The sequence below is a fragment of the Stegodyphus dumicola genome, chromosome X1, assembly GCF_044657685.1.
Source record: "Stegodyphus dumicola isolate Sdum_Otavi_A_Nest chromosome X1, ASM4465768v1".
NCBI classification, from domain to species: domain Eukaryota; kingdom Metazoa; phylum Arthropoda; class Arachnida; order Araneae; family Eresidae; genus Stegodyphus; species Stegodyphus dumicola.
Window position 1 is genome coordinate 33849726 of NC_140780.1, and position 111729 is coordinate 33961454.

The window sequence follows — 111729 nt, forward strand, 5'->3', positions numbered from 1 at the left end:
ACCACTGAGGAACTCAACCCCTGCTTAATCAGGAACGTTTGGATGCCCAGAGAGAAGTGTCCCCTCGTGGGGAGAAGGACAACAAAAATGGTCCATGCCTACCGCAGCTATCAAGAAGTAGAAATTAGATTGATTCCGCATATCTTAGAGCTAAAACGTATTTAATTAGAAGTGAGGCGAGGTCTAAATCACAGCCAAGCGGTAGCATTACAATAAGCTGAAATGAACAATGCGGCTGATCTTTTCAATAACACGGCCATGCACTACTTCAGGAATAGCTATTATTTCAAAGCCATTTTGGAAATTTTTTTTAACTAGAACCTAGAAGCAGATGCGCAAGATGTTAAGGAAGGTTGAGTTTTCAGTCTGCAACTGAAGACTTAAACCAAAAGGAATCATGAAATTGTGAAGCTACAGGTCAAACCAAAAACTTTCTTAAAGTAAGAATTAATAACCATAAAACAGAACTTATTGATAGCAGTTAAACCAAATTTAACTATTATAGATTTAATGATGTCAATGCTTACTATTTCTGTATCAATACTTAGTATATTTCTGCTTATTTCTTCTTATTTAGCATTACACATGTTAGGGTTCGATTATTATTGTTTGAAAATTTGCTTCTCTGTTTCGAATTGCAATCATTCAAAGTTTCTTAATTTATGAGCAGAATTTGTACTCGATTAAATTTAACATAATTTTTTTAAATTTAGTTAAGAATTTTTACAATACGTTCTCAATACGATTCTTAGTTCTAACGACATCTTTCTAGAGTTACTGACAAATTTACTTCCATTGTTTCAGATTATAGCATTTAAGTGTTTGCACACACATTTTAAAAATTTGGACCCGTTCCCTCGGGGTGCTGTCCATCAAAATTGGGGGGGGGACTGAGCTAAGTCGCCCAGTCACCTGTAAGGTGCCTCAAGGCTGTTGCCAACGACCGGCGTAATCTTGCGCTAATTGCCACGAGGATTTTAATGAGCTTGTGCTGACTGCAGGTCAGACAAGTGAGCATAAGCAAAAACAACAACAAAGTCTGCTTTCATTTTTTTATTCAATTTAAAAAGAATGTCAGTTTATCAGTCAAATGAAATTTAGAACGTTATCTTACCCGGACATCAAAAAAAATGATAGTGAATTACTAGGAAATAACTTGTGATCGAAATAGAAACCTCACCTAACTGTATGCATTAAGCTGCAGAAGATTATGAAGTGCAATAAACTTGAATGTCGAAAAGGTTTAATCCTACAAATATCAGCTAAATGATAACGTTAGATAGCAGGAAAGATGTAACACACGATAATCTTTATCTCAGTTCTAAGAGTCAGGTGATATGGGAAATGAAAGAGATTCTTAATTTGCAAGGTACGTTGTCTTTTGTTTTCAAATGAAGTTTCTTGATTTTTGAGCAAAATTTGCAATCTTGTTTTTCAGTTTCTTTCTGATAAATCGGCAATAGGTTTAACTCTTACTTTCGGTTTTCATTTATTTAGATCTAATGTAACCAAGCAAGATCCTGAATAGATTTTGAACCATGAGTTATACAAAACCATACAAATATTCCCTACTCCATTATAATGTATTTACTATCTCCTTTCTGCCTGATTTCGTGGTGTGACGGTCAGCACACTCGGCGCATATTCAAGAGGTCCACGTTCGAGTACCGGCGAAGGCAATTCAGATTTCTTCAGTTTTCTGACATTCAAAAAAAAATTCCTAATGACTCTACAGTGGCGCCCGAACTAAAAGGGTAGTGGATGATGATTTTTCACCACCAGGATTTGGCAACTGGGTCCCCTAATCCCCAGTCGCCTTTTAAAAGAGGAGTTTATAAGGTATTTTCTCCCTCCTTCCAGCATGCCTTCGTGGTGTAATTGTTAGCACACTCGGCGAGTATTTGAGAGGTCCAGGTTCGAGTCCCGGCGAGGGTGTTGCACATTGTTCACATCTCCCGCTTCCAAAAAATTCCTAATGACTCTGCAATGTTAAAACAATGATATGAAGTCAAAGATCCTGTTCGTTTTTCTTAAGAATTCCAGTAAATGTACTAAGCAGGGCAAAATAGTACAATCAGGATTTGTGCTTTTTTTAATGAAAAAAAAAAGGTGATGACAGTAAAATGATAAAAAGTTGAATAAACTAATAAAACTGAATAGTTGAGAAGGAAACAGTCTATCAAAGTAGCTGCCTTCACAGTATTCTTTAATGGGGTGGACTACCTGAACACAAGCAATAACGCAACTTGCTTTCAATAAATAAAAATTGATCTAAAGAATTATTTTGCATAGTCTTTTTATAACCCAGACCATCTTCCTTACCATGGTTGAGTTGCTTTAATTAAATGAGTTTTAATTTTGAAACAATATAAGGAGTTATCGTATTCCGCTGTGCGTACTTTCTTGATGGTACAGTGGTATCACGTCCAGCTGGCAGTTTGATGACCCGTCGTTTGAATTCCATTGTGTTTCGTGAGCCTAAAAATCTAATTATGAGAAAATCAAGAACTGTGTTAGTCTTGTGACATGAGTATGAAGGCTTCCCAAATCAAATGAATGCAACTGAAACTGCTTAATCTCAAATATTTCTTAACCATCTAACTATTGTACTTAAACTGCTAACTCTGTGAGATTCAGCAAATGTAACCAGTTTTACCAGTTATAGCTTAGTATTAGCTAATGCCACCTTTATTGTATTTGCTTCTGCGACGTATAATCGCACTGGGATCAAATCATACTTCTAGAATTACATTAAATTCTCATGTAGATCCCTTTCAAGAGTTTCTTAAAAATCATAATGTGGTGGTATATTTTTAATGATTGACGATCTTTGTAATCATCTCATCATTTGCGAGGGCTCACATCCTATAGACTTGCACTCTATAGACTATAATATAAGTTTATGTATGCAGTTAGAATATAAATATTAAATTCTTTTTCATGTTATTGAAAATGTATATTTCTCGTAATCGAACCCCATAAAATTCACCTGAATCAATAATTTTTGAAAATAGTTAAACGTATGTTTACATTGTAACATGTAGCAAATTGGTTACTATTATATATTTCACTGGTATAATAAACAGTCGAATACTTATTTGTCCTGTAATGACTAATGGCTAGAAATCTCAATCATAACTGAATACATCTAGAGGTGATTATAATATGGCAGATGGGCTGAAATAATCAGTCATCTCGTAAGTTTTTCTGTAAGGCTTCGAAGTTTTATGCTAATTTATAGCATTGGAACATCTGACTTTCATTCAACCATTCATATGAAAATCGGATTTTAAATGTTTTCAGAAAATGAGTCTTCTGAATATATTTTAAATCAAATTACGTAATTTCCTCAATTTTATAAATTCTATTTTTGCCATAAAGTGAGAAAATTCCAAATCAGTACAAAGGCGCATTCACTAAAATCTAAATTTATTAGATTCATTGAATGCAGCTAATGGGCCAACTCATCCAAAAAATTTCAATATTAGTAACTTCAAGTTACCGAAATTGTATACTCCTATTTTTTCGGGTATTTTTAATGACTGGACGAATTTTAGGGATTTATTTGTTGAGACAGTGCGTAACATTTCTTTATCGAATATTCAAAATTTTCAGTATTTGATTGGTCATTTGCTGATCAACTTCTATAATTATACATATTAATTTATATAATTATAAATTATAAATTAATTAATTATAAATGATTCTTACGAAGAAGCACGGGCCTGCTAAGTACGAAGAAAGAAACAAATAGTACAATTGTGAATAAAAACATTTCTGGATCATAAATATATCTCGCAGTTAGATGATGTTAATTTACGGCAATTACTTGATACTTCGAATGAAGTTATCAGAAGCTTAAAAGCTCTTGGTGATAAAGCAATGTCTAGTATCCATAGTTAATATTTATGCTGCATCAAAAGGTAAATTCAGAAACTCGAAATTATGGGAAGTAGAAAAAAGAGGTCGAAACTTAAGTAATTTATAGACTATAATAATAATAGTAATGTTAGCTCTAAAACGTCACAGAATATTAAATTTAGTAATACTAAACGTTCGAAATGTAATGGAATTTGTGCTTTATGTAAATGTGTTAAACATGTGAATTTGGATGTTACCGCCAGGAATAAGTTTGTGAGAAAATAAGGATTGTGTTTTTTTTATGACATCAAATTGTTATTCTTCGTTAAGGAATTCCTGCAATTCAAAAACAATAATAGTTTGTTGAATGAATAACTTAAAGCTAACAACGTAGAGCTTTTAGAAGCGCCGATTGAAAACGTAAAGTACTCCCAGAGGATTTTGAAGGTCATATTGCATACACTTGCATTTTCGAGCGGAGAAACTATCGAAATTAAATTGTTATTGGATTCGGAGAACAAATCCTCGATTATACCTGAACGAGCTGTTTAAAAATTAAAATTAAAGCGCGAAAAAACCGTCGGTTACTTCGTGGAATTGGCGGACTGCCAGCTACCAAGACTCGTGGCTCGATTAGTTTAAAAATTGGACCAAGGTTTCAATAGCGAAATAATTGATATTAACACATATATTTTGGATGGGTTGACTTTGGAAATGCTGGAAGAAGTTATCAATATACAACGTATAGATTATATCAAATCTATTTCGTTAGCGGCTCCAAATATTGCTTCCCCCCAAAAAAAAAGAAATTGTTTTGATTTTAGGAGCTGATTAATTTTTCTCTGCCCTAAGCTGTGGTCAGACACATAGTTCGAAACATGAACCTGTAACTCAAAATACAATTTGCGGTTGCGTGATTATTGGAAAAGTTGGATCTAATATAGGAAGTCCAAAAACAGCTAATTCATGCATCATAAAGCTGGAAGATAATTTAAGTATTGGTTACGAACTTATAAAACCTTTCTGAAACGTTTTCTTTAAATGCTTCTGGAAAAAGGAAGAAGTTGTCGAGGTTAGGAAGAATGAATCTCTGTCACTTGAGGAGCAATTTTGTGAATTATATTCCCCAAACATCTATTCTTTCCATTCAGATGGTCGATTTGCTGTATTCAGATGGTCGATTTCTAGGTTGCACTGTATGGAAAGAAAATTAAAAAATAATCCTGAAGTTGAAAAACAGTACACAGATTTTATGTATAACTATATGAACAGTTAGGTCATATAACTGTGGTCAACGATAATTTATATAACATTTCGGATACAGAAAAATTTATCTTCCTCATCATGCGGTCATTAAACCTTCAAGCACAACGACAAAATTAAGAGTAATCTTTGATGCATCCTGTAAATCTGAAAACGGTTAATCATTGGATGATTCACTTGTAGGAACAGGTCCGAAATTACAAAGACATATTTTTAAGATTTTGATTGATTTTCGATTTTCTAAAATTTCTTTCACAGCTGATGTGGAGAAGATGTATCATCAGGTTGTAGAGTCATTAAGGTTTTTTGGAGCAGGAGACATGAAAAACGAGCTATACCGTCGGCGGGACTCGAACCTGGACCTCTCGAATACGCGCTGAGTGTGCTACCGTTACACCACGAAGGCATGCTGGAAGGAGGGAGAAAATACCTTATACTGTCTCCCTTTTAGAGGGCGACTGGTGATTTGGAGACCCAGTAGCCAAATCCTGGTGGTGACGAATTATTGTCCACGATCTTTTAGTTTGGGAGCCATTTGTAGAGTCACTTAGAATTATTTTGATGCTGGAAACATGAAAAATGAGCAATGGCCTCACCGGGAATCGAACCTGGACCTCCCAAATACGCGCCGAGTGTGCTCTAGTTGCACCACAAAGGTTTAAATTCCAAGGAGGAATCGGACACATCGCATATATTGCAGGAGGATATGTTATATGGACGATTTATTATTAGGTGCAAATACAGTTAGTGATGCAGTATCAGTCTGTAAGTAATGTAACATGTAAATGAGTATGATTTGAGGAAGAATTCAAATTCTTTAAACTTCTTAACTGAACTCAAGGAACATTCTTCAGTGAATTCTGATCTCGAGACATCTCCTAATTCAAGCTCGAAAGTCTTAGGGTTTTTTTGCAATTCATCTATTGATGCTTCCTCCTCTAAGCCCCCGTCTCATTATTCTATGAAGATTAAAATATTTTACCTAAAGCTAAAGTTAGTTAAGGATGATTGGAATTGAGTTATTCCTCAACACTTCTCAGACGATTGGTTGAAATTTCAAGAGACGTTCAATCAAATCAGTAATTTAAAATTCCAAGATGTGTCATACTTACAACGGACAGAGCTATTAAATTACATGGATTTTGCGATGCCTCGTCGCTGATCTACGCAGCAGCCATCTACTGTCGCAAAAATGCAATGGTACGATTACTATTAATCTTTTGGTAACAAAGACTAAAGACCCGCTTTTAAAGTAAGCATGCATTTCTCGATTGTAATTTTCTGTCGCATATTTGTTGAACAGATTATTTCAATCTCTTTTGAAGGCTTTAAAGATGTTTAATATTGAAACTTATGTCTGGGCAGATTCTAAGGTCATTCTATCTTGGTTATCCGCTCATCCACGCAAGTGGAAAACTTTTGTTGCAATTAACACCTCTAGAATCATAGAACTGATAAACATTAAACATTGGAATCATGTGCCTTCTAAAAAAATACTGCAGACATTGCATCCCGTAATATTGAACTTCAACTTCTACCGACATGTATTTTGTGGTGGAATGGTTCACCATGGCTCCATCAGGATGAGAAAAATCGGCCTAAATATGAACAAAGACCTGATGCTATTTTTATTTTTCACGAATGTGAACCAAATGATTTATTAATTAATTTCTTCGAATATTGTTCATTTTCTTGCAAGCTTATTCGCATTCTCGCATGGTGCTAAAAATTCATTACTAATTGCAAGAAGCATATTAACACTCAAAACATTTCGAGTAATGGTATTTACTCCAACTGCCTTGTAAAACTAACATTTCCAGAGATCTGCGAAGTGGAAAAGATCATTATTCGTTGGATTCAGAATCTTTATTTTCATGCTGATCCGGAATGTATTAAGGTAAAGAAACCTTTACCCAAGATGAGCCGACCTTATTCCATTCATAGACAAAGACGGTCTCTTATGGGTGGGACAAACCTGCCTTCAATTGCAATTATATGATTTGATATTATAATTTTCTTTTTTAGTGAAAATCTGCTAGAAAATCCTTCGACGTTATTTCCTCGTCATTTTTCTCATTCAGCTTCCATACGGCCATACCTTGAGGAATTCATCCTGGCTTGAGTTATATGCACAGATACATCGAGAGTTTCAAACAACTACGTACAACTGGGACTTCAAGCTTTAAAATCTGTATAGTGAGTGCTTTTCTGTTATTCTTCTAGTACTGAGTACCCAAATTAGTATTTTTCACATCAGATTCCTTACGTATATGCTATTTAAATATCTATACATTACTTTCTTCTCTCAGAAAATTATTGTTGTGCTGCTGTTAACAATTAAAAAATATACAGTCCTTTTTTTCAGACCATGATGCTGCAGCTGCAGCAGCAAAGGGGGAATCCAAAATTAAATGATCCTGTTTAGAAATATCTTCTTCAGTTTCATCTTATTTAAAATGGGCCTCATAAGCGTAATGATCTGAAAGCATATGTAGCCCACAGGGCATAATTATGAATGTGTCAAGGTTAACAACACGAGTGAAGCAAGACATCTGAGGTGAAGGATTCACAGTCATCTTTACTTAAGCCACACGCGTATTCAGCTATTCATATGCTTCGCCTTGAATCGAAGTTTCTGAATTATCCTTTTCTTTTATGAAGGAAAATATTTCTTCGTTCACAGCATAAATTACTATCGGTAATTATGATCCATAAAATAAAAGATGGATTACTTGAGCAAGATCTCCTTTAATAATTGGTCATTTACTCAAAGCTAAAGCTACATTTGCGGAAGTTCTGTGTTCATGTATTTTCGCTGATTAAATTTTCTACAAATGAATTTAATGTACACACATGCTGAAAATATACTGCAAAATTTTCTTTTATAATTTAGTTTCTGCCTCAAACTCTTTCCTCAGTTTTTTATTATCGTCTAAAATCTGCAAGCGCAGACTAAATATTTGATTCTAAATTTTAATGGATTAATTAATAACATTAGCTAATTTTTTATTGTTAAGTAAAAAGCAGATATTCAAAACCAGAGCTCTTTTTGCAGTAGTGTTCCCTCACTTAGTGGCGAATATTTGCCCAGCTGAACGAAGTGCGCGCTTGAGGCCCAGGGAAGAGCCTCAAATTTCAGGTCTCAAAATAAACAATTGTTTTTATTTTTTCATAATAAAAATAATAATTTAATAATTATTATTTTAATTAATGTATTATTTTAATATTCTCTAAATTAACAAGCATTGACAAGTGGATACAGCCACTATTATTTCTGGCGACCCTAAGGGTCATATTTCAAGCCATATGCAAGTTCAGCCATTTATGAAATATTATTTCTGGCGACCCTAAGGGTCATATTTCAAGCCATATGCAAGTTCAGCCATTTATGAAATATTATTTCTGGCGACCCTAAGGGTCATATTTCAAGCCATATGCAAGTTCAGCCATTTATGAAATATTATTTCTGGCGACCCTAAGAGTCATATTTCAAACCATATGCAAGTTCAGTCTACTGACGAAATGAGATAAAAGTGTCCTTACTGATTTACTGTTAATAGCAATGATTTCCTAATTTCATGCACGAGATTCATTTCGAATTTGCCAGAAATAAAGGTATAGTTCAGTGCAGTTGGGTTTTAGTTAGCATAGAACTATATTTGTTTCATTACCAGGTAAGCATATGTAATAACTTAGTAATATGAATAGCATTTATTCACAACCATTATCAAAATGCAATATATGTCACTTCCTAACCTTTTGGAGGTTGACATACACTTCATTCCTTCAACATTTCCTACCATTGGATGTACTTGCAACTCTTGAATTTACTTGTGGCTCTTCAGTTTGCCTGCATTTTAACATGCGGTTTCTTCTGACTTGAAGTTTGACCATTTTCTAATTTACAGTACCGTAATGATTTTCATCTGACCAGTGATGATAGTTAGGTAAGTTTCTGATTCCGTATATTATATTGTTTCACTTTGTTTCACAAATGTAAGGTTAATTTATAAGGTATATCTCCCGCTTTCCTAGCTTGCCTTCGTGGTGTAGTGGTTCTGCACGCTGGGCCGGTATTTCAGAGGTCCGTCGTTCGATTCCCGGCGAAGCCGTTTCTAATTTTTCATCTCTCCGGCTTTTCCAAAAAATATCTAATGTCTCTACAGTGCCGCCCGAACTAAAAGGGTTGTGGATGACGATTCTCTCCACCCAAGATTTGCCGACTAGGTCCCCTAAAACCCTAAGCGCCCTCTAAAAAGGGGAGTATATAAGGTATTTCTCCCACTTTCCTAGCTTTTCTTCGTGGTGTAGTGGTTCTGCACGCTGGACCGGTATTCCAGAGGTCCGCGGTTTGATTCCCGGCGAAAGCGTTGCTAATTTTTCATTTCTCGCTTCCAAAAAAATCTTAATGTCTCTACAAATTATCAGTTTTCCATTGACAGAAGCTAAAAACGTCCAAACGTTATTATTACCCTACGGACTTTCCCTTTTGGTTCAATCGTTATGATTACTAGTGTAATTTGTGAGTGACAATAAGAAATACTCAAACTTAGTATTTAAAAATAGAAATATCTCAACCTGAAATGACGTTGCGGCATTAAAAAATAACGAAAATCCGTTGAATGCATCTAATTTTGTGGCTTAAATTATTATTCTTGTAATGGTACCCAGGTATAAATTTTCATCCAATGTTTTCCCTCTAAGCCCAAAAGAAAAACGAACCACCTTCACTTAAAATTTTTTGATCAGCGCAGATAAATCAGTAATTTTTCAGGGCCATTTCCTCCTGAAACATTTTAAAAGAACTTCCTCCAACAATCTTTGGAACCTGCTTATGTTGATTATCACGTCTTAGGGCAATGCGATGAATGCGGTGCATACCTATAAATTTAAAATAGCAAAAAAAGGAATTTTTTTAACTCACTCGAATAATAAAATCCTCATCAATTACTTTAAATACACAGCTTTGTATTGAATCATTGATTTTATTTACAATCAGAAATTTAAAACAAAATGAACTGCTCGATGTCGTGTCTTCTCTAATTTTCCCTCTGTGCAAGCTGTGTGAATACCAGTATCATTAACGAAATAGTGTATTTTACAAGGACAAAGGGAAAAACCTTTTAACTTTTTTTCCCACAGCATAAAAGCATATTCGAATTTTCCCTAAAAGCATGCGGTACTTTCATCTCATTTAGATTGAGGAAATGCGTGTTCGTTGTTTATCACTGAATTTGCTGCAATTAATTAAATTTTAGGCCTTATATGTTACGCAAAGGCGAGTATTCTGCTTCGAAGTTTTACATTATACTATATATTGATTTTATTTCTTTTTCTTTCTTTCTTTCTTTCTTTTTTTCTTATTTTTTTATTTCTTTTTCTCTTCAAAAGGTGGGTTTTTTTTTTTTTTTTTTTTTTTTTTTTTTAATGATTATTATTTGTTGGTTTCTTTCAAAAGGTGGCTTTTTTTTATTTCTTGGCTTCTTTCAAAGTTCCGTATGATAATGCAGCGTCTCAAACTGGCTGATTGCATGTGGTCTCCGAAGTAATATTATGCGGAATACATTTCCTCTAAACTAATTAGCATTATTATGACAAGAATTTGAAGAAAACGATTTTAATGATTTGGAGTCCAGTTTTACATTATTAACAGTACCAAAAGGAATGCAACTCTCCGGAAAATATCGAAATAAAGTTAGTTAACAGACATTGTGATATAAGTCTTGTACAAGATTTGAAGATCCAGATTACTTTTAGTTTCTTTTTTTTTTTTCCATAGTAAAAAATTAATAAATCTGTGAAAAGAACCAGACTGCCGATAAGTATTTACAATTTTAGATGAAGATATTTTCTAGTAATGTTCCTTCAAAATTAAAATTCAAAACTTTGTGAAAATGGGAATGCCATGAGGGGTTGTAGGTAAAATGTATTGTAAGAAACAAAGAAACTAAAGTACAGGAACTGCAATTTATTTTCTAGAGCTTCTGAAGCCTGTTTCTGTGGGTGATTTACCCCGAATATGCGCTGGAAGGCTACCATGCTTGTTCTCTGTCTTACGCAAATGTATGGTAATGGAAAAGGCACTTTTAATTTACACAGTACATGTATAAATAACTTTTTATACGTCTTCTATGTTCATAATGATTTTCTTCTTACGTTCCTCATATCCACGAGTGGCCGAATGGTTAAGATAGCTGAATAATATTAGTTGGACCTGGCTTTGTTTTAACCCCAGGCAAACGAGATGGGTGCATGGTCTGTTTTCACGGCTTTTTTTCGTGGTTCAAAACTTCCCCATGCTAAGGAACACACTTCTTTATTTTCCCAAATCTTTGTAACTAATATTTCAGCCTCATACATCAGACATTGAACATGACATACATCAGACATTGAAACACACTACCGAAGTTCCTGTACACTTCTTCTCTTACAGAAAGTTATATCCGAGACGCCAACCTAGCAAGTTGTTATTTATTACTTTGTTTTCATCACCACGTGACTGCCAACTCATGCTCGATTATCAACTCATGCACTGATGCTACAACATTTAAAATTAATTACTGGATACCAAATATCCACCGCTGCGATGAACAATAATTCATACAAAATTTTATATGTTAATAACAAAAATACTAAATTACGTTATACCTATTTATAATAATAGCTTAAAGAATTAAATTTTAAAAATACTATAATTCCAATAAATTTAACAAAAGCGGAATATGTAAATAAATATTAGAGTTCAATTACTATAAACTATAGGGTATAGAGACAGTTTTGTAATAAGGCGTTTTAATTCACCAGTGGAAGTCTTAATCACCTGAATTTTTTCACCGGCACCTAGAAAATTTCAGTAATTCTACCACACTTACATTTTAAGAACAACATATTTTCGTCTCTAATTAGCACTAAATCGTCCAGTTTTAATTTCGGTTTAGCTTTTACTCATTTTGGTCTTTCTGATGGCCACCGTTTCTAAAAACTTCGGAAAAGAGCTTGAAATAATCTCCACAGCTCCGCAAGAGAAATTTTAGAAACCGCTGGGTCATAATCAGGTATGGTATTCAAAGCAGCATTTTTTTATGAAATGACCAGGTGTAACAACATCCACGCCGTTAGGATCGTGAGAGAGATATAGGTCTTGAATTTAACTTTACTTGAATTACGAAAGAAATGAACTCTTCGTAAGTTAATATCTGTGTACCAAAGTTCTTTCAAAATCAGCTTTAATTTGCTTCGTGAAATTTCCAAAGACACCAAAATGAGGTCCTGATGGTGCATTAAAATTACAAATTATGTTTTCTTCTGCAAGATAAATTTGAAAGTTGAATTCGAGAAGTCGAATTTGAAGTTACATTCGAGAAATATGATTTTACAATTTTTCTTAATTCTCGATCAGCTCCCACAAAATTCGTACCTCTTTCGAAAATATTTCTTGAGGTTTTCCTTTGAGAGCAGCAAATCTCCTTAATGCTGAACGGGATGCTTCAGAACTCAAATCGCTAGCAGCTTCTAAGTCGATAGCCTCACTATAAAATAAATAAATAGATAACTATGTATCACTTGAGTGTTTTTACACGTCTTCGTTTCCTCATTCGTATTAGAAATGAACCAGAAAAATCAGTTCCAAATTTTGAAAATAATTTGTTTGGCACTACGCGAGCAGCTGGAAAATCAACTATGATTTGACTAGCCATGTCAGCATGAATTTCCAAATAATTCTTCTTACTGCCTCTCAGGTATTAATTCTCCAAAATTTGTTATGAATGGAAAAATTTTTTGACGAAACTATACTGTGTACATTAATTTCATGAAGGTATCTGATGATCAAGTTTTTAACATGATGTTCTATCAGTGGATAATTTGATGCTTTTGATCTTCAAGAAGAAAGGCATTTCTTAAGCTTCCACCGATTCGTAATACATTTTCTTCATCGAGAAATAGATTCAGAGATAAAATTTTGCTATCTGAATACAAACTTTTACCAGATTTGAGAAGCTTTATTTCTTTATAAAAAGCATTTTGTTGAACCAATTTCATAACAGTAATCGAAGCCCTTTCCAGCTCTTGGGCATTTAAGAAACCATTAGCTCTTTTGGTCGATATTTTGCCATTGCTCACTAATCTTAAAACACTAAACCCGTAAGCGGTTTAATTTAGTCCATGAAGAGAATTTGAATAAAAGCTCAAATTCTGGCTTATCATAAGCTAGTATAAAAACGACAGTTTTAAGCTTTTATTGAAAGAGATCTTCTTTCGGTTTTCTCTAAGAAGTGAAAACCGTTAGTGATAAATATTTTTTCTTTAGCTAAGCAGGACCGCACCACCACAATTGCGATCTTCTGCTTTACATGCACGTTAAACAATGTCAGCAAGATTTGCAGTCCCTTTACAGTATTTCTACTGACATGGCGCAATTTTATCTTGATTTTTCGTACACAGTTGGCAATAAACGGCTTCCAGTCATCGTCAGCTTCATTTTCAATAAAGGATAATTTGTAAATCAGTATAGTTAAATATGTTAATATCAAAAATTCTAAATAATAACTTGTTCTTCTCTCTGCTGTAACAGCCCCCATAAGTTCCAAGTGAGGCAACGTCAACAACACTCTGCTCTTACACAGTGCAAAACCTTTATACCAGATCTTGGTCTCTGAATAAGCAGAGCAACGTATTTTTTGAGAACAAGTGTCACAAAATATACGAAGTTGAATAGTAGTACCATTCATATCTACATCTTATCAGCTCAGAATGCAAAAGTTCATTAAATTTTTAACTTCACCACTGACTAAATTTATTTTTTACTTAAGAGATAATACCGTATCCCGTTCGATTTCAAATTCTCAAAATTCCTGCAATAAAATTTTGATCCGAATAAGAAAGAGAGAAATGAATCCGGCTGTATCATGTATTTTTGCAACTGTCTTTAACACTGCTTCATGATTTTATATGCCTTGGATATCTCTAAATACTGTTGCACTCGTATTCCAAATCATATCCAAAACTGTCAGTGAATGACGATCACAGAGACAATTCTGCTACCCTTCCATAGAGATCTTCAAGCTGGAGAATTTATTTTAAACTTTCGAAGATTACTGCCAGCTTCCTTTAATAGTTCACAGCACTGGTAGATAAGTAGAAGACAAAAGAAAAGTTTATAAGTAACGTACTGAATGAACATTCTTCGGTTTATTTCATTGGTATCAGCTCCATAAAAGAGATCATAAACACATAACGCATTGTCCAACATCATAAAAACTTCACTATGATTGTTTTCATACTTTTTAATATGATATTTTACGGTGGCTGAAAGAATAAATGCTCTGCAAGTAACATCGTAAATGTTTTTGTTCATTCAAAATCTCCAAAAATTTTTATTTTCTCAATTTTCAGTTCAGTACTAAATAAAACATATGCATGTTAAGAAATACTTTTTTGCTTTTCCTAAATCTTTATAATGAGTATTTCGGCTGCAGCTGCCCTTACATGCAACACATCAGACAACGAAACCCTCTAACTACCAAAGTTTCTGCCCATTTCTACGCATACAGAAACAGATATTCAAGACGCCAACCTGCAAAGGGATTATTTAAATTGTACTTTTTTCACCAAGTGATTATCAGCTCATGCTTGAAAATGAATCACGCAGTGATGTCAGAACATTTATTTAATATTAGTTATTGAATAGATTGACTGTGTTTTTTATATGCAATTTTCCTCAGTATTTTGTAAATTGCTTAGGTTTTTTCGCTTGCCAATTTTGATTTTGTTGTATAGATTTTCTTGTTTAAATATGTAGGGTTTTTCGCGTACAATGTATTGCTTTAACTTAGATTTAGTTGTTTTAACATTGCTTAACATGTAATATCCGGAATAATTCCAAATGTTCTTTACGGCTTTAGCTGTTTTTTAACCTCTCCTTTTACTATCATAACATGTCCATATATACGTATGTAAGGAAGCAAAAATGTACCATTCATTTCCGCCTTTCAGCTATAGAGACTATTCAGTAACGCGTTCCATGATAAATGCTCTTACTGTAACTTTAATTTCAGCTGACACAATGTCTCTTTTCATTATATATTCAAACATATTTTGCGCCATACGTAAATAAACAAAAATTTGATTGTTAGCAATTAAAACATGTATTCAAAGAAAAGTTTAAAAGTAACGTATTCAATGCACATTCTTCAGTTTATTTCATTGACATTTGGCTATTTTATGACGACGAACTATTTTACCAACAGAAGCATTACGAGAAATAAAAAGGACAAAGTTTAGGTCAGCCAGCATATAAAGGAATTATTTGATGACCAGCCTGCCACATATTCGGAACTAAACATTTTTCAAGCACGTCATGATCTGAAACAACAGATCGGAAGTCTATATCAATAATTCTACAAAGCTGATTGGGAAACACGTTTACTATTAACTACCAAAAGTTAAAGATACATTGCGACAAAATTATTCCTTTAGACTTAAGGTAACAGGCCTCGTGTTTTTCTTCATGTCTACCGTGGATTCTCTATCGTCTTTCACGAAGCCATTCTTTCTCCGTCAGATAATTCTAGAGTCTTTGTCGTTCCATGTAATTTAACTTCATTTGTTTCACTTTGAAGATTATGAGATCTCGGCAAAAAAATATCTTTTAACTTCAGGAAAAAGATTAGTTATGAGCTTACTGGGACACAATCACCAGACGGAATAATTAAACTGAAATATTTTCATTTATGAGGAAAGAACTGACATGAAATTACGATCAGTAATGGAAATTAATTTGAAGAAAAATAATTTTTTAATCCAGTTATTCATAATTATGTTTAACAGTTCTTGTATAATTTGTTATTTTAATTAATTGCAATTATTTATGTTTCTTTCCCAAAAAATTCTGTGAAATATGTACTTCACGTAAAAAGACACCATTTGGACTTTCCCTTTCTTTCAAGTTAAATTTGTCTGATAACAGATGTTTTAACCTCTAAAAGTGGTTGAGCCACAAAAACCTAATGCAGTTTTATTTCAAATATAAATTGCTCGGATTTAGAGTATTTATTACCACACCTGAACAAAGAAGTCAGTATACTTGACATTTATTTACTAAGCTGCCCTTAGAAACCTTAGCGTTCACTAGAATAATTCGCGACCATAAGCTGCAAGGATTCCCTTTAAACCCATAGAAATACAGAATTTTTTTTTAATTTTTTTCTTTGCTACTTCAGTCAATATCATAAAAGATTTTTACGGACAATAAAGAAATACTTATCATCTCAATTTTAAAAATGATGTGTAATAAAATGGTTTTAAAAAAAAGTGCAGCTAGATGTACGTTGGTACTTTGTTATTTTCATACCTTTTAATTCCATTTTAGCAATAGTTTTAGACTTTTTCCCCTCCCCCCTTTCACTTTTTTAAATACTATAAGCCTTCACTCCTGTTATTTCAGTGCATTCGTCATGTTGTTGATTAAAAACTTTAATGTTTCGATAAAGCGATACGTTCTAGTAATCAGACTTATAGTACATTAAGAAACAAACTTACAGTTTAAAGATATAAAAGAGGAGCGAATTGAGAATATTGGTTTGGTTTAGTTTATTTGATTATGGTAAGGCACTCAAGGACTATCTGCCTAAGGAGAAGAATGCCTTCATCTGGCTCGTATACACGTTATACATGGAGTAAGCCACGAAAACGCCGCTGCAGCCTGCCTGTGCGTCGAGATGTACACCTACCTGTACACCCCAGGGCACAGGCACAGGTACCTGCATGTGCCCTGGGGTGATTGTACCTGTGCTATGGCCCAAACTACCAGTGTTCAGTGACATTACCGCTTAGCCGTTGGTGAGTTGTGAATATCGCGATAGCAGTACTTTAAAACTGATGGTGTAAAATCGATCAGAGTATTTACTCTAAGAGATTTATTATTTAGATATGTAGTTTTTTATCTTAATGTTAAAGAATATTTATCATTTTATTATTTCATTTACTTAAGAACGCTTAACATTTTGCCTGTTTAATCAGTATTTGTAATCACTGGGACATTCTGAAAGCATTGTCTTGAGAAATTCACTGATATAATCACTTTGATGTGTGCTAACGTTATATCGGGTTTAATACCAAAGTATTTTACATAGCCTTCTCGAATAAAATTGTAAGAAAATTATTTCGCATGTAGTAAACTTTTCTCTAGCAGCCTCTTTGAAATTATACACCTCAAAGGGTGTATGCGTTTTATGAAAAGGTATTTCTTAGTTATTATCCTACATGCGTATTTGAAATTCAAATACTAATATTTGCTTTGTCGCATTTCTTTGCAAAAATACTAACAATGTTTGAGAACTATTGGAATGTTATATTTGTTCAGTTTTTTATTTTATTCTTCTCCATTTCAAACAGGAAGAAATTTTTTAATTTTCAAAATTTCGAAAATCCATTTAATATGCGGGCGATGACATCGCAGATGCTTCGCAGCATCCCTCGGCATGAAGAGTTTTATTTTATGTAAGAAAAATTATAACTCGGAACTTTTCAACCTTTTATTTATTTACTGAACAATGCTTTGCATTGTATTGATTTCGTTAACAAGTCCAGTCATTGCGATATTTTATCGAAATGTTATTTTATAACAACGAAATGCAAGGATTTCATATTTTCAGTAAATTATTCTGTGATACTGAAACATTTTTCTATAAGGTTGTCAGAAGAATTTAGAGGATATGTTAAAAATAAAGATTTTATGTGAGATAATTTTCATCTGAACGGTCTTCTAAGTTCTTTCTTAAAATTGAATCATTTAGATCACATGTGTATTTAAAAAAAAGGATTTATTTTTCCAGATTCGAATGCCTAAATTAAATAATAATGTTTAAATTAACAAATTGTCTTATAAAGTCCCAGAACATAAACTGTATTTACAAGAAGTAAGTAAGCTGAAAATTAGTATGAGGAAGATTTCTTTGTGCTGTTTAAAAGAAATGAACCAAAATTTTGTGTAAAAATTAGTAGAGATAAGCATTATTATTAGAGATAACTATTGTTGATTGCGAAATTAAAAATAATTAGTAAATATAAGTATGAAATTAGTAGAGATAAGTATTGCTGATTGCAGTTTCATTGGAATTTAGTCCACTTTTATCAGTTTTGATATTATTGAAATGAACTTGCCACAACTCTTGCAGTAGAAGTTATAGTGATTAACATGAAAGTTTCAGTGCTTGATCGAAAGTTGTGTCGTGAACCATATTTTCCCCCATCTTCCTGATAGAAATGCAGTTGAAGTTATATTATTCACAAAGATGCTATGCTAGAGAATTTTGAGAGCTTATTGCAAAACAAATTAGTCCATACTGCAAAACAAAGTTGTCCATACTGAAAAACAAATTAGTCTGAACAAACATTTTAGGTTACGGTATTTATCCGAGTAATGGAATGCTACGATAAGTATTTTCATATCCTTCTATTTAACATATCAGATATGCTCACTTATCCTTTTTTGTTTTTTCTTATATTTGTTTATATATATTCTTATATTTTGTCCATCTTTTTTGTTTTTTCTGGCCAGTCCCATTTTTTGATCATACGGCCAGCTTGTGCCAGCTAGGAGGATCGGGGCTGTGTCCTTTATAATAATAATGATAACGATATAATGGTAATGCTCACTTATCCTGAATTTTAAAGATCAGTGGATTTGGCCTCTGAGTACAAAAACCACACGAGTATTCACAGAGGATTTTATTTGATAAGTGCACAATGAATTAAGAATATTCCGTCTTTTACAGCTGTATATTTCACTTCATTGAAAAATTTAAAGAATAATAAAAAGTATGCAAGGCGATGGCTGAGATTAAACGAATTCTTGATCAGGCATTTGTTTCTCTTTACAGGTAAGGATATAAGTGGAGAGGGACACCAGAAATTCACCATTGATCGTATAGGTTGTAGGGAATCTTGCCTTAACTAATCTGTAATTTATAATTTTAGTCTTTACTGTAAGTTCTCTTTCCTGTATTCCTCACCAGAATGTAAATTAGTAGTAAGTATTTAAGCTGAGGCTTTTGGATTTGAGGTAGAATGTATTTCTGGCACTCATGTGCTATGTGGTTAGTTTCCTGCCAGCATAAATGGTTGTAATTATCCGACTTTGTGTTTTCCCACTGCGTCACTTCAATTCTGACGCTCCAGCAGTGTTAGTGAGCCATCTTCGAGTAGTATTTAATGGGGTAGTCTTTGATTAACGTTTAAGTTAAATTGAACTCTTCTGTTTAGCTGCTCTTTAGGTTTGATGGAAAACATCCCCGTGCACAGTCCCCAGGTCTCTCACCTCTCTTCTCCTATCACCAAACCGCACAAAAGAACGTTCCACTCCCCGTGTATTTTGAGTGCTTCCATGCTTCAAAGATACACGAGAAGATTCACAGATATACAGATTTATAAGCACTCATGACATCTTCGTGATTCGAAACCAAACCCAACGTCACAGCAGTTTGAGCCTTAATCACTATATTGATCAGGGCGGCTATTTTTCTTTACATATAAACAATATTTCTTTACATATAAACAATATTTTTTTACATACAAACATAATTTTGTCTTTCTTCTTCTTCCGTTGTAGATATAAACATATGCCACTTTTTCGCAATTTAATTTGAGGATAGCATTTTTTCGTATCCTTCCAAATTAACGATACTGAACTTCCATTTAACAGCATAACACAATGACTGATACGTCCACATAGTTTCTCTATGAAAATAGTGTCATTCATCTACTTATTCAAAAAATTTCAGAAGTTTCAATCTCACTTTCCATCCTTACAAAAGCTACAATCATGTGTTAGGAAGATTATTATGCAATTACTGAACAACTCTGAAGAGAGTGTAGATGAATTTCAGAGTAAAACAACTGATATATTTTGGATAAATTTTCTTTCTGCTCCAGGAAAAAAAGAGTTCACCCATATTTGTTGTAGCGATCCTCAAAGCTATATAGGTATATTTGAATTTTCTTTTGAACATTCCTCGGACAGGACTATTTCCTTCTGGGCTGAAAAGATAGTTGTAATTATTATATAGTAACAATGCGTTTCATAATAGTTAAAGGATCTATGCATGTTAGGTACCCAAAAATCTTCTACCACAGCTGTCTCATCTTTCATTTACTGTCATTACCATGAATTTTAAATCCAGATATGTCATAGAATATACCACACAAATACACAAAATCCCCGAAGTTTTACACTTCATTCCTTTATGGAGACGAATTCTTAAGCCGTTGGCAAAAGGAAAACCAGTACTAAGAAAATTCCTCAGGCATACCCAAAAATGATTGTGAGAAAGTTGAATTTTGGGCAGCGCGCAAGACTATTCGCGGACTATACCTAATTACGATTAAGCTTAATTGATACGTCATACAAGTAAGAGATTAACAAATTTAAATAAAGTAGTAATAATATATTCTTGTTATATTACTAAATGCAGTAATGTAGTAAAACAGTATATTTTAGATGTTAGACATTTTGTTACACTAGAATATACTTTTCTAGTACCTATGAAAGTAAAGGACTTTAAATGAATTTTCAAAAGGATATAACGTTGCGCGCCTCTAACTAGCACGCAACCAAGAGGTGACTGTGAAAGCTTGTATAAACCACAGAGTCTTATAAAGGGTTTAAGTCCCTTTTTATTCAACGTAATAAATTACAATGGCGTCCTCTTGACGCTTACAGACTGTGCCCACTAGGCAGTCAAATAAAAATAAGAACCTGAAAAGAAAGTAAAGACAATATTCTAACTACGAGGCTCTCTAAAATAACTAACTCACCGCGTTTTACAATACCGCTGCTAATTCAGCAGACTTGAAGCTCACTGGAACAATTGCCACTACTTCCCGCCAAGCACATAGGCCGCAACGCGGGGTTCTTCAATTCTCGCTAACTGCCTCCGCGCTCGCTAAGTAAGAATAACTCTCTCACCGAACTCGTTTCCTTCTATTTAAATCATAATACTTCCGCTGATAATTTGAATCCTTGCTCGTTCTACTCAAATTTACATATTCTGGCATTGGCAGTTCCAGGGGAAAGTAAGGCTTGACAGGAAAGATAGTTTAAACTTAAAATAAATGTTAGTTAAAATAAATATAAACCCTACATTTGCCGCTGCCAGAATTTGGAAAACTTGGAAGCAGGTCCTACAAACGACCTGTTGTAAGTTTATCTAATTCTGAACTAACTGGCGAAAGCCTCGTTTACACAAAAAAAATCTTATGTAACAATTATATATTAAAATTCTGTTAGTCGTTACAAAGCTTTCTTCTTACAGCAACTTTTCCTGGACTTCATCAATCAATCTTGGTCTTTCCTTCCAGCATCTGGAAGGAATAAGTATCAGTATCTTTCTACATACATTATAATTTACACTTTCTTGACACAATAAATTTTTGTTTTTAACGTTTCGTTTTTCTTAGTTATTGCTTACTTCACATTCATTCAATTTTTCAAGCATTAATTTAACTTTACCCTGGCTCTCCACCATGTGTGGTGTCAAACGGGAATATTCGTGTTTTAGTCTTACAACACTTCCCCTAACCACCATGATTTGTTAGAATTCAACAACCAACTAGACACACCTTACTCGACATTCTACAACTCAATGAGCTACTTTAATATTCTTAAAAATTCAAATGTAGGTGGAGAACCCTACAAAACACATTTATTCTAACTTCCCCCTCATTCATCTTTAAACATGCAGGCTCTCGTTCTAAAGCATGACTTTACAGTTTAGTACTTAAATTTTGACTTCATTGCTTTTAAGCATTCACTTTTAGCATCTACAATTTTATGCTTCTAGACTAAATTCTACTTTTACATAACATGCAAGTATTTACATACATTTTCAAAAGTTTAATACATATGCTTTTTACAATTTACCATAAAATGAATAAGAGAAAATAAATTTTTACTTTACTCATTCTTCGCCAAGCTGGCGGTACTGAAACTAAAATTCTTATTAGTACAAGAATACGAAGTTATTTTTATCTCCGGCCAAATTTTGGCTTTAACATAACAGAATTAGTCTTTCGACCAACAGAAAATGCTTGTTTTTAGCTTTTACACTTAAAGAAAATAATACTTTTGCCTTAGCTAAATAAAGTAAAACAAAACTAAGTCTCAACCGAGACATATTGACTTTCGTCAAAACATAGAACTTCGTACTTATGCATAACATTTCGGAACAAAAGAGAAAAAAAATTTATAGAAGGTTTTAACTTATCTTTGAGTTTTCGATGCTTGAAACTCCGTCATCCGTTTTTGACAAAATTGATCCCAAGTTAGAGGTGTCATGGATGTCAATCTTCTCCTTATTGATCTCCGAGTGTCGTCCCCGTTGCTCTTTCTTTTGCGTCCTCTACATGCTGGCCTCTTGACGGAGTAATCGTCTGGTTGTTGGCCTTTGCGTTTCTGCCTGGGACGGCTGGTCTTGACGTCCTCCGGTCTGGAGTCCTTCTTGAATTTCTTCTGTTCCTCGTACTTCTGTGCCTCCTGTTGGCGTTTCAGTTTCCGGAACGGCGGCCTTGCTGGCACCTGACTGTGGCCGTGTGCGCGTTCTCCTTGATGTGTAATTTCTCCTGCCATCTTTTGTAGGTGGTGTTTTCGTCTTTACCACGGTTTCTTTACCCGGTTCATCTGTATTTTTGTTTTTCTTAAACGCCGGAATTTGAAAATCATTTTTTCTTTTTGATACCGACGTCCGGGTTGTAGAAGTGCTAGGTCTCTCTTCAGTTCTCTGTTTCTTGGGTGGTGGAATAGTTGTTGTAGTCTCTGAACCTTCGTTTAGACTTGAGTCCTGCAAGAAACTTTTAAGGATTTCAAAATCATTTGGATTATAGTATTTTTTCACCTGGTCGGGACTTGCTTTACAGATTTCCCCTCTGTCGTTCTTAAGATATAAGACTACTCCTTTGAATTCCTGAATTACATAGGGGCCTTCAAACTTTGGAGCTAGCTTTGCCATAAAATTGTCTGGGGCACATGATAAAGAAAATTTCCGCTTCAATACTTTATCCCCAACTTTAAAATCTGCTTCACGGCGTTTTCTATCATAATAAAGTTTCTGCCTATTTCTTGCCGTATCCGAGGTTTTAAGCGCCTGATCAATCAACTTTGCACATCTTGTTGTTTAAACTCCTGCTCTCTTTGTTGCACAAAGAATAATTTATCTAAAGGCGTAATTAACTTTCTGCCTAAAAATAATTCTGCTGGAGTTTTTCCCGTAGTATCATGATGTGCCGTTCTTAAAGCATAAGCTAATTCATTTATGTAGCCATCTCAGCGCTTGTGATGTGTGCTCACGTAACTGCGAATTATTTTTACTATATTTTTATTAACTCTTTCTGCTATGTTAGCCTGTGGTCTATACGGAACCATTTTGATATGGCGTATGCCAAGTCCATTGCATATGTTTTCAAATATTTGACTAATGAATTGTTTTCCGTTATCGCTAATGACTTTTATCGGTGCACCGTATTTTAAAATGTATTTGTGTAAGAATGCATCTGTGACTGTTTTGGCTGACGCGCGTTTAAGTGGAACAATTTCTATCCATTTTGAAAAATGATCTACTATTACTAAAAGAAAACGATTTTTATTTAACTCGCTCTGGGGGAAGGGACCAAGGAGATCTATACCTAAAATTTCATTCGGAAATGTAGCGCGAATGCTATTTAAGTACCCGGCCGGGCTGTAATTAATATCATTTATTAACTGACATTGATTGCAGGACCTGACATACGCCGTTACTATTTTGTATAATTGCGGGAAATATACCGCCTCGCGTACCCTTTTTATAGTCTTTCTGACCCCGAGGTGACCCGCTGTTTTTTTTTCGTGCAACTCCTTCAAAATGCTTAATCGAAGCGAGGCTGGGATGACTGGCTTATACTCAAGATTTTCGTTTGTTGTTTTCGTATAGAATAATAATATATCTATTATTTCATAGTTTTTTGCTCTATTTCTTATCGCATCGATATCTGTATGCTCAAAGCTTTCGGGGTCTTTCAAATAAGCATAGATATTTCCAAATTCAGGATCAGCTTTCAGTTCAGTAATAACCGTATCTCTAGAATCTAAAATTTTTGAAGTCAACACAGCGCATTTAAGTTCATTACCTTCATCGTCCAGTTTTATACGAGAAAGTGCGTCAGCTACATTGTTTTCCTTACCCGGTTTATATTTTATTGTGATATTATATTCTTGGAGTTTTAAAGCCCATCTTATTAACCTGGGCGTTAGGTTTTTTCCCGAGTAAAGTCTACCAACAGCCGCATGATCCGAAAAGACTGTTACTGGCGATTTGCCGAAATAAACTCGAAATTTGTGTGCAGCCATTAATATGGCTAATGTTTCTCTTTCTGTAGCTGTATAATTCCTTTGTGTTTGATTCAATGTTTTACTAAAAAATGCCAGCGGATGGTTATTTTGCATAAGAACCGCTCCCACCGCATAATCTGATGCATCTGCCGCAATTTCCAGGTTTTCGTCCCCCTCAGGGAATTTTAAAACAGGGGCATTAATAAGCGCTTCTTTTAATCTTTCAAAAGCTGTGTTCGCTTCCGCTGTCCACGTAAATTTACTCTTTTTTCTTTTGATTACTAAGAGTGGTTCAACAATATTAGCGAAATCTTTTATGAAAGATCGATAGTAAGAACATAATCCAAGGAAAGACGAAAATTTCTTGGCGGTGTTGGGCGGTGGGAAATTCTTAATAGCTTTTATTTTTGAATCTTGCGTTTCTATACCCTTTTGCGAAATTTTATAACCGAGATATTTAAGTTCTTTAGTTGCGAACTTGCATTTTGAGGCGTTAATTGTAAGACCGGCCTCTTTTAATAATTTAAAAACCTGTTCGAGGTCATTAATGTGTTGTTCCAACGTACTACTCGTTATAATTATATCATCTAGATAAATTAAAGTTGATTTTCCTAGGACAGGCTTTAGAACAATGTCCATAGCTCTCTGGAATGTTGATGGGGCCCCACACAACCCAAAGGGCATGCGTAAAAATGCATAAGTGCCCGATTTTGTTATAAACGCGGTTTTATGTATATCTTCGGGTCTCATAGCTATTTGATAGTAGCCAGACGTTAAGTCCAAAGTAGACATATATCTCGTCGATTTGATCTGTCTAATGATCTCGTCTATAACCGGCAAAGGGTAAACTGGAAATTTAGTTATGCTATTTAGCTTTCTATAATCGATAGCAAACCTCCAAGCCCTTTTATCCGAAGGAGGAAACTCGTTCTTTTTCCTACATAGTACGACTGGACTCGCGTACTCACTATTTATGGGCGTTATTATTTTATTCTTTAACATCTCCTTAATATGTTCTTCGATGATTAAGTCTTTTTGTTTATCATAGCGATACGGTTTAGTCCTACAAGGTTTTTCGGCATTTAATTGAATCTTGTGAGTCACGATCTGACAGTTTCCCGGTTTTTCTGAAAACAAATGAGAAAAATTACTCACCACTTGCTGTATTGCTTTACTTTCCTGGTCATTCAAATGGCTAAGGTCCAATTCAGGTGTCTCCACCGGTTCCACCACCCTCTGGTCCATCTCCAGCACCACGGAACTATCTTGAAAATTTAATTTGGTTCTCGCGGCCCTTAAAAAGTCCATACCTAAGATAAGAGAGTGTTGGAGGTCTTTCACCACAAAAATTAATACTTTGAGATTTTCCTCTTTTATCTGTAAGTTTAATGATACTTTCCCGATGCAGTGACATGTTTTTCCTTGCGCCGCTATAATTTCCGTATTTCTGGTTTTAAAGAGTCGTATCCTATAAAAATTCTTTTTGAAGAACTTTTCACTCATGAAATTTCCTTCTGCCCCTGTATCGATGAGGGCTTCTACTGGTACATCGCCAACCAGGACTTGTATAATTGGTAGCTGTGAGTTTTTTACGATGACTGTATTTAGATGTCTATTTGAGGGTTTTTCTAAAACTTCCGGGGTCTGGACCCTCCCTTTCACAGGCCCCTCTAGTCGTTTAAAGCTTTCCTTTCAATCTGTGTCTTCTGGGTACGCGGATGCTTATTTTCAAATTTTCTTTTTGGGCCTTGACCTTCGAGTTTCGATGCGTTAGCTTGATAGTTCTTTCCCCCATACGAGCGATTTCCATTTCTGGTTTCCTCCTCCCTTCTGGTACTTTGAGAATATGTTTCCCCTCTCGCTCTTTCCGCTATTCTGCGATTTTTGAAATTTCACCGCCAATTCGAAAAGTTCCTGCAATGTGGTTGGGTTTCTAATTTCAAAGTAGTCTTGAACAGCGGGTAACAATCTTGGTAATATTATTTCAATAATCTCCGCATCGGGTTTCTTGCCATACAGCATATCCGTTAGCTTGATTTTTCGTAAAATAAAGTCCGTCAATTGTGCTGTATCCCGTTGATAGAAACTATATAGCTCGGCTTCCAGCCGTGCGCGATCTTTCACTATGGGGAAGGCCTTTACTAACGATTTTTTGAAATTTTCAAATGTATACGTCGGGCTTCCAAATTCACCTAGAAGAAATTTGCCTATATTTTTCCACCATAGCGCGGCCTGTCCTCTTAGTGCTGATGTGGCGATGGCAACTTTTTGTCTTTCAGGCACAGGGTAGAGCTGAAAGTGGTTTTCTATACCTTCTAAAAATACGGACACCGAATTTTTTCCGTCGAAATAGACGTTTGGCTTGATTGATGCTCTCAAAGTCTGGACCAGGTATCCAAATCCTTCTAACTGAGTTGTCATTTCTTGGTGTTGTCCAGCGGCTTCCATCCAGTTTTCGGCCATTTCAGTTCGATAAGTGTTCGGGCGCCAATATAACGTTGCTCGCCTCTAACTAGCACGGAACCAAGAGGTGACTGTGAAAGCTTGTATAAACCACAGAGTCTTATAAAGGGTTTAAGTCCCTTTTTATTCAACGTAATAAATTACAATGGCGTCCTCTTGACGCTTACAGACTGTGCCCACTAGGCAGTCAAATAAAAATAAGAACCTGAAAAGAAAGTAAAGACAATATTCTAACTACGAGGCTCTCTAAAATAACTAACTCACCGCGTTTTACAAATACCGCAGCTAATTCAGCAGACTTGAAGCTCACTGGAACAATTGCAACTACTTCCCGCCAAGCACATAGGCCGCAACGCGGGGTTCTTCAATTCTCGATAACTACCTCCGCGCTCGCTAAGTAAGAATAACTCTCTCACCGAACTCGTTTCCTTCTATTTAAATCATAATACTTCCGCTGATAATTTGAATCCTTGCTCGTTCTACTCAAATTTACATATTCTGGCATTGGCAGTTCCAGGGGAAAGTAAGGCTTGACAGGAAAGATAGTTTAAACTTAAAATAAATGTTAGTTAAAATAAATATAAACCCTACAAGGAAGAGCGAAAAATGAAGAAGTGCAGTTCATGTACAGTACGGCATATGTACTGTGTAAGGTATATTTTAATTTTATAACAATTATTTTAATTTTTAAGTGCTTTCCTATCAATTCTTGTTTCCACTTACAACTCCCTACCAGAATGAGTTTTTAGAATCGCGTTGAACGCAAATGAGTTAGAATTAGTGTTTAAGGAAGGTTAAATTTACTTCATGAGGGACAGCTAGGAATCCTAAGTAGAGCGTGTTTGCCTTTAAATCTCTCTTGAAGCTGTTACGCTCGGCCGTATATTACGTGCCTTTTGATATCCGCCGGCTAGTTTAAATTAAGGGCCAACTACGTTAGATAATTGTGTTAGCTTCTGCTAAGCTTCTAAGTTAGTTCTTATTTCTTATTTTGAGTTCAAGCCCGAGTGGAGGCTTTGTTGTAAGCCCGAGAAAGTGACCAAATGTTCATTTTATTTTGAGTGAAATAAAACCTAGTTAACCCTTCTTGAGTCTATGTCTTTAGTTGTTTGAACTCAGCGATAAGTCCCTAACAAGTTAACTAGGTCCTCAACGTTCATTTTAGTACAAAAAAAAGTGAGGAAATCTACAACTATTTCCAAAGATGGTAGAAATAAGAATCATTCATTTTCCTTGTACTAATAACAAGCACATCAATAGCTTCCAAAGATTTCTATCAGCAGTAATGTTTTGGGAATCTTATTGCGACAAACAGAAATTTAAAGAGGAAGAGAACTGCGATAACACGTTACAACTGAGATAAACCATAGAAGCAAGAGGGAAAGAAAGTTTTGAAAAGAAGTATGGATACAGAAAAAGTTAAGTCACTAATCATTTGATTTCTAATAGACGAGATTTTTTACCACCACGTTTATAAGGCATTTTCTCCCTCCTTTCCGCACGCCTTCATGGCGTAAGTGAAAGCACGTTCGAAACGTAATCGAGAAGTCCGAAGTTCAAATGCTGGAGCTGACATTGCACATTTTTCATATTTCCTGCATCGGTATAACCTAATGACTACACGCATTTGGGACCATCAATTTCGGGTAGTCTACCAGCTGCACGAAATTTAATTAAGGAGGGTCTTATCTATGTGCTAATTGCACTATAACAAAGCCAATTTTTCTATCTCCCACCTTAATATACGAAGAGTAAATGCAGAAAATTGATACAGGGTACCGAATAATCGTTTGCATGGCAATTAATTATACAAAATTTTCCAATTTAGCTTAGATTTCATTATTATTATTTTTAATGAAGATGTAAAATTAATAAAACTTTAATTGAGGCTATTTACAAGAACTTTACACTTATCTAATTGATAATACTATAAATTATCTTTCTTACACCAGCGTTTGTGCTAACTATTACCGTTCATTTTCTTTGCTAGTTCTTCCTTTTATTACTGTTATTCCAGATAATTACTCTGCTTAGTAGTTAAAGTGTTACTTCTATTTTCTTTACATGTTTTTGTGTTTGATAATTCTATTTCTCTCTTTTTCTGTTTTGCGCACTTTAGCTATTATACTTAACGAAAAGTAAAACTGAATAGTAACTCCTGAACTGTTTGGAGGGCACTGTCTTTGTTAGATACCTTCTTCGGACACTTGCAAAGACCCATGTGGGGTCTGGTGGGGGGGGCCGTTTCCGGGGAGTTCACTTTATAAGACCATACGATTCGGCCTCCAAAATCAACAAATCACTGCTGCACTGTTTCTCCGTATTTCTAAAGCTTTTGATCAGGTATGGCCGGAAAGGCTACTCTACAAAATAAACACCCTGGGATTTCCAGGATACATGATACATATCATTAATTCATATCTTAAGGATAGATTTTAGTTATTCGCTGCAACAATTATTACTCCACATGCTTTCAAATACATGGAGGCGGCTCCCAATGAAGTTTGATTGGCCCAATACTATTTCTGATTTATGCGAATGTCATACCACACAACATTAACACAACGCTATGTATGCTGATGACAGGGCGATTATGATACAAAATGCATCCCTGACTTCATTCGTCCAAACACTACAACAACATATCCATTCATTGGAGTTCTGGCTTCAAGAACGGAAATTGCTATTAGTATACAAAGTTCGAAGCAGTTCTCTTCACCAGGAAAAAAATCTGGATTTAAACATGACTGTTACAATGCATAATACTGCCAAGCAGGTTAAATACTTAGATGTTATTTTAGATCAGAAACTTACATGGAACCTCCACATAACAGACATTGCTTCCAAGTTCCTGGCTACTACAACCAAATTTCCTGGAACTCAGTTTCATCTGCTGATAATAAATTACTCGCATATAAGGCCATGTTGCGATCCATAGGCACTAACGCTTGTGCTGCATAGGGTTAGGCATGTAAAACTAATCTTAATAAACTGAAAGTACTACAAAGCGCAACACTGAGACAAATAACAGCTAGTAGATTGTTCATAAGAAACAGTGAAGTTCACGACGAATGTAAAATTAAAATGATAGCTAAATACATGACAAAAGTGGCAAAGAAGTTTTCCTGTAATACTGAAAATGTAATCAACAAAAGTATACCACAAGTGGATTATAACTTCCATAATAGTGTAAATAAAAAAAGACCCGGAGCAATGCTCCTTCCAACTAGATTATATCCTTTTTGTTGCTTGTTTAGTCGCTGACAATTTCAACTTCTCTTTTTTGTTGTCACTGTTATTAGTTTCCCTTTCTCCATTATTTTTCGTTTCTACTTGGCTTAATATTTTTTCATTTTATTCTAAATTATGTATGACTCGGAAATTACTACGATTACTACCTCCTCCAGCCAACCTATAGATGTTATTTGTTAACGCCTTACTTCCAACCTATTACAAACTTCCTACTCCTAAAACTCGGTCACTACTACGCCTCCACAGCTCCTTACACATAGTTTCTTCAGCGGTTATGCTGCCAGAATTCAGTTGAATTGGTTGAACTCATTGGAATTTTCTGACTTGACTTAGGGTTTGTCTCTGCATCTAGAGTGCCACAGTACTCTAAATTATTACGTTTGAATTGCTAGTCATAATTGCTATCAATTTTTTCACTATATTACACACAGAATTGGACTATGTTCTGGTGACTGTGCCATGTGACCTGTTCACCTGAGTCATACAATACGGCGAACAGATGAATCATTTTCACCCTTCCTTCATGCTGCCGGCCTCTAACGACAAACTAGGGTGTGAAATCAGGTGTTGAGTGATTTAATGCAACCTAAAAGTACACATAAAGTTCCGCAATGAAATTTCGCCTTCCATTTCCCATATTATCTGCGTCCATCCCAAACGATCATGCAGATGCATAGGTAGACAATAATGACCATGTTTGAACTGCTCTATTTCGGGCCTTTACCGACCGTTGTCACTTCCCTTGCCTTTCGAAACTTCAACGTACACCATTTCCACCCCCCCCCCTCTCTGTTGCTCTGAACCGACGAAAAATGTAATCGACGATTCTGAATCAGTAGATAAGGGCTCATGACTGTTTCTTCCCTATAAACGAAACCAAATTATTTTGCAATCCTTAATTGCATGGAGAACACTTTTTATTATTTTTAATTTTTTGCAATGGATAAAGTTTATTGTAATCAGAATATAACTGCCCTTAACTAAGCAAATCTTTTGATACTGAATTCTTTTTTTATAGCTCATGCGAAATGCTTTGTATTTGGCTAATGAAACGTAATGTACATGCAAGCAACTGCTTTTTATATGCAGTTAAGCCTGCAGAATAACCCCTCCAGGAGGAAGAATGAAATATTTTTTCTTCCCACGTTTATTTCTTGAGCTTTTATCTGAAATGGTCGAATCCATCAGTCATTTAGCCATCTCATGATCAAGAACATTGCCTAGGTTGCGATACAAGGTGGAAATTGATATTACCCGCAAGAACAGGGAAGATAACTTATGCAGCCAAGCCTTGAGCAGAAGTCGAATCCACACAATTTCCTTGAATTCGAGCTAGTAACTTACCTTTCTACCATCCACAGCACTACCCTTTCTATCATCCACAGCAGTGAGTCCGAAAATATAGAAGTGCCCAGTGAGGAAAACTGTGCAAAACATCCCTTTAAAGTTTAAGAAAAACAAATTTGGCAGAAATATGAAAACATTCAAAGTGGCGTCAATTCAAGAAGACATTAAAATGAATGATACTCTCCTTATGTAGGCCAATACTTGGATGTCCCTTGCAATGATTCTCCTTCCGAACTACTACTTCAAAATGTCCTTAACTATTAAATTTTTGTCATAAAGCTACTTCTGTTTCCTATGAAATACAATAATTTGCACCCTTACATTTTGTTATTTGACTTCCTTTGAAATATTGTTAATTACAGCGTATTTATTAAATGAGAAGGAAGAAGAACTTTTTCCTTCGAAGAAATTGAGTTGGGAGTTTAACTAGTGTGCTGAGACAAAAGTTTACTTACTCATTATAGATTAGCTAAGCAAATCAGCTTTGAACACTGTGTCTGCATATCTGTAAAAGGCTCTCTTTTCCATTTTTGTAAATGTGAAAATTGCAAATGCTTCGGAAAGCAAAAGGTTTCGGAAAAGAAAATGCTTCGGAAAATTTGACTAGGATGATAGCAATGTTAGATAGGATATTAGATATCTTTATCGGTTCGGTCAACGATCAAAACAACAAAAACTGGTGTTAAATACAATTACAGATAAGATAATAAAATATTTGTTGGGAAAATCAAATCTGTGTTAGTCAGCATGCAACTGCATACAGAATTATAAGAAAAAGCAACCAAATAAAATATGAATGGCTACTAAATACTGAATGTTTATGACAAATGAAACGAGAAAAAAATGGTTTTTCAGGCAGGAAAGGAGATAATTATGTATAATAATAAAATATTTTATAAATAAAGCAGGATCAATGAATATGTGATATTAGTTTTTTAATCTTTATTGGTTTATGATTTTATGGTTCCATCCTGAACAAACTGTTTTAAAACTATAATATTATTTACTTACCACCGAGTTCCTGTACCGCCCGTTATATGACTATCAGCATTTGTAAACAGTTGGTGGAGCATTCTTTTCTCGCTAGACCCAGCCAAAAATCTTCGTGAAATATTAAAATTTGTAGCGAAATTTATAAGGTTACTTGGAAAGATGTGTATTTGTGACCTGTGGTATTAAAGAGACCCTGCCAAGACTCTGACTGCGCTGAATGAGGATTTTAGCAATGTTTTGTGCATTTGTGATTCTGAGTTTACAGAGAACACTTACTTTAGATGTCAGTGGTAACTTGGATATAAGAAGTCATTCAGATACATTATACTGGACAATATCAATTAGATATATTAGTGTACATCATATGTGCTGTTCACATGTTAACAGAGTTCCTGTGTAATATTTGCTTGTCGCATTCATAGTAGTCACGTGTGTTATTCACTTATTTACAGTTCGCATACAATTCACTTATATATAGTCCGCCCGATAACTGAAGGTGACGCTAAGAAATAGAAATCAGTGTGTAGAGTTGAAAATTAATGTGTTCATTGAAAAACATGTGAGGTTCACTTACATAAAGAGCAGCATTTTATATCTGCTTGGCATTTTGTACCGGTTACTGGTACAGAACACTTGAAGATGGGACTAGAAAATATTAAGTTCATTATAACACCATTCAGCCATTAGATCTGTGCTGAGAGCATTTTCTTTTCTTGTTTTCTTCCCCCCTTTTTTTTATTCTAGATTGCTTTTTGATTTTTGCAGTTCATTGCCAGATAATCTATGAGGAAACTGTAATATTGCTGCAATTCTAGAAATAATCTTAAACTCAATTCTAAATGAACAGCATGCAGAAAGGATACTTTAGAAAATTTCCTAAGTGCTGCCAATAGAGTTTTCCTCGCCTAAATTATGCAAAATCTCCAATACATTTTATAAAGTGGATTGAATATGAAGCTAAGTTTCACTATCGAATGAAATATCGATAGATAAAAAAGTCAAAATTAATCGGCATTAAAGTATCTAATGTTTAGAATTAAAATATGATAAATAAAAGTATACAAAAATGCATTTAAATAGTCCCACTTAATAAAATAGTTTACTATAAGTATTAGAAGATGTTAGCCATGGCTAATTTTATATTCTAATCTGTTTTAAATAAAAAAATATTATTCATTAAATGTCACGAAACTTAGCGAAGTTCATAATGTTTCCCTACAAACTATCCGTTTTTTTTTTTTTTTTAATAATGCTACGAGCAATGATTACTTATCACTATATCACTATAGATAAGTTTCTCTCCCTAATACATTTTATAAACCGTCTATCTTAAAATCATCCATTTGAGGCTGAAAATTTTCTAAAACAAACTAAAAAGCTAAAATTTGAGATTCTTTCTAATTTTTAGTCGTATCCAGTTCCTACAATAAGGTCTCTGTCATGAAGAGAAACTATTTTTCTAAAATGTTCTCGCAATAATCTTATAAGAATTTTCTGTATTATGATACCATATTGAAAGCCCAAAACCACTTACAGGCACATCCCTGCCTTGCTGTCATTTGAGATTCTCAGTCACCTGACCAGCAGTTTGTCCTCCATTATAAATATTTTTTCAAGAGAAGTGTTTTTGCACTATTTTCGGCACAAACTTCTTCAAGAGTACTCGATGAATTTATATAAATAGCATTAATTATATTAAATTACCATTGACCACATGCACTCACATGAAATATCTAATTTACCTCGTGGACAATAAGGAGGATATTGTAGCACGCATCTGGACTGTTGAAGAACGGTCCAAGAGACGCCCAAAATATTTCAAAACGCCCATAATTCCATGCAGCACAGACGTCAGGCTTGTGCTGCAGCTAGTAGCCGAAACTTCGAACACATTCTCTCTCATAGAATGGTGTTTAAGACACTCTGGTACCTGACGAATCCTACCCCGAATCGAAAATATGCAAAGCTTCAAGATAACATCTGAAAACTGAATTAAGATTGATTATAATAAAATTATATAGAGAGATTTATACTAATATTTTTTTTTCTTTCTGATAACATAAAGCATTAAAGTTTGTATTAGAAAATAGATAAATGGAGAGAAGCATCTGAAAGTCAACGAGCTGGTACAATGAGCAATTTTAAGCAAGTAAAAATACACAAAAATACAGCATAAGTAAGTCGAACACATTCTATGACCTCTGTTTTCTCTAACCTGCTGCGCAATTGTTATATTTCGATGGAATAAAATAATTTTCTTCACTTATGTGTTGTTCTTTCATTTTATGTGTTCTATGCGCGCTTGCACATGACGAGGACTTTTCCCAGCCTGCATTGCTATCTGATTCCAATTCGTTTTTTGAGTAATCTGCTTTGCCATAGGAGTTTTTACACGATATGGCGAATCATCCGTATATGATCACTCAAGCAATAATCACCCGATCTGATAGCTCTTTTCCTCTATATTTATGCAGTTTTAAGTAATCTATATAGTCCAACAATGTATTTTAAGCAAAAGTTTCTTAATTTAAAGAAAATATTTTTCTCCTTATTGGCGTATTAAGCAATGATATTTATAAAATTTCAGTTCGTATTTTATTTCGTTAATGATTAGCAAATCCTCACATCTTTCATCCACTAGCAGTTGATTTCAAAATATCTCTATCCGGTAAAAACTGTGAAAGAGTATTAGCATAGAAAAAAAACAAGATTACGGAACTAAATTAGAAGTTAAACAAATTTACCATAATTGGTGACAATTGAAACCTAATTATTTCCTTTATCATAGTCATGTGATGTGAATGAAGTACAATATTTAAAACTCTTTTACTCAGAGCATTTTTTGCATAGTATCTGTGCTTTTAATTAATAAATCTGATATGCAGTTCTGCTACAGAATTATTAAAGAAGTTATTTCTTAATTATAATTAGTATTTATTTGTAATAAAATGAAAGCGGTTCAAATGATATTGGCAGATTGCTTACAGATACTAATAATTTGTTTCGATCGCGTTCACATAAGATGCTTAACGAATTATTTGATTTTTTTTCCCAGATGTTGCAATTGCGTACCAGCAAAAAATTTTTCCTTTATTTATATTTACTAAAATTATTAATAAACAACCATATAATAAATATTTTAAAATAAAAAGAAGAGAATAAATCCAATAGTTTATGAGCAGAATGTTTTAATGAATAAATAAACACTTTATAAAGTGGAAAAAGAACATGGATATGCCGAATGGCATACAGTGTATGAAAGAAATCAAATGATGCCCAGCATTTGGAAAATTGTATGAGCCATTATACTTATTAACACTGAATCCATTGTATCCTTCCTAAAATCAAGTAGATCCCTTCTTTCTTAATCTCCCAGCTGCAAACTTCTGTATGACTTTAAGGTGTAATAAATTAAGCTCTTTCTTCTAGCCACTGCACTGTTTGATCGAATACATCATCTGCAATCTCTTCAGGTTCATTAAGTAAACTGTGATAAGCTCCTGGATAAATCTATTAAAAGAGAAAAATGTACATATGTAAGCAGTGCAAATCTTTGAAACATAAAGCTGTAACACAAAATGCTTCCTCCACACGCAACTTTGTATGAAGATTTTTTGGTATTAATTGTCTAAAAGAAAATTCGAATGACTTCAAGAGTTGGTAATTTTGAAAGCTTAAAGTAATATATATATATATATATATATATATATATATATATTACTTTAAGCTTTCAAAATTACCAACTCTTGTATATATATATATGTGATGATAAAATTTAGTTTGGCAGTCAGGAACTTTTGAAGAATCACAAAAATCATTTGATATTCCAAATATATCTTTATTACTTGTAGCACTTCACAATGGGGGCCAGTCTGCACCTCACAATTTTGATGATGGCGCATTACATTTCAAACAAAAGCAGCAAAGCAAGAGACGTCCTTCAGCCAGCAAGCATGGGCAGAGAAAGAGGGTGGGGTAGAATTGCAACAATATTTATAGTAAAATTTTTCGTTAATCTGATTGGCTAAAACTTATAGGCAATGCAGTAGTTTCAAGATGGCATAATGTGGAATACGTTTTCAGATATGCCGCAGTTTAGAGAAAGTTATTACTAGAAACAAAGTACCGATTTGCATTTTTTTTATCTTACAGATATACATACATATATAGATAGATAGATATATTTTAATGTAGTAATGTAAAATGCTTTCAACCATTAATTTCATTCAGAAATTTAAATTCTTAATTTTGTTACTTTAAATTTTACTGTTTCGGTATAAGACAGAGCAATTAGAAGCGATAATCATAGTTAGATAAATAGCTACAAAGAGGCACAATATAATCTACTACTATGTGCACCTACTTTGGCGCGCAGTTCATGCAGAATAAAAAGATTCGATTCTTAAACAGCTAATAAAATCCCTAGCATAAAAACAGACCTCAGTTTCCACAATGGAATATTTACTTTCGTTTTGTTGTCATTTTTCATTTTGCATTTTTATTATATGTCTTTAGTAATTATTGTATGTCTTTAGTAATTTATTATCTATTTTGCTCTTCTTAAAAATACATTAATCTTGATATATATCTTAATACTTTCAGCTCTTTGTCAGCAGTAAGTTTTAGTGTGCTTTAGAAGTTTACTAGCATTATTTGAATTCTGCAAATATTTTATGATTGTGACCACGAGGACGCTATTGATAAGCGTGCTCCATCCTCCCTCTTTCCATTCTATAGTTTGGGATTTAGGTATGCATATTATGTGATGAAACTTTCCTTAATTTTAGAAAATGGAAGTTATTTAATATTCCTTCTCAGTTTGCAATATTCCTTCAAGGAAAGCAAAAAATAAATACATAAGCGTTAAAAAGTTATGACAAATATCAGAAATTTATCATCGAAAAATAAAAGATGCGTGATGGCCAACCAGGTAAAACATTAATTTTTTTCTCTTAGAAAGTTTTCCCCGAAAGTATCCGACCCTTCGGAGGATAGTCAGCCCTAGCGAGTTTTGCCACAAATGACTAACCGGTCAAAGTGCTTTCAAAAAACGAGGCAGTGGAAAAAACAAAAGGAAATAACCTATACCGTCTTTACATTTTCATATTTTTCTCTCACATGATTCAAATTTGAACCGGGAAAAAAAGTTTAAAAAATCAGAAAAAATTCATTGTAGGCTAGCATATACATTAGATTTCAGCATTTTTGCAAACAACCAGAACAATAAAAATATGCATTCTGTTACATTTTCAGTGTTGTTAATATCAGTAATGAATTGTTTACAAGTTTTTTTTTTTAACATCCATAGCATTAGTTTACTTAACAGAATTTTCTTGCGCTATATCCTATTATATATTATTAAGACATTTTTCGGGATCAATTCTCCGTCTAACAGCACTCTTCCTTTTTACTTCCTTGTACGAAGTAAAAAGGAAGTATTGTAATCGTGAAAAGTTTCAGGCAGCATATTTCAACGAAAATATCAATTTTGACCGCTATCGAATGCAATTTAAGGATGTTTTTGCGTGATATCTGTACGTAAGGACAGAATAAAATACCCTTTTCCTTCAAAAAAATTATAAAACTGCTTTAAAGTTAATTCTGAAGAGAATTTTTCGTGGCGTCTGTACGAACGTATGTACGTACGTGCGTACGTATCTCGCATAACTCAAAAACGAGTAGCCTCAGGATGTTGAAATTTTGTATATAGGACTGCTATAACATGTAGATGTGCACTTCGTATTTTGGTTGCAATCGGCCGCACCAAACATATATAAATATATTTATATATATATCCACTCTGTTACCCGGCTCAGTAATCTCAGTTTCTTTACTCTTATATGTTTGTAAATTGTACATTTTTTTTTCTTTAAAAATTATTGAATTATATTGTTTTTATCTTCTGGTTAAGAATTTTATGCCTTTAGTAAATGTGTGTGCAATATTTTTAGAATTATCAGCAATTTTAAAGTTGTTTAATTGCCGCTAAGCCTGTTTTTAATGGCGGCCATTGATGTTTACATATGAAACAGGAGACTAGTGGATTTGTTGCCAATCTAGAGAAACTTAGCTTCGCAACAACAAAGATAACGCATTCATTTATTATTATCAATTAAATCATGCTCAATTCTTTCTGGAATTTTTTCGAGGAAGTAAGTGTTTAAGATTTACTTTGTAATTTTTAATACAGATATTTTGAGTTTTTATGTATTTTTGCCTTCTCGCGAAGTGAGAACTGGATTCAATCGTCTGTGAAAAACTGTTTCTTTTTTGTTTTGTTTGCTTAATTTCTTTTATACATCATTCTAGCTTTATTATAATATTTGAATAGAACATGTGGCAACGATTAGATAATTCTATTCTTTAAATGATATACATTTTGTGCATTATGAGTTATAATATGAACGAAATATATAAGTTAACTGCTATATAATTATTGGATTATGTAACAGTTAACTTAATTTCCGTTATATCATTATTATATAAGTTAACTGTTATATAATTATTAATACTGTTAAGTGAATCTAGCGCCAGAGTGTCGCTATGGTAAACAAATACTAGAGTAAATTTTAAAGAATGCATTTATTCTATTGTGGTTTATGCGCTGTCGGCGAAGTAGATTTAATTCAATCCAATAAGTTTAAATGAAATGCAAGAAAAATGCGTATAATTTAATATTCCGTACAAGGAAGTCATGTGGTGTACACATCAGATTTTTTTTTAAAGTGTTATGCAGAAATGATTCAAAATAAAGCTTTCTGTAAGCCAGATAGATATTGTAATATAGTTTCCTCCCGGCTGTTGAAAGGGTATCGAGAAGTAGCAGAAATCAGGGAATCGAAAAGTAACACAAATGGAAGGAAAGCCATTGTTGCGAAGCAAAACAGTTTTTAGGCTTCTGATATAAGTTCCGTAATGGTATCTGTGAGATACGGAATGAACTGTCAATGGTAAAAGCAATTTTTATTTGCCTTGCAAGATGCATCAGTTCTTCCTAAAAGGCCATCAGCCTGTTTCCATGGCAATATCACTTTACTTTCTTCAAAAGAATAAAGGCTCGTTTCCACTACTGCGTACGAACGCGTTGCGTCAATTGAAGACACGCCTACGGCATCCGTACAAGCGTTTCCACTGCTGCGTATGCGTAAAATATTTTCATTTTCCGCCGCTAGGTGTTACTGTAATATTTTGGCGCAAGCAGTTCGCAAGTTACGACGACTGAATTTTTCCCGCTTAAGCGAGTATTGTTTGTTTTGGATTTGATATGGAATTTTAGATAAGTAAGGTTATAATGCATATTATGAACATCACGAATTCCATAGAAGCTGAACTAAATTTAAAAAAAAAAAAAAAATTGTGTTTCTAGAAGCCTTAAATATTATGAAATAATATATATATTATTAAAACTAAAATGTACTGTTAGTGAAAAAGTAAACAAATAAATAACATAAAATAAAAAAGTTAAAGGAATTAAAAAATAGTTGGTACTTTAAAAGTACAGAGCAACTGTAAGGAAAGGTTCACAATATTTAAGCAAAATTTGCTATGCTTGTATACCGCTGACTTCAGGGTCATAGCTGGATAATTTATTAGAAATCTCGTTTGTTTTAAAATGCACTATGGGCAGTTATATTTTATACATAATCCATAAAATATTATTTTTAATTTAAACATTTTTAATTCATATCTCTTTTTATACAAGAAGTTATAAAAACAAGATTTTTCTCTTTATATATACACACATTAGGTAAAGAAAATGGAAATATTTAATTAATTAATTCCTGCGCTTCTGCAGGAGAGGACTGAATTTAAAAGCAATTATTATAGTAATTTTTTGTTAAAAAAATGTTTAGGGCATTAATACTGTCTCATATTAATTGGAATGAAAGTTTAGAGTCGTAAACATCCCAAAGTCTGAGCACATGTATATACATTCACATAAAAGTGAAACGAAAATATATATATATATATCTGCAGGGTTTCAAAATAAATTAAATTTAAATAATTCTCTTGCGCCATTGCTGCAAGGAATGAAATTTGAATTTAACAAACATTTTCTATTCGTAAAAATTTAAAGTTAAATTAAATTTAAATGAAATTTAATGCAAACAAATAAAGGATTAATTATTGCTGCGAACTAATATACAATATCATTTAAATTCTGAGAGCATATGTAAATCAAGTGCAAGTATCAAAATCCATGAATAAATATATAATTCCAAAAATTTATTTATCCTATTATTCAGTTATGCATTTTTATAAGTTTTTTAGGATTAAATCTATCCTATTATTCATTTATGCATTTTTATAATTTTTTTAGGATTAATAAGCTATCCTATTATTCACTTACGCATTTTTATAATTTTTTTAGGATTAATAATTTATCCTATTATTCACTTATGCATTTTTATAATTTTTTTAGGATTAATAATCTATCCCATTATTCACTTATGCATTTTTATAAATTTTTTAAGGATTAATAAATTTTTGGAATTATATATTTATTCATGGATTTTGATACTTGCACAGCAATAATTAATCATTTCTTTGTTTGCATTAAATTTCATTTAAATTTAATTAACTTTAAGTTTGCTTTTTACGAATAGAGAATGTTTGTTAAATTCAAATATATATGTACAGGATATGCTTTAAATTAGTATTATATAATTTTCAAACTTTTTTGCGGGAAAAATTTAAATAAATAAGAGCATAAATAAAACAATATATTTAATGCATATAATAATAGAAATAAATTATAAAACACGAATATAGATCAAATTGGAATAAAAAGGTAAGAAAGTTGCAGACATGGTGCAAAAAGCGTATGGGATTCGAACTCACGACTCCAAAAAGTGGACATCGTTACCATCAGCTTTACCACTAAGCTAGGATTACACGTAAGTCGCATGCATATTTTGGGTTATATACATCATCAAGTAAATCAATTCTTAAAACTTAAGTTTTTTGGTCCTATTTCACTTTGCTATTGTCTGAAAAATTCACCAGAGTTTGTTCTTCAGCTTCTAGTACATTTTTTGGAAAAATCATTATCTTTTAAAGTGGCGTTCCGATTGAAGTTAAACGGGCTGCTAAAAATATATTTCATGTGCTTACAAATATATGTTATCCAAAAAGATATATTTATAAAGGGAAATACAAATTTAACATACTCTTCAATGAACTGGAGTATTTAAAAGGCTATCAAATTTAATTTATAATTAACGTTTTTAGTTTTTACCTGTTTCAAAAGAAAAAAATAGCAAATCTTTTAATCATATCTAATTTGCTATAGCAGTTTGATATAGTCAGACATTCATTTTCATTAAAGCTAAATGAGTATGCAGAACTAAAAAATGATTATCAGAACAAATTTTGCTATTTCATGGACTTGGAATGATAATTTTTGCCGCTGATTTTCTTGAATGAACAGGTACTGTAGTTGCAGTTATCTTGTTTTTCTTATCATTTTAAACTAAATTCAGCTGATTGCTGTCATTTTCAGCACGCAGATTTCTCGCTATAATGTTAATTCAGAAATAAGTATTTTTTAGCAAAACATTCTTTCCCTATTAGCGAGCGTTCATCGCTACTTCTGCCGCCATTAATTTTTAGTCACTGCACCTGATTGCTTCTTTTTCACCACGTGACCCCAACGCAACCGCAGACATACGGATAGAAGTTGAACATTGTTGAACTCCATCCGTATGTCATCCGTCACCGCACACCGACCGGATTGCAGATGTCAATCAAAGTGAATTCGCTCGCTGATTGGAGAAACGCATACGCACCGCAACGCATACGCAGTAGTGGAAACGGGCCTTTACTGAATACCTTTCTTTAGTATCAATATTTCCGTGTGATTTTTAAGGAATGTTTTTATGTGAACGAATGGCTAAATTCCTTGCATATGTTTCATTCAAATGTGATTATCTAACTTAATAATCTAATTTTTACTAAAATAAAAATTAAATACGGCTGTCTACTTGCATTATTTTTAAGCCCTCCCCCCCCCAAAAAAAAAGCTGCTTTTGAGCTCATTATTTTACGAACTTACATTTTCTTTGCTTGAAATTAGTAATAAGTTAATAGTATACGTGTGAAAGTAGTTAAAGTGCATGAAGTCATAACTAATTATATAATGCATTTCTCAGATGCATTTTTAATAATCAATTTATTCAGCTCTCTCGTATTTCCAGTTTAGAACGCAGCGTGAAGAATCGGTAAACCCGTGCAAGCTTTCCTATTTTACTGTATATAGAAACTGTATAGAAACTGCCATTCGTCTTATGATTTTAAATAAATTTGTATTAATTTTTATAACTGTCATTATAATTAATTAAATTAATTAAAGGTTAATAAAAAAAATAAAATTTAATTTTTAACATATAATATAACCGCCTATTATTATTAACACTTAGTATCAACATGTAAATGCAAATCATATTACATGTTGCAACTTGACGGATAGTTCCTGGATAGTCCATGGATAGATTTGGGACACCTGGATTGTACAGCCTCGCATTCGATATTTCTATATTAAATTTGCATTACCTATAGTCATTAAATTATAGAGATGTCGTAATAAAGAATGTTTAGGTTTCAGAGAGAAAGAATCGTTTCGGACTTGCACCTTCTATAACTTACATATACAGTCAAAAATAAAAAAAACTGTGGATTGCGGTTGAAAAATCAGCTTAAAGTGGTGCGTTGAAATTATTTTCAGTTCCCTGAAAAATTCAGCATTCTACTTTCTTTCTTTCCATCGAAAGTGGGGCCCCACCAGCAGCCGAGCGGTAAAGTCGCTGAACACGGGTAGTTGGGTCTGAGGTTCGAATCCAGCGAACGGGCTGGCTGCATGGGAATTTCCGTGTTTTTCCCATGTGTAACGTGTATACGAGTAAGTTACCCTTAGAAAGTCCTCCACGAAGGCATCCCTCCCCTTAGGCAGATAGCCATAGTGTGCTTTGCCATAATTAAATACAAAACAACACCACCACCATCGAAGGTGGGGCAGCCCATCCACAGAGGCAGTTAGCATGTCGGGCAGGTAGCCTAGCTGGCGGGATTAACTTTGTTACGAAAGTTCCTGGATTGCAGGCTTCCCAGGCCAATGTTTGGCGAAGGGGAAAGTAAACTGGTATGTTCCAGTTCATTCAAAAGTCCACATAACACACTTTGGTGCGTTTTGTGCTCAAGATGAGTGCTGTGGGTAATCTTGTTTTACACTCATGTCCATAAATTAAGTATAATGCAAAATCAGGCAAAGGAAGAGTTAGAAACAAAACAAATTTGACTTATTTGTAAAGCTTATTTATTAAACAAAAGGTAAAGAGCAAAAAAAGGTGCTATATGTTTGATATTATTAAAAAAATTAGCGATTTTTTCTCCCTGGAGCAAATTACAAAAAAAAAAAAAAAAAAAAAAAAAAAACCTGTTTACAAGAAACCAATATTACATGGTTGGTATGATTGTTAATACATTGTATGTCTCCCAGACGATGCAATACAGTCCGTACAACGCCTAGGCATGCTGAGTATCAAATTATCGATCTGATCTTGGGGGATATTACACCACTCAAAAAGCAATGCTCTCCGAAGTCCCGGTAGACATGTAGGAGGAGGTCGACGGGCTTCAACCCGTCGGCCAAGCATGTCCCACACGTGTTCTACTGGATTCAAGTCCGGTGAGAAGGCTGGCCAGTCCATACAGGTGATATCCTCCGATTGAAGGCATTCTCTTTCGCTGTTTGCACGGTGAGGACGGGCATTCTCATCCATAAACACAAATTGTGCACCCATAGCACCCCGAAACAAACGTACATGTTGTTCCAGAATGACGTCCCGATAGATTTGGCTTGTCATGGTTCCAATTTGAACATGCAGGTCAGTTCTGGAAATCAGAATAATTCCACCCCAAACGAGCACTCCTGCACCACCGTAACGGTGTCGTTCAATGATGTTTTCTCGGTGGTAACGGGTACCTGGAGCTCTCCATATGAAAGTCAGGCGAGAATCAGACTGCAAGCTAAACCTGGACTCGTCGGAAAACATCACACAAGCCCACTGTTGCGGTGTTCACAATGCATGCTCTCTACTCCAGGCTAACCGCAGGCGACAGTGCGTTGCAGTAAGTGGAACGCATCTGACAGGTCTACGAGCATATAGACCAATCTGCCCTAAGCGTCTGTACACGGTATGTCTTGAAATTGTCGTACCAGTGGATGAAGAGAGCTGACGAGACAGGTCTGAGGCTGTGCTCCGCCTGTTTCTTTTTGGCAGTAACTGCCAAATACCGGTCCTCATTTGGCGTTGTAACAGTGGGGCGACCTGTGCTGTAACGTCTACTCACATTACCATTATCTTGGAATCGTTGCCAAAGCCTGGAGAGGACACTCTGGGCAATTCCAAGTTCGTCTGATACTTCCAGTTGGGTACGCCCACATTCCAGACGGCCGATAATTCTACCACGTAAAAAATCATCCAAATGCGTCTTTTGTGTCATAACTATTCGTTGCACTGGAATGCTTATAAAGCGCCTGCGAACAATTTTACTTCTTCGCCTGTATTCGTTATATATCACTCTCTTACACTCTCGTCATTGTGACGTACCATCGGTGTCATCTGGTTACTTCTTGAAATTTGCATATGATTCTTGAAGATGTGTGTAGTGATTTTACAGGTGATATATTTATTTTAGTGTTCGATTTCCGAGTGACTCCGAATTATCCTTAATTTATGGACAGGAGTGTAGTATAGAACCAAGCACGCTAAACAGAAATACAGTGAGAAAAGAGAATTAGCAGATTCAACAATCATCCGCAGTGGACTTTACCATGGTTATGAAATGAGCTTATTGGGAAAATGCTGACCTCGAATATACCCATTCTTCTTTCTATTTATTTCATAAAAATGACTAAAGAAAAATCTTTCTTTAGCATTTCATTTAGAAATTTCGCAAAATAAGACCAGAACAATGTCCAATTATCCGTCTTTCCAACGAAGATTTCAAGTCGCATTAATACCAAAATGTAGAGGCAGCTGCTATGCAGGTTATCTGCATCTCCCACTGTAATATTATAAGGTATTTCTCCTACCATCTTAGCATGCCTTCGTGATGCAATGGTCAGTACACTCGGTGCGTATTCGAGAGGTTCGTGGTTCGAGTCCCGGCGAGGGCATTGCTCATTTGTCATCTCTCCTGCTTCGAAATAACCTAATGACTCTACAATATAATATTAAATTTTATGTGTAAAACACTGGAAATACATTAAAACTTTATTTTTGAATTATTTTATGACTGCGGTATGAACAATAAAACTTTAGGTAACCACCGTTTCCACTTATGAATGACATTCACCATAAATTTTACGCTGCTCCTGATTGTTAGCGATGTCTACAGCTAATTACAATTGGGGTACATAAGGGGTAACTAAGTGTTTATTATATATTTTTTGAGCATTTATAGTTTCCTATTAGTTTCATATCGAATGATTTTTGTATTACCAAAAAGAAAACATCAGAAAATAACCGAATATCTGAAACTGTATAATAATTCATTTTTAAGGTAGTGGAAGCTCAGTTAAGAAGCATTTAAAAACACTGAAATTTAATTGACGATGTTAAGCATGAGGTAAATTATACCAATATATGCCCATTTTGATTTGAAAGATTCATGTGGGAAAAGACAGCCAGTTAATTGAGTTTCCCGTCTAATTATTTACAAGCCAACGGTTCATTCATTTAATTAATCAGAGAAAATAATTCGAGACTATTTGTTGTAGAATGAATGCTTTCCTGGTATATTTTCTAAAAGGAAAGCTAACTTACTACTACTGTATTTTGAATTTGGGGACATTCTTCTCTTGAAATCGAAACCGGACAAAATTGTCAGTGTCTATCATAACATCATCCACTCAGATACTGAGGGAGGAGACATAAAACAAACGTCATTTCCTGTTCAAATTTAATATGGAAATTAACATCTACTTCAAAGGTAAAAAATCTCACATTTTAAACTTTCGTTTGATTTCTCCTATTGTAAAACGACTGTATTTTAATGTGTGACTATCTAATGGTAAACAAATTTAAACACCTTGTAGGGCTTATATTTATTTTAACTAACATTTATTTTAAGCTATCTTTCCTGTCAAGCCTTTACTTTCCCCTAGAATTGCCAATGCTAGAGTATGTAAATTGTAGTAGAGCGCGCAGTATATTCAAATTTAGCAGAAGTAAGTTGAGTTTAAATAGGAAGGAAAACGAGTTTGTAGGTGTGCTTCTTGAATCGCGAACGTGAAGGTTGCTAGGTAGAAATTTAAGAGCCGCGCGTTTCGGCCTGTGTGCCTATCTCGGCAGTTTTTACTAAATCTTTCAACTGCTTAATTAGTAAGCTCGCTGAATCTCAGCGGTATTTTAGAACGCGGTTAGGTTAGTTTAATATCTCAGAGCCTCGTGGATTGTGATCTCGCTATTTTATTCATGCAGTCATTATTGTTCAGTTTTACGTTCTGTTTCAGTTAACCGCCGGGTCGGCGTAGTTCGTGAGCGTCAAGTGGATGCAGCTGTTATTTTTATAGTTGAATAAAAAGGTCTTTAAACCCTTCTTACGTGTCTGTGTAAATTCAAATTTACACAGACCACAATTGCTGACAAGTTGGAGCCACACAATACTACAACCTTTTCACCTATATGGTAGAACAATTCTCCAACAAAATGACAATTAATGTCCACTCTGCTTTCAAAATAAGTTTAAAATTTATACAGGACTTTCAAAGGGAAATTGGTTTATAGGTTATATAGGAAAAAAACCAATATCGATACAAACACATTTCCTCATGTTAAAACTAATATATAACTAGGAATGCTCATTCACTTAGGCATTGACCTCCAAATTATAACAGGGTTATTAATTAAATGAATGAAAAATAATTATATACTGACATTTAGTTTTAATTTATCGATCAATAGCTCAATATTGTTGAATGATATTAATAAACTTCTAGAGAGGAAAATAGTGTGATCAGCATTCAGCATAAGATTATGCTTACGATTTTAGTTACCTTTTGTAACTAAAATTGTAAGCGACACGACTGATACTAAAAATGAATCTGGTTGATATTACTGTCAATTATATGCTCAGCATGTAGATACTAGTGTGATATTTTAAAACTCCGGAAAAATTTTCCGTTTGAGTGCTGGAATTTGAAATGGAATTTTATGTCCTTTTACATGTGGCCTACATCTCACCAGATAATTTTAATGCACCAGGAAAAATGATTGACAATAGGCAAAAATGATAAAATCTTATAAATCCTCTCATAAAATACTTATATTTAAACTGACCACTTTTGCTTAAGTGGCAAACTTAAATGACGAATGATACAGACAGAACAGGCTTTGTTTCTCGTAGCTACACCAGTTTCTTGCCATCAACTTCTCGTTTAAGAACGATAGAAAATAAAACGCTTACCAGTTTTTTAATTAATATTAGGCTATCATTCTTAGCTAAATTCTGAAATGAAATTTTACTATACTTTTGAAAAAGAGAGTGGTATTTTTTCCAACGGTATTTTTAATAGCTTAATATTTTGTTGTTGTTACTGCTGACGTTTCTTTAGATGAGATTTTTTTCCCGCTGTCCAAAGACTACTCAATGTGCTTTATCAAAAATCAGTAAATCTCATCCTCTTATTTCTTTTTATTCATTTGTTTAGTCCCAGCGCCAAGCTTTTAAGAATTTTTCTTCAGAAAAATATGAGTCGTCCTTGCAGTGTATCTATTTCATGTTAAATAGTTTTATCTTGAGTTCAAAGTGTAGTTTGTTTCGCAACTCCTTACGTTACTGTTTATTCTCCGCTAATTAATGTATGCATATGAAGAAGAAGTTTAAACAACTGACGAAAAGTCGATTGTGTAATTGCTTTGTCTTTGTTGGCTTACTTACCTCTCTATCAGAAAAAAAGGAGAGCATTTTTTATGCAATAGTGTTTTGACTTAGAATATCTGTTATTCTGTTAATCTCATACTTCGAGGAAATTGTACTAGTTCTGGGAGCTGCCGCATTTAGAGAAGAAAAAAATTATTAGACTTGAGAAGTATTCAGATTCAGAACCGTCGTTGAATAATTACTCTATAGGTGCAGGTCATAGTTAGTTCTTGTATAACTTCCATCGTTGGACCTTCAGTATGTAAAGCTCTCTGTAACCCTACAAATTGCAATCATTTATTTGTTCTGAAATGTAACCAAGAATGGCTAAACAATTTTAGTTATTTCAATCATTTATTTGTTCTGAAATGCAGCCAAAAATCTCTAAACCAATTTTAGTTATTTATTTGAAATTTTTAGTTTTTAATCTAGTTCACCTGCCAATCGCTATCAAACTGCATAAAACATTAGTTTCATAGCATAGTTACTAAGGGCAACAACATTTACATCCTCAATGATAGAAAAAAAAACTGTAGCAAACCTAGAAAAAGTATTTATCCTGGCTTGAATTTGCAACAAAAGCCTTTCAAGTTAGTAAAAGAAAGGCGTTAGAAGCTGTTTTTTATCCCAAAACACGTTTCTAAATTGGTCTGTAGTATGGAAATTGATTAAAAAATAGATATCACAGCAATGCATAAATACACACACACGCATAAAATAAATAAATAAATAAAAGAAGAGAGAGGGGGAAAAAAGAAAGAAAATTCCCCCTTTCCCCAAAACAGTGTTCTACTTAAACCTTAAGAGATTCCCCCTTCCTTCATCTGAGGAAAAAAAAAAAATTCTGTTGCAGTGTATCTTAACAACAATTTAGAGCAAATAAACATTAAATGGTAATACAGACATTTTTATTTCTACTCTTTCCGACGAAATGTCAGTTAAATCGTTTCGGACTAAATAGCTAAAACAAGTTTTTGCGATTTCTTATACAAATAACTTGACTCATAGACTAAAGCTTAACATTTCATTAGTGTTTAATATCCCTTTCACTCAGTTATCCTGACGTGATAGCAGAGTATTTAAAATTCGCATTAATTTATAATTATTGTTGTTTTTGCACTGTCTGTGAGGAAGAAAATGAAATTTCATCGAATAAAATATAAAATCCATTTTGAAAAAAAAAAAAAAAAAAAAAAAAAAGTTTTCAAATACTTTTTTTTACATTAAAGTAGCAGAAAAATCAAGAAAGATTTTTTTTTTTTCTTATAAAATCGAAATTTTAAGGTAACAGAAAAATCAAAGGTCTGCATGATAGATATTTAACCCCAAAGCGACCTATCTTAAGAAGTTTTCTTAGAGAATTCTTCCTTTCATCTGCAACTTCTATTCTATATCTAAACAAAAATTCCCTTGAAATTATTTTAAAAGATGGAACTCATATAAAAAAGCGGATACGAGCATGAAATACTGTCTTGCTTCATGTATTCCTTTTCTTAAAATAATACCTTATTGTATTTCCTGAATAATGAATTACCTTGCCTGATTATTATATGTGCACTTGCCTAATTAAAATATAAATTCACTATTTTATTGAAAATAGAAGCTCGGTGAAGAAATTCAGTTTTGTGAATTTTACAGGCGCATAGATAGGAAATATTTCTTTTTACAAAAAGTGACCTTCCTTTTAGCGAACTGGAGATATATCTAAGAGTATATTTGTTTTTCGGTGAAAGAAACATAACAAATTAACTGTTCCCTCACCGGGATTCTAATCTTCCAGTTTTGGGCTAAATATGCTATAGGCATTTATACCTAAGAGCATTCAGTTCATTATGATATAATTTATATACTAAAATTCAACGATACGAACGAAGTATAATAAATATAATCTATGATTTATATTGCTAATTATAATAATTGCGTGACACTGTACGATGTATATGTATGTAAAGTTAAAAAAAAATATGAATGCGAATACTAACTTTTATTTGCAATAGTGCCTTAACTCTTCCATTTAATTTAGGTATTTTCCCTTTCTGGTCTACATAAAAATAGTAATTGATCGTAATAATCCTCTCTAAACTGCGTTACTTCAAAAGTAATCTATGTCATATGATTTTTACATAAACCTCTGAGGCAGAAATCTTACATAAAGACTTCAGCCAGTAATAAATTTTGAAGCTTAAATATTATCAGTTACAATACATTAAAACTGAGACTAACTGGCTGCAAACCATGACATTTTTCTTTCTTCTTCTTATCGTATCTACATGACTTCAACATTTAGCTTCAACTATTGTCTAAATCATCATATATGTACAAAGGCAGATGGGGTTATCGGGAGTTCAGGAAGTTTCTCGAGGCGCTACTGGCCATAGTGACTCATCGTCACCTGATATGGATGATTTAAAATCGGATGAAACATTAATCATCATTGTAAAATTCGAATTATGCCTCAAAAAGCAATTAATCCATTGCAAGAAAAATATTTAGTGCACCTGCAACCCCCCCCCATACACAAACACACCAAAAGAAAGGGGGAAAACATAAACTAAAGGTGAGTGTACTAAGCCCATCTTCTTAACTCCGTTGTCATTAGCTCATCGCCAATTCATGATGGTTGGATCTAATTCCTTACTCCATAGCATAAAAGCAAAGAATTTGCATGTCTCAACAGTCCGAAGATTTTATAACAATGCCTTGTTATAAAGATGCTGGCACTTTTATGCAAGTCGATGACTATTCGCCAGAATAAAATCTTTCCCATGGGCGTTGCATTCTTCGTGATATAAAGCTGAACTCCCATGGAGGTAGGAAAGCGAGGAGGGGCCATTCCGCGCTAGAAGTGAAGCACTGCTTTGAAGCTTGGGTCACCAGACGGGGTGTTCTTTGTTTACATTCAGAAGCTCGCTTGACAAGATTCTGATAGTATTTCGACACACGACAGTTCCATAGAAATCGAAAAAGGGACACTCTCGCATGAAAGAAACATTCATAGTGTGATGGATAATAGCAATTTGTATAGTTTACTGACATTTACGCAAAAATCACATCTTGGTTATTTTTCGATAACTAACAACAGCGATTTTGATTATGAATTTGTTTTATAAAATTCTTAAGCTGTTGCACTACAAAAATATAGATTTTAAGAAAATTGCTAAAAGAGATCTGCCAAAATTTATTTTCTAGAAGATTTGAAAAGTTTGAAACTTGATGGCTAAATGTAAATATAAAATTATGTATGTTAAAATATTTGTAATTAGGCACATAGGTCAGATTAAGTTTTTATTAAATAGAGTAACGCATGCAAGGGCTATCTGCCTAAAGAGAGAGATGCCATCGTGGAGGAATTTTGAAGAAAAACTGATCTTTGAGTGGGTATTAAAAATAATACTTATAATTTTCATTCAAATTATATTCATATATATTTTTTATGTAAAACTTTCGGGTGTATGCTAAATTAGTGTAAATTACTTTACACGAAAACTATAGTGAATGCACAGAAATTAAAGATTTGCACATGCCGGAAATGATAAATAGGAAATATGTATGGGTATTTATGCATGTGCTTGCAAAAAGCATGTATCTGCCTTTGACAAAATACTTAAATATTCATTAAATTATTTATAAATGTATTTGAAATGCAGAATTTATTCACTTATAAACAACTGTGAAAGTACTGTGAAGAAATCTAATGATTAAATTTATCTAATTTATAATAATTATAAATGTTATCTAAATATATAATAACCTTAATATTGAATTGTAAACATAAATTGAAATCCTGTTGACAAATACGTTATAAAACTATTTAAGCAAGAATTGTTCGTATTGGAAAGCAATCTGTTAAAAGGTATTGTAAAGCAAATGCTACGAGATGCGCACTTAAGAACGTAATAAAGAGTTTTGGAATATGTATTGTTGAAATGAAGGGTAAAAAAAAAAAAAAAAAAAAAAAAAAAAATCTGATAAGTATAATTAAAAGAATTATTCCCTTTACATTTTATAATAACTCAGTTACAAGTTTTAAATAATACTTTAAAAAAAAATTATGTTATTCCCTTTCAGAAATGTTCAGAGAAAGGTCAAATACTATTTAATACCTATTTAATTATTAGGAATTAGCGAAATACTTATTTAAAGTATTTCGCTAATTCCTAATAATTCTCTAATTTAAAATGAACCGAATAGAGCATTAATTATAAATTGACTTACATTTTTCGATTTAAAAGAAGCCAAAAAATCATGTCATATTTAAGAAAGTATTTTAGGAAGAAGCTCTATAAATAGAAAAGAAATAATGCATAATTTTAATATTAATAATACAATAAACTTTGATCTTAATTTTTGTACCTTAACCGAATAAAATCGAATTACCTTAATTTTTTTTTCTAATGTAATTAACGAAAACTTGTGAAAATATTTCATTCAAATTAAACCATTCTGAGAAAACTGTCCTGTGAAAAGTATAGCATTTAATTCCGTTCAGAATGAAATGTTGTTTAAAAATATGTTGTTTTCACATACTTAGGACTCTGAAGTGTTGTAGAAAAAGAAAATATATACATTTATATGTATATTTGCGACGTAATTACAAAATATTTACACCCGAACGCTTCAAATCCCATAGAACTCAATGGTAAATGACCCAATGTTTTCGTCACCACGTAGGGATCGCCGGTGCTTCAGAGCAGGGTACGGAGAAACTTGTTTAGGGCGACTCCATCTTACTTCCTACCTCCATGTGAACTCCATAAGAGTGCCGCGTACTTTTGTGTCTTTATGTCGAGGCACTCTTGTGTCTTGGCGAAAAAAAAGAGCAATTTACAAAAAGGTGCCGCCAAGCATTTTGAAAATTAGCCGCGTCGGTCAGACTAACCCCCTCTACCACTGTACATGTGTGTGTAAGTGTAAAAGTTTAGATGTTGACACGTAGATGTGTAAATAAGTAGTTGCAATCATGGCCGATTCAGTACTTTTACTTTTACTCTTGACACAAGCTTGATTTTTTTGTAGAGAAACATTTTTGATGTACCACTGATAAAATGGCTCTAAGCGTTCTTAAGTGAGTGTTTAAATTTTTTAATATTTGAAGAACGTGCAATAGCAGACGACAAGCGACTTGAGAGAAACAAGAGAGAAAGAATGCGACGCGGCTGTGATGAAACTTTGGCTCAGAATGATTTAGCTTTAGTTTCACTTTGCTTTGATTAATTAATTTCAAGTTTCGGTTCCAAGTTTAAGAATTATTATTGGCTGAAGCGTTATGTAAGTATTTGCGTCCTTTACGTTATGCAAGATTCTCATGACATGGATTAAATTTGAAATGATACAATTTAGAGAACTTTATTACTAACAGCTACTATTATTTTTAGAATTGAAAGGGGAAATAACCAAATTAAAATTGAAAGTTAAGGGACTATTGCAAATTAAAGTGGGAATTTTTATTTATATTTTTATCTTACACATACTTGCACACTGATACACACTCATTAACATATATATTCATGAGCAAAGTATTTTCTTTTAGGAAAGTTTAATGTATAGGGTCAGTCCGTAAGTTCGTGAGCTTTAAGAGTATGCGTGGAATTCACTATGACGCATTTACTAAAACAATACAATTTTGAACCTGTTGAAACTTGTCATCGTTTGACTAACATATTATTCAGTTCATCACCAACTTTCGTAAATATCGAACGCATTTTAGTACCCATAGAAGATGAATGTAGATAATCAGTACAAACGTGCTGTCCTACATTTTTTTATTTTCGTGTGGTGAATCTGCCAGGTTTGCAGCGATAAAAATCAATAGTGTACATGGTGAACACACTATAAGTGTAAGGACTGCCCAGAAACGGTTTAAAAAATTTAAAGTTGGAAAAAGCAGCATCGATGGTGAACCCCGTTCAGGACATTTTGAACTGTTAGAACCAAATCAAAATGTAGAGACATTGGGATTTTTTGGAGGCCGGAGAGATGAAAAATTAGCAGCTGCCTTCGCCGGGAATCGAACCACGGACCTCTGGAATGCCGGCCCAGCGTGCAGAACCACTACACCACGAAGGCACGTTAGGAAAGTGTGAGAAATACCTTACATAACGATAAATTCAGAAGTTTATAGTGAACAACTTTGCCGTCTAAACTCAGAATTGTAAAAAGACCTCCACGGGGCATCCCTCCCTTTCCGTGTAATGCCTAAAGGCGGAGTACGTAATAAGCCAAAAAAAAAAACTCAATTGATCAAAAAAACGCCCACGATTGGTGAATATCAAGAAAGTGTTGTTTCATCATGATAACGCTAGACCGCATACGGCTCGAACAACGCTACAAAAAATTAGTGAATTTAATTGGAGCCTTTTGCCATATCCTGCTTACTCCCCAGATATTGCCCCAAGTGATTTTCACTTATTTCGTGCCTTACAAAATTTTTTCCTGGGAAAAGAATTAAATTATAAACAGGATGTACACAATGAACTTTCTAGTTTTTTTTGCATCAAAACCAGAGTCTTTCTACGGCAAGGCATAAAAAGGCTGCCTGTAAGATGGCGAGACATTGTAGATAACGGAGGAAAATATATAGTTGATTAAAATGTCAAATTGTGGTTTTTTTTTTTTTTTTTTTTTTTCATATATTATTTAAAAATTGACCAAAAAATTTATGGGAATTTATGGACTGACCCAGTATAAGGCATTGCAAGTTTAGAAATTTATTACTTGCTTCTATTGTCTTGAAATTTATTACTTGCTTCTATTGTTTAGAAATTTATTACTTGCTTCTATTGTTTAGAAATTTATTACTTGTTTCTATTACTTGCTTCTACTGTCTTACGGCTGAAGAAACCTACCCCGATTTTTAAGTAATTCTAGGTTTGGTTAATTCGATGATGTGGTTTTATTTTTATTCTGAAAAGGAATTTTGTGAATTGAACACGTTTTTTTAACATTTCATAATAATAATAGTTACAAATGATAAGTGTATGGTTTAATTTTAAAGTTTATTTGTCTTTCAATGTGATTTTATTCTTTTTAACATCATGTATATTATTCTTGTGTAAACAAAAATTGGACTTTTTTGTAGTTTTTAAAATAAATTTGCTAGTGTAAAATAATTTGTTCAGAAAATCATTCATTTATGAAATACAAAAAGTAGCTGAAGACTAACTCTTCAGATAAAGCAAACTTTACAAATCGTACTACAAGAATACTCACTTTTAAAGTCTTATCCGAGGAAGTTGCTTTCTCATACAGTCGTGTGGCTCCTGAGAGATGGCAGATTTTGTCATTATCCCCATGAAGGACTAAAATTGGAAAATTTACATCTGTGCTTTTGTTTAGGATTTCCTATGGAAAGGAAACAGAAATTTAATTAACAAATTATGGACGGATAATTATTTTTAAAAATTACATGTTATTTATTAGTAAGCATTTGTATTCTTGCTCCGTTTGTCACGAAGAATGTCAAGAAAACATCCCATTCCCTGCTAGGTTCAGAAAGCATGCGAACATCCACAGCATTGCTTATTCTGGCTTTCAATTAAATGATGTCTCTTACTCACGCCGTATAAGCAATGTCTTTCCTATCGTCAAAAGAATACAAAATTCAGAAGCATGTAAAGAGAACCTTGAAAGATCAAGGAACTGGACAAACTCGTCCGGTCTGTCTTCTTGGGAAACAATCGTTTAGATCGTCACAAAAATGATTGCCTAGTGAGATGTGTACCGTCCTGTTGCAGGGTGAACGATGACGCTCTTGCAGTGGAGGAAGCAAATCCTGTTCTTGAATGCTTTCACATTGCGAAGATATTTTTCTTTTCTAGTCAGATATCCAATAAGACCAAAACACTTCTTTTAAGAACTTCTTGCGAATCTCCCATTTAAACGCACGTAAACTAACTGGATTTCATATTCTCTAGCCCTACCAAGGAGTTCAAATAAATGACTCATGTGATTGTTTTTGCTGAGAAAAAGTAAAGATCGACGATAAGTGATAAGTGTATACGTAAAACAGCAATATCCAATAGACATGCCAAGATCACCAAATGGGGACAGATTATGGTGACTCACTATACCTGAAACGTCGGAGGAAGCTTTGACGGATAACTTTAGGCCTTTTTATTCTTAATGTATTGGTTGCAAAATCCACTCCATCAGACTATCAGCTGGCTGAATGACTTCTTTTTTCACTTATTTTACTTAATTTGAACCTCATAGATACAACCACAGTCTTCTCCGTACAGTTCCGTGTATCTTGAACGGGCTTGTGTACCTTGAAACTTCCCAGTGAACGGGCTCCCTGCATGGATGTCTTTGAGGTTTTTTGCATGGATAACAAAAATGCAAACCAGTTCCCTTGCAAAATCATAAAATCCTTCAAGAAGGCATCCCTCTTCTTAGATATATAACCCACGTCTACTTTACCATATTCAGTTAAACAAACCTTATGTAATGTACCGTTGAAATTGGCATATTAAATTTTATCGTGATTGCACAGATTTCCAGAGACGCCATAAGAATCCTTCACGGATACCCTCAATATCATCATTTCTTCTATCCGAACATCAGGGATCCATTTTACAAAGATATCTTCTCTTTTCAAAAAAAATATTTTCTGATGCGAAGACAGAGTTTTCTGGAAAAAAAAACTATTTGATAATATGTTCTGAGTTTTATCTTAAACGGGCCTCTATCAGCGAAGGTCACTGTTAACGAAACCGACAATCAATTTAAAGGTTTATTAGATTGCGGCAAAGCACTCGAGGGCTATCTGCCTTAAGGGAGGGATGCCTTCGTGGAGGACTTTTTAAGGGAACCGGCTCGTATACACGTTTCCACATGGGAAAAACCACGAAAACGTCCATTCAGCCAGCCCGCTCACGGGATTCGAACCTCAGACCGAACTACCAGTGTTCAGCGACGTTACCGCTCGGCCGCTGGTGGGCCGATCAGTTTAAAGGAATCATTGGGAAAATGTAACATTCGAAATGGTGCTACGGAAATTAGAAACATTTTCGAATTATGTTATCAGTTACTGATCTTTTGGTGATGGTTTTAGTGATTAATCTTTTGGTATAAGTGATGTATCACTTAATGGCCTTCCTATTCTGCATTACAGTAAAAGATGTAGCTCATATACATTGACAAGACGATGACAGTATTAATAGTCTCAACACCGAATGAGAACTTTAAAGTGTAAGAAGATGCGAAAACATAGCTCAAGATGATATTTCGGAATGGATAAATGCAGAAAACAGACAACCAAGTTTTCATGTTTTGATTACGAAGAAATCATTCACGCCGCAGATCCGGAGAAAAATGCAAGTTGCAGTGATGAGAGCGACGCTGAGGATGACGATAAAACGGAAACGAACAATTCGAAAATTAGCTCTGTTTAAGCTTTAAGTTCTTGAATAGCTATAGGAATCTCGTGAAACTTATCTTTTCAGTTTTTTTATTGATCAGAAACTAGCTGATCGTGAGGCGGCTGACAGTTATAAAGCTGTCTTATAAAAGGTAGCACTAAAAAAATAATATAACGCCTCATAAAAATATACGTTAGAAATTTCATAAAATTTCACAGCTTGCAAAAATTTTGACGGCATTTATTTACTCCAGATTTTTCCCAAATACATAAGAAACTAAATAAATTAACTAAACAAATTTTAAAACTAATAAATAAATTCTGAAAAAAAAATCTATGGATTAGCTGTTTAACTGAAAGAAACAAATTTCATTTTCTGATAAAAGAGTTTTCCAAAATGTTAACAATTGCACTTATTGCACTTCTTTGTAGAATTTAAAATAGCCTTGTGAAAACAAAATTGGCATTGATTTAAAATTTAGTCTCTATTAATCCAGTTTTCGAATATCCGAGGTCGCTAGATCCCAGTTACCTCGGACAATCGAGATTACTACATTTTGCAAAACTGAATGCCATATGTATAACCATGTTTCATATGAGTACTAAATTGCATATTATATGTAAAACTATTTATTAAATAGAAAGAAATTTTTTTTAGTTTGTCGTTCCAACAATGCTGTTTGATTATTGATACCTTCAGAGTTTTTCACTTATTGAAAATTTAAGCATGTCGTTTGTATCTTACGATGTAATAATCATCATCACAGTTTCATTATGATATGCAATTAACTTTTTTTCATTGCTTCAAATTTCAGATGCATCCATATGTATCAAACTTCATGAAACACTATGCTGAACAAACTATAATTATATCTACGTACCATTAAAAACTTTTGAATTAATATTTTGCGTATCTGGATATTAAGCCTTGTAGAGACATCAGGATATTTTTGGAAGCAGGCAAGATGAAAAATTAGCAAACGCGTTCGCTAGGAATCGAACCGTGGACCTCTGGAATACCGGCCCAGCGTGCAGAACCACTACACCACGAAGGCACGCTAGGAAGGCGGGAGAAATACCTTATAGCGTTTTCCCTTAGTTTCAGACCATCTCCTTCCTAAAAATTTTAATCAGTGTTCTTCCCCTTATCTTTCTTCTGTAGTCAACACCGTCATACACCACCCATCTATACCTTCACTTAGAAATTACAAATGAAATGAGGGGAAGGTAAAGATTAATTGGAAATTTTAAAATGCAAACTATTTTCAAAAATATTAACAAAAAGGACAACAGTATTCAAGTATTTGTAAGGAATTTTCTCTTTTCATACAGCCTTCGGGATGTAATTGAAATGCCGTCCAGTTAGCAATCGGAAGGTCCGGGACTGGAAACCCAGCAAGGGCATCGTTGAGCTTTTTTCATGTTTCGTGCGCCGAAGTAAACGTTATGACTCTACAAATGACGCCCAAACTAAAATGTAGTGGACGATAATTTGTCACCACCTTGGTCCACTCTTTCTTAGTCATTCTTTAAGTGGGGAAGAATATCAGAAATCTTGTCCTTCCTTCTTTTTCCTTCGTGATGTGATTGGAAGCACCTTCGGCTAGCAGGCGGGAGGTTTGGAATTCGAATCTCGGCGAAGGCATCGATGTTTTTCCAGTTTCCTATTCCAAAATAAGTTTAATGACTCTACACTGAATTAGTATTAAAACTCCTTTATTTTCTCCCACTGCGTATGAGAAACACACATGTTTGTTACTGAGTTTTAGGTCGAATAAATAGCAAATGATTTAAATCAAACGTTTGCAAATCGCATTGATTTTTGTTGTAAGACTGATTAACAATATGAATAAACTGATTAACTTGTAGAGACACTGGGTTATTTCGAAGCAGGAGATGTGAAAAATGAGCAATGCCCTCGCCGAGACTCGAATCACGTACCTCTCGAATATGCGCCGAGTGTGCTGACCACTACACCACGAAGGCAGGCTAAGAAGGCGAGAGAAATACCTTATAAACTGATTAAAAATCTGTGAGATAGATTCAGCGGCACAGATTCAGCATAAATTCCCAGTGCTTTGAAAAAATTTTTCTTGATAATTCATTCTGTATGGCTAAACGTTATTCAAATGCATCGCAAAATACATTCTTTTCCTTCTTTATAAATTTTTTGAAGATTTTAATTGTCTGTCTTTCCCTTTTCTCTCTGTAAAATTATTATTGGGCGTTATTAATAGAATATATTTATGAAAGTATGCAATTAATTCAGAAACATTTTTAATGGGATAGAAGCGTAGTTTGATTTAAATTTAAATTAAGAAATGGAATTTCACATGAAAATGTTGTTATTTGAATTGCGCTTTAAATGTTTGTTGATTGGGATAACTTATGTTTTAAACTCTGCTTTCTTTGTCTATAAAGTTGTTATATCTGGCAAATAATTTGCATAGCGTATATTCCAGAGCATAAAGCGCACCGATACGTAACGCGCTCATAATTTCAAACTATATTTTTTAGTTTTTAGGTATATTCGCGCACTCTGTTCTTTATGATGAAACCTGAAAGATATATACGCGATGCTTTTGTCTTTTGAAATCAAACATTCGAAAATTTGTCCCAGGCTTTCGAACGATATTATACTGAATTGAGAAGAGATAAGGGAACAATATGTGTGGGAGGGAAATGCTTGAGGAAAAAATTATTCTGCGAAGAGGATGTTTTGTATTCAATACAAATGTGCAGAAGAATGTTAGTCTAAAATTTAAATGTTAGTCTAAAATCTAAAGCCGACCCGAATGAATTCGCTGTTTTCTCTTTCTGTAATTAGATGTTTTCTCTTTCTGTAATCATCTGAAGCCGTGATTTTTGAACATCGAAGGCAAAGAAAGCAAAGGAGACAAGATACAAATTCTTTATTTGAGTCTAAAACATTTATTTGAGTTATGCCAGTCTAGAAACAGTGTGTGAGAAGATAATTAAAGAATGGAAAGAAATTAAACCTGCTAGAATGCAAAAGTCATTAAAAATATAGTTTACCTATCAATCTAGAAGGAAAAGATGATTATTTATTTATAGATCAGAATAACTGTGGTGGGGAAGATGAAACAGAATTCAATGATATACCCGAAGATATAACGGAAGACGAACATGACGAACTTTTCATGTTATGAGATTAGAAGTTCATAAGGAATGTCAGTTTTTTTAAACAAACAGCATTCAGGTGCATGTAGAAATAAATGTTTGTATGCTCGACCGTTTTCTTAATTTTGTATTTATCAGTTTTATACCCGACGTATAACGTGCGTCTGTAAATTTCGATCATACATTTTGCATTAAAAGTGCACGTTATAAGCCGGAATATACGGTTTTTCTTGTATCAAAAATAAGATTTTCAAGTGTGATCAAATTACGTGCGTTCAGTATCAAAAAACTTTTCATTTCTTTTCCTTGTTTGCACAACTAAGTTATATTTGAGCAACATGAAATTTTGATTTACTATCTAAATTTTTTGCACATTTTTCTTGCACCAAACAGCATTATATATATATATATATATATTCGTCTTAACAAGACCCACGCTGTTAGATTTCATTTAAATTTAATTTCAGATTTCTAAAATTTATAAAGGTGTAATTCTTTAAGCTTGCAGGTCCAGCCCGTACGTTATTGTATATTTTGACTAATAGCAGACCGCTATTTATTATTATTTTTATTATTGCTGTATATTGGAGTTGCATTTACATTTTGTTTTACACCTTAATGTGTCATTTTGTGCGGACGCGTCGGGAAATTGGAACAGAGAATTGAGACTAAAAAATTTTTTTAGGACAATTTATCTAATTAATTAAAAAAATTTTCGTAACGTAAAAGTTTCAATTGTCTGTTTCAGCGAAACGCCTAATGGAGTTAGCTTGGTTCGACGTTTAACCAGAAATTTTCCTTGAAAAGCCAGGTTGGACCTCGAATTGAGCTAATTTACCATTTTCCGCTTAATAATTTAATTCCGCTTAATGTTTTTATTTGTTTTAACTTGCTCCATCGATTGATTTTTATATGTTTTAACTTGTCACATCGATTGGTATTTTACTGTATTTTTTTTGCCTTTAAAATGTATCCAACGATTAGTATTTTACTGTGTTTTATAATTTACATTTTCTTTCGCGTGTAGCCCAAATTTTCACTCTTCAATGTCATTACTTTTTTAAAAAACTGTGTTGAACTTTTTCTTGGAGCCACATCTCCTGGTAACTTTTTGGCGAGCTATCTACAAGTTCTCTTCTCATTTCCTTAATTTTGCAGCATATTGCGCAAACTTTTTGACCAAATTGGTCTTTTAGTATTGTACCTACCACCTAGCTTATTAATTATATATATATATATATATATAGTATATAAACTGCCGCGGTATACATATATATATATATATATATATATATATACCGCCGAGTATACACACCTTTCATAAAAATTTATTTTTGACAAATAATGAAATCTAACTTATAATACGTGCTCCCGTTTTCTACACTTATATCTGGGAAAGTTTTATGCTCATTATAAAAAAATAAAATTAGAAATCTGTCTCTCGTACGACGAAAATTGGCAGGGGCATATAATTTCAAAATTTGCAATTTTTGATGTCAATTTCAATTTGCCTTGAGAGATGGGTTTATTAAGTTAGATTAATTTGTGTAAATAAGCTTAAATGAAAGTCAGCAAAAAATGCGTATAATTTAATAGGCCGTACAAGGAAGTCATATGGTATCCGCATCAGATTTTTAAATATCTGTACGAAACGTTTTCTGCTTTCACAGCAACTTTTAAAATATCTATAGGTTTAGAAGTTATTATTAAATATGCGCTTCGTATTTTTCTTGCAAATGTAGATCGCAAAAAAATTATTTAAATTAAATAAAAAGTTATTTAAATTAAAATAATTTAAATTACTCAGACTATCGATAGCAATTATGCTTTGATAAGTACGTTTAAGTTTTTAAACAAACAGCATTAAGTAAGTTAAGCTTTGATAAGTTAGTTTTTAAATAAGTTCCGTTTTATAATAAAAACGGAAAAACGGAAAAAATAATATTTTCCAAAAACTTATTTTCTGAATTTAAATACATCTCCTTGTCGGCTTAAACATCTGCCGTAACGCGCAACAAATTTCTGCATACCTTTCTCCTAGAACTCAGTCGCCAGTGATGATAGCAAGTTATTGACAGTCATTTTCCATACCTAATCGGTGTCATAAACTTCCCTGAACAATCCATTTTCACCTTTCACTTCCTTTACTTTTGCCACAATGCGTCACCACTTTCTGGCGATGTATACCCACCCTTTTTACATTTCTTACTATTAGAAACGGATGACTGGCCACCTTTCATAGTAAGCGGAATTATTTTAACCTCATTCTATGAAGCGTACGGAATGACGCCGTGAATGCAAGCGGCGTCGGATTTCACGTACACAAAATACGTACGTAAAAAATAGTCTACGTATTTAAAACAGTAACTACATTTTTCTAATATTTTTTCACCGCAGAATAGCATTATAAACATTTCATAATCAGAGGAACTCTCAGCAGAAACTGAACCTTCCTCAAGAAGATTTACCATTGATATTTCTATCGATCGTCAAAATGACAGTTTCCTTTTCCAGAGTGTAAAATCAGGGAAGTTCAGTTCTGTTAAAAATAACAACGTAATTCACAAGATTTAAACGTACTAGCTTAAAATATTAATGGTGCATTAAACGTGCCGGGAAGTACATTCACAGTCTAAAGCTATACAAATGGCATCTGGAATTTCAAATGGTTAGCTTAAATGTTTGAATGTTTTTAATTTAATTGTTAAATGTTTTTAATTCAGTTTGAAAAATGATCTGGATGAAAAATAGAAAATTACCCGTCCGGATTCTAGCAGACACATCACAGGGCGCACTTTCCAGTAGCCGTGATGTCTTAATGGATCATTTCTCATCTCTTCAACTTTTTTTCCATTTTGACAACTGAGACCGAAATCTGAGACTGCAACTGGAAAGTGTGGCACGAACTTGTTCAGCAATTTTACGGCCATGACCTGCAATGCAAAATTCAACCATTAAACATGTATTTCCACCACTTGCTTTATATAATTTCATTTACGTATGAGGATATGATTTAACAATCACCTTTGCAAAAAATTTTATTGAAATATAAATTAGACTAGAAAAGCAAAAACATTTTCTACACCTAATACAAGGTTGGGTTAGGGGCCCCACAACACCCACAGATTTGAGAGGGACCCTCCAAGATGTTTTCACATTAGATAATGTTTAGCACATTTATTGTAGATCTGTATAATACGTATCATAAACTACGCTGCGACTTTGTAGGAGAGATGAAAGGTGACAATGCACTATGACCAATGTAAGCGGCGTCGGATTTCACGTACACAAAATACGTACGTAAAACATAGTCTACGTATTTAAAACAGTAACTACATTTTTCTAATATTTTTTCACCGCAGAATAGCATTATAAACATTTCATAATCAGAGGAACTCTCAGGAGAAACTGAAACTCCCTGAAGAAGATTTACCATTGAAATTTCTATAGATCGTCAAAATGACAGTTTCCTTTTCATACAAGCATAAATCAAAATTAATAAAAATAAGTGTTATTTTTCACTGAAATGGTTCTCTACTTGAAATTCTCGAAATCAAAATTTTTAATCACCAAAGCCATGACAACTTGGTTATTGGCAATTCCCTATTGAAACGTCCAGTGACAACTATTGTTTTTTCTTTTTATCTGGAATACGTTAATACTTAATTGCCTTTTTTTAAAACAGTGAGAGAGGATTTGGGGTTACTGCCAGTGACGTAAATAGGGATATGAAAAGTACGTTGATACCATGGAGATAGGAAGTAAAAGGAGAGGTCCTAACTGGTTTTCTCCATACACTGCTTTGAAGCACTGGCGATCCCTTCGTGGAGACCAATGGGTTTTGACACGATCGGATGTAAACATTTTGTAATTACGTCATAAATCTACACATAAATGCATACATTTTCTTTTTCTACAATGTTTCAGAGTCCTAAGTATGTGAAAAGAATACATTTTTAAACAACATTTCATTCTGAACTGCATTAAATGCTATACTTTTCACAGAACAGTTCTCTCAAAACAGTTTAATTTGAATGAAATAGTTTTACAAGTTTTCGTTAATTACATTAGAAAAAAATTTTAAGGTAATTCGATTTTATTTGGTTAAGGATTACAAAAATTAAGATCAGAGCTTATTGCAGTATTGATATTAAAATTATTTCTTCTCTATTTACAAAACTTCTTCCTAAAATACTTTCTCGAACATGACACGATTTTTTAGCTTCTGAGGCATCTTTTATGCCGAAAACCTGAGTCAATTTATAATTAATGCCCTAGTCAGTCCATTTCAAATTAGAGCATCTTTTATTTTAATAGTGAAATACGTTAAATATGGTGCTCATGTACTTAACTTTCTTTGAATATTTCTGAAAGGGAATAAAAAATGTTTTTTTAAATATTATTTAAAACTTGTAACTGAGTTATTATAAAACGTAAGAGAATAACTCTTTTCATTTATTACTTATCAGATTCTTTTTTACCTTTAATTTCAACAATACATATTCTAAAACTCTTTTTTACTACTTCCTTAAGTACGTATCTCACAGAATTTGCTTTACAATAACTTTTAACAGATTGCTTTTCAGTACGAACAATTCTTGCTTAAATAGTTTTATAAACGCATTTATAACAGAATTTCAGTTAATGTTTATAATTCAATGAGGTTATTGTATATTTAGATAATATTTATAATCATTACAAATTAAGATATATTTAATAACTGGATTTCTTCACAGTAATTTTCACACGAGTTTATGAATGAAGAAATCTTTCACTTCAAATACATTTATAAATAATTTAATAAATATTTACGTATTTTGTTAAAGACAGATATATGCATATGCATAAATTTCGTTCGAAAAGGAAAAATATGAAATATGCATTTACATATTTCATATTTTTCCTTTTCGGCATGTGCAAATGTTTAATTTCGGTGCATTCACTATATTTTCGAGTAAAGTAATTTGCAAAAATTTAGCATGGCACTTCCGCCGAATTCGCAAATGTGTCTGTCGTCTGTTCCACATATTTGTGTAAAATTGTACATAATTTTACACAAATTTGTAGTTGAAAATCAAGGAAAAGTTAACTTATTGGCATTTCTGTGAGTATATTTATTAATTTTGACAAGGATTCCAGCATTTGGTGGTAATTTTATTTTTTTAGTTAACCCAAAGTGTAAACTCAAAGTGATTATTTTTCAATTATATAAAAATAAAATTATGAGTTTGAAATGAGCAACTGTTAAGCCTGTCCTCTAAAAATTTTTAAGAAGTACATGTTACAATAATATGTGGATGACAAAAAAAAATTATTTTATTTAAGACATTTTGGTGTTTGTAACATAAAATAAAAATAGGGAATACTCTATCAAGAGTATCGTAAGACGTATACAATTTTAAAGGCAATGCTAGGTATTTTGCAGTCTTTAAACATACTTTTTTTCTAAAATCTATATTTTTGTAGTTCAACAGATTAGAAGTTTATAAAACAAATTCATAATCAAAATCGCTGTTGTTAGTTATCGAAAAATAGCCGAGATGTGATTTTGCGTAAAAGTCTGCTATTATCCATCAAACAATGAATGTTTGTTTTATGCGGAAGTGTTCCTAAAGCTACCCACGTATGATGGTAAGACCTCCAGACTCAGTTTTCTATAGTGGCGGACGAAAATGGATCAGGTTTCCAAGCTAAGACCCGCCATCTCGCCGCTTCTCTAGAGCAGAAGCAGCGAATATCCTTCAAACTATGTAAAAATAGAATTGGTGTGACAAGAAACCGACCCGAAGGTGTTGGAACTGCTATGCTGAAGGCCACAGAAAATAAGACTGGTCACCAACAATACAGGAAACAAATTAGTAACCATCTCGCGGAGCGGAGGTTGCCGGATATTGAGAAGCACCGTTTTGAGGCACTACAGATTCCAGCAATGAGTGGTTGGAGTAATGGACTTTTCCGTCATGTCAGGAAGCAATGGAGTTCCTAGCAATATGAACCGTCGATACTGAAGCCAACATTATGATCATCCGGAAAGAGTTGGCTCAACAAGTCGAAGGTAAACTCACCTGGATATTTCCGTGTGTTACACTCTAGAATGTGTCGGGGGATGAAATCGACACCGATGGAAAATTAAATGTTAACATCAAGTTTGGAAGTTCCACCTACCATCACACGGCAGATATAGCATGTATTACAGAACCTTGCATACTCGCAATAGACTTTCTACAGAAATATAATTTTTCCTTGGACTTTAAAAATAACGAGTTGCACTGTACTTCTTAGGATATAAAACTTAATTGGAATTAATGATGAACGAGTTAAATCTGCTCCACCAAATCATAGCTCAAGACGATATCTCAGTACCAACAAGAATAGAATGTTTACTTCCTGGATCTAGAGCCGAAAACAGAAATTTCCAGTACTGTATAATGGCATATTCCAGTTACTGTATCACCCCGCGAGAAGTGCTAGTAACCTCGGAACGCTTCGACTTATCGATAACCGTCATCCCGGTGACAGTTGCCATCGTCAGTGATTAAATGAAAATCATTAGAAAAGGCGAAGTGGTTGCAGCCATGTACTCCAGTGACCTGTATTAACCGACCAAATAAAAGTCCGCCGAATCTCTGTGTCTTCGGAGAACCTAATATGGGAGTTATTGCAGAATGCACATCTAAGCGAGGAAGAGAGGACTACTGCCGAACGTGTCATTCAGGAATTTCTAGATGTTTCCTCCTGCTCGTTTCTTGATGTATGTCGAACGAGTATGACCCAACATAGAACTGATACAGAGGATCATCCACCAATTCAGCAGCATTCAAGACGTCTACCGATTGCTAAACAGGAAAATAAAGGAAAGTTTCTATAGAAATGCAAGAAAGTGGCGTTGACGAGCCTTCAGCAAGTCCTTCGTGTTCTCCGATCGTCCTGGTCAGAAAGAAATATGGTTCAATTACGTTCTGCGTTGACTATCGCCGGTTTAACGAGGTTATGAAGAAAGACGGTCACCTTACCTTCTTCGTAGAACTGAGGACATTCTGGTCACTCTTTCTGAAAGTAAGTGGTTTTCGATACTTGATTTACAGAGTGGATATTGGCAGGTAGAATACACCCTGACGACAGAAAAAAAGACGGCCTTTGGCAGTTCAAGGTGATGCCGTTTGAAATATGTAATGCTCCATAATAGGCACAAGTCTATTTAACATTGACTAAATGGCTATCTTGCTAAATTGACTAAATGGCTATCTTTCTAAAAATTGCTAAATTGGCAAGATATCGCCAAGCGAGAGCTAGTTTTGGCGACAAATTTTTGTCGTCGAATTTGGCAACATTTGGTTCCGGTCTCTGTTTAAGTGTAATGGGTATCGTAGTGGAATAAATGTAATTGGTCGCTGTATGTAACTGTAACCGTATCCTGCCCTTAGATGTAATTTTAAACGTATATGCTTTTCAGTAATTTAGTGAAATAGAATTTACTAGAGATTTCTCGGCAGCCGGGTGAAAAATATCTATAAGGCCGGAGAAAGTATCTGTTCTCACTACTTCTTAGTTCAGAGCGATTTCTGAGTATTGAGATATCGGTGAGAGCTTCGTCTAATAATCCAAAAGAGGGCGTACTAATATTATTAAACTGTTAAATAATACGTAAAAGAAAAAGAGTATTTCGAAACTTTTCGCAGCCTACATAATTTGCATTCATTTTGGTACCATGTAAACATTATGGTCACTACTGACTTACAGTAAAGAAGAGATGAGTGCTGTCTCTATAGCTCCATTCTAGTTTTTATTCTTGATATGCTGATATTTAATGAGACCTTAAAGAAACTTTCTTTTATAATATATCTCCTCTTACGACCTCTAATACACCCGTTTACTTTCTAATTAACATCATTCTCCGATTCTTGAAAGTACCTGCGACGACAGCGCCAATATACCTTCATTAAAATATTTCAAGTTATTTGTTCATCAAATAAGAAGGTAAGTTCAAGATTCCACACGGAAACCAGATAGCATAGATGATTTAAGTGTTCCTACAGATTTTACAGAATTTCTTTTACACGACATCAAAAACATACCCCGAATTATCATCTCAAGTGTTGAAAAGGGAAGACTTGTTTTGAAATATAGAACAAATTATTTCATGAACGGATATTCATAGTCTAATTTCCACTTCAGACTTTATCTTATATATTATTATTTTCCCAGCATTTCCATTACTTTATTTTTTTCGTATGTGTGTGTGTATGTCTGTGAAGATTATGTTAGTGAAACAAATGAAATTTGTAAGCATCATTTGTTGAATGTGAAACGGATTCTTTACACTAGTCAACACAAAGTAAATGTACATCGAATGTTGTTTAACTTTAGTTGGTTATATCATTTGCTGCCTGACTGCATTTTAATATTATTCTGATTAATTTTTGCATCAAATAAAGTTTCTTTCGCGACACCAATTTTCAAAATTCAATAAATCTCTAATTTCTTTTAAGTATTTTAGTTTTGAATTTTCAAACCTAGTTTAGTTTATCCGTTTCAGTTTCATCATTATTCCTTTCCCATAATGTCCACATTATAGCGCTATAGATATTTCAGAGGATGGAACATCCGTTGAAAATGATAAAAGAATCGATTTTTTTTTTCCTTTGAGTGATTATGGAGAGACGTTGATTTGAAAAATAAAACAAAAGATAAAGAGATCATGTAATTAAAAACAACTTATCATTTGCTGCCTGACTGCATTTTAATATTATTCTGATTAATTTTTGCATCAAATAAAGTTTCTTTCGCGACAATAATTTTCAAAATTCAATAAATCTCTAATTTCTTTTAAGTATTTTAGTTTTGAATTTTCAAACCTAGTTTAGTTTATCCGTTTCAGTTTCATCATTATTCCTTTCCCATAATGTCCACATTATAGCGCTATAGATATTTCAGAGGATGGAACATCCGTTGAAAATGATAAAAGAATCGATTTTTTTTTTCCTTTGAGTGATTATGGAGAGACGTTGATTTGAAAAATAAAACAAAAGATAAAGAGATCATGTAATTAAAAACAACTTATCATTTGCTGCCTGACTGCATTTTAATATTATTCTGATTAATTTTTGCATCAAATAAAGTTTCTTTCGCGACACCAATTTTCAAAATTCAATAAATCTCTAATTTCTTTTAAGTATTTTAGTTTTGAATTTTCAAACCTAGTTTAGTTTATCCGTTTCAGTTTCATCATTATTCCTTTCCCATAATGTCCACATTATAGCGCTATAGATATTTCAGAGGATGGAACATCCGTTGAAAATGATAAAAGAATCGATTTTTTTTTTCCTTTGAGTGATTATGGAGAGACGTTGATTTGAAAAATAAAACAAAAGATAAAGAGATCATGTAATTAAAAACAACTTTCCTTATGAACAAAAAAAATTTGGGATTGTTCGCTAATTTATTTTAATAAACAAGGTCTATTTAGCACAGGAAGTTTACTTTCAAAGATTTTTAACGGAAACTGGTTCCTGCTCACATTACACATGAGTTGTAAGTGTCACGTATTGTTCATACTGAATTTCGAATTAGAAATGCACACTTCCAATTTTGCGGATTACTCAGTGCTTGTCAGCATGTCAGGAATTTTCTGAGATAGATAAAAAATGCAGTTCCTAGCCCCCTTTTTTTTTTTTTTTTTTTTTTTTTTTTCATTTAGTATTTCAATTTATTGTAAACCGTAGTTACTAAATTTTTATTTTTACTCCGTAAACATGGATCCGCTCTAAGAACTCAGATATAGTCATTTTGTTTATTACCTTCAAATCAGGCAATAAAATAAAATACAAATTTCAAGTCATACAATAAAAATGTCCACCGTGAGTACCTAAAAGTAAAATCATGTATTTGGTTGAATCTCTTTTGCTTTTGTTTGAGATGAAAACTGGGAGTTCTACTCTTATTGGTTTTCTGCTCTTGTAATCTTCTATTTTGAAGCATATAAATGCGTCAGCAACTTTTAGCACTGTAAAGAGACTTACTTTGAAAAATGTCGCCGTTTCCGGATTTGGCGCCAGAGCTGGAGCAATCAGCACCACGCCGCTCACTTCGATTTCTTTCTCCAAAGATGTTAGCAGCGAAATGGAGCCTCCCTAAAATGAAATATACATTTCTGTTAAGGATAGTCTAGACGCTTTATACCTCTTGCAGCAACTGTCAGAATCCGCATGATTGATCTCACAGTTTGCAGCTGCACTACAAATGGCGCAATTCTGTGTAAGATCCCTGAAAATATTATGTAATTTGTACCGATACCATCCAAAAAATACCAGTGCTTAATATTAATGCCAATGCAAATACTAATAATATTAATGCCAATGGCAATATTAATAATATTAATGCCAATGCCAGTGCTTAATATTAATTCTTTACAAATTAAAAGGAGTATTCTGCAACTTCAAGGTAAATATTTCTCTTATGTAATTTTCCCAGCGTGTGGAGTAAATAAAAGAAATATTTCTTGGAAAAAAACAGACATCTGTTTTAACTCTGCTATAGCTAGCTAAGAATTTTTTTCTTCACCAGAAGAAAGAAATTTTCTTTCTTCATATTCTTTATTTGTCACATACTGTAAAAAACTATTATTTTAAGCAGAGATTGCAAAAATTTCTAATTCTGCAAGGCTGCATCTTATCACTGAATTTCTAAAATCTGTACTATCTTAATTAAATTTTGTCTGTTACATTCATGGAGAAGGCAGTGAGTGGTTCTTGTAACTTTTCTGCTATGTTTTTTCAAAGTATTTCCAACATTACCTGCGCTATTACGTAAACCTTAAACTTATGCGCTAACATTAAGCATTACCTACCTTATTAAATATTACCTATCTTAAAATTATTTCTAATTAAGATGAAATTTTTTATAAGTCTAACTGGATATTAAAATGTAGAGGTCGATATTAACGTTAACGTTTCTCGATAAATCAAAATTAGCTAAATCGAGTCCTTCCTTCCATTGCTTCAGTTTCAGTTCGACTACATTAAGAAGGATAGATTCGATTTCCTTGCTTGTTTCTTAGAGGTGAGCTCTAAGCTATTTCAGATCCTTCGCTTTTACGGTGCCCAGCTTTTTATTCAACAGAGTTAGCACGAAAGTAATGAGTCAATAACTCACATAAGCTTGATTGCTCGCATATACTCGCATATAAGCTTGATTTATACTCGCATATAAGCTTGATTTACTTTGACTGTGCCGTATATACTCGCATATAAGATTGCTTTACTTTGAATGTGCCATATATACTCGCATATAAGCTTGCTTTACTTTAAATGTGCCGTATATATTCGCATATAAGCATGTCAAAGCTGATTTTGCCAAATAATTTATAGAACTGTTTAGAATGCAAAGAACCCTCACTCAGTGCCTACGTGATAATACTCATACCTCTGCCACAGGATAAAAACTACCACATAAGCACCTCCCAATAGAATATCTGCAGTTATTTGTTGCCGAAGAAAACAAGCCCTAACATATTTTTCGTAGGGTTTTTTTGAAGAAATACATTTAAATTTGCCTTCTTGACACACTTAATGACGCTGTTTCATAAGATGTTCATGACAGCTTGTAGAGTCATTAGGATTTTTTGGAAACAGGAAATGTAAAAATCAAGCAATGCCCTCACCGGGAATCGAACCACGGACCTCTCGAATACGCGTCGATCGTGCTGACCACTACACTACGAAGGCGTGTTAAGAAGGCGGGAGAAATACCTTATACACTCCCCCTTTTAAAGGAGGACTGGGGATTAAGGAACCCAATACCCAAATCCTGAGAGTGGAAAATCATCATCCACCACCCTTTTAGTTCGGGCACCACTTTAGAGTCATTAAGATTTTTTGGAAGCGGGAGATGTGAAAAATGAGCAACGCCCTCGCTGGGAATCGAACCACGGACCTCTCTAATGCTCGTCGAGCGTGCTAACCGCTACTTTGCGAAGGTATGCTAAGAAGGCGGTAGAAGTACCTTATAAGCTTTCCGATTAACTAATTACGCATTGTTAATTAATATCGGGTCAGTCCATAAGTTCTTGCGCATTAAGAGTATGCGTGGAATTCACTATGACGCATTTACTGAAACAACACAATTTCGAATCTGTTGAAACTTGTCATCGTTTGACTAGCACATTATTCAGTTTATCACCAACTTTCGTAAATATCGAACGCATTTTAGTACCCGTAAAAGATGAATATAGATAATCAGTACAAACGTGCTGTGCTACATTTTTTATTTTCCGTGCGGTGAATCTGCCAGGTTTGCAGCGATGAAAATTAATAGTGTACCTGCTGAACACACTATTAGTGTCAGGACTGCCCAGAAATGGTTTAAAAAATTTTAAGTTGGAAAAAACAGCATTGATGATGAACCCCGTTCAGGGCGTTTTGAACTGCTAGAACCAAATCAAACGATTAATTCAGAAGTTTATAGTGAACAACTTTGCCGTCTAAACTCAGAATCGATCAAAAAACGCCCACCATTGGTGAATATCAAGAAAGTGTTGTTTCATCATGATAACGCTAGACCGCATACGGCTCGAACAACGCTGTAAAAAATTAGTGAATGTAATTGGGAGCTTTTGTCACATACTGCTTACTCCCCCAGATATTGCCCCAGGTGATTTTCACTTATTTCGTGCCTTGCAAAATTTTTTACAGGGAATAAAATTAAATTCTAAACAGAATGTGCACAATGAACTTTCAAGTTTTTTGCATCAAAACCAGAGTCTTTCTACGGCAACTGCATAAAAAAGATGCCTGTAAGATGGCAAGACATTGTAGATAATGGAGGGAAATGTATAATTGATTAAACTGTTAAATTGTATTTTTTATATTATTTTAAAATTTACCAAAAATGCGCACGAATTTATGGACTGACCCAATATGTTTTGAACAGATATCAGAGTTCATTCAATTTTCGCACAAAGCACAAAGTACTTGTAAATAAACCATCGAGAATTACTTTGCAATTTCTGATATTGCTTCTGTGGTTAAGGGAATAGGTACTTTATGTTAAGCACTTAACGGGGAAAAAGTTAAAAATTCAGAGATCACTATTTAATGCTTTCGGTACTTCATTCAGATGCATATACTTGAATGTAGCAGCAGTTACTTACTCTTAGAAAGTAAGTAGCATAAAAAGTGTACGTCAGAATTCTGATTTTTGTGTATAAAAAGCATGAAATTTTTAAATAAATAACTGGAAGAATGCCATTGCATAATTACGTTATCATTTGCGTATTAAAAAACAGCACCGTGTTTAGAGTATGTCACAAGTTTCGGACGCAGTTCTTTAAAGACAGTTGCGCTTAATAAAAAAACTTCCGCTCCATCTCAAAGAACGCACCGAAAAAGCTGTGAAGTTTGCTACACAGTAGTAATTCCAATTCCCTCAGGTCACGTAGACATCACAGAGCTCAATGAACCGGTAACTAATCCTATTTCGCACCACATCCTGCGATAAACGCGTCAGGTCTAGCGTTCATTCTTTTTGGTCACATTCTTTGCACTTTGCCCTTGAACCTTCGAAACTTCCAGAAGGCTTTCGAAATCAACAGAAAAACACTTTCATATGTCAGGTGAGAATTCACTCAGACAGATTTTTCTCCGATATCGAATGTCGAAATCAGAAATTTTCAAAACAAAGTATGGGGGGCTTGAAGCACTAAACAAATTGTTAGATTATGGACCCTCAAAATGAAGTCAACTCGCTTTTAAAATGTCATCGAAAGTATCCAATTAAAACTTAATAGAATGTGGGTTTTTTCACACTATCATAACACCAAATCTTGTGGAATATATTCTGAAATTCTCAGAAATTCCAGTTCTGCTAATAAATGCTATTATTTCGCAATACGCACTTTGGACCAGACTTCAGTGGAGCACCGTCGTTTTTACAGATGAGTGAAGATTCAGCCTGGACACTGATTATCGGCGTACCTGTATCTGGAGAGAGCCTGGAGCACGACACCATCCCTCTTATTGTAGAAAAGGATCATTACGCTGGTGAAATGTAATGATTTGCGGATGACTTCACACTCCTGCTTTGCGTATGAGAAAAGCTCCCTGACTGCTCTGATGTATAGAAAGAAGATCTTACAGCCGTACATTCGACGTTTCTGAAGCGCAGCTGTTCCTGGATTTCTATTAATGGGCGATAATGTTCGTTCAAATAGGGCTCAGCTAATCGAGGGCTACGTAGAAAGGGAGGATATTCGCAGTATGGATTGGCCAGCCAGATCTCCTGACTTTAATCATATAGAGCATGCATGGGATGCTCTTGGGAGAGCAATTCCATCTCGCGATCCCTCTTCGAGAACCATCCCGGAGTCTGAAATTGCCTTACTGAAGGAATGGGATCGACTGTCACAGGGACCCTCAGCTGCCTCCTGTCCAATATGTCATCATACTGCATGACCTTTCTGGCTGTTGAAAGGAGACTATACTTTATATTAGACGCATTTCCATTTCGATATTAGAATGTGGATTTTAGACATCACTGCACTGTGAGCTTTATTGATAATCATGAGTCTATTAAATGACTTCATCTGTTATAAATATGTGTTCATACCAAATTTCATTAAAATCTGTCCATTAGTTTTTCAGTAATTCGACATAATGCGTAAATTCTCTTAATTTTTATATAAATTATATTATTATAAATTATTATCATTTATTTTAAATAAAATTAAATAAATTCCCTTAATTTTGCATACGAGTGAATTGCATGATTGTAAATAAATTAGCATAAAATAAATTAACTTCAAAATTTTGTTCATGGTGTACGGGTAACGTTTTCCTTCACTGTAGTTCTGAGTAAATCATCAATTCCTTTTTGGCTAGGTCTCACCAGCCTAGTAGTGCTAGAACTACCGTAACATATCACCGACCGTCACCTGCGTAGCGACTACCTAAACGCGGGGTCAGAGAATTCCTTGAATCACTACACATGCTCAAACTTTGCCAGTCAAATCTCTCTTCATACTAGTTGCATCTGCTTTTCGCCATGGAAAAGACATTTAAATGAACATTTTGAATTTTGGAAGCCTAAATTGTCAGAGTTTTCAAGGACATCCTCTTCTCTGTAGTATTTGTCTAGCTGCTATGGTCAACGCCTATCAGCCCGTATAGTAGTTAGAGAGACTAACTGCCGTACCGATGGGACCTGGTTCGAATCCCTGAGAAGCCATGAATGGTTGTACACGTATAGTGTCCGTGCGGCATGGGGGCACTCAAAATACACTGCGAGCCGAAAGTCCTTGGTAGACGCTGATGGTAGGGGAAGGAGGGAGAGGGAGACGCTCGGAACACACCGGGATGTTCTTACTCATACCTGGAAGCTTAACAGTTAGCTAAGTGCAGCAGTACTTCAATTACCTGTGCTACTACAGAGGTGCTGGCCTAGCTTCTTTCTGTACTAAATTTATTGCCGCCGCGATTGCTATATTGGTTAGTGACACTGGCTGCTGTATCGTGAAACCTGGTTTCGAATCCTGGAGAAAGCATGAATGCTTGTTGGTGTCTGTGCGGCAAGGGGACATTCAAAATCGACGGCAAGCTGAAAGTTCTGTCCAGTGGTTAGTGATGAGGAAAGAGAGGTAAAAAACTCTTGCACCGCCCTCCGGATTGTTGCTATTCAACACTGGTGCGGAGCTTAACATTTGCCAAGACCCAGCGAAATGCCTCTACACCATCTTCAACTTCGGATACCAACAAAAGAATTAGTTAGCACTGGTGCAATAGAATTCGGCTCCGGCCATTTCTCGGATATCACCAACATCGCCATGCTAGACACAGAACAATTTTCCATATGTTCTGCATAATATGGGTGTCTGCAACAAGTGCCTCCCGTCCACCTAAGAGAACTAACGTACCATCGGGAATGCACAGATGCCGACCTTGCTTCGCCATGTTTATATTTATAACATGTTTATATTTATTTTCAAACTTGCGGTTTATATTTATTGCCGCCCTGATCGGTAGAGTGGTTAGCGGTGCTGGTTGCCATGTCCAACACCTTCTAGATAGTTCTTCGAGACGGTGTTGCCATATCCGACGTCTCGGTTTCGAATTCCGGAAAAGGTATGAATATTTGTAAGTGTTATGGGAGGCATGAGGACACTCAAAATACTGGACAGTTGAAAGTTCTCTCCAGTCTAAACGATGAGGGATGGGAGACTCTCGGATCTATCCCATGGGACGTTCTCCATCAAACTTGGAGCAGAGCAACACATTTAATGCAGTGGGACTATACGTGTGCAACCAATGGTGAAATTCTGGTGTCCCGCCCAATTCTAACTGTACCTATTTAAATTTATCCTAACCTGCAGTTTGGTGCCGACGAAAAAGGAATAACATAAAAATAGCTGGTTATTTAAATTAAAGATTCCGTTTTCCTTAAGAATTTCAAAAATTTTAAAGAAGATCCATAAGTCTTGTCGACTGGTTATCCATGAACAGAAAGTATCCTTGAACATTTTCTAAACTTGCGATTATTTATCATAACTAGGTACGATGATAACTAGGCACGATGATGATGATGATAACGATGATGAATGACAACTAAGTTTTTATTCATCATCGAAAGCGTTTATTCTCTTCCAAGTCTTTGTGGCTTCTGTATTTGTATCTCATTGGGGAAGAAGCACGCCAATATACAAATACAAATCTACACCACCTTAGGTAGCTTTTTTTCGTTATTTTACTTTTGAAATACTCATAAACTACTAAAAGTGGATATATAGGTATTCAAAGAATAAGAAAATTCATCAAGATATCATAATGAAGGAACGAATGTTAAAGAACACTAGATAGTGCCAACAAAAGTTACACCACAATTACTTTTCATTTTCCCATATGACCATTTCATTAATGATTAAACCACTAAAAATAATATTTTTACAAATATAATTAATTCTGCTTAAACATAAGTAAAATTTTTCCATATTTTTTCCTAAACGTTAATTAACTGAAATTTGAAATTTAGAACAGTAAATAGTTAATAAACATTTCGGAAGTAATTGCAAATTGTGCAAGCGAATATGTATACTGTAGTTCAAAATGTACAAAATAAAAATTTATTTGACATCTTCTGAGAGCAGTTCTTTTATTGTTTAACAATGTGTTGAAGCTTTCGTAATAATATGTAAATGATATTTTTAATGTTAATAAGTTTCTGTACAAATATTTTTGAATCTAAACGAGACTCTACAGTAACATCAAAGCACTTACAAACATTACAGTATATTTAATTACTAAACATTATAGTATTTATATAATCACCAACCTATTTTATTATGTGATTTAAACCTCCAAGTGACTCCGCATTGATAATTATAAAAGTCTTAAATGTAATTTATCTAATGACATGTACTTGTAAGATGCAACATGATAAGGAATCATACACTGATACAACATGATAAGGAATCCCAATTAAAGAAATTTCATACAAAATCAATGAAAATTTCAAGAAAAAAAGTGAATTTAAACTTCAAGCGTAAAATTCCTGAAAGTAATTCTGGGAAGGTAACTCTTTATTTTCTTTTATGATGTCCATCATTTTATGCTATAACCCATTCAAGGGGATAAATAAACATGATTTTACTTTATTTCTTCTGTCAGTAAGACTAAAACATTACTTACCATAGAATGACCACAAATGAAAAGAGGTAGATTAGGATATTCCTCTTGGACAAGCTTGATGTGTCTGACGGAGTCTTCTACTAATTCATGTATGCAATTCATAAATGCTCTGGTGCCTTCACTATGTCCATGACCCACTACAGGAAGAATAAAAAGACAAATTTCCATCTTATTTTGAAGATTAAATACAAATGATATTTTTAAGTAATTTCAACTTTACAATAAAAAATTACCTGGTAAACCCTCGGGTATTTTATTTTATTTTTACGGGTATTTTTTGAACACCTCTTTGATAGAAGTGCGAGAATAACTATCTCAGAGTTCATTTTAACGTTTCTTTCGTTTTGTAAAGACTAGCCTGCGAGGAACTTTTTCAAATGCAGAGGAATATGGTGATTTGTTGGCGCGAGATCGAGGTCGTACGGGGATCGTCCAATACCGCCAGCCTAAAGATTGCATCTGAGTGGCAACTTGAGTCTTTGTCCAACAGCGGCCGAGTGGTTAAGAAGTTGAACACTAAAAGTTCAAATCCGGCCAAATGGCTGGGTACGTAGGAGTTTTCGTAGTTTACCCGATTTGCAATATACTAGATACGAAACAGTTTACCTTAAAAAGGTTTTTCTATGAAAGTATCTCTCTCCTTGGCGGATACCTATGAAAGCGTCGTCATGATAATAATTTTAATAATATTGAGGCTTCGCATTGTCATAAACAGGTGACAGGTGAATGCAGGGCCCGGACACCCGGACGGCTTAATATGACAAATCGGGTGTCGTCCGGTACCCGCACCTATTTAGAACAACACAACCCTGGCGACTTCCTGAAAGGGCTGCATCGGAAATATATTAATGGAGAATATGTGGTATTGACGTGGCCAAACAAGGGCGTGTGCATGCTTCAGTATACAATTAATAAAAAGTTTCATACATAGGTACATTGGTGGTATAGGTACATTGGATACATATGTATATTGGTCTAAGGGGTTAATGAGATAGGCCATTGTCATAAACAACAGAACTTTCATGAATAGCATATCGCAGCGTTTATTAAGGATTGCGTTGCGAAGTTTCTTCAAAGTATGATAGTTTGCAGCAGGGCTCAAGACATTTTCGGGCTTTAACTCAACAGATCTTGTGATGAATCCTTGTTGGAGACGCATCTCTTGACGTTACGAAGCCAGTGACAGACGTTATTTCATTGATGACGAATGGCTGCATCTTCTTAAACATTTCCATCATGCGACACAGAATGCGTGATTCACTGCCAACATGATTCAAAACAGCTTGTCTTTGTGTGCCAAGGGATGCCATGAGACGCTGCGCATGTACAAAATTACAAACGCGCACGTTATAAGGGACTACTGCTACATGTTTCTTACTTAAAAAATAGCTAAGAAAATAATTTTATGAAGATGAAATGCATGAAAGTAAATTCCGTTACGTTATCTTTGTTTCATGAATCATGAATCAATAAAATGAAAAGGTTTAATAAAATGATTCATTTTGCTGAATTCAATATTAATCTTAAAAAATCATATTTTTCATGGTTTTTATAAAAGAGAAGTGGAAAAATAAATGTGAAACATCAGTACAACACAACTCTGTTACTTACATTTGTGAGCTGAATAAATATTCTAATTAAAGATTTGTGAAATAAATATTAGCAATTAATATAAGTTCTTGGCTTTGCAATTTAAAACATCTTGTACATCTATAAAATGAAGTTAAGGAGCATATTTATGAAACTGGGCTTCTTAGAGTTAAAAATATTACTTTGTTATATAAATTTCGATTTTTACGGCAAGTATGTGTGGCATATTTTAAGAGAAAAGTAATTAAAATATGAGGTGCATATCCAGCACTTGCACTTGACTTTGCATCTACTTGATTCTACAAAGTTTTTATTTGATTATTGTTATTATTATTACTATTACTGTTATTACTATTACTATTATTATTATTATTATTAAAGAAGGTGAAATTGAAGAAATGTTGATATTCGTTTACAACAACTTAATTTTGGAAAGGAAATTTATTACATGAAATAAATCATAGCTTTTTGTTATAATTTTTTTTCTCGAAACCTTAGATTTCTCATCAAAGACGTAAAAATATCAATAGCATGCTTGTTAAACATTTACGCTTAATACGAAATTCTTAATTCAGTGTGTAGAATTTTTCTTTACTCTTGTAATCCACAAGCGCTTAAAACAATTAAAAATGTCATATTGTCGCAAAAATAACACCCCGTTATTTTAGGATAAATTTTAAGAAATAAAAAGCAGAAGAGGGCGCAAAATCTTCAGTTGTTCTTTGGAGCTGAAAATCCTAGCTACGGCTGTGGGTAATTCCTGAGCGATTTTATTTAGTATTTAAACGATGTAATTATTCTATATATCTCAACAGTGTAATTATTCTATATAGTAATTATTCTATCTATTTCAACGGTGTAATTATTCTATATATTTCATCGGTGTAATTATTCTATATATTTCAACGGTGTAATTATTCTATACAGTGTGATAATTAAACTCTTCCGCACATTCTGTAAAATCGTTTATTAAAATACCCGATCAGTATTATTTCCAAATTTCAGAACAAAAATATAGCAAAAAAAGGGGGGATCTTATTTTCCAGCAGATATATTATTTCGACTCCTATGCGTATCTTCACGCGCGCTTTGTAAGTAAACCCTTCAGTGAATCTAAGAAAATAAATCAAGCAATTATACAGAAATACTGAAGCCTTTTCTTGATGAAAAAGGGCATGTATATCAGAAGTCATAATTTTGAAACAATATGCTTTAAATGCTGAAAAACATTTGCAGAATAAGAAATCATAGCTTTGAGACAATATGGAAGAATTAAAGACATTTTCGAACTTCAATTCTAAAAATACAGGTTTTTAACAGTTTGTTTGTAACGAAGCATATAGAACCACATACTTAGAAGTACGCAAGATTTGAGTTAGGCATAGTGTCTTTGCGACATGGTGACTTGGAATACTGTCTAGCCAGAAGTTCTTTCTAGCTATTGGTAGTAGGGAAGAGTAGTAGTAGATTTTCGGATCAGTCTCACTGGGAGTTCATCAAAACTGAGACGGAGCTAGGTAATGACAGGTCTGAAGAGCCGCTATGCTGAAACTCAGATGAAGGGCCGCCCAGCCCGTCTTCCGTGCAAATGTAGTACCTCGTGTAAAACATGAAGCAGTTTCAACTATTTGTTTCATGTAGCTATTGGTTTGAATGCATAGTTAAGATAAAATTCACATTTTTTTATCCTATCGGAAGCAGATAGCAGCGTTACATCCACAATACTATCAGCTGCATTATACTAATTAAAGACAAAATTTCTGAAAAAATATTAATAATGATAATTCATTTATAGCCATCTCATTAAATGTAATACTGAATCGACTGAACTTCAGATCAAGGAATGTATCCAAAAATGAAAATGTGAAACGTTTAGTTCTTAAGAAAAGCCTTCCTGAAGATATTGTTTCGTAAGAGTTCTACCGTAAATGATCAGCCAATAAGTCTTAAAGTACGAAAATGATTCAACGTCCTTTTCAAGTGTCGTTGATTTTTATTTCCCCAAGATTTAAATAAAATTTTCATTAAAAACACAATAACCGTCTAATTTATACTGTCAAACGACTATCAGAATATTTGCTTCGTCACTTATACTGTCAAACGACTATCAGAATATTTGCTTCGTCACATCAAGTACTTTTCAAGAATCCTTTTCAAGCATTTATTCTTAAGCGTAACGCTGGAGTAATTAGCTCAAAAAATTGCGAGACACTTAGATCTCCAACTAGCTCAGATATTTAGCACACATGCGTTTGGAGAAGAAAGGATCTGTGAGTGCAGGTACGACGAGAAAACGCGAAAGTAGATCCATTCTTGCCTAAAGCAATACAACTGCACGTGTATTCCCATGTGCGATCTCATTCAACAGGTCTCGGTTAATCTCTAGAATCAATTGATAGGTTTGGCGGCACAGTTGCAAAACTCACAATTAAGAAAGAGTTTTTCTCTAATTAAAAACTCGTTACTGGATAAGAGCTTTACGTTTACACTGACTGTGAAATGCATTCAACATTGTTGTCTAATATGATTTACTTGCATCATGTCAAGGTTGGGCATACCTTTCAAGGGAGACAATACTGGAGTTCTTTGGCATTGCAATTTTTTCACAATGCTTACATATGAAAATTTCGTAAAACAGCGAAAACAATGCTTACGATTCTGCAAACTGTAATGAAAACGGTGTGGAATTAATTAGTGTATGCACTATGTACGCCGTTTACTCCTTATAACATTATCTCTTGTTTCACAAGGCTTATCTGTTTGTTTCCTTGCCTCATTAAGATTCCGTGGAAGTGCAAATGTCACGTGCAAACCTCGCGACAGCTTTCTTACGTAAACAAACCAGGCTTAAGGAACAGTTCAGAAAATGGCATTTTTCTCTAAAATCCCAATACATTGTACTTTCGATGAAGGCAAGAAAGATTATTTTAATATGTGAAATAATTATTAACTGAATTGACTAAAAATATAATCATTAAAGAACGAACTGTATTGTAAAGTAAGTTTTGTGTTTATATAATGAATAGTTTTGTGTACTATTTAAAGTGAGAACTTACTTTTTCCTTAACTAGTTAGTTCCTGTTTAAGAACTAAACTTTAAAGGTTTCATCACAGTTTTCCAAAAGTCTTATTAATTGTTGATATTTTCCCAGCCATTTCGATTGTTAAAAAACGTAATGTACAGTAACATTTATCATTTTCAAAAGTATAAAATTAGGAAAGATTTTATACTAATAGAAAAATCATTAAATCGAGAGTAGTCGTAGCCGTCGTTTACAGTTTGTATGTAGTATCGGATAGTCAGATTCCTCTTCCACATCGTGTTCGCTGTGGTTTCGCCCCAAGAGGTTAACATTTAGACTTCGCTGTGATAATTGTCTTTCCCCTTTTAATACATTTCGCCTAAATTGCTCCTTAACTCTCCAATAGATGCTCGTTCTGAAGAATGCTCTCGGTTTTTCTGCGGGTTAATACACTCTCTGCTTAAATGTTTTCTACAACTTCTTTGCCCAAAATAGTCTACATAGCAATACAGTGTAAATAATAGTATTTTAAATCGTATTGTTATATATACGATTATATATATACGATTATATATAATGTACGTGTAAATAATAGTATTTTAAATCGTATTGTTATATATTTATATGATTATCATTAAATAAACATGTGCAATATTCTAAGTTATTGGAAAACTACTTATCTATTTCAATCATTTTTACTACTTTACAAAATAAATTAAGTTTATAAGTCGTTTGTTTAACTCGTTTATCAAGAATTCATACACTTATTATAATGAAGAACACTTTCAAAATGTCAAAGATGTATTTTTCTGTTAAGGAAAAGGTTCAAACAGATTCTCCATTTTAAGTGGCATGCTTAAAGACAAGCTACTTTGAACTTTAGTTTCTGATGAATTTTCCATGGTACAGTTAAATAGTTTTCAAATAAATGCCCGATACAGTTAAACAGTTTCAGTTGTTAGGCAGTTTATTGCTACAACTTCATCCTTCATGTGACTCCCGAATTATAATTTGAACTTATTTTATTTGCTTTCAAATTCAACGATTGTGGCATCAAGTAATTTTTTAAAAAAATCTTCTAATTATGATCATAATTTATAAAATCTAAGTACTCTGAGTGTAGCATCCGACAGGTTCTCACTGATTCTGTAGCGTCACTGCGACATGAAGAAATGTATTTTTTCTTCTGAGAAAGTATTACTTTCGCACTTTGCTTACCTACCGTTGAAGAGTAAATCATTGAAAATATTCTTGAAATCATGTTTAGCGGTAAAATTTCAGTTCATTTAGCAAATGTTTTGAAGAATTTTGCGACCAAAATAGCACAGTAGCATTTCATTCCACAAATTAAAGATTCTAGATATTCCATTTGAAGTTATTGTTTGAAATTTTAAGATTCGGTAATATTGCTACTCATTAAGGTTTTATTTAAACATGTAAGGAAAAATCGCATCCCTTGTGCGTGCCTTTACGATGTAAGTGGTTAGCACATACAGCTAGAAGTCGGAAACCGAAATTTAAAGCCTTACGGGGTATTATATTTAATTTCTCTGGTTTCTAGCTCCAAAAAATTTAGATTTCTACAGTGAAATCTAAGTATCGAATTAAATTGTGAACGTTTATTTGTCACTACCTAGATTTGGCCAAAAGGGTACTTGTTCCTTTCCGGAGCCGCCTTTTATACGGGGAAGAAGAATGTCGAAATTTATTGCATTTCCTCATGCGTACTGTCATGGGGTAAGTGGTTAATACGTTTAGCTGGCACTTGAAAGATTTCTGGTTCGAATCCATGCGAGGGCACAATTGATGTTGCATATTTCCGAGTCCCATATGTCAGATGGATCTGCAAGCATACATTAGCGATCAAATACCTGAATCTAAATACGAGTAGAATATAAATTTTATTCATACACTATATCGGAAAAAATTCGCAAAAATATGAATGATACTAAAATAAAAATTTGACGTCGTTTGAATTTTTAGTCTTATGAGTTACGAAGCTAATTAATAAACGTGTTCTTTTTTTAATTGATATTTATTTTCAAAAAGCAACTGATGTTTACAAATTTTATGATTATAATTTGAAATAAATACTAACATTTTTTTCAAATTAAAGTATTATACAGTTTCGAAGATAACTTTTAAGAATATTTTTGTAAACCTAAAGCTGTGGAAATATTTTTTAATTTAAAATTTATTATTTAAAATTCAATTTGCTTTTCGAGATGTGAAAATGATTATACGGTTATGACATCTTTTAGTCTAAAATGCAAATTTTCTTTACGTACTATAAGATTCTTTTGTGAAACTACTATATTAAACCTAAATATATCCTTGATTAATAACATGACATAATAACTCATAATGGGTTCATAGGTCCGAGGTTAGAAACCCGGCGAGTGCATTGCTCAGTTTTCATTTCTCCAGCATCAAAAAAACCTAATGACCTTACAGTGGCGTCCGAACTAAAAAAGGGTGGTGGACGGTGATTCTCCACCACCAGGATACAATAATCCACAGTCGCCCTTTAAAAGGAAGAGTATATAAGGTATTTCTCCTGCCTTTTTAGTATACCTTTTTGGTTTAATTGTCAGCACGCTCGGCGCGTATTCGAGAGATCCGAGGTTCGAGCCTCGGCGACATTGCTCATTTTTCACGTCTCCAGTATCAAGAAAACCTAATGAGTGTATTTATTATTTTTCTAAGCTTTATGTTTTGAAAAACAGGGGGTTATTAGTTTAGGTTTTCTTTTGGATTCTACTGGATAACTATTGATATTCATAACTAGAAAACTTAATGAGCATTATCTCTGCAAATAGCTAACCACGCTTTTACTTTAAAATTAATATATTAATTTCAAATAAAATTGGAGAAAAGAAAATCTTTTTTCTAAAACATCTGCTAAAATTCATTGCAATAGCTATTGCCTTATTTAAGGATTATTGCCTTATCTGCAGTGAGCTATGAAAATTTCAACAAAGGTATCCTGATCGCTGAACAAAGGGTTCTGAACAACTGCATAGTTTCAGTTTTAAAGCAATTTATTGCTACAGCGTTTTTCATCGCATGACTCCTAAATTATGATGTGAATTTGTTACATATCTAAGCATTTATTATATCGATTTTTTAATATTAACTTGAAAGGAAAATATTTTTACGTGAACTACCAAAACTCTGCTGTGATCGAACTTTTGGCGACGCTTGTTCTCGCAGTGGCGTAAATAAGGGTATGTAAGGAATGCAGTCGCATAGGGGCCCGAAGGCTTAGGGGGCCCATGAATGTCCTGCTGAACTACATTTACATATTTAAACTTAAAATAAAAACTTAAAACACGTATAAAAATCATGTATTCGAGTAGTTTAGTGTATCAAAAAGTTTTCTTAAAAGAAAGGGGGGAAAACTTTACCATACTTATTTTATACAAAAAATGTATGTTCAAATAGTTTTCTTTATGAAATTTATGATAAATATGTTTTATATTTAAAAAATGTATCATTTACATTATAAAAGTTCTTATTTATGACTTGTATATTATTGCATGAGTCATGTTCATAGGCTCAGTTGATCACAGAGCGCTATATATTAGTGTAATTTCTTTTTTGTACGTTTACCTATCATGTTGTCTGTCAGTTTATAACATAACCAGTTATTTACTAGCGAAATTAAGCGAAAAAAAAAGTTGGATTAGCGCAGATTTTATATAGAAACTCGAAATATATTTGCATGTAAAACTTACTGGATTTAATTTAAAAATCTCCGCAAATCTAGACTTTCTTCCCTTTTTTTAGGCACAGTAAATTTATTGGGGGGGGGGCAGGAAAATGTTTTGCACAGGGGCCCAAGAGTTCTAGCTACGCCACTGTGTTCTCGATATTATTTAACTCGGTTTGAACAGTTTTATTATACAAAGTTTTAGTATACATAATTCCAGGAATAAAGAAATAATGTAATAATAATTGAGAGGATAAACGCGGATCTGGTTAGATATTTAATTTCAAGCTGAGTTTTAATTAAAGTATTATTTTTGATTTAGTTGCCTACTTTTGACGGAGATGGTGTTTGCAAGGCACTCGAAAACTATCAACCTAGCACAAGGGTTGTCTTTATGGAATGCTTGGAAATTGACTCTTCTTTATGTTATACATATTAAAATCCCTAGTACGTAGTGTTTCTGTTAAGAAGGGATTACTTTGCATGAATACATGCAAATTCCATAAAGCAAGGATTTTTAAAATAACTCAGGAGCTCCTTTAAACTCAGGAAGAGGAAAAGAAATTCGTAGGAACCTTATTCATTATTAAGAGCTTTAAACAAAATCATAATATTAGACCAGGAAAAATTTTTTTTTTTTTCCAATGAGGGACTTAACTGTGATATTCATAAAATGTTATTATACTGATCAAATGGCTTATTCCTCTCAATAAGTATCCAAATTACCCATTCCCGAAATGTTACTCTAATACTAATAGCGCTTGACATTAAAAAGAGAGAAGATGCAAATGAAATATGATGCCTTGTATAATGCGTAAAAGTAAACATGTGGAAGTTTAATTTATGAAAATAACGATGTTATTACATTTATTTGATTATCATAAGGAACAGATATTTTATATTATTGCTTATGATCTAAAATTGTATGCAAAGAAGTAAATATCTAAATTGAGACTAAAACGTATATTAAGAAAGCTAAGAAAGACGCTTTAACAATCATCAATTGAAGTCACTTATAAAAGAGTTTACTAGCAATTGTAGACATCAATATAAGCTTACGATTTGAAAATAGAGACAGAAGTTAGAGATAAGGAATGAAAGGGTAGGTACAGAAAAACCCGTATCTCCCCTTCCCATTTGGCAAGTGATTGGAGATAAGAGTGGGAGAAATGAGGAAACGACACTCCTCCGTTGGTGGCAAGAGAAGAGGAAAATTGGACGAAACATCGCCTTCGCGAAGACTACGTAATCCTCCACATACTTGTGTTATCAACATGGAACTTCTAATAATTTCTTTCGAAATCATCCCAGATGACAATTTATAGAATGTTGGTAAATTATCAACACATCTAATTCTTGATTCAACAAACTACAAACAATAAATTAATATTTATTGCAAGGAAGGCGTGACTCAGTAGAAACATGGCCGTATTGAAATAAATAAGTAAATAAATAAAAATGGGTTTTATTCATTTTAATTGCTCTTTTTTTTTTTTTTTTTTTTTTTTGTTTGTTTGTTTGTTTGTTTCCTATAAAATGACTAGTATTAGCAAGAGACATATCATATTTATGTCTTACCTACATATGCACCCGACTTCAACAGGTTACTGAAACTTTGATCTCTAAAAATTATCTGCAAACAATAAAATTTTTGTTCTCATTCTAAACTAACATAATATACAGTGAAATACTAAGCCTAATTTCGACAAGGATGTTTTACATAATCATGGAATTATTTTAAAGATCATGCTAACGCTGAAATCACTTTTATGAGTACAGTAAAGCATTTTTAGCTTAGCTATTCGTTTCAAAACAGGAGTACATTCTTAATAAGGTTTAGTTATTATGATCACTAATGTAAAAGTCTTTAAAAATCTCAGTTATTAAATCCTTATAACTGATTTGCTGTCAACAAGAAACTCATATGTATCCCTTCTAGAAAGTCAACGCGGGATAAATATTAGATGAAAAGAAAAGAAATAAGAAATGAGGAAGGAAAAGCTGATTTAGCATGATGTAAATATTTTTCATACTGAACTTCGTCAGAAGCGTCCGCCGTAAACAAATGATTAGACAATATATTTTCCTGAACTATGAAACATGATGGATTGCGCCATCACTTGTTGTCAGTTTGTCTTCGACAAAATAATGTAAACGCTACGTGAATAACAGCTGTTTCTGGAAGAAATTCAAAATAATGGTGACGAAATGGACCTTCATATGAAAATAAATTAAGGTACGACAGAATAATGCAAGAAATAAATGAAGTGAATCTGCGTGGTGTCCATCGCCGCTGAAAGGCTAAAAGGAAAGGCCAAAAACTTTGGAAAAAAAAGACCCATGCTTTAGGTCCTATGCTTTGTTTGACGGGATGCAGGCTCTGATTGATATAGTCATTAAGACTTTAATTCCGCAGTTTCGCAGAAAGTATGTCCAGTTTCTTATTCCCCACCGATCGATAAAACCTTTCACTTGCAAAAAGCCTTTTCCTCAATTCATATAACATCAAGCAAAAAATGAATGGGCTTACATATATGAGGATGATTAGTCCTGCGGATATTGAAAAGTGGAAATGATTGCGCCATTGTGCATTTTCTTTTCTTTCAACATAAAAGAACGTCTTAGATGAAGACTGCCAAACGTATTTTATCACCCTGAAAAGGGTCGTGTCTAAATCTAAATAAAAATTTACGTTAGTTAAAAAGAGGATTTAGAAAACTAAGTTGAGAAAAATTAATTGAGAAGCAATAAAATGAAGCTTTCCGCAGTCACAGAAGAAAATTTTAATTTAAGAATAGGTAATTGCATAAAAAAATTTCTGTCGGTTGCATAAAGAATCATCTTTACATTATTATTGTATACTAGACAAAGCTACTTCAGAACTCTATATATAACGTGGGCCAACCAGTAGCCGCCTAGTAATAAGACCGCTGAATATTGGGAGTTTGGAACCGTGTTCGATCCTAGCCGAAAGAGCTGGCTGCGTGATTGGTTTTCCCCACATGAATATGAGAATCGTACTGAAATATGGTACTTAACTGAAGTCTACATTAAAAAGACTTAAATTATACTTTAATAAATGCACGTAGACTGATTAGTATGTTATTTTATCGCATGATGTTGCTAGCTGTTGTCATAAAAAATCGCTAGCACCTGCTTTCGGCAGCCGGAAATAAGCACAAATAGGTTACATCATTTCATTGTTTATCCTCGTGTATTAACATTCGTTAGTCATGTGTACTAGCTCTGAGTTACGTTTAAAGCAATGATCAATAACAGAATATTAGAAAGGACTAAAATGCTGCACGCGAATCAAAATTCACAGCTGTATGCCAGCAGTTTATGATGATCATTTTATGGGGGGAGAGGGGGAAATGTTTACTGATGGATTCGACGAGATAGAAACTCTAGTAAATTAACTATGAATGTGTTTTATGAGCAAAAAATGGATGATTGATTTCAGTGAAACATAGCAAACCTCGAATTCACACTTTCTTTAACGTTTATATTTGGCACCATCCGAATTTAAGCTGTTCGCAGAATTCAAGAATATGTTGAAAGGTCAGCATTTCTTAACTGATATTGAGGTTGCTGTGCGCAGAGGGTTCCAAAGCAAACCAAAAACTTCTTCATGAACGATGGAAAAATGAATCACACATTTGGCAAAATGTGTAGCAATAAATGGTGTTTATGTTGAAAAATAAAATATGTACTCGTAATATTTAAGAGAAATTATCTTCTTTAATGCCACTATCATTACTGTAAACGCTCACTATCATTCAAGTTAAAAGTACACAAACTTTCAATGTGCTTTGCACGTACGAGCGAGAAAAACTGGAATTTTATTTTTTCAACTAGAAATCTACGAACTGAACGTAAAGACGCAAAAGACGGCACATTTCAAGCTAGGATAAAACCGTCATAATCGCAAGAATGGTGATGACGATACAGTTGAATCGGAAGAAAAGAGAGTTTCCTGCCGGATAATGTCAAACACAAAAGATGACCTTGAGAAGAAACTACCTGTCTAGATCAATTGCGAAAGTGAGAAACGAGTCTTGAGTGGAAGAGATCTGTTTTGGACTGAGTAAAAAGAAGAGCTGGAGACACTTGTTCTTCTTCATTTGCATCGTCACCCTTAAAATAAAAAGTAAATTTCTGCTTGTAAATCGACTACAAGATGCGCCTGAGGCAAATACGTTTGAGCTTTATTAAAGAAACTTTTGAGGTTTAAAAAAGCTTTTAAAAAGAAATTGCGACACACCTAACTTTTGATTTTCCAAGGTTAATTTGCTGAGGCAATTTAAAAGAAAACACTTATCATAGCGCAATATTCTGAAAATGTCAGTCATTATCACTATATCCTAATTTCTAGTTTGTTCCATTTACGGTTTTTTTTTTTTTTTTTCCAATTCTTTTAGCTGCCTGAATTCCACTTTTGCTGAAGATTTTAAAGCCGCAACAGTTGCCCATGTAACACAAAGTTTATTTTCTACTTTAATTCGTAACTGAGGCGCTTTTTTTTTTTTTTTTTTTTTTTTTTTTGAATAATAGTGATAATAAAAAAACAGGTTTTCAAGAAATGGGGGGGGGAATATTTGTCATACTTAATTCTACACTAGCATTCAAAATTAAAAGAATTTAGACATTTGGTCGGTTATCTCTAGAACTGACTGACAGATGGAAAAAATATACCGCACAAGAAACAGTCATGGTATATACGCATGATCGAACAAAAAAGGAGACTGACAGGATATATGGCTCCCTCTAGCAATCATATAACTCCAACAACGTGACTTCATACCGAGTATGAAGCAGCATGTGATTTCTTGTAACAGTCGGCACCACTCCTTTGGCATTGCAGTTTTTAAGTCTTAGTTCAGGGAGGATAAAAAGAGCTGCAATTGCCCTCCTAATAAAGTGTCAGATATGAAATGCATTTTTCAAGTCTAAAGATCTGACTGGACAATTCATCCAGTTAATATCCCTACTTTTCAGAAAAACCACTCACCACATTAGCCCTATGGAAATGAGAGCTGTTGTCCATAAAATAAGCTGGGGTTCGGCTGCAACCCTGCAAGGGCGGATATAGTGCTTTGAAATTTCTTTCTTACACCAGCAACAGTCACAGAGCTTTTATCAGAGATATGAAGGTCTCTGCCCCCGTTCAGTATAACGCTTGCAAGACTACGCCGTCATACTGGTCCCTTATCGTGTATACTGGAGGAGAGGTTGCGGGTTCTTGGCTCTGCAGATAAAAGTAGTCAGTGATTAGGCTGAATCAGCATTCATCTGTGAAGAGAAAAAGTCCCCCGCTGATCCTTGCTCCCAAATAAATGTTCTCTACTCCATGCTAAACGGACTCTTTCTTGCACGCAGAAACTCGCGTGATGCAAACAACATGTCTTCTTGTAAACAGAGGAAATCGGACAGTCTTTTGTTCACCTTTACAAAGGTGTAGTTGGCCGTCAGTTCATTTTTCGGATGGAATGACTAGCCAGATCTCAAGACTAAAACTGTAAGTCTTGAACGCCTTTGGAAGGGTAATTGCAGTTTGCCTTCGCCTCACAGAAACCTCCAGGACCTAAAACAACGTTGTTGCAGGAATGGAGCCGACTCAGTCATATGTTGGGGAGGCCTGTACTAACTCACATTTTTTAGCTAAGGGACAAAATGCGTGCTTTTTTAGAACACAATTTCGAACTGAAAAATAAATTATTTTTTAGAAATTGGTTGCTTAAAATTGCCTATTTAAGATCTAGTTTTACAAAGATCTATGAACATAATTTAGCTTTTCAGAGCAAACAAGTAAATACATTTACTACTCATGATAAAACTTTTAAGAAAAGATAGAATTTTGGACAATTTATGTGCGCTGCAACGACTGATTGCTTCCCAATAATAAAAGGCTTTTAGATGAGGAAGGGATTGAAATAAGGAAGACAATTATTAAAGAAACTATTCAGCACCTGAGAAGTTTCAGTGAAGTATTTTAATCGATTAACAGATTAAATTAATTGGGGATTAGAAACCCACTTATTGTCAATGCACGACCTTCGACCATATCAGCAAAAGAATATGACTCTTTTATAGATATAAAATCTGATTTATCATTGTAAGAAAAAATTTAATGAATGCTGTTAGTGGAATTCTGGTGCAGTTTAAAAGATGAACATCCTCACTTGTCACAAAAGGTCACGCACTTTTACGAATTGCAACTATATATAAGGTTAAGAAACGCTACTCTACTGCACTATCTTCTGCTCCTTCTTTGTTTTTTAGAGCTGAAAAGTTTCTGTCAGTTTCCAAAGTTTTGTTTGCTTTATTCTCTGTTTCTTTTCATTGTTTACTTACAATCATACTGTCATCTTGCGTTTCCTTTCATTAATTTGCTTTCTTATCGAGATATTTTCTACAAAAAATCAAACTTATACTTTCTATTAACGCTCTGACTAACGACACAGGCGCAATATACATTGAACAAAAACACTGCGCGAATAAAAGCTATGTAGACAACAAAGATTCACGATAGACAAATATATTTATATGCTCAACTCGTTGGAAGTATTAAACTGTGCCTATATCTTTCTAGAGAAAATTGTCGCGTGTTATCCTATGACGGAAAAGATCCCATTTTCCTCCTTTTTATGCCTAATTGGATGTTGGTAGCCTTTCTTGTGAGTTAATTATTTCTAATTTTCCCTAAGAATAATTACTTATTTGTAATTTCTAAAACATCTCTATTCACCAAAACACTAAATTAATATTAGCAGTTCGTATTGTAATAAACTTACAGTATCGGAAAACTAGGAATTTCGAAAAAGGGTTAGACGCCTATTAAATCTAGTAGTAAGGAAGCGAAGTCCGAAAATTGAATGATTATTAGCCGAAAGATATCTCAAGATGCTTAGTTACTCATCGGCATCAACCAACACTTGAAGAATAGTATGCGGGGGAGTGCCGGACTGTCTGAAAACGCGCAAATGTGAAAAATTTCTGGAAATTACGCAAGCATAACTAATGCTTAAATACGAGACTTCCCTTATAAAATCCTCAACGAAAGCATCCCTCCATAAGACAGACAACCCTAGCGTCTTCTACCAAGACAAACTTTCTATTTTATTGACGCCAAAATCAGAAGACGTTAACAGTTTATGGTAATTAATAAATCTATACTTACTGTGATCATGCGCGAAGACGAAAAACCGTCTGCGGGCCATTTCGTGAGCCAGTTCATCATACATCATACAGTGTTCTGTAAACCCATGACTGATCAACAGTATGGCTCTGTAAAATAAAATAAACAAATAAATAAAAACACATTTCTAATATGTTCTAATCTTTTACATTTATTACACAATTCAGTAATCATTACATAAGAACACCCCCTTCCCTTAAATGGGCGGATAAGAATAACCTATAAGAATCTTTATGTATTTTCTCCTCTCGGTTAACTCAGGAATTCTCTGAAGAAATTCTACCGCACAAAATTCTCGAAAGCGTACAATACAACATGAAATCTCTCATGAATACACGCGGCCCAGTTCTAAACGGAAAGCGGATAAGAATGGAAAGCGGATAAGAATGGGCGGATAAGAATAACCTATAAGAATCTTTATGTATTTTCTCCTCTCGGTTAACTCAGGAATTCTCTGAAGAAATTCTACCGCACAAAATTCTCGAAAGCGTACAATACAACATGAAATCTCTCATGAATACACGCGGATAAGAATAACCTATAAGAATCTTTATGTATTTTCTCCTCTCGGTTAACTCAGGAATTCTCTGAAGAAATTCTACCGCACAAAATTCTCGAAAGCGTACAATACAACATGAAATCTCTCATGAATACACGCGGCCCAGTTCTAAACGGAAAGCTTTAACAGAAAGAAGCGGTGGATTATATGTTTGATGGAGAGAGAGGAGAAAATCATCTCATCTAAGAAATGCCTGATTTTTACAGATACGCAGGTATACTGGATGTTTCAGCAAATCCGTTACAAACTTTCAGGAGAGATAGGGTACACCTGGACGATGAAAAATCGTATAGCAATGAATGGTCGGAGAGGCTTTCCTGGCGCGGTAGTGACGACATAAATCACAAGAAAGGAACGGCACGAACTTGGTGAGAAACTTGTTTATTATGCTTAGTACAGCAGAAACCAAGAAATAAGAACAAAAACGGACAACGACTGTCATCAAAGAAGGTGTTCAAATTAACACCTTGGACTGTGATGCAGGAACTGTGCGCCATGCATCTTCCATACGTGATGCAGATCTTCCATGCAGGTGTAAGGTCCGGGGTCGTAATTTCGAACACCCTCTTTATGACGATGGTTGTCTATTTTTGTTCTTATTTCTTAATATCTGTTATACTAAGCATAATAAACATGTTTCCGCATCCTATTCATGTTCTTCCTTTCTTGTGTTTTTGTATTGTTACTACCGCCCAGAAAAGCGTTTCCGACCATGCATTGCCATATGATTTTCCGTCGTCTACTTGGACTCTATCTCACCTGAAAGTCTGTACCTGATTTGGTGAAACATCCTGTATACACAAAGTGTTTTCAGAGTTTTAGAAATTGAGTTCTAGTTGGATGCTTAGAACTTATAGCCAAAGCCAGCGGCTAGAGACAAATCTTGACATGTTCATGCAGCTAAACTATGCATCATTATTAACTCCAATTCAATTGTTTGATTGATACAGGCGAAACTTTGTAGCAACGTTTTTACATCCATGGATGATGCGAAGAGCAATTATTCTCTTTTTGTGGAAAGAGGGTGTGAAAACTTAAAAAAACTGTTGAGCTCATACGAGGAGCATCCTGCTTCCACATTTGAAGAAAAGCACCACATGACTTCCTTGTACGACTTATTAAATTAGAGACTTTTTTTTTTTTTTTTTTTTTTTTTCTGCAGTTCCTTTAAACATCTTTCCAACTTGCCTTGAGGGATCGGTAACTTAATTAACCGATCCCTCAAGGCAAGTTGAAAATGAAATCAAAAATTGCAAATTTTGAAAAAAATATCCAAGTCAATTTTTGTCGTAGGGAGATCAAATTTCTCAAATTTTATTTTTTCATTACGAATATAAAACTTTACCAAACATACATCGCATTAAAATTTAGATTTCATTATTTGTCGGAAATCAATTTATTTGTAAATATCGCATTGCCAAAACATGAATATTTTAGTCATTTAAAACACTTCTGTAACTGGAAGTACACGACTCCGAACGACGATTGCGGAAATAAAGGTTTTTAAGGTTGTAAAGGGGTAGGTGTATATATAGAGAGAAAAATCCGTTTGGTACTGTTAGTTGCAATAAAAAAGAGAATTGCTCAACTGGATGTCATAGCAGTTCCTTGTATAAAATTTCAAAGTTCTACGGTGAATCTTTTTTGAGTTATATATATACATGCATACATACGTACATACCTGCGTACAAACGTCACAAAAAAGCTCCTTTTGAATCCCCTTTAAATCTATTTTGCAAAATAAAATCTTTTATTCTGTACATACCTATAGATGTCACGGACAAGAGTCCTCCAAAATGGATTCAGGAGCAGTGAAAATGAATATAATACTAGAATTTTTTGCGTTTACAATACGTCCTTTTATTCGTACAAGGAATTAAAATCTTTATGAGGTGTTCGATTGAGAGTCTCCATGCCATAAACAGGTTGATGGAGGGAACACCGAAAACAATCTTTGAGGACTGCTAAAAAAATTAGTTTTTCGCTAAAAAAATTAATCCGTTTTCGTCATTTAAAGGAAAAATTCTGAAATCTGCATTCAGGCTTAATGAAAGGCAAAATGTAAAACAAAATACTGTTTTATCGCAAGAGACTGGTAAAAAAACTTTTTCTAAAGTATTATGATAAACAGCAATTTTTTTTTTCTGAAATATTACTTGCGGAACACAGGCAAATATTTTCTTTAATAAATGGAAAAGTCGTTTCCCCTGTCAAATAAATCTTTCAAATACACAAATAGAATTTAGAAACGGCACAAAATGAAGAGAGTAGTTTATATTATTTTTCACTCTTTTCTGAAGGATATTTGTGGTATTTTACTTTTAAAAAATGCATGCAGTCACACGTGTTTTTTTTTTTTTTTTTTTTTTTTTTTTTTGCTTCGCAAAGTAAATAAATTACATAAATGCAAGTCAGGTACACTTCTGTAAAGAGATTTTATAATATAATTTTTAAAATATATACAATTGGCATAACCGTAATAACCATAACCATACTAATTGTCATCAGAAAGTGCCTTGAAGTTAATTCGAATAAGTTTGAGGATATAAATCTCTAGTTTTGAAAACTAAGTTTAATTATTCAATTTAATATTGTTTTTATTTTAAATTAATGTAATAACTTAGATTTAAGATTCTAAAGAGTACTAGTAGAAATCACGTATTTAACCGAAATTTTAAAAAATAAAATCTAATCTTAATAAAGAGATGTGCTGGATTATAAAACATAAAATAATAGGCCAATTGAAATTGAAATTTCTAGCTTTGATATTTTTTATCCGATGAGTAGTAATAATGCTTCTCAAACAGACCCAATAAAAAAAGAAACAGTTTGATATACAGTAAAATCTCAATAACTTGAAACTCTGATTTCTTAACTCTTCGGCTAATTTGACACAGATTTAAATTCTCGGTTCTTCCAGTTCTTTTATAAGACCAAAAAGTCTCATTAAGTTGACATGTTAACAAGAGAGGTTGTTTAACGCGTCATGCTTACCTTGTCCCAAACTTTTTTTTCCTCATCGTGTTTTAGATGCGCTTTCTACAACAGATTTCTCAAAAACCTATACAGTTATTTTATTTCTATTATTGGACAATCAGTGAGTGAGAAAGACGCCATCAATGATATCTTGATGAGGGGAGGTCACTCGGAAGATTTCTTTGCACAATTAGTTTCCCAAGAAATTTCCGGTTTGTTAAACGAGTGTTTTGCTAGATTCTCCGAAGTTTACTACTGTTATCTAAGTATGAGTGCTATAATAATGGCTCCTAGGTCTAGAAAATTAAACACTTTTCCGCTTGAAGTGGAATTTCGTTGCAAAATTCGCGATGCGAAAAGTCAGTCGGAAACTGCGTAACAATACTGACTCTCTCATTACAACCCTCACCATTTTTGCACAAGTTAAAGAAAAGGTATTTTTACCTTTGAAACTTCCTTAAACCTTCCAGAAACAAAAAGATACTTGAGGCGTACGATTTTCAAAATGTTAAAGTTACTAATGTTGTGGTAAGGTTAATGAGAATAATCTATGTGAATTAATTCCTTTCGGGTTGATATAGTTCCTGGGATATTCCATGATGCCGTACCGGAAATTTCAGTTTTCAGTTATGGATCCAGGAATTAAAAATTCCTGCTGGTATTGTGATATCTTTTAAGCTATTATTTTGGTGGACGGATCTAACTCCTTTATCTTTAATTCTGAACAGATTCATTACCTCAGAGTTTCTCAGAGAGAGAGAGAGTGAAGTTCGTTATTCTTATAGTCCAAGGAAATTTGTATTTTCTTAGAAAGCCTAATATGAGTATGCAACGGTCTGTAATATTTGCTACCTATGGCGTGCGATGGTAGGCGGCACTTCCAAACGTGATGTTAACGTTTAATTTTGTATCAATGTCGATTTTATCTTCGGACACAGTCTGGAGCGTAATGCAGAGTGGCATACAGATAAGTTTACAAATGCTGACCCAAATCTTTGTGGAGGATATTAACATTGGTCCTTGTATCAATCCTCATACTGTAAGGAACTCCACTTATATGTCCCATGACGAAAAGTCCATTACTGCCGCCACTCATTGCAGAAATCTGAAGTGCATTAAAACGGGATTTCTTGCTGGGAAGTGGTCTTAACTTCAATGCCTTGGAGTTAAACAAGTATTTTTTTTACTGGAAATCTTTCTAATTTATTTATACATATATGATCACTATATAATCACAAAAGTGCTTTAAATAGGTAGGAAATTAAATAACTTTAAAGTATCGCATATGCTTAATGAGTTTAGTAATAAAATATAAGTACATTATAATGCGATATAAAATACTGTTTTTAACCTTCATTGCTGTGTAGAATATTTTATCCAAAGAGATTGCCGGAATAATTCAAAAGCAAAAAGCATGAAAACATCGAGAGCTTTTTGAAGCTCATTTTGAATTTTGAATCTTCCAAGTTTCATTTACAAGGGCGTCTTTCGATAGTTGGGCGGTGCAGGGGAGAAGAGTCTAGTCTCACTAACAAATAGAAGTCTGGGGATTCGATTTTAAAGAAATTTAAGCATAATTATGGACATCTTCATTAAAACGGAGTGTGGTCGGAAAATAAAGAAAAATGAAGTGTATAGTGTAGAGAATGCTCTACACTATACACTTCATTTTAGAGTGTAGAAAGAGATGCTCCGTACTCCCTTACATTTTTACCCGTCCACAAAATACTGAGCAATTTCAGAGCGAAGACAAGCTGAGACTATTGGAGGGAGTTAGGGTGTCGGATTCGCCAAAAAACATTTTCGTCCTGTTTCTTTTTCCTCTGGTGGCTCAATGTCGTTTTGTCCTTTCTCGTTTCATCCTCAGTTAAAAATTGTACCGAAACGCCCGCTGCCTTCCCCCCCCCCACAGATTTCTATTTCCCATTTCATCCGCACCTCCAAAAGTCAGTTTCTGATACAGCGCACGCTTGCTTTCGTCAATTAAAAGGCTTATACAAGATAGCCCTTACTGCTTTGACCTGGATTGGCTGTTGATTTCTAATATTTATTAAATATTTCCCTTAAGCAGGTAATTCTGAGCAGAAAGATGAACTCTTCTATAATTGCGAACCCTGTTTTCATATAGTTTATATTAACATTTATAATCTGTTATTTTCTATATTAATTTCAGTTCAGGATTTTTAAACTGCCTTCCTCAGTTTCTTCGCTTTTTTAATGAGCGTTTCACTTGGGATATCATAGGAAAAATCTTGATCAAACAAAACCAACGTAATTTAGAATTAGAAAATTTAAAATACCAATTCCGAAACTGAATGTTTTCAGCTTTCCATATTATTTCTTCTGAGCAGAAAAAGCCTTTTTCCCACAATAACTGATCCCTTCCTTTATTCTCCTTCTCGTGAGGGAAACGGGAAGAGGAAGATTTCACGGTCTGGTAAGTATGTATCCCCATTTACAATTACCTTCGTATTTGCGCAATAGGGAACAAAGAGAATGGAGTATTTTAGATACGTATCGCGGAAAAAAATTAACCGTTTGATTAGTGTAGTGTAAAATTTTTTATCGCCTCCATTTAATCACAGATTAAAATAAGAAAAGAATATCTGAAAGCTTTTAGATTTTATATTACATCCAAAGGGGCGTTTTTTTCAACGTTTTGTGTGTTACCTTTACTTATTAAATATCATATTCTTCGCACTTAAACCAAAAAATTCAATTCAACAGCAATATCGCAAAATAATTTAAAAAGAGCATATCTTTAGAATTTCCGATACACGGTCTCACCCGCTGGAGATAAAAATGTTTTCCCCTCCCCCGTAGAGTGTTGTCATTGCTCGCTTTGAAATCATTGAGTTTCTTAATCAAAAACTCATAAATGCTTTACAAAATATGAAGTCGATAATAAAACGAACTCCAAATTTGGGCTTACAGATGCCGATATTCGAGCGGAGACGTACGTTATTCGAAATTTGATTACTGTGGGTACCGTTGCTTTATCACAGTGCGAGAAACATACATACATTTATGCAGATTCTTTAAATATAATATTTATTTCTTTAAATATAATATTGGCGATAATTTGAAAAGTAATTCAGAAAAATTTAAACTTCACTTTTTTTTTTCAAGAAAATGCCCAAAACTAATTTTAATTATATATATATATATATATATATTATTAATAATAAATGAATCAAAGCGATTGGTAAGAACTATTTATTACAATTCTATTCTAAGATATGTTTTGTCATTTAAATTGTACATTTTCCACGTCTGCTGCATCGGCAAACCTAATGATTCTACATTATTCATACATTACTTTGCGTTACATATTAAGTGATTCGCTTTAATATAGGGAATAGAGAAAACTCAGATTGTCTATTACAGGATTAAATATCAGCACCAGCGCGAGCTTCATCGTACGCCATCGTGGCAGAATAAACTGTTAGAGATTAAGCACACGAAATTCGGCAAACGATAGCCAAACGTATAAGAGCATTGAAAATGTCACACATCCTCGCGTGGCCACAGTGTATAAGTAACTTGAAGAACGGAAGGAAAGGCTGCGAGTCAAATAAGGAGTCCTCCACCGGACAGCCCTAGCTTACCTTTATTTGGTAGACCACTCCGAGCTTTTCTGCAGTGGATGTCGATGCTGTTTGCTTGAATTTAAATTGCTTGAATTCGACATCTTTGCATAAAAATTCTACATAACAATGCCACACACAAAAAAAAAATTATTTTATGCCCTATTGCTATGTATTTGTATTATTATTACGAAATTCACTAAACGTGTGCGATACTCTAAAATATTAATTTATGTGATAACTACCTACATATTTAAAGCGTTTTAACAACTTTAAGAAATAAATTAGAATTAAAACTATTATTAGGTACGTATTGGAAGTGTCCATATCCATAATGTAAAATTAATTAGAAAACTAGATTTTTAGTAAAATGCTTGTTTAACTCGTTTATTAACAATTTAAATATTACGTTAACATGAATTATAATTTTAAACATGACAAGTACGTAGCTTTTCATTGAGAAAAAAATGCAAGCATACCGTTCTGTTTAAGCTGATTTCTTAGGGAATTTATTTAAATATATGAATTTTCCAGGATACCGCTGAATAGTTTTCCAGTCCAGCTCTGGATAATTCATGATACAGCTGAGTAATTTTAATGCAAAGCGTTATTATCACTTGACTCTTGAATAATGATTTGAATTTGTTATACGGCTTTATTATACTGACTTTTAATCTTAGTTCAAAGGGAAAATGTTTTCATGTGAGCTACCAAGAATGTTGCAGCGACCTAGTAGTACCTGATAGCCAAAATTTTGGCTAACACTGATTTAGATATTACTAACATGGACAAAACGGACGAAATTTTACTAGGCATTTTTCACCGGATAAAGAAATAACGACACCATAGCGATTGAGAATACGATTGCAAACCTAATTCCACATTTAATTTTTAGCTGAATTTTAATTAAAATATCACCTTGCTGATTCAACTCTTTACCTTTGAGGAAGATTGGGTGTTTGATTCATTCAAGGCACATGTAGACTGAATGTTCCCTATGTTAGACTATCAGTCTAACGGAAAGGTTGCCTTTACGGAATTCTTTATACCAGAAATTGTTTCGTTTTCGTGTAACCAATCTTGCTCGTAGGAGACTGAAACCAAGACGAACTATCAGTGCTTAGTAGTCTCTTCCCCTCGAACATCCGGGATTCGAGGAAAAGTGCTTGCATAAAAGATTTTACAAAGGCAAAGTGATCTTTATTTTAAATTACGAATGAGGAAAACTCGGGTAACCAGACTTTCTAACCGGCGGGAATGGAATGCAACCAAATTACCTGTGCTTCGGCACTTATACTACTTTTGTAGTAACTGTAGGAAAATATGCAAGTTTATACCAAATAAGCATTTTAAAAATACATTGCTTTAAATTCAGGGAGTCAAAAAGAATTTCTTAGCTTCCAACTTCATTTTTAATAATTTTAATCAAAATCAAGGTATTCGTCTACAAAAATGACTTCCGAAAAGTGGCTTAATTTTAGACATTCAAAACGTGTAGCATTGTAATACTCAAATGGTTCATGTTTCTAATAAATTCACCCCATTCACAAAAGTGTGACACCGCTAATCGTGTTTACCATTAAAAATAGGGAAGATGTGAAGGAAAAATAATGCTTCGTTATTGCCTAAAAGTAAGCATTATTTTAGTAATATGGAAATTTTATTTGCAAAATAATGATATTATTGTACTTCTTTAATCATCATAAGGAGTAAGGGCTTTTTTGTTATTGCTTATGGTACAAAATTGTGTATAATCAGTTATAGAGTTTCACTTTAGTAGCATAAACTAATGAGCTCCAGAAAGACTACAGAGGAATAATCCTCTTGTCTTAAACAATAGACAGACAAAGTCATAAGAAATATGTAAATAGCCCTTTTATTTTAACACAAAGAAATAACAACGGCCAGCTTGGGTTTACAAAAGCCAACACTTCTTAACTTAAATATATAATGTTGAACTAATTCAAATGCACTAGATTAGCCTAACGGCTCACAGGATAATTTAAAAGCGAAGGAAAGGCTCTGGTTTGTATAAAACCGGAGAGACAAGCTAAATGGCTAGAAGCACTCAACGCCACAGAATCAAATCGCTAATAGTCACGGTACAATGTGGCCTGAAACAGGCAGAACACGCTCTAAAAATAACTTACGTAACCTTCGCCTCCCTCAATCTGAATAAACGCTCGCTATCTCATTTACCTTCTGGCGTGAAAAGTGTGGGAAAGTGAAAAGAGAGTGACAGGAAAGCACTAAAAATTAACTATTAGTTAAAAATAAATAGGTAAAACCTCGCAAAGTAAATACAGAAATAAGGTATAAAAGGGTAAACAGGAGATTGGGAACATTCTCGTCTCGTCTGTCCATCTAGCCCATGCAGCCGATATTATAACAGTGGAAAAATTGGAGGAAAGAGGAGAAAAAAAACATTGGGCTAACATATTTTTAAGCGTATCCCATATCTTAACTAGCAAACCCACGGATATGCTAGCCTATCAATGGAGTTAAGTGAAGATCATCTTTCTAAAGGTACTTTATATTTCTTTAGATCTAAATCAAGGCTTTCTTACGCAGTTTATCCAAACTTTACAACATTTCTCATGTTAACTCAGAAGTCAAACAACAAAAATCAACGTTATATTTTCAAATTTTCACAGGACTAGTTTCGATGGTTTTACTGAACCACCATCGTCAGCTGCAAAAGCGCAAATAGTTCTTGCGCAAATACTCTGTATTTGCGCTTTTGCAGCTGACGATGGTGGTTCAGTAAAACCATCGAAACTAGTCCTGTGAAAATTTGAAAACATAACACTGATTTTTGTTGTTTGACTTCTGAATTAGTATTTGTTCGGCGTGTTATTGTGTTTTATTTTCTCATGTTATTTTCATGAAAGAAAAATCATCTGTTTATTCAACTTTATCTGTTAAATATTTCTTGAATGGCGTAATCAAATCAAGAAATTAAATACTTAGAGCTCGAGGATTGTATCTAATTAATTGCTCATTTCGCAGGTAATAATCATAGTTTTCCAAGGCTAAAGAGCATTATTCCGAAGTTTGCCAATGGTAGTCAAAGTAAAAAGACTCCATTCCTTCTCGGGCAGTAACATTTAAAAATAAATACTGAATAAACTAATATTTGCGCGCTCATCAGATTCTATCCACCTGGTGACATAGTTTTAGTTTCCTTGCTAAGCAACCTTGACATCCGCTTTTAACCGAACCTTACTATTTGACTTCCTTGAGAATTAAGGTGAAGTGAATATGAAACCATGTATTTCCGCAGATGACCATGGAAGTAGGCAAATAAGTGTAATTTGCATATAGTTAAAGAAATTTAAATACTACAGTAAGCTTTTCGCTGCAGAGTATATTACAATGTCGTTCCTTCAAAGTCAACCTGTTCAGTGCAAAAAAAGACAGATTTAGTACAAACCAGCTTACCTTCATGCGTATATGTGTTGAGGGGAGGAGCATAATTACTTCTTGATTGAATTAAACCATGATGGTTGCATTAGTATTATTAACTATTCTATTTTTATAAATATGGGTTTGCTTAAATATTTCATACCAAGTATCATTATTCTTAGCTTGCAGTAATTACTAAAATGTGCCTACTACAACACAATCATAGAAGCAGAACTTTCATTGTTCATGGTTTGATTCAAAATTTTTAAACAGTTTGTCCCTCAATGTTAATATTGTACTAATGACACCAATAAAATAACAAGTAGAATGAAACAGGAGAAAATAGGGTCAGCATTACAAACAATGTGTTAACAGTGAAAGTATACTGTTGCTGAAAACATAGATTGCCATCTCATTTTGTACCTATGTGTCACGGTCACCAAAATAAGTTAAATATTTAATATTTGCACTCTGTGCTATAAGAATTCATATTGTTGATTCCCCCGAGCCACCGATTTAACTAATTAAATTCGTCAAGAAATAAATATTTCATTCCCAAGGTATCTTTAAGAGTGATATCATTCCCTTCGCAAGCAAAATGTTTATATGGACCAGTTTCCTTAGAAAGACCTCCAGACCTGCACAAAGGCATTTCATCCTCTAGGAAACAGCTCTCGTGTGCTTTACCATATTGAAAAAAAACCTAACCTCGAAGTGGTAGAATTAATGAAGAAAACAGATTCTTAGAGCTTCAGATTTCATATGGTGATAATCCAGGCCTTTAATGTATGTTCGCATGTAACTCATAACTGCATCGTTTATCTAGGAATATACCTATATAAATGGCGCACTATTTTATGTTCAGCATATGATAACGATATTCTTTCATTTCATGAAGAGAACCACACATATTATTCTAGAAAAGTATAAGGAATAAGTTTCGTAGTGTGAATTAAAAGCACAATTTCTTTTTCCTTTAAGAATTCTACCGTTTAGCGGCTGTCAATATGTCGTTTAAATACCTTATTAAATCTCACTGTTAGTCGTGTTCATAAAATGAACGTACAGATCAATTCGGTGCCTGAAATTATTTTTATAGGATACTGATAATTTTAAAGATACTAGGAAGAAATTAAAAAACGATTTTTAACTAAAGATTACAAAAATTTTGTTAATGTTTTGGCAGTTGTAGTAATCTTTGTCGCATCGTTGTTTAAATGTTATTTGTTTCATAAATTCATTCTGCAGAAAATGATGAGAAAATATTATGCAATCATTTTGTAAAGTTGTAGAGTTCCTCACTTCGGAATTCTAAGTTAATGTTGGAAGTGAAGAATCTAAGAACTGATAAGCGAATAATCGCTTGAGTTCGGTGACAAGAAATAACAAGATAGAAGGGTAACTAACCCTTTATTATTCCAATAAGATTTAACAAAACTCCGCCTGGGAGTTTACAAGCAAAGCCCGCACTTGGACTTGAACTTAAAAGACTAAGAATTAAACTAAAACTAAGATTAACTAAAGAAGTATAGCCTAAGCTATCAAGGTTCAAATCGAGTTAGCCCCTTAACTTATTTGACTACGAAGCTTAGCAAGGGCCTGAGTACGGCCGAGCGTAATAACAGCTTTGAGAGAGAGAGTGGCCAAAAAGGCAGACGCGCGTAAATCAGAAACTCTGATTCTCTCTGACTCAGTAAGTAACGTCGTGGTTTAAATACCGCTCCTCCTCATTAAATATTCAGCAAGATTCCAAAACTACGTTTTGGCCGGAAGTAGTAAGTCGAAGTTAAGAATTTGACAGGAAAGGAACTTTAACTTAAAATTTAACTGTTAATAAAATTAAGTCCTTACAAAGTTATTTATCCTTACAAAGTGTAAAACTGCATTCCGCTGTTGCTGAAGAAAGAAAAAATTTTTCTTATCTGAATTTTCGAACTTTTCTTGACGTTTTAGATGTCTTTTACCGAAACTAGAAGGATGGCATGAGGATTTTAATCATGAAACAGAACGGAAGTTTATATAAAACTAGTTTTATTCGTTCTTTTCTAAGATACCGAAAATATGCATAGGAAAACTGATAAGCATATAAGGTACTTAGTCCCTCTTTCCAGCATGCTTACATACGGTAGTGTAACGATAGCACACTCAATGCGTATTCGAGTTAGTCACTCTTTCCAGCATGCCTACATACGGTAGTGTAACGATAGCACACTCAATGCGTATTCGAGTTAGTCCCTCTTTCCAGCATGCCTACATACGGTAGTGTAACGATAGCACACTCAATGCGTATTCGAGTTAGTCCCTCTTTCCAGCATGCCTACATACGGTAGTGTAACGATAGCACACTCAATGCGTATTCGAGTTAGTCCCTCTTTCCAGCATGCCTACATACGGTAGTGTAACGATAGCACACTCAATGCGTATTCGAGTTAGTCCCTCTTTCCAGCATGCCTACATACGGTAGTGTAACGATAGCACACTCAATGCGTATTCGAGTTAGTCCCTCTTTCCAGCATGCCTACATACGGTAGTGTAACGATAGCACACTCATTGCGTATTCGAGTTAGTCCCTCTTTCCAGCATGCCTACATACGGTAGTGTAACGATAGCACACTCAATGCGTATTCGAGAGAGTCCCTGAGAGGGCATTGCGGATTTCTTCAGTTTCCTGTTTTTGAAAAATTCTAAAATACCCTACAAGTGGCACTGGGACTAAAAGGTGGTGGACAATAATTCGTCGCCACCAGGATTTGGCGATAGGGTCTCTTAATTCCCAGTCGCCCTTTAAAAGGAGAAGTATATAAGGTAGTTTATCCCGCCTTTCCAGCGTGCCTTCATGATATAACGGTATCACACTCAGCGCGTATTCGAGAGATCCAGGTTCGAGTCCCGGCGAGGGCATTGCGCGTATTTCACGTCTCCCGCTTCAAAAACAACTAATGACTCTACAAGCAACTAACTACATTGCATGTTGCTAAATCTTTGAATTACTGTCATACACTGATGGATTCCGAGAAATTAAAACTATAGCTGTAGCGATCAGTTAGGTATCTTAATTGCATCAAGATTACTTAAATTAAAACCAAATTTTTCTGCAGAATACGAAAGAATAGTCTAAGAGTCATATTTGGTGTCTCAAGATTTAGTTAAAATTTTATTGTCACTGTATATAGTTATGCGATTTTATTATTGAAAATAGTTACGTTCTAGAATACTCTCAGACAGAAATTTGCTTCAATTGCCTGCTTATGGTAAATTTATAAAACCAAAATTGGCAATAAATGAACTTGACTTATTAACCTAATTTTTTATCTTGTTTCTTTTTCTTGAAATAAGCTATTTGTTTAAGATACGATAAGCTATGATAAGATAAGACGTCTGATTATACGAGTATTTACTTAACTGATTTAACAATTGTATTTGTAGGGGTAACTTTCTAAATAACAGGAAGAAATAAAATGTGAATCACACTGATGCTATAAATTATTTATTTGAACATTGGAATGAGATAAATTAATTATTTATCTGCTTAATAAATTGTCAGTTTCCTTCAAATAATTTTTGTCAAAATTCAGTTTTTATTTGTTTTAATTTCAATAAACAAGATGTTAAATTCATTTAAAAAAAATACAGCAGTTCATTCGTTATTCACAATTTGAAATTGGCCTCTTTTTTTTTTTTTTTTTTTTTTTTTTTTTTGTTCTTTTAGCATCAAATAGAGGCTAAATTTCAACTTTTACAAAAGTTTAAATTAGTGTTAACACGTTTCACCTGTACCTTATTTAATGCTAATTTGATAATATTTCTCAAAACGTTGCCAACTTAAAGCAGGCAATCTTCTTTTCATCGAGAATGAATCACGCAATATTCGAGTTATTAAGAAATCTTGTCGAGTTATTACAAAAATCTTCCTCATTGTTTCTTGACACATGAATGATTCTCTTTTATTTTTCTTCTGGGATAAGAATTATTATTACTAAATTTAAATCTGGAAAAAGTTAATAGTATTATAAACACAGGCGTACAAATTTTCACTTTTTCTCTATTTAAAATGTGTGACATGCACATAAATTTAAATATTCAGATTGATCACCGGGTTGGTTAAATCATCATATAAGGGTCTAATCATTGTCTCACCTGCGTATATTCAAATGTAAACATATGTAAAGAATTCTAAAGATAAAAAACTAAATCAAAAATCGCGCTGCTAAAAAATAATTTATCAAAGAACGCCTTAAAAAACTGAGTGTGTAAATTTTAACGAAGTCTGATATTTTCAGTTATGTTAGAAAATCCGTTTTAGATACTGTTGTTAGTGAAAGCTGACCGCTGAAATCGATTTCGAATTTTGTTATTGTAAAGCGTCTATTCAGAAGAAAAGGCACTTAAAATTTCTCGCTCCAAAAGTTTTTTGGAGACGTTGGTGACAGGAAGAAAGATATAAGACCTTTGAATTTTATTCGTTGAGATGTTGTCGACTAAAACTGAAATAGAATTTAGGCAAATACCCTTCGTGTACTTAATAAAATAATTCAATCCTAGATCCATTTACGTGCTTCCTCATTCGCATTAATATAATTTGTTGCACACTTAGTGTTGTTAAACAAATGAGCAATACATCCCCCCCCTCGAAAAATTATAAGAAAACACTGACCTTTTTTAAATAAAGATTAATGCATTTACTAATCTTGCAGCTTAAGACTCATTTTTAAAACAGGGAACCTCTAATAAGAAATCTGTCAATATTTAAGCGTAAAATGGTAACTTATTGAATAATAGGCTGAAGAGCAATTAGAAAGATTAAAAGTAGGGCCTTAACTGACTAGAATGCGCACTTTTGTTTTAATTTATTAATTCAAACAATTTCCTAAGCTGCATGACGTTCTTGAATCAATCTTTGGAACTGTTGCATAACTGTGCATCACGGTAAGGATGGTCAGCTTGTTGTTTGCCAAGACAAAAGTTTTTACACCTGAATAAAGGTGACTGTAATCTCATTAAAATCAGTTTTTAAAAGTTGCTTTCATAAATAGACGGGCACCTTTATATCGCGCAGTTTTATATCATGGCACATTTATATAGTGCACCGGTATGCAAGTAGGATTTTCATTTGCTGCTCTGACTGATAAGAGAAATGTACTTAAATAGTGGTGCTTCAACATAAGGCACCGTACCTTTATGCCGGCTTGTTTGCCTGCGTACAGAAGCCGGCAGTTTAATGAAGGATACCATTATGATTGCTTTCCGATCCTTTGCAAGCTTATTTTCTAAAACCTGATTTTATGTTCTAAAACATATATTAACGCTGCAAACTTGAATTCAAAAACGTTATTAAGAGTTTATCTGAATATGCCAAAGCATCAGAGGAGGAGTATCTGCTTAAGGGAAGGGAAGAATGAAGAACTTACGAGAAACTGGCTCATATTCATGTTACATATTGGGAAAAACACGAAATTCAAATATATACTCAGCACTGGGTTCGAATTACCAGTACTCGGGGGTTTTAACCATTCAGCCACTGATAGAGCTAAAAACATCAAGAAAAAAGAGTGCATACCAGCTTCGAATACTGAAAATTACTGTGCAGTCAGAGAGGACCGTGGGCTTTTAAATTCGTAGGATAATGACACATTTCTTTATTTTATTGAATTTAATAAGAGTATAATAAAAACAGAGTCGTAGCTAGGGTTTTCAGCGCCCAGGGACAACTGAAGATTTTGCGCCCCCTACTGCTTGCCAAGGATGGAAAACATTTTATTCTAAAATGTCGTAACATCAGTTTGGCGCCCCTTGGATTCTGCGCCCGGGAACAAATGCCCCCCCCTCTAGCTACGCCCCTGAATAAAAACATTGTAGCTGAGAAATTTTTTGAATCATTTCTTCCCTTAATAGTAAAATTCACGTTCACCTTTACTTACGGAGACGCTATGAAGATTTTACAATCATGGATAAAATTTTGAATACTGAAAGAAATAATATGAAACAAAGCTTATATTCCTCTACTTTTTTTAAAGGTGTTCAACAGAAAATTTAAAAGGACATTTATTTTGTAAAATCACACTTACTTTGGAACTTCAGCCGGTTTCCAATAGTAGCAGTAAATTTTCTGATCTCTTTTGTTCAAAAACTCTTTGTTATAATATACAACATCCGCTGAAGGTGGTGCTAGTTGTTCACCCGGAGGCATGATCTGCAGTCCCTAAGCACACCGGCAGCGCTCACACGGAAATCAACAACAACTGTCTCAGTAGAAAGAAGTTCCAGCTCTATTTGAGCCCGAGAAGGCAAAAAACGAGTTTATCGTACTGAAGGTTATGTGACCCTTGCTTCTAGTCTCTTTTCATTGGCCGAAAACCTCATCTCGACACTGATTAAGCTTAAGATGTTGATGGCACGTTGGTAGCCCCAAACAAAGGCAGTAGATAATGTTATTTGCTGCTATGCACTACACAAAACTAAAACTTCTTTTCCCTAAAGTGATATATTTTTTAGCAAGTGTTATTACGAACGTAAAGATAAGTCAGCTAAACTTTTAATAATGATACTCCTCCTCCCAAATAAAAAGAAAGAAATTTATAATGTCAGTTTTGAAGTTGAATTAGAACTATTGATTTAGATATTGCTAAAACTGAACAAGAAAATATCAACGTCTGAGAATCAAATATTTAATCTCAATGATTTTTTAGGACTCAATGCTATGAAAAACAGAAAATCATTATTAGAACAATCAATAATTGGAATTGCTTTTTTCCCAATAAAATTTGTATAATAATGATAACATAATAACTTCCCCCCCTTCTAATGGAAAATGAAATTTTCTGTAACCTTAATATGTAAAATGAAATAAATACTCCTGTCCATGAATAAATGTCTGATATGAAATTTAAAAAAGAAAAGAAAAGAACATAAGGAAAGCAAGTCTTGACTTTCAACGAGCAGATGTCAGATATGATATTACAAACAAATAAATTAATTTGTTCAATGGCACATTAATGGCTTTTTCATTTAAAACTCCTCCAGAAGCCTTTTGGTCTAAAAAGAGATGACA

General features: G+C 33.9%; 1 protein-coding gene and 1 non-coding gene across 2 annotated transcripts; both read right to left on the reverse strand.

The window, feature by feature from the left end:
- Positions 1–35707: 35707 nt before the first annotated feature.
- LOC118184523 (monoglyceride lipase-like) lies at positions 35708–110933 on the reverse strand. The gene is made up of 7 exons (XM_035354210.2): positions 110747–110933; positions 94137–94243; positions 78632–78768; positions 70979–71089; positions 63719–63892; positions 55670–55801; positions 35708–36046 (listed from the first exon to the last, which is right to left on the reverse strand). The coding sequence occupies exons 1-7, from the start codon at positions 110866–110868 to the stop codon at positions 35948–35950; spliced, it is 882 nt and encodes a 293-aa protein (XP_035210101.1). The 5' UTR covers positions 110869–110933; the 3' UTR covers positions 35708–35947.
- On the reverse strand, positions 54453–54526 carry TRNAA-GGC (transfer RNA alanine (anticodon GGC)). The gene has a single exon. It is a non-coding gene; the product is annotated as a tRNA-Ala (tRNA).
- Positions 110934–111729: the final 796 nt, after the last annotated feature.

Coding starts and splice junctions, on each gene's coding strand:
- LOC118184523 (XM_035354210.2), bottom strand. CDS start 110,868: ATGCCTCCGGGTGAACAACTAGCACCACCTTCAGCGGATGTTGTATAT. Junction 78,769..94,136: donor CGTCTTCGCGCATGATCACA/GTAAGTATAGAT, acceptor TTCTTCCTGTAG/TGGGTCATGGACATAGTGAA. Junction 36,047..55,669: donor CCTCGGATAAGACTTTAAAA/GTGAGTATTCTT, acceptor CTCTTTTAATAG/ATTTATCCAGGAGCTTATCA.